Source organism: Nyctereutes procyonoides, unplaced genomic scaffold, assembly GCF_905146905.1.
Source record: "Nyctereutes procyonoides isolate TBG_1078 unplaced genomic scaffold, NYPRO_anot_genome, whole genome shotgun sequence".
NCBI classification, from domain to species: Eukaryota; Metazoa; Chordata; class Mammalia; order Carnivora; family Canidae; genus Nyctereutes; species Nyctereutes procyonoides.
Window position 1 is genome coordinate 46,836,147 of NW_026575125.1, and position 144,179 is coordinate 46,980,325.

The following is a 144,179-nucleotide window of genomic DNA, read 5'->3' on the forward strand; positions in this document are numbered from 1 at the left end:
TGTTTTTGTGGATTGTATTTTTGGGTATCCTCTGTCTTTTACAGAGACCCCCTTAACATTTTTTTGCAGAGGCTGGTTTGGTGACTATATATGCTTTCAGTTTCTGCCTATCTTGGAAGCTCTTTATCTCTCCTTCTATTCTGAATGAAAGCGTTGCTGGATGTAGTCTTCTTGGTGCATTTTCTTCTCATTTACGACCCTCACTCAATATGTCCTGCCAACCCTTTCTTGCCTGACAGGTCTTCATGGAGAGGTGTGCTGTTAATCTAATATTTCTCCCCAAATACGTTAGGGACCTCTTGTCTCTTGCTGCTTTAAGGATTTTCTCTTTATCTTTGGAATTTGCAAGTTTCACTGTTAAATGTTGAGGTGTTGAACTGTTTTTATTGATTTTAGGAGGTACCTCTCCATCTCCTCGATCTGAATGCCTATTTCCTTCCCCAAATTTGGGAAGTTCTCAGCTATGATTTGTCTAAATTTGCTTTCTGGCCCTCTCTCCCTCTCAGCACCCTCTGGAACCCCAGTTTATGTAGATTTTTCTATCTGAGGCTGTCATTTATTTCCCTTAACCTTTTCTCATGGTCTTTAATTGCTTTTCTATTTTTCTTCAGCTTCCTTCCTTGAGCTCAACTTGTCTTCTATGTCCCTCACTCTTTCTTCTACCTCATTAACCCTCGTCATTAGGACCTCCAGTTTGGATTGCATCTCATTTAATTGATTTTTAGTTTCAGCCTGATTAGCTCTAAATTCTGCAGTCATGATGTCTCTTGATTCCTTTATGGTTTTTTCTAGAGCCTCCAGTAGCTTTAAAATTGTGCTCCTCTTTTGGCTTTCTGACATTGAATTTTATTCCAAATTCTGTAACTCTGTGGCACAGAGTACTACTTCTGATTTTTTCTTTTGTGGTGAGTCCTTCTTTCCAATCATTTTGCTCAGTGCAGATTGGCTGTATGAGTGGGCTGCATTAAGAATATCAACCAAGACCTAATAAGTTTCACCTTAGATGATTCTTCTTTGAAGTGAAAACCCTTCTCTCTGTAGCAGTCCAGCTGTTCTCTCTTTAAATCTCAGGTTAGGGCAGCCAAGGTGGCTCAGCAGTTTAGTGCTGCCTTCAGCCCAGGGCCTGATCCTGGAGTCCAGGGATTGAGTCCCACATCAGGCTCCCTGCATGAAGCCTGCTTCTCCCTCTGCCTGTGTCTCTGCCTCTCTGTTTCTGATGGGTAAATAAATAAAATCTTTAAAAAATAAATCTCAGGTTAAATTTATAGGTTTTCAGGATGATTTGACCATAATCTAGGTAAGTTGGTGGGGCCTGTAGAGTTAAGGCACCTACTCCTCCGCCATCTTTCCCTCCCCTGCCGCTGAGCTCTGGGCACCAGCATCCTGAGCATCGTTTTCCCCACTGCCTCCAGAACCGTCCAGGCATCCCATGCAGGCCCCACGCCAACTTAGCGCTCCCCTATTCATTCTTTAGTAGGATACTCTCTAGCTTCCATGTATTTGTGGTCCTTCCAATTATATTCTTGTACTTGACTTCAAGTTTCATAGTGTTGTGGCCTGATAATATGCAATCTTTTTGCATGCTTTGATACCTGATTTATGACCCAGTATGTGATTACTCTGGAGAATGTTCCATGTACTCAAAAAGAATCCATGTTTTGCTACTTTACATGAATACTTGTTTCCTTCCACAGATTAAGGAAATTCTCAGCTATAATTTTTTGGTTAAACCTTCTGCCCCTTTGTCCTGCTCTTCATCCTCTGGGACTCTTATAATACTGATATTATTTTGCTTTAGGTAATCGCTGAGTTTCCTCAGTCTACCTTTGTGATCTAATAATTTTCTTTCCCTCTTCTTTTCAGCTTTCATATTTTTCATCATTTTGTCTTCTATATCACTGACTCTCTATTCTGCTTCATTCATCTTTGTTTTTCTGGCCTTCACTTGTGACTGAATCTCAGTAATAATATTTTTAATTTTGGCCTGACTAGGTTTTAGTTCTTTTATTTCTGCCATAAGGGCTTTTTTTCTACTGTCTTCTATTCTTTTTCGATCCCAGCTTGTATCTTTAATATCATTGTTTTTTAAAAGATTTATTTATTTGAGATTGAGTGAGAGAGAGCACAAGCAGGGCTGAGGGGCAGAGGAAGAGGGAGAAGCCGGCTCCTTATTAATCAAGAAGCCCAACATGGGGCTCAATCCCAGGACCTCAGGATCATGACCTGAGCCAAAGGCAGAAGACTAATGAACTGAGCCATCCAGGTGCCTGGGTTGTTTTAAATTCTACTTCACACGTCAGTTTTGTCTGTATTTATTAAGTCCCTGGCAGTATTACCTCTTGGTCTTTCTTTTGGAATGAAGTTCTCCATGTCATTTTGCCCAGAGAAGAAAGAGACAAAAATTTAAAAATGCAACAACAAAAACAACAACAAACTTTGGGAAGTGTTTCTGCTATATATTGTGTACATTCTGCTGGTGTGTTTTTTCTGTTCTTTCCCACTGGTCCAGCCTCTAGGTTTCCTCCTTGCTTATAGTGTGGAGTATTTTTGCCTCTAACTAAGTGTGCTTAGTTATGATATGTTGATATGTTTGTTAAGATAAGCCTGCAGGGCAGCCCTGGTGGCTTAGCGGTTTAGCACTGCCTTCAGCCCAGGGAGTGTTCCTGGAGGCCCAGGATCGAGTCCCGCATTGGGGTCCCGCATGGAGCCTGATTCTCCCTCTGCCTATGTCTCTGCTTCTCTCTCTGTGTGTCTCTCATGAATAAATAAGTAAAATATTTTTTAAAAAGATAAGCCTTCAAAAGAGAAAAGTAGAAGAAAAAGAAAAGCCTGTCCAAGGGAAGAGAATAGGAAAAGGAACAAAAATGGAAACAAACAGACAAACAAAAAACTGTAAGCGTGATGCCAAAGAAGGAAATGAGGTAAAAGGATAAAGAAAGAAGAAAAAAGAAATAAACTTGATCCAAAAAATAAGAGAAGGAAACAAAGAAGACTACAAATGACTCTACACACACACACACACACACACACACACACACCAAAAAAACGAGAAAGAAAAAAGAAACACTGCTGGTCATATTTCCATCAGAATCTTATGTTTTGGAACATTCGTTAATCAGTAGACTTGGTACATTCTAAGAGCCTTCTGTGGAAGAGGCCTTCTGGGCTGGCTTAGGAGCTATCTTGCCCTTTTTTATATGCTGCTGTCAGATACAGAGTTGAGTGGAGGACCCTAGCCTCCACTGGAGGCACTGTGTTTCTCTCTGAAGTTTGATTTTGCTTGGGGGAGTGGATTGGAAGCAGAGGTGGTAGAGGAGGAAGAATATGGAATCACCCTGTCCCCAGGGTGAGGAACTCTTGGCTACTGTTGTTTAGGAGGTCCTTACAGAAAAGCAAGCAATTTCCTATGTCCCAGGCTTCCATCAGTTCTCTGCCCTTAACCTATCTGTTCCTGAGGTGTGGGCATTAACTGGTGCCACAGATCTCCTATATTTTATCTCTGGCTGAGATTCAAAATTCTAAGTTCTAAGGACTTGGCAAGGTACGGGAGGAGGAAGAGGGCCTCATGGTATTCCCAGCACCATCCTGTCCCAGAAAACAGTCACACAGTTCACACATGGAAGCTAGAATTTACTTTAACACTCAGAGAAAGGCTGGAATCAGGTTATAGGCCATCCATAGGTGACTCAGTTCCCTATGCTATTCTGTTACAGAAATGCAGTCACACAGAGGCTCGAATCTATTGTGGCATGAGAGTGAAAAGCAGCAGCCAAGTTATCTGCAGTCATCCCTTGTTTCTGCTCTCTGCTCAGTTCTGTCTCAGAAAAGCACCAGCTCGGTGGACACAGAAAGGTTTCAATGTATTGTAGCTCACACTGAAAGTCTGTTAGGTAATTTGAACTCTGCACATTTCTGTCCTTGCTGTTGAGTGCTACCCAATGGTCCCCAGTTGACCTTTTGTCCTCGGAAAGGCAAAATATTATCTTCCAAATGTACTCTGGGGAGGAGAATGATCTCTCCCAGTTAGACCCAGAAGATCTCCTCACTGAGGCTTATTGTGTGATCCCTCCTCACTGAACTCTCTCCTGCTCACTCCCCTTTAGAGCCCCATTCTTTCCTCTCCCCCAGTACATAGCACCAAACCTCACATCTGCCACATTCTCTACCTCCTACTATGCATTGTTTTCTTAATCCTCAGATCATATCTCTAGTTGTTCGAAATAATTGCATATTGTGGTTTCAAGGGACAGGACAAGCTCAGGATCCCCCTACTCCTCCACCATCTTAATTCCTCCTTCTTTTGTAGTGTTATTACTTGCCCTTGGTAGCAAGATAATTATGGCATCATGAAATGAGTTTGAGAGTGTTACCTTCTCTTCAATTTTTGGAAGAGTAGAAAAGGATTGACATTAATTCTTTAAATATTTGGTAGAACACACCAGTGAAATTACCTGGTCCTAAATTATCCTTTTGGGAGGAGTTTTTGTATACTGATTTAATATCCTCTCTCATTGTTCTATCTATATTTTCTATTTATTCATGATTCAGATTTGGTAGCTTGTATGTTTCTAAAAATTTCTCCACTTCTAGGTTTTCCAATTTGTTGTTGTATAATTTTTTATAATAATCTCTTATGATCTTTTGTATTTCTGTGATACCAGTTGTAATATCCCCTCTTTTACTTTAAATTTACTTATTCAAATCCTCTCTCTTATTTTCTTGGTTAGTTTAGTTAAAGATTTGTCAATCTTGTTTTTCTTTTTTTAAATTTATTTATGAGAGAGAGAGAGAGAGAGAGAGAGAGGCAGAGACACAGGCAGAGGGAGAAGCAGGCTCCATGCACCAGGAGCCGGAGGTGGGATTCGATCCCGGGTCTCCAGGATCGCGCCCTGGGCCAAAGGCAGGCGCCAACCCGCTGCACCACTCAGGGATCCCTTGTTTTTGTTTTCAAAGAAACAACTCAGTTTTATTAATCTTCTTTATTGTGTTTTTCATTTTCTTTTCTTTAAAGGATTTTATTTATTTATTCATGAGACGCACAGAGAGAGGGAGAGAAAGAGAGAGAGAGAGAGAGAGGCAGAGACACAGGCAGAGGGAGAAGCAGGCTCCATGCAGGCAGCCCAATGTGGGACTCGATCCCGGGACTCCAGGATCACGCCCCAGGCGCTAAACTGCTGAGCCACCCAGGGATCCCCTTCATTTTCTATTTTACTTATATATGTTCTAATCTTTACTATTTCTTCCTTCCTGATAAATTGGGAGCTAGTTGGTTTCTCTTTTTCTAGTTCCTTGAGATGTATAATGTTAGGTTGTTTGAGATCTACCTTTTTTAAAAAAAGATTTTATTTATTTATTCATGAGAGACACAGAAAGAAAGAGAGAAGGAGACACAGGCAGAGGGAGAAGCAAGCCCCATGCAGGGAACCCGATGCAGGAATCAATCCTGGGACCCCGGGATCATGTCCTGAGCGGAGGGCAGATGCTCAACTACTGAGCCACTCAGACATCCTGAGATCTATCTTTTTTTTGAAGTATGTGTTTATGGCTATAAACTTATTTTTTTCTTTTTTTAATAATAAATTTATTTTTTATTGGTGTTCAATTTGCCAACATACAGAATAACACCCAGTGCTCATCCCATCAAGTGCCCCCCTCAGTGCCCGTCACCCATTCACCCCCACCCCCTGCCCTCCTCCCCTTCCACCACCCCTAGTTCGTTTCCCAGAGTTAGGAGTCTTTATGTTCTGTCTCCCTTTCTGATATTTCCCACACATTTCTTCTCCCTTCCCTTATATTCCCTTTCACTATTACTTATATTCCCCAAATGAATGAGAACATATAATGTTTGTCCTTCTCTGATTGACTTATTTTACTCAGCATAATACCCTCCAGTTCCATCCACGTTGAAGCAAATGGTGGGTATTTGTCGTTTCTAATGGCTGAGTAATATTCCATTGTATACATAAACCACATCTTCCTTATCCATTCATCTTTCGATGGACACCAAGGGTCCTTCCACAGTTTGGCTATTGTGGACATTGCTGCTATAAACACTGGGGTGCAGGTGTCCTGCCATTTCACTGCATGTGTATCTTTGGGGTAAATCTCCAGCAGTGCAATTGCTAGGTCATAGGGTAGTTCTATTTTTAACTCTTTGAGGAGCCTCCACACAGTCTTGTCACTCCTATTTCAACCACAAACCCAAAAGGTAAAAGAAGAAAATGGAGATGTTTTCATATTTGACATAATATAAAGGGGTTCCTCTTTAAATCAATGACTTGGCATATATCTGTTTGGTTATATCACAACAATTTGTGAAGTCTTTGTACCCATTTACATGCCAAACTGACACTCTTTTGTAATGTACCAAATGAGATAAAAATAGGTCACTAACGGCATTTATTCTAGGTTAGTGAAGGTTTTATTAAACTGACAACTCAGATCAGAAATACGGAGAAAAACAATGCAAAACTTAAATTTGTGCATAGTTGATGTGGAAATACAGCTAATGTGAGAATTGGATTTAGGTCATATTGTGAGGTATTGTAAACTTCTCAAACACTCTTCATTGAACAAATTTGAATTGAATGACAGTTATGTGGAAGGCAGTGTAATGAGGGGAAAAGACAAATAGCTAGTTATACAGATGGGTTTCATTTTTAAAATCTTCTTATGCTAGATCATACTTTTGTGTGGGTTAGTGGGGCTGCCATTGTTCCTCTGCTGCACCACCTGTGCTATGCTTCTGTGGAGTTCAACTGGCCGCTTCAGTCCCAGTGCTGCAGGACCCCTCCTGAGGTACACAAAGCTTGTTAGCACTGCCACCCCTCCACACCACCCTGCACTGTACCTCCAAGGATCTGCCCTCTCCAAATACACTGTTCGCTGGGACCTAAACAGGGTTGTACCACAGGCCTGGCAGTATACAAGCAGCCCCTAAAGTGCTGAGCAGCATTCCTATTCCAAAGACACTCCTGCTTGGGAGAAAGGGAAAGATAACACACACCAGTGAGGCCCCAGCAGTGGATTTGAGGCAGACAACTGGTCTGACTGCACGTCCCACCCACAAAGGAAAGCTTCTCAGGGGATGCAGGTTGGTGCTGCTGTATCTCTGGAAAACACCTGTTCTGACTCATCTCAAGCCTAAGACATCCTTGGATTAGTGCATTAACAACACCAGGACAAAACACTGCCCACAACTGGTGAAGAGAGCCATTGCAGATGATGGGCTGAAGGAAAAAGTGGATCACCACCACAGCAGGGCACATGCATTACATATAGGAGACACATCTGAAGTGCCAGGTTCTGGTGAACAGAGGAAACTACATGGCAGAGGACTACAGTACCTCTTCTTAATAAGGCCGCTACTTTCCAGTGCAAGAGACATAGCTGAAAGACCATAAGTGAAAGTCTGAAAAATAAGTATATCTGAAAAACTTCAATTCACAAAAAAACGTTACTTGTAAAATAAAAGTATGTAAATTATGGGACCATATAACTAAAATTTGGCAGAGAGAGTATTAAATAGTGGGTTCAAACTTGTGACAATACTTAATATAGACTGCTAATATGAAGATATTATCTACAAACCTAACAGTAATCACAAAACAAAAACCAGTAATAGCAATGGACAAGATGGTATCACTCATGCAGGTCTCTCTGCTCATCAAGTTCAAATGCTACTCTGTCCTGTTCCTTGGTGTGGCCAATGGAGCCAAATGCTACCTAAAACCTCAGGCAGAAGAGGAAAGGAAGATAGCAGCTGAAGAGAAAGAGAAGCAGGATGAACAGAAACAAATTGAGAGAGAACTGGCAAAAGCCCAAGATGGCAGCATAATAACATGAGCCGGCCTTTCTCTGTGGGTGAATAAAGCTTTCTGTGTTTTGTGGGAAAAAAAAAACCAGCAATATATATGCAAAGAATAAAGACAAGAAATTCAAGTACATGACTAAATAACACCATGAAACCACGAGAAAGAGAAGGTAAGAAAGTACCAGAGAAACTACAAAAACAACCACAAAACAAGTAACGAAATGGTACTGAATACATACCTATCAATTATTACTTTGAACATACATGGAAGAAACATTCCAAATCATATCCAGACATAAGGTGATGAAGTAGATAAAAAAAAAAATCCAGGGCACTTGGGTGGCTCAGTTGGTTAAGTGTCTGTTTTCAGCTCAGGTCTTGATTCCAGAGTCCTGAGATCGAGCCCCCATATCTGGCTCCTTGCTCAGTGGGGAGTCTGCTTCTCTCTCACTCTGTCCCTCCACCCACTTTTTCTCTCTCTAATAAATGAATAAATAAAATCTTTAAAAGAAAAAAAAATCCAGGGACACCTGGGTAGCTCAGTGGTTGAGCATCTGCCTTCGGCTCAGGGTGTGATCCTGGGGTCCTGTGATCGAGTCTCACATCAGACGCCCCACAGGGAGCCTGCTTCTCCTACTGCCTGTGTCTCTGTGTCTTTCCTAAATTAATAAGTAAAATCTTTTTAAAAAAGAAAAAAATCCATCTATATGCTGCCTACAAGAGACTCATTTCAGACCCAAAGGCATGTACAGATTGAAAGTGAGGGGATGGAGAAATGTTTCTAATGCAAATAGACATCAAAAGAAAGCCAGGGTAGCAATATTTATATTGGACAATAAAAAGACATTAAAACAAAGTCTATAACAAGAGACAAAGAAGGACACTACATAATAATAAAGGGGGAATCTAACAAGAAGGTATAACCAATTGTAAATATTTATGCACCCAACATGAGAACACTCAAATACATAAAACTGCAAATAACAAATGTAAGGGAGCTACTCTATAACAATACAATAACAGTAGAGGACCTTAACACCCCTCCCATACATTGATGGAAAGATCACCTAAACAGAAAATCAACAAGGAAACAGTGGCTTTGAATGACACAATAGACCAGATAGATCTAACAGACATATTCAGAACATTGCATCCTAAAACATAAAAATACATTCTTTTGAAGTGCACATGAGACATTATCCAGAATAGAACACACATCAGACAAAAAACATATCTCAACATGTTAAAAAAGATGGAAATGATACCATACATTTTTATGACAACACTATGAAACTAGAAAATAATGATATGGAAAAAGGGCAAATACATGGAGGTTAAAGAACATGTTCCTAGACAATGAATAGATCAATCAAGGAATCAAAGAGCAAATCAGAAACAAATCAGCAAAAGAACATGAAAACACTAAGATCCAAATTATTGGGATGCAGCAAAAATGGTTCTAAGAAGGAAGTTTATAGCAATACAAGCATACCTCAAGAAACAAGGGAAGTCTCAAATAAATAACCTAACCTTAGAAATGAATAATTTTTACAACCAAATAAACTACTAGGCACCTGGCTCAGTGGTTGATCATCTGCCTTTGGTTCAGGTCGTGATCCCAGGGTCCTGGGACTGAATTCTGGATCAGGCTCCCTACAGGGAGCCTGCTTCTCCCTCTGCCTATGTCTCTGCCTCTCTCTGTGTCTCTCATGAATAAATAAATAATTTTTTTAAAAAAACCTACCAAAACTGAAACAGAAAGAAATAGAAAAATTTTAGAGATCATTAACCAGCAAGGAAAGTGAATGAGTAATCACAAAATTTCCAACAAAGAAAACTCCAGAACCAGATGGCTATGCACGTGAATTTTACCAACATTTAAAGAAGAGTTAACATCTAAATTTCTCAAACTATTCCAAAACATAGAAGAGGAAAGAAAATGTCCAAATTCATTCGTGAGGCCCTGATACCAAAACCAGATAAAGACATAACCAAAAAAGAGAAATTCAGGCCAACATCTCTGATGAACATAAATGCAAAAATTGTCAACAAAATAGGGAAAAAAATAACAATACTTTAAAAAATAATATTCACCACATGAAGTGGGATTTATTCCTGTCAAAAGTAGTTGAATGTTCACAAATCAGTCAATGTGATATGCCGCATCAATAAGACAAAGAATGAAAACCATATAATCTTTTCAATAGATGCAGAAGAAGGATATGACAAATTACAACATACTTCAACATAATTCAGGCTTTACATGAAAAAGCCCACAGTTAATACCATACTCAATGGGAAAAACAAAGAACTTTTCCTGTAAGTTCAGCAACAAGGCAAGGAGGTTCACTATCATGACTTTCATTCAACATGGTGTACCTATGTCCTACCCACAGCAATCAGAAAACAAAAAGAAATAAAAGGCATCCAAATAGGTAAGGAAGAAGTAAAACTTCCATTGTTTGCAAGTGACATGATACTATGTATAGAAAACCCTGAAGATTCCACCAAAACAAAACAAAACTACTAGAACTGATGAATGAATTCAGAAAAATCTTACAATACAAAATCAATATAGAGAAATCCATTACATTTGTACATACTAAAAATGAAGCAACAAGAAGAGAAATTAAAAAGGATAATACCATTTACAATTGCACCAAAATAATAAAATACCTAGAATAAACCTAGCCAAAGAGGTGAAACAACTGTACTTTGAAAACCATAAAATACTGAAGAAAGAAATTAAAGATGACTTAAGGAAATGGAAAGATATCCCGTGCACATGGAGTGGAAGAACAAATATTATTAAAGTTCCCATATTAGGCAATCTACAGATTTAATTCAATCCCTGTCAAAATATCAATAGCATTTTCCACAGAGATAGAACAAAGAATCCTAAAATGTGTATGGAACCATAAAAGACTTTGAATAACCAAAGCAGTCTTAAAAAACAACAACAAACAAAAAACCCACAATACTAGAGGTATCACAATACCAGAATCCAAGTTATACTATAAAGATGTAGTAACCAAACAATATGGTACTGGCACAGAAATAGATACATAGATCACTGGAACAGAATAGAAAACCTAGAAATAAATCCACAATTATATGGTGATAATCTTCAAAAAAGGAGGAAAGAATGAGAGAAAGTCTCTTCAATAAATTATGCTGGGAAATCTGGTCAGCTACATGCAAAAGAATGAAACTGGGTCACGTTCTTAGCCATACACAAAAATAATTCAACATGGATCAAAGACCTAGATGTAAGGCCTGAAACCATAAAAATGCTGGGAGAGAACATAGACTAATTTCTCTGGCATCAGCTGTAGCGACATTGTTGTAGACACCTCTCCTGAAGCAAGGGAAATAAAAGCAAAAAAAATAACTATTGGGACTACATCAAAGCAAAGTGTTTCTGAACAGTGAAGGAAACAATAAACAAAACTTAAATTCAACCTATGGAATAGAAGAAGATATTTGTAAATTACATATTTGATAAGTTATTTTATCCAAATTATAGAAACAATTGATATAATTCAATACCCAAAAACAAATAATCTAATTTTAAAATGGACAAAGGACATGAACAGACACCTCTCTAAAGAAGACATCCAGATGGCCAAAAGACACATGAAAAGATGCTCAGCATCACTCATCATCAGGGAAATGTAAAATAAAACTACAATGAGATATCAGCTCACACCTGTCAGATGGCTAAAATCAACATAAGAAACAACAGATGTTGGGAAGGACGTGGAGAAAAAGGAACCCTCATGCATTGTTGTTGAGAATGCAAACTGATGAAGCCACTGTTGAAGACAGTATGGAGTTTACTCAAATCATTTAAGTAGAGCTATCTTATGATCCAATAATCACACTACTCAGTACCTACCAACAAAATACACAAAGGTATACATGCAACCCTGTTTGTAACAGCATTGATTACAAATTTACATTATTTACAATAGCCCAATTATGGAAGCAGCCCAAGTGTCCATCGATTAATGAATGGAAAAAGAAGATGTAGGATATATATGTAGGATATATATTTATGTGTGTGTGTGTGTAGAGAGATGTAAGATTATATATATATATATATATATATATATATATATATATTCAATTTGTGAAATTTGTCTGAGTTTCATTTATCTGTTTATATCTGTTTAAATCAAATTTGATTTGTTAAATCAAATTCACTTTGCAATATATATATAATATATATAATATATATATATTCAGCCATAAATACAATGAATTCTTGCCATTTGCAACAATATGGATGGAAGTAGAGAGTATAATGCTAAGCAGACTAATCAGCCACTGAAAGACAAATAACATATATTTCACTCATATGTGGAATTTAATTAATAAAACAAATGAGAAAAAGAAAATAAAAGAGATACAAACCACAAAACAGATTCTTAATTGAAGAGAACAAGCTGAACAAGAGAACATACTGTAGGTGGGTGGGGGATGGGTGAAATATGTGATGGGGATTAAAGATTACGCTTATCATCATGAACACTGGATAATTGTTGAATCACTATATTGTACACCTGAAACTAATATAGCACTATATGTTAATGACAATGGAATTAAAATATAAATTTAACAAAATAAAATTAAATAAAATAAAAACATAATCCACAAATCACACATACATCACACAAACACATTATATTAACACACACCAAATATACACCATACACCACACACACAGAGTGCATACATACACAGAAATTTATCCCATATCCTTCACACATATATAATATACACATATACTATCCATACTGCACACACAAAGCACCCACACATCACATACGCACCACATATCCAAAACACACACCAAACATATACTACAAAAACACACACATCATCCCAACAACATTCAAACACACACACAATTTATAAAACATACATAAAAGACAGCTATACTAGCCACACACTGCATACATAACACATGTAAACCACATGTATATAGATATACATATATATATAGAAATATATAGAACTCACAAATATATAGAACTCACAGTACATATACACCACAAATATACCACAAACCACACAATAAATACATAGAAAGTGCATATATACCACACACACAATACACACATACCTCACACACTCCACAATATAGTATGCAAACAGTGCACACACCAAACAAAACACACAAAGAATGTATATAACACACAAACCAGATGTACACACAAACACCACGCACACACTCCAAAATGTAGCACACAGCACACAAATTCCATGCATGCAGCATATACCACACACACGCCACACACAACTAACACCACAAAAACAAATAACAACATTGAAACAACACACACACCACACGTAGCACACATAAAACTAGAATAGAATACATTAGAATAGAATAGAATAACTAATATTATAAAAAACAAACTAAAACATCAGCTCAAAATCCTTGGGATGCAGCAAAAGCAATTCAAAGAGGGAAGTGTATAGTAATGCAATCCTATCTCACAAGGCAAGAAAAATCTCAAAGAAACAACTAAACCTTACACCAAAAGGTGCTGGAAAAAGAACAAAGAAAATGGAAAGCTAGCAGAAGGAAGGAACTACTAAAGATTAAAGCAGAAATAAATTATATAGAAACTAAAAACACAGTAGAACAGATCAATGAAACTCAGAGATGGTTCTTTGAAAAGATCTACAGAATTGATAAACCTTTATCCAGATTCATCCCCCCAAAAGAGGAAGGACTCAAATAAACAAATACACAAATGAAGGAGGAGAAATAATAACTAACACTACAGAAATAGAAACAATCGTAAGATATATTATAAACAATTATGTCAACAAATTGGACAACTTAGTAGAAATGGATAAATTATATAACCTACCAAAACTGAAACAGAAAGAAACAGAAAACTTGAACAGACTGATTACCAGAAAAGAAATTGAATATGTAATCACAAAACTCCCAAAAAAAGAAATTCCAGAAACACATAGTTTCATAGGGAAATTCTACCAATCATTTAAAGAAGATAAAATACCATTCTTCACAAACTATTCCAAAAGAAAGAAGAGGAAGAGGAAGAGAAAGAAGAAGAAAGAAAGAAGAGAAGAAGAAAAAGAAGAAAGAAGAAGAAGGAGAAGAAGAAGAAAGAAAGAAAGAAAGAAAGAAAAAGAAAGAAAGAAAGAAAGAAAGAAAGAAAGAAAGAAAGAAAGAAAGAAAAACTTTCAAATATTCTATAAGACCAGCAGTACCCTGATACCAAAACCAGATAAAGCCAACAGCAAAAGAAGAGAACTACGGACCAAAATCTCTGATAAACATAGGTGCAAAAATCTTCAACAAAATATTAGCAAACTGAATACAGTAGTAATTTAAAAATTAATTCAGCCATAATCAAGTGGGATTTATTCCTGAGATGCAAGGATGGTTCCATATTCACAAATCAGTCACCATGATGTATAGCAACGATAACAGAAAGGATGAAAACCATATGACCATCATACATCAATAGATGCACAAAAATCATGTGACAAAGTACAACATCCATTCTTCATAAAAAACCTCAACAAAGTAGCTTTAGAGGGAACATACTGTTGTTCCCAAGATTTCGAATCAGAGAAACCACCAAGGAGCCAACACCCATGCAAGTACACAAGGGTTTATTATTAACAAGCTCAAGCTTGGGTCAAAGTATACCCGACACAGCGGAGCAGGGACTTGGACCCCGAGGTGGGGGTACAACTGGATTTTTATGGGCTGGTCTAGGGGATTTTCAGAAGGGAAGGAGGAATTTTTTTCATTCCAATAGGGGGGAAAGAGTGGGGGAGTTTCTTAAAATTTGTTTTCATTCCAATACGGGATTTTCTGTCTCTGTCAAGGGTGTTCTGAGCTCTGCTTTCATTCTGATATGGGACTCTTTGTCAAGGGCATTCTGCGGTTTTTCCTGTAAAGTTTGGCTCTTATTCACAGGGGCCTGAGATGGCTGTACTTGTGCTAATGCTAAACTTGAGGTGGAATGGCCTTAATTTTCTCAGCCTCCACATTTCCCCCTCTCAGAGGAACCTAAGTAAGGACCCAATCATGGGTCCAGGCTGGTCTCAGAGTGAGCCAGTGGGAATGACTGAACCAGGATTCGAACCAACCTTGTTGCTGTTCTCACTCCTGTTTACGTCTAGCCAAACCTTCTCTGACTTTTGCCATAGATTCCCAGACTATCCCTGAGTGGTCAGTGTAGAAACAGCATTCCTCATTTAGGGCAGCACAGACTCCTTCTTGTTGTAGAAAAACTAGGTCTAACCCCCTCCTGTTTTGGAGCACCATTTCAGATAAAGATGTTAGGGATTCTTGGAGGTGGATAATGGAAGTCTCTATGCTCTCTAGGTCTATATCAATGGCAGCCCTAAGGCTACTGTAGTGGGAAGCCTGGGTGGCTAGTGAGGCAATACCTGTTTCTGTGCCAGCTAAACCAATTCCTAGTAGGGTGGCGATGGTGACAGCAGAGATAGGTTCTCTTTTATTTTGTCCATGGGTACCCAGGTCCATCCATTGAAGTACCTGCTCATCTAAATGGTAGATGATTCTAGGGAGTAGTTGAACCGGCACACAGAAGCCCTTTGTCTGATTTAGAATCTGGCCATAAAAACAGGGAGTAAGGCCGGTAGACATGCCCACCAACTGTCTTGAGGAGGTAGATGGCAGTCTAGGCTAGATATTGATCTTGTATCATTACATAGGGACTGATATTGGGGTGAGGGAGTGCCTATACAGAGTCTCTGGCCTGACACTGATTGTAAAGTGAGTCCTTGAGTCTTTTGATGCCATCTACAGGTATTAGGGTCAGAGGTTGTATTGTACTGACCCAATATCACGATTCCCTCATAGAAGGGAAGCCAGATGTCATAGCAGAGCCAATAAGATCGGATAAGATTGGGCTTGGTGAGGGTTGGTCTTAGCCACAAGGGGGATACAGCACAAGTAATATTAGCGGGGTAAGTGGGAGCGACACAGCCTTAGCTTTAGGGGATTGTCCTTGCCGGGCTGACTCTTCCATACTGGAACAAAGTCCTTGAGGACGGCGTGTGGATCAGCTGGCAGGACGTGGGTGTAGTGGACCCAGGGAGTTATTCCATCGACCTTGAGAGCAGTGGGCGTAGTCAGGATCACAATGTAGGGTCCTTTCCAGCAAGGTTGGAGCATCTGCTGTTGGTGTCTCCACACGTACACCCAATCGCCTGGTCGATATCGATGGGAGTCAGGCGGTGGCCCAGTCTTGCAGAGGGCCCTCAGCTTAGGCCACATCTGTTCATGGGTTCGTTGTAACATTTGGAGGGAGAAAATGAGTTGGTGATCATCAAATTCAGCAAGCACCTCAGGTTTTAAATTGGGGATAATAGGTGGAGGAATACCGAACATGATCTCGTAGGGGGTAAGTCCCATCTTATATGGGGAGTTTCATACCCTATATAGGGTGAAGGGGAGGAGAGTCACCCAGTCCCTGCCAGTTTCCAGGGCTAATTTAGTTAAGGTCTCCTTTAATGTTCTGTTCATCCTTTCTACCTGTCCTGAGCTTTGAGGCCTATATGCACAATGTAATTTCCAATCTGCCCCAAGTACTAGTGCCACTCCCTGTGTTACCTTAGAGACAAATCCTGGTCCCTTGTCTGATCTAATCTTAACAGGAAAACCATACCTCGGTAAGATGTCTTCCAGCAGTTTCTTGGTCATGGTCTGTGCGGTTTCATGTTTGGTGGGAAATGCCTCTGTCCATCCTGAAAAAGTATCTACAAACACTAGTAAATACCTGTATCCATATTTTCTAGGTTTTACTTCAGTGAAGTACAATTCCCAGTAGGCTCTTGTGTGGTTCCCCCGGAGCCGGGTACCCGGGTTAGATCCATGGCAGTGGCATTAGTTAATTGGCATGCATGGCAGCTTGTCACAATCTGCTCGATCTTTGCTCGAGAGTCTTTAACAGTGAACTTTGCATGTCGTATGAGGTCTTCCATCTTTCTTGTTCCCATATGAGTACTCCGATGCATTTTGGATAGGATTCATCATCCTAGTTCCTCTGGCAGGATGATGCTGGAGTCTGTGGCCCTCCACCAGCCACGCAAGCATTGGGTCATAGGCAAGCGTTTGATCCAGTGTAAGTCAGCATCAGTATAGTTGGGGGTGTCTGGCAGGGTCAGTGCCTCTGGATCAGGTGGCGTGGTTGTTAAGACTTGGGTCACCGAAAGGGCCACCTCCTTTGCTTTTGAATCGGCTAGTCAGTTTCCCCTGGCTACTGGCGTGTCTGCCTTTCTGTGTCCCGGATAATGGATGATAGCTAGTGCCTTGGGCAGCCAGAGGGCCCTCAGGAGTTCAAGGATATCTGTTTTGCTTTTAATAGTCTTTCCTTCTGCTGTCAGAAGCCCTCTCTCTCTCTGTGTAAAGGGCTCCATGGATATGAGCGGTGGCAAAGGCGTATCTGCTGTCGGTGTAAATGTTTATTCGTTTACCTTCTCCCATGGTTAGCGCTTTGACCAGTGCGATCAGTTCTGCCCGTTGAGCCGATGTTCTGGCTGCCAATGGCTCTGCCCAGCTAGTCTCCGTTTCCATGGTTATGGCTGCCCCCACCTATCTGATTCCTTCTCAGACAAAACTACTGCCGTCCGTGTACCAGGTGACGTCAGCATTTGGCAGTGGCTGGTCCTGGAGATCAGCTCTGATTCTGTGCACCTGTGCCAAAATTTCTTGACAGTCATGCAGAGGGGGGTCCCAGTCTGGGTTAGAGAGTAGTGTTGCTGGATTCAGGGTTGTTGGTGGTTTGAATATAATTCTGGTGGGGTTTAGCAGTAGGCTCTGATAATGGGTCAGACGGGCATTGCTGATCCAGCGGTCTGGGGGCTGTTTGAGTACCCCTTCAATAGCATGTAGGGTGCTAACATGCAGTTCTTGCCCCATCGCCAGCTTTTCTGCGTCCTTGACCATAGTGGCCACCGTGGCAATAATTTTTAAGCATGGGGGCCATCTAGCAGCCACCATGTCCAGCTTTTTGGAGAGATAGGCTATGGGTCTCTTCCAGGGACCTAGGTACTGGACAAGGACCCCTTTTGCCACCCTGTCTTTCTTGTCCACGGACAGGTAGAAGGGCTTGGTTAGGTCAGGCAACCTGAGAGGCAGGGCAGAGCAAGGCCTGTTTAAGGTCATTAAAGGCTTTGTTTATGGCCTCTGTCCATTCAAAATTTTTCTGGTGCCTGGTGGCCTCATAGAGGGATCTGGCCATCTCGGCAAACCCGGAATCCATAGGCGACAGAACCCTGCTGACACCAGGAATTCACGTACCTAGCAAACGGTTTGTGGCTGTGGGAGCCTCAGGACGGTTTCCTTCTGCGCATCCGTCAACCATCTTCGTCCATCCTTTAATTTGTACCCTAGGTAGCTCACCTATGTTCTGCAGATCTGGGATTTTTTTGGCTGAGGCCCAGTATCCTAGAGCTGCTATGGTCTGGAGCAAGTCCTTGGTGCCTTGCAGGCATGTGACCTGATCCTCCGCTGCCAACAGGATATCATCTACATATTGCAATAAAGTCAAATGAGTGTGCTCCGAACGGAACTCACCCAAGTCTTTGTGTAAGGCCTCATTGAAGATGGTCGGTGAATTACTGAATCCTTGTGGTAGTTGAGTCCAGGTGAACTGGCCATTGATGCCTCTCGGGGTCCATCCATTCAAAGACGAAAAGGTCTTGGCTCTTGGGTGGTAAAGGCAAGCTGAAACAGGCGTCTTTTAAATATAATACCATATACCAAGTTTTGTCTGAAGAGGTGGAGAGGAGGGTGTATGGGTTTGGGACCGTAGGGTGTATTAGAAAGCCAGAAATACACCTACAATTATATGGACAATTAATGTTTGACAAAGCAGGAAAAGGGCATCTGCATGGCTCTGTGGGCTAAACGTCTGACTCTTGTTTGTGGCTCAGGTCATAATCTCATAGGTCATGATATCTAATCCCACACGGGGTTACCCACACAGCAGGGAGTCTGTGCGAAAGATTCTCTCCCTCTGCCCTGCTTTATGTCTTTCTAAAACAAATAAATCTTTAAAAAAGCAGAAAAGACTATCCAATGGGGGAAAAATGTCCTTTCAACAAATGGTCTTGGGAAAACTGGACAACAATTTGGAAAAGAATAAAACTAAACCAATTTCTTACAACATACACAAAAATAAATTCAAATAAATTTAATAAATTTTAATAAATTAATTTTTATTGGTGTTCAATTTACCAACATACAGAATAACACCCAGTGCTCATCCCGTCAAGTGTCCCCCTCAGTGCCCGTCACCCATTCACCCCCACCCCCCGCCCTCCTCCCCTTCCACCACCCCTAGTTCGTTTCCCAGAGATAGGAGTCTTTATGTTCTGTCTCCCTTTCTGACATTTCCTACCCATTTCTTCTCCCTTCCCTTATATTCCCTTTCACTATTATTCATATTCCCCAAATGAATGAGAACATACACTGTTTGTCCTTCTCCGACAATTGCTGGGTCGTAGGGCAAGTCTATTTTTAACTCTTTGAGGAACCTCCACACAGTTTTCCAGAGTGGCGTCACCAGTTCACATTCCCACCAACAGTGTAAGAGGGTTCCCTTTTCTCCGCATCCTCTCCAACATTTGTGGCTTCCTGCCTTGTTAATTTTCCCCATTCTCACTGGTGTGAGGTGGTATCTCATTGTGGTTTTGATTTGTATTTCCCTGATGGCAAGTGATGCTGAGCATTTTCTCATGTGCATGTTGGCCATGTCTATGTCTTCCTCTGTGAGATTTCTCTTCATGTCTTTTGCCAATTTCATGAGGATTGTTTGTTTCTTTGCTGTTGAGTTTAATAAGTTCTTTATAGATCTTGGAAACTAGCCCTTTATCTGATACGTCATTTGCAAATATCTTCTCCCATTCTGTAGGTTGTCTTTTAGTTTTGTTGACTGTATCCTTTGCTGTGCAAAAGCTTCTTATCTTGATGAAGTCCCAATAGTTCATTTTTGCTTTTGTCTCTCTTGCCTTCGTGGATGTATCTTGCAAGAAGTTACTGTGGCCAAGTTCAAAAAGGGTGTTGCCTGTGTTCTCCTCTAGGATTTTGATGGAATCTTGTCTCACATTCAGATCTTTCATCCATTTTGAGTTTCTCTTTGTGTATGGTGCAAGAGAGTGGTCTAGTTTCATTCTTCTGCATGTGGATGTCCAATTTTCCCAGCACCATTTATTGAAGAGACTGTCTTTCTTCCAGTGGATTCCTCCTTTATCGAATATTAGTTGATCATAAAGTTGAGGGTCCACTTCTGGGTTCTCTATTCTGTTCCATTGATCTATGTGTCTGTTTTTGTGCCAGTACACCACACTGTCTTGATGACCACAGCTTTGTAGTACAACCTGAAATCTGGCATTGTGATGCCCCCAGATATGGTTTTCTTTTTTAAAATTCCCCTGACTGGGATCCCTGGGTGGCGCAGCGGTTTGGCGCCTGCCTTTGGCCCAGGGCGCGATCCTGGAGACCCGGGATCGAATCCCACACCGGGCTCCCGGTGCATGGAGCCTGCTTCTCCCTCTGCCTGTGTCTCTGCCTCTCTCTCTCTCTCTGTGACTATCATAAATAAATAAAAATTAAAAAAAATAAAAATAAAATTCCCCTGGCTATTCGGGGTCTTTTCTGATTCCACAGAAATCTTAAAATAATTTGTTCCAACTCTCTGAAGAATGTCCATGGTATTTTGAAAGGGATTGCATTAAACGTGTAAATTGCCCTGGGTAACATTGACATTTTCACAATATTAATTCTGCCAATCCAAGAACATGGAAATTTTTCCGTCTCTTTGTGTCTTCCTCAATTTCTTTCAGAAGTGTTCTACAGTTTATACGGTAGAGATCCTTTACCTCTTTGGTGAGTTTTATTCCTAGGTATCTTATGCTTTTGGGTGCAATTGTAAATGGGATTGACTCCTTAATTTCTCTTTCTTCAGTCTCATTGTTAGCGTTTAGGAATGCCGTTGATTTCTGGGCATTGATTTTGTATCCTGCCACGCTACCAAATTGCTGTATGAGTTCTAGCAATCTTGGGGTGGAGGCTTTTGGGTTTTCTATGTAGAGTATCATGTCATCGGCGAAGAGGGAGAGTTTGACTTCTTCTTTGCCAATTTGAATGCCTTTAATGTCTTTTTGTTGTCTGATTGCTGAGGCTAGGACTTCCAATACTATGTTGAATAGCAGTGGTGAGAGTGGACATCCCTGTCTTGTTCCTGATCTTAGGGAAAGGCTCCCAGTGCTTCCACATTGATGATTATATTTGCTGTGGGCTTTTCGTAGATGGCTTTTAAGATGTCGAGGAATGTTCCCTCTATCCCTACACTCTGAAGAGTTTTCATCAGGAATGGATGCTGTATTTTGTCAAATGCTTTCTCTGCATCTAAGGAGAGGATCATATGGTTCTTGGTTTTTCTCTTGCTGATATGATGAATCACATTGATTGCTTTATGAGTGTTGAACCAGCCTTGTGTCCCGGCAATAAATCCTACTTGGTCATGGTGAATAATTTTCTTAATGTATTGTTGGATCCTATTGGCTAGTATCTTGTTGAGAATTTTTGCATCCATGTTCATCAGGGATATTGGTCTGTATTTCTCCTTTTTGCTGGGGTCTTTGGTTTTGGAATTAAGGTGATGCTGTCCTCATAGAACGAATTTGGAAGTACTCCATCTCTTTCTATCTTTCCAAACAGCTTTAGTAGAATAGGTATGGTTTCTTCTTTAAACGTTTGATAGAATTCCCCTGGGAAGCCATCTGGCCCTGGACTCTTGTGTCTTGGGAGGTTTTTGATGACTGCTTCAATTTCTTCCCCGGTTATTGGCCTGTTCAGGTTTTCTATTTCTTCCTGATCCAGTTTTAGTAGATTGTGGCTTTCCAGAAATATATCCATTTCTTCTAGATTGCCCAATTTATTGGTGTATAGCTGTTCATAATGTTTTTAAAATCGTTTGTATTTCCTTGATATTGGGAGTGATCTCTCCTTTCTCATTCATAATTTTATTAATTTGAGTCTTCTCTCTCTTCTTCTTAATAAGGCTGGCTAATGGTTGATCTATCTTATTAATTCTTTCAAAGAACCAACTCCTGGTTTTGTTGATCAGTTCCACAGTTCTTCTGGTCTCAATTTCATTGAGTTCTGCTTGAATATTTATTAACTCTCTTCTTCTGCTTGGTGCAGGATCTCTTTGCTGTTTTTTCTCTAGCTCCTTTATGTGTAAGGTTAGCTTTTGTATTTGAGTTCTTTCCAGTTTTTGAATGGATGCTTGTATTGCAATGTATTTCCCCTTAGGACTGATTTTGCTGCATCCCAAAGATTTTGAACAGTTGTATCTTCATTCTCATTAGTTTCCGTGAATCTTTTTAATTCTTCCTTAATTTCCTGGTTGACCCTTTCATCTTTTAGCAGGATGCCCTTAACCTCCACGTGTTTGAAGTCCTTCCAAACTTCTTATTGTGATTTAGTTCTAATTTCAAGGCATTATGGTCTGAGAATATGCAGGGGACAATCCCAATCTTTTGGTATCGGTTCAGACCCGATTTGTGACCCAGTATGTGGTCTATTCTGGAGAAAGTTCCACGTGCACTTGAGAAGAATGTGTATTCAGTTGAGTTTGGATGTAAAGTTCTGTAGATATGTGTTAAATCCATCTGGTCCAGTGTATCGTTTAAAGCTCTTGTTCCTTTGGAGATGTTGTGTTTAGAAGACCTATCAAGTGTAGAAAGCGCTAGATTGAAGTCACCAAGTATAGGTGTATTATTATCTAAGTACTTCTTCACTTTGGTTATTAATTGATTGGTATATTTGCGAGCTCCCAAATTCGGGGCATATATATTGAGGATTGTTAAGTCCTCTTGTTGGATAGATCCTTTAAGTATGATATACTCCTTTAAGTATGATATTTTCTTCATCTCTCACTACAGTCTTCGGGGTAAATTTTAGTTTATCTTTTTTTTTATTTATGATAGTCACAGAGAGAGAGAGAGAGAGGCAGAGACACAGGCAGAGGGAGAAGCAGGCTCCATGCACCGGGAGCCCGATGTGGGATTCGATCCCGGGTCTCCAGGATCGCGCCCTGGGCCAAAGGCAGGCGCCAAACCGCTGCGCCACCCACGGATCCCCTAGTTTATCTTATATAAGGATGGCTACCCCTGCTTTCTTTTGAGGACCATTTGAATGGTAAATGGTTCCCCAACCTTTTATTTTCAGGCTGTAGGTGTCCTTCTGTCTAAAATGAGTCTCTTGCAGACAGCAAATAGATGGGTCCTGCTTTTTTATCCAGCCTGACACCCTGCGCCTCTTAATGGGGTCATTAAGCCCGTTCACGTTCAGAGTTACTATTGGCAGATATGAATTTAGTGTCATCATGATATCTATTCAGTCCTTTTTTGTGGATTGTTCCCCTGAACTTCTTCTTAAAGGGGAATTCTAAGAGTCCCCCTTAAAATTTCTTGCAGAGCTGGTTTGGAGGTCACATATTCTTTCAGTTCCTGCGTGTCTTGGAAGCTCTTTATCTCTCCTACCATTCTGAATGAGAGGCTTGCTGGATAAAGTATTCTTGGTTGCATGTTTTTTGCATTTAGGACCCTGAATATATCCTGCCTTCCCTTTCTGGCCTGCCAGGTCTCTGTGGAGAGTTCTGCTGTTACCCTAATACTCTTCCCCATAAAAGTCAGGGATTTCTTGTCTCTTGCTGCCATTAAGGATCTTCTCTTTATCTTTGGAATTTGCAAGCTTAACTATTAATGTTGAGGTGCTGAATGGTTTTTATTGATTTTAGGGGGGATCTCTCTTTTTCCTGGATCTGAATGCCTGTTTCCCTTCCCAGATTAGGGAAGTTTTCAGCTATGATTTGTTCAAATACATATTCTGGCCCTCTGGCCCTTTCGGCGCCCTCGGGAACCCCAATTAAACTAGGTTTTTCTTCCTCAGGCTGTCATTTATTTCCCTTAATCTATCCTCATAGTCTTTTAATTGTCTCTTTTTTCCTCAGTTTCCCTCTTTTTTCCTCAGTTTCCCTCTTTGCCATCAACTTGTCTTCTATGTCACTCACTTGTTCTTCCACCTCGTTAGCCCTCGTCGTTAGGACTTCTAGTTTGGATTGCATCTCATTCAATTGATTTTTAATTTCTGCCTGATTAGATCTAAATTCTGCAGTCATGAAGTCTCTTGAGTCCTTTATGCTTTTTTCTAGAGCCACCAGTAGCTTTATAATAGTGCTTCTGAATTGGCTTTCTGACATTGAATTGTAATCCAGATCTTGTAACTCTGTGGGAGAGAGGACTGTTTCTGATTCTTTCTTTTGAGGTGAGGTTTTCCTTCTAGTCATTTTTCTCAGTGCAGAGTGGCCAAAAACAAATTGTATTGGGAAAAGGAGAAAAAGAGGCGAGAACGAAGGGAAGAAAAGAGAAAAAGAAAAAAGGAAGAAAAAAAGAAAAAAAAACACTCTCCGTAGAGCTGCCGCCTGAGCTGCTCAGAGCTGCTCCCAGCGCCATGCAGCCTCCTCTCCGCGGAGCTTCTGCCTGAGCCCCTCTGAGCTGCTTCCAGAGCTGCGCAGCCCCCTCCGCGGAGCCTCCGCCCAAGCTCCCCCCAGCTGCTCCCGGGTCCAGCCCTGCCGCGCTGCAGCGCTTTAGGGAGCTCCGCGCACTCTCCCCGGGACGCAGTTGTCTGTTAGTGTCCCAGGGAGCCTGAGGGCATCCCCGCCCTCCTGGGTTCTTGCTCTAACTCCCTGCGAGCCCCTTTCTGTCCGGGAAGATTGGTGAAGCTCCTGCTTCTCCGGGTCGATGCTTTCCTGTCCTGGGGGCACTCGCCCTGGCCTTAGCTGGGCTCCTCGCGGGGCCCCTCCCCCTTGGATGCCTTTTGTTTATCTCTTTTTCCCCGTCTTCCTACCTTGATAGAAGCGTTAACTCTTCTCACTGTAGCATTCCAGCTGTTCTCTCTTTAAATCTCAGGCTGAATTCGTAGATTTTCAGGATGATTTGAAGGTTATCTAGGTAATTTGGTGGGGACAGGTGACTCAGGGATCCTAGTCTTCCGCCATCTTGTGTGTCCAACCAAGAAGGAGAATTTGAAGAATTAATCCTGTTTAAAATTGCACCAAAAACCATAAGATATCTAGCAATAAACCTAACTAAAGAATAGAGAATTTGTACTCTGAAAGCTATACAACACTCATGAAAGAAATTGAGGAAGACCCGAAGAAATGGAAAAATACCCCATGCTCATGGATTGAAGTACAAATACTGTTTTTTTTTAAGATTTTATTTATTTATTCATGAGACACAGAGCGAGAGAGAGAGAAAGAGGTAGAGACACAGGCAGAAGGAGAAGCATGCTCCATGTGGGGAGCCTGACGTGGGGCTCGATCCTGGGACTGCAGGATCACACCCTATGCTGAAGATAGGCACTAAACCACTGAGCCACCCAGGGATCCCTGGAAGAACAAATATTGTTAAAATGGCTATCCTACCAAAAGTAATCTAAACATTCACTGCAATTTCTATCAAAATACTATCAGCGTTTTTTTTACAGAGCTGAAACAAACAATCCTAAAATTTATATGGAACCAGATAAGACCCCGAATAGCCAAAGGAATGTTTAAAAAGAAAAGCAAAACTGGAGGCATCACAATTCCAGATTTCAAGGTGTATTACAAAATTGTAATCGTCGAAACTGTATTGTACTGGCACAAAAACAGACACATAGATCAATGGAACAGAATAGAAAACCCAGAAATAGACCCTCAACTCTATGGTTAACTAATCTTCAAAAGCAGGAAAGAATATCCAATGATAAAAAAGAGTCTCTTAACAAATGGGAAAATTGGACAGACCTAACAGAAGAATGAAACTGGATCACTGTCTTACACCATACACAAAAATGAACTCAAAATGGAAGAAAAGACCTAAATGTGAAACAGGAATCTATCAAAATCCTTTTTTTAAAGATTTTTTTAATTTTTATTTATTTATGATAGTCACAGAGAGAGAAAGAGAGAGAGGCAGAGACATAGGCAGAGGGAGAAGCAGGCTCCATGCACCGGGAGCCCGACGTGGGATTCGATCCCGGGTCTCCAGGATCGCGCCCTGGGCCAAAGGCAGGCGCCAAACCGCTGCGCCACTGAGGGATCCCCGAAATTGTTTCATTTCTATCCACAAAATAGCAGAAAGAGAAACTAAGAAAAGCACCTCATTGACAATTTCATCAAAAAGAATAAAATACAAAGGGATAAACTTAACCAAGGAGGTGAAAGACCTGTACTTCAAAAGCTAGAAAACATTCATGAATGAAATTGAAGAGCACACAAATGGAAAGGTATGCCGTGTTCATGGTTTTGAGGAACCACATTGATGATATGGCTATACTGCACATAGCAATTTCCAGATTCAATGCAATCCCTATCAAAATACCAAAAAAACTTTTAAACAGAACTAGAACAAATAATCCTAAACTTATATGGAACCACAAAAGTCCCCAAATAGCCAAAGCAATCTTGAAAAAGTACAAAGCAGGTGTTTGTTATCACAATTCCAGATTTCAAGATATACTACAAATCTGTAGTAACCAAACCATTATTGTGCTAATACAAACATAATCACATAGATCAATGGAACAGAATAGAAAACCCAGAAATAACCCCATGATTTTATGATCAATTAATCTATGACAAAGGAAGTAGGAATATGCAATGAGGAAATGACAGTCTCTTCAACAAATGGTGCTAAAAATTAAAGACAAACTTGTGCAAAAAAATTAAACCAGACCACTTCCTTATGCCATACACACACACACACACACACACACACACACAAATGAGTTATAGACCTCAGTGTGTCACCTGAAGTCATAAAATTCCTAGAAGAAAACATAGGCAGTAATTTCTTTGATAACAGCCACAGAAACATTTTTCAACATATGTCTTCTCAGGCAAAGGAATCAAAAGCAAAATTAAATTATTGGGACTACTCCAAAATGAAAAGCTTCTGTACAGTGAAGGAAACCAAACACACACACACACACACACACAAAGGCAACCTACTGAAAGGGAGAAGGTATTTTCAAGTGATATATCTGAGAACAGGTAAATATCTAATTTACCTAAAGAACTTATGCAACTCAACAACAAGAAAAAAACTAATACAACTAAAACAATGGGTGAAGGACCTGAATAGATATATTTCCAAAGAAGACATACACATGGTAAACAGGCACATGAAAAGGTGTCCTAATCATCAGGGAAATTCTAATTAAAACCACAAAGAGATGTTATTTTACATCTGTCAGAATAGCTAAAATTAAAAAAAAAGAAATAATAAGTATTTGTGAGGATGTGGAGAAAAAGGGACACTTGGGCACTGTTGGTGGGAATGCAAACTGATGCAGCAACTACAGAAAACAGTATGGAGTTTCCAAAAAAAGATTAAAAATAGAATTACCATATGATGCAGGTAATTCTACTACTGGATATTTACACAAAGAAAACAAAACATTGGGGCACCTGGGTGGCTCAGTGGTTGAGTGTCTGCCTTTGGCTCTGGTCATGATCCCAGGGTCCTGGGATAGAGTCCTGCATCAGGCTCCCTGGGAGCCTACTTCTCCCTCTGCCTATGTCTCTTCTCTCATGAATAAATAAATAAAATCTTAAAAAAAAGAAATAAAACATCAATTAAAAAAGATGTATAGGGCAGCCCGGGTGACTCAGCAGTTTAGCACTGCCTTCAGTCCAGGGCCTAATCCTGGAGACCCGGGATCGAGTCCCACGTTGGGCTCCCTACATGAAGCCTACTTCTCCCTCTGCCTGTGTCTCTATGCCTCTCTCTCTCTCTTTCTCTCTCCCTCTGTGTGTGTGTGTCTCATGAATAAATAAAATCTTAAAAAAAACAAAAAACTATGCATCTCTATGATTATTGAAGCATTATTTACAATAGCTAAAATATGGAAGCAAGTTCAGTGTCCATCAGTAGATGAATAAATACGGAGAGCTAAGATGACAGAATAGTAGGAGGGCTATGAAATTCCTCATCACTCTAACCCAGCTAGATAAATAGCCAGTCTTTCTGAACACCTAAGAAATTGATCTGAGGACTGACAGAACAAACTGTACAACTAAAGATAGAGAAGATGCCACATTGTACAAGGAAGAAGGTGTGGAGATGTGATTTAGGAGAGAAAAGAATCATGGGTGCTGTGAAGTGGAGGGAGCCCTGATCATGGTGGGAGGTGAGAGTGACAAAGAGTGTGAGAGAGAAAGAGAGAAGAGTGCACAAGGGATCTCACAAGAAAAACATGTCCCAAAATCCATTGACTGGGAAAATGAGCCATGCTAATAATCTTGAATTCTTACAAACATAAGAGCTCAAAGACTGGAGTTTTAGAGGTCCACACCATGGCCAATGTGGAGCTCAGGGGGACATGTTTTTCTTGTGAGATCCCCCAGAAGACCAGAATTTAAAAAAAAAAAAAAACCTGCATGCAACATGTCTACTGACCATGGAGTTCTGCAAAGTTTAAACTCTAGTGGAAACAGCATCAGGCCTCTTCAAACAAGCAGACCAGAGCACACCTAGTTAAACTCACCACACTCTGGCCAAGACCAAACAATCCCTACTTCAGGCAAGGGAAAACTCTGCAAAGGACTGACCTAAAGGAAAGAGCAACCAAAACACAGGAGTGGAGTGCGCATAGCATACACCAAAAAAGTTTCCTGAAGCACCAGACCCTGGACAGTATATAATCTCTTCTTCATAAAGCCATTACTCTTAGGAGCAGGAAACATAACAGATTTTCCAAACACACAAGTGGATACAGAGACCTAGACAAAATGCCAAGACAGAGGAATTAATCCCCAAAGAAAGAACAAGAAAAGGTCACAGCCGGGAAGCTAATTGAAACAGACATAAGTAATATGCCTGATCCAGAATTTAAAACAACAATCATAATGATACTGGTTGGACATGAGAAAAGCATAGAAGACCCCAGGAAGTACCTTAACACATATGTAATATATAAAAGTCCTAAAAACTAGTCAGGGTAAAATTTATGCTATAACCAAGATATGAAACCAAGTGTATATAATGACCACAAGGATGGAAGAAGAAGAGAAACAAATAAGTGATATAAAATATAAATGATGGAAATAATGAAGCTCAAGAGGGAAAGAAAAATACTTTATCACAAATGTGGACTTAGAGAACTCAGTGGCTCCATAAAGTATAATAACATTTGTATCACAGGAATTTGAGAAGATAGTCAAAAGGAGACAAAAGGCTTACTTGAGTAAATTATAGCTGAAAACTAGTCTACTTTGGGGAAGGAAACACGTCCAAATGCAGGAGGCACAGAAAACTTTCATTAAAATCAACAAAAGCAGGACCAAGATATATTGTCAAATTTACAAAATATAGAGATAAGGAAAAAAATCCTAAAAGCAGCAAGACAAAAGAACTCCCTAACCTATAAGGCAAAACAAATAAGCTTAATGACACATCTCTCCACAGAAACATGGCAGGCCAGAAGGCAGTGGCATGATAAATTAAATGTGTTTAATGGGAAAAATAGGGCAGCCCGGGTGGCTCAGCGGCTTAGCGCCGCCTTCTGCCCAGGGCATTATCCTGGAGTCCCGGGATCCAGTCCCATGTCGGGCTCCCTGCATGGAGCCTGTTTCTCCCTCTGCCTGTGTCTCTGCCTCTCTCTCTCTCTCTCTCTCTCTCTCTCTCTCTCTCCCCTTCTCATTAATAAAATAAATAAAAATCTTTAAAAAATTTTAATGGGAAAAATATACATACAAGACTACTTGACCCAACAAGACTGTCATTCAGAATAGGAGACATAGTTTACCAGACAAGTAAAAAGTAAAGGAATTCATGAACACTAAACCAGGCTTGCAAGAAATTTTAAAGGGGATTCTTTGGGGGAAAAAAGAGTAAAAGTGGAAAACAAGAAAGGAACAGAGAAAATCCATTAAAACAATGACTTGACAAGTAACACAATGGCACTAAATTAAAATCTATCAGAAATCACTCTGAACGTAAATTAACTAAATGCCCCAATCAAAAGACATAAGTTGTTAGAATGAGTAAGAATAAACAAGACCGAATTATATGCTGCCAGTAAGACATTCATTTTAGACCTAAAGATATCTGCAGATTGAAAGTGAGAGAATGAAGAACCATCTATCATGCTAATGGTTGTCAAAAGAAAGCCAGGGTAGCCATACTTATATCAGATGAACTATATTTTTAAACCAAAGACTGCAACAAGAGATGAAGAAGGGCACTGTATCATAATAAAGAGGTCTATCCCACAAGAAGATCTAACAATTGTAAATATGTATGTCCCACCTTGGGAGTACCCAAATATATTAAACAATAACTAACATAAAGGAACTCATTGATAATAATAAAATAATAATAAAGGATATTAACACCACACCTACAGCAATGGACAGGTCATCTAAGCAGAAAAGACACAAGGGAGAAATGGCTTGTTTCCTTGTGGACTTAACAGATATACTCAAAGTTGGGTAGTATACACATCTTAACAATATTTTCTTCAAATTCATGAGCATGGAACATTTTTTCTATATATTTATGACCTGTTCAGTTTCCTTAATAAGTATTGGATTGACTTCACAGATATATTAGATATATTCAGAACATTTCATCCTAAAGCAGAATACACATTCTTTTCAAATGCACATGGGACATTTGCCAAAATACATCACATTGGGTCACAAATCAGGCCTCAACGAGTACAAAAAAATGATATCATACCATACACATATTCCAAACACAATGCTATGAAACTTGATGTCAACCACAAGAAAAAAAATTGAAAAGACCAAAAATACATGGAGGTTAGAGAATATCCTACTAAAGAATGAATGGTTATCCAGGAAATTAAAGAATTTTAATGGAAACAAATGAAAATGAAAACACAATGGTCCTTTGCAATGCAGCAAAAGCAGTTATAATAAGGAATAATACAGCAATATAGGCCTACCTCAAGAAGCAAGAGGAATCCCAATATGCAACATAACCTTACACCTAAAAGAGCGTCAAAAAGAACAACAAATGGGACCTAAAACCAGAAGAACTAAGATAATAAAGATTACAGGAGAAATGAATGATATAGAAACAAACAAACAAAAATTAGAATGGATCAATGAAACCAGGAGCTGATACTTTGAAAGAATTAATAAAATTGATAAAATGCCAGCCACATCAAAAAGAAAAAAGAACCAAGTAAATACAATAACAAACAAGAGAGGAAAGATCACAACCAACATCATAGAAATACAATTGTGAGAGAATATTATGAAAAACTATGTGCCAACATATTGGGGAAACTGAAAAAAATGGATAAATTCCTAGAAACATACAAACTACCAAAACTAAAACAGAAAGAAATAGAAAAAGTGAATAGACTGATAATCAGCAAAGAAATCAAATCAGTAATCAAAAATCTCCCAACAAACAAAAGTCTAGGACCAGATTACTTCCCAGGGGAATTCTACCGAACATTTAAAGAAGAGTTAATAACTAATCTGAAAATGTTCCAAAAGTAGAAATGGAAGGAAAACTTCCAAACTCATTCTATCAGGCTAGCTAATGACAAAGACTCTGCCAGAAAGGAAAATTATACACCAATAACCCTGATGAACATGGATGCAAAAATTCTCAACAAAATACTAGCAAACAGTGGAGAGCCCCGTCCCGGAGAAGCAGGAGCTTTTCCCGGGCGGAAAGGGGCTCTCAGGGAGTTGGAGCAGGACCCAGGAGGGCGGAGATGCCCTCGGGCTCCCTGGGACACTAACAGACACCTACGCCCCCAGAAAGTGCGCCGAGCTCCCTAAAGGCTGCAGCGCGCACGGCGGGACCCGGAGCAGCTCAGAGGGGCTCGGGCGGCGGCTCCGCGGAGGGGGCTGCGCGGCTCGGGGAGCAGCTCGGCGGCGGCGGCTCCGGCAGAGGAAGAGGCTCCGTGCGGAGGGGGCTGCGCGGTTCCGGGAGCAGCTCGGCGGCGGCTCCCACAGAGGAAGAAGCTCAGCGCGGAGGGGGCTGCGCGGCTCCGGGATCAGCTCGGCGGCGGGGGCTCCGGGAGCAGCTCGGCTGCGGGGGCTCCGGCAGAGGAAGAGGCTCCGTGCGGAGGGGGTTGCGCGGCCGGGAGCAGCTGGGAGGGGCTCGAGCAGCTCCGCAGAGCGGCGGCTGTGCGACCGGGAGCGCGAATCCCACAGCGCAGGCCCCAGAGCACAGGGCGCCGGGACACAGCCCAGGATCCGGCCTCCCCCGGGACAGGCAGGGGCCGGGAGGGCCCAGGACAGCAAGGACGCTCCTGCCCGGAGCTGAACAGATCAGCGGCCCCACCCCGGAGCCTCCAGGCCCTGCGGATGGGACGGAGAGCCCCGTAGTTCCTGCGGGGGCTGACTCCAGGCTTCCAGAGCTGCCATAGCCACTGTGGCTGTTCCTCCAGGGACCTCACAGGGTAAACAACCCCCGCTGAGCCCTGCACCAGGCAGGAGGCAGAGCAGCTCCCCCAAGTGCTAACACCTGAAAATCAGCACAACAGGCCCCTCCCCCAGAAGACCAGCTAGATGGACCAGTTCCAGGGGAAGTCAAGGGACTTAAAGTCTACAGAATCGGAAGATACTCCCCCGTGTTTTTTTGGTTATTTTTTTCTTTTTCTTTTCTTTTTGATTTCTGATTGCTTCCCCCACCCCCCTTATTTTTCACCTTTCTTTCTATTTCTTTCTCTTTTTTCCCTTTTTATTCTTCTTTTTCTTTTTCTCTTTCTCTTTTCTTTCCTTCTCTCTCTTTTTCTCCTTTTCCCAATACAACTTGTTTTTGGCCACTCTGCACTGAGCAAAATGACTAGAAGGAAAACCTCACCTCAAAAGAAAGAATCAGAAACAGTCCTCTCTCCCACAGAGTTACAAAATCTGGACTACAATTCAATGTCAGAAAGCCAGTTCAGAAGCACTATTATACAGCTACTGGTGGCTCTAGAAAAAAGCATTAAGGAATCACGAGACTTCATGACTGCAGAATTTAGAGCCAATCAGGCAGAAATTAAAAATCAATTGAATGAGATGCAATCCAAACTAGAAGTCCTAACGACGAGGGTTAACGAGGTGGAAGAACGAGTGAGTGACATAGAAGACAAGTTAATGGCAAAGAGGGAAACTGAGGAAAAAAGAGACAGACAATTAAAAGACCATGAAGACAGATTAAGGGAAATAAATGACAGCCTAAGGAAGAAAAACCTATGTTTAATTGGGGTTCCCGAGGATGCCGAAAGGGACAGAGGGCCAGCATATGTATTTGAACAAAACCTAGCTGAAAGCTTTCCAAATCTGGGAAGGAAAACAGGCATTCAGATCCAGGAAATAGAGAGATCCCCCCCTAAAATCAATAAAAACCGTTCAACACCTCGACATCTAATAGTGAAGCTTGCAAATTCCAAAGATAAAGAGAAGATCCTTAAAGCAGCAAGAGACAAGAAGTCCCTGATTTTCATGGGGTGGAATATTAGGGTAACAGCAGACCTCTACACAGAGACCAGGCAGGCCAGAAAGGGCTGCCAGGATATATTCAGGGTCCGAAATGAGAAGAACAGGCAACCAAGAATACTTTATCCAGCAAGGCTCTCATTCAAAATGGAAGGGGAGATAAAGAGCTTCCAAGACAGGCAGGAACTGAAAGAATATGTGACCTCCAAACCAGCTCTGCAAGAAATTTTAAGGGGGACTCTTAAAATTCCCCTTTAAGAAGAAGTTCAGTGGAACAATCCACAAAAACAAGGACTAAATAGATATCATGATGACACTAAACTCATATCTCTCAATAGTAACTCTGAACGTGAACGGGCTTAATGACCCCATCAAAAGGCGCAGGGTGTCATACTGGATAAAAAAGCAGGACCCACCTATTTGCTGTCTACAAGAGACTCATTTGAGACAGAAGGACACCTACAACCTGAAAATAAAAGGTTGGAGAACCATTTACCAGTCAAATGGTTCTCAAAAGAAAGCACGGGTAGCCATCATTATATCAGATAAACTAAAATTTACCCCGAAGACTGTAGTGAGAGATGAAGAGGGACACTATATCATACTTAAAGGATCTATCCAACAAGAGGACTTAACAATCCTCAATATATATGCCCCGAATGTGGGAGCTGCCAAATACTTAAACGAATTATTAACCAAAGTGAAGAAATACTTAGATAAAAATACACTTATACTTGGTGACTTCAATCTAGCTCTTTCTACCCTTGATAGGTCTTCTAAGCACAACATCTCCAAAGAAACAAGAGCTTTAAATGATACACTGGACCAGATAGATTTCACAGATATCTACAGAACTTTACATCCAAACTCAACTGAATATACATTCTTCTCAAGTGCACATGGAACTTTCTCCAGAATAGACCACATACTGGGTCACAAATCGGGTCTGAACCGATACCAAAAGATTGGGATCGTCCCCTGCATATTCTCAGACCATAACGCCTTGAAATTAGAACTCAATCACAAGAAGTTTGGAAGGACATCAAATACGTGGAGGTTTAGGACCATCCTGCTAAAAGATAAAAGGGTCAACCAGGAAATTAAGGAAGAATTAAAAAGATTCATGGAAACTAATGAGAATGAAGATACAACTGTTCAAAATCTTTGGGATGCAGCAAAAGCAGTCCTGAGGGGGAAATACATCGCAATACAAGCATCCATTCAAAAACTGGAAAGAACTCAAATAAAAAAGCTAACCTTACACCTAAAGGAGCTAGAGAAAAAACAGGAAATGGACCCGACGCCCAGTAGAAGAAGAGAGTTAATTAAAATTCGAGCAGAACTCAGCGAAATTGAGACCAGAAGAACTGTGGAACAGATCAATAGAACCAGGAGTTGGTTCTTTGAAAGAATTAATAAGATAGAGAAACCATTAGACAACCTTATTAAAAAGAAGAGAGAGGAGACTCAAATTAATAAAATCATGAATGAGAAAGGAGAGATCTCTACCAACACCAAGGAAATACAAACGATTTTAAAAAACATATTATGAACAGCTATACGCCAATAAATTAGGCAATCTAGAAGAAATGGACGCATTCCTGGAAAGCCACAAACTACCAAAACTGGAACAGGAAGAAATAGAAAACCTGAAGAGGCCAATAACCAGGGAGGAAATTGAAGAAGTCATCAAAAACCTCCCAAGACACAAGAGTCCAGGGCCAGATGGCTTCCCAGGGGAATTCTATCAAACGTTTAAAGAAGAAATCATACCTATTCTACTAAAGCTGTTTGGAAAGATAGAAAGAGATGGAGTACTTCCAAATTCGTTCTATGAGGCCAGCATCACCTTAATTCCAAAACCAGACAAAGACCCCACCAAAAAGGAGAATTACAGACCAATATCCCTGATGAACACAATGCAAAAATTCTCAACAAGATACTAGCCAATAGGATCCAACAACACATTAAGAAAATTATTCACCATGACCAAGTAGGATTTATCCCCGGGACACAAGGCGGGTTCAACACTCGTAAAACAATCAATGTGATTCATCATATCAGCAAGAGAAAAACCAAGAACCATATGATCCTCTCATTAGATGCAGAGAAAGCATTTGACAAAATACAGCATCTATTCCTGATCAAAACTCTTCAGAGTGTAGGGATAGAGGGGACTTTCCTCGACATCTTAATAGCCATCTACGAAAAGCCCACAGCAAACATCATTCTCAATGGGGAAGCACTGGGAGCCTTTCCCCTAAGATCAGGAACCAGACAGGGATGTCCGCTCTCACCACTGCTATTCAACATAGTATTGGAAGTCCTAGCCTCAGCAAGCAGACAACAAAAAGACATTAAAGGCATTCAAATTGGCAAAGAAGAAGTCAAACTCTCCCTCTTCACCGATGACATGATTGTCTACATAGAAAACCCAAAAGCCTCCACCCCAAGATTGCTAGAACTCATACAGCAATTTGGTAGCGTGGCAGGATACAAAATCAATGCCCCGAAATCATTGGCATTCCTATACACTAACAATGAGACTGAAGAAAGAGAAATTAAGGAGTCAATCCCATTTACAATTGCACCCAAAAGCATAAGATACCTAGGAATAAACCTAACCAAAGAGGTGAAGGATCTATACCCTCAAAACTATAGAACACTTCTGAAAGAAATTGAGGAAGACACAAAGAGATGGAAAAATATTCCATGCTCATGGATTGGCAGAATTAATATTGTGAAAATGTCAATATTACCCAGCGCAATTTACATGTTTAATGCAATCCCTATCAAAATACCATGGACTTTCTTCAGAGAGTTAGAACAAATTATTTTAAGATTTGTGTGGAATCAGAAAAGACCCCGAATAGCCAGGGGAGTTTTAAAAAAGAAAAGCATAGCTGGGGGCATCACAATGCCAGATTTCAGGTTGTGCTACAAAGCTGTGGTCATCAAGACAGTGTGGTACTGGCACAAAAACAGACACATAGATCAATGGAACAGAATAGAGAACCCAGAAGTGGACCCTCAACTTTATGGTCAACTAATATTCGATAAAGGAGGAAAGACTATCCACTGGAAGAAAGACAGTCTCTTCAATAAATGGTGCTGGGAAAATTGGACATCCACATGCAGAAGAATGAAACTAGACCACTCTCTTGTACCATACACAAAGATAAACTCGAAATGGATGAAAGATCTCAATGTGAGACAAGATTCCATCAAAATCCTAGAGGAGAACACAGGCAACACCCTTTTTGAACTTGGCCACAGTAACTTCTTGCAAGATACATCCACAAAAGCAAAAGAAACAAAAGCAAAAATGAACTATTGGGACTTCATCAAGATAAGAAGCTTTTGCACAGCAAAGGATACAGTCAACAAAACTCAAAGACAACCTACAGAATGGGAGAAGATATTTGCAAATAACATATCAGATAAAGGGCTAGTTTCCAAAATCTATAAAGAACTCATTAAACTCAACAGCAAAGAAACAAACAATCCAATCATGAAATGGGCAAAAGACATGAAGAGAAATCTCACAGAGGAAGACATAGACATGGCCAACATGCACATGAGAAAATGCTCTGCATCACTTGCCATCAGGGAAATACAAATGAAAACCACAATGAGATACCACCTCACACCAGTGAGAATGGGGAAAATTAACAAGGCAGGAAACAACAAATGTTGGAGAGGATGCGGAGAAAAGGGAACCCTCTTAACTCTGTTGGTGGGAATGTGAACTGGTGCAGTCACTCTGGAAACTGTGTGGAGGTTCCTCAAAGAATTAAAAATCGATCTGCCCTATGATCCAGCAATTGCACTGTTAGGGATTTACCCCAAAGATTCAAATGCAATGAAACGCCGGGACACCTGCACCCCGATGTTTCTAGCAGCCATGTCCACAATAGCCAAACTGTGGAAGGAGCCTCGGTGCCCATCGAAAGATGAATGGATAAAGAAGATGTGGTTTATGTATACAATGGAATATTACTCAGCCATTAGAAACGACAAATACCCACCATTTGCTTCACCGTGGATGGAACTGGAGGGTATTTTGCTGAGTGAAGTAACTCAATCAGAGAAGGACAAACAGTGTATGTTCTCATTCATTTGGGGAATATGAATAATAGTGAAAGGGAATATAAGGGAAGGGAGAAGAAATGTGCGGGAAATATCAGAAAGGGGGACAGAACATAAAGACTCCTAACTATGGGAAATGAACTAGGGGTGGTGGAAGGGGAGGAGGGCGGGGGTGGGGGTGAATGGCTGATGGGCACTGAGGGGGACACTTGACGGGATGAGCACTGGGTGTTATTCCGTATGTTGGTAAATTGAACACCAATAAAAATTAATTTATTAAAAAAATACTAGCAAACAAAATACAACAATATATTAAAACAATCATTCACCATGATCAAGTAGGATTTATTTCTCAGCTGCAAAGGGGGTTCAATATTCACAAATCAATCAACATAAGATACCACATTAATAAAAGAAAGGATAAGAACAATACAATCCTCTCAATAGATGCAGGAAAAAAAATTTTGACAAAATAAAGTATGCATTTTTTATTTTAAAAATGACAACAAAATTGAGAGAGAAGGAACATATCTCAACATCATAAAGGCCATATATGACAGACCAAGATCTAATATCATCCTCAATGATGAAAAACTGACAGTTTTTCCTCTGTGGTCAGAAACAAGACAGGGATATCCCCTCTCGTCACAGTTATTTAACATAGTACTGGAAGTCTTCACCTCATCAACCAGGCAACAAAAAGAAATAAAATGCATCCATGTCTGCGAGGAAGTAAACGTTCAATATTCACTGATGATATGATACTCCATGTAACATGAAAGACTCCACTAAGAAATGGCTAAAACTGATGCAGAAATTCAATTAAGGCACAAGATACAAAACTTGTATCTCAATGCACAAAATCAATGCACAAAAATCTCTTGCATTTCTATATACCAGTAATGAAACAGCAGGGAGATAAACCAAGGAATCATACCAAAAACCATAAGATATATAGGAATTAATCTAACCAAAGAGGAAGAAGATGTGTACTCTGACAACTCTACAACACTTGTGAAAGAAACTAAACAGGACACAAAGGAATGGAAAAGCCGTCCATTCTTATAGATTGGAAGAAAGATATTGTTAATATGTCTATACTACCCAAGAAAATCTACACATTTGATGCAATCTCTATCAAAATAACATGAGCATTTTTCACAGAGGTAGCACAAATAATCTTAAAATTTGAATGGAACCGCCAAAGACTTTGAATAGCCAAAGTAATCTTGAAAAAGAAAAGCAAACTGGAGACATCATAATTCCAGACTTCAAGCTATATTACAAAGCTATAGTCACCAAGGCAGTATGGTACTGGCACAAGAAAAAGCAAACACATAGATCCGTGGAACAGAATAGAGAAGTCAGAAATATATCCACAATTCTATGATCAACTAATCCTTGACAAAGTAGAAAAGAATATCCAATGGGAAAAAAAAAAGACAGTCGCTTCAACAAATGGTGCTGGGAAAATTGGAAAAAGCGTGCAAAAGAATGAAACCAGACCACTTTCATATACCATTCACAAAAGTAAATTTTTGTGAGACAGGAAACCATCAAAATCATAGAGAAGAACACAAGCAATAACCTCTTTGTCATCAGCTGTAGCAGCTTCCTACTAGATATGTCTCTGGAGGCAAGAGAAATAAAAGAAAAAAATAAACTATTGGGACTTTTTCAAGATAAACAGCTGCTGCATAGCAAAGGAAAAATCATCAAATCTAAAAGCCCACTTTTGAAATAAGTGAAAATATTTGCAACTGACATCAGATAAAGGGTTAGTATCCAAAATCTATAAAGACCCTATCAAACTCAACATCCCCAAAACAAATAGTCCAGTTAACAAATGGGCAGAAGAGGAGCACGTGGGAGGCTCAGTTGATTAAGCATCCAACTCTTAATTTTGGCTCAGGCCATGATCTCAGGGTCATGAGATTGAGCCCCCATCAGGTTCTGTGCTCAGCGAGGAGTCTCCTTGTCCCTCTCCCTCTGCTTCTGCTCTCTCTCTCTCTCAAATAAATAAAATCTTTTTAAAAATAATAAAAGAAAATCAGCAGAAGACATGAATAGATGTTTCTCCAAAGAAAACACATAAATGACTTACAGACATATGAAAAGATGCTCAACATCACTCATCATCAGGGAAATACAAATCAATACTACAATGAGATATCACCTCATACCTCTCAACATGGCTAAAATTAACAGCACAGGAAAAAACAGATGTTGGCAAGGATGCAGAGGAAAGGGAATATCTTATATTGTTGGTGGGAATGCAAACTCATGCAGCCGCTCTGGAAAGTGGAAAGTTCCTCAAAAAAGTAAAAATAGAACTACCCTCTAATCTAGCAATTGAACTACTAGGTATTTATCCAAAAGATACAAAAATACTGATTCCAACGGGCACATGCACTCCAATGTTTATAGGAGCATTATCAATAATAGCCAAATTATTGGCTGCCATGAAAAAAGATGGAATTTTGCCATTTGCAATGACAAGGAGTTAGATAGTATTATGCTATGCAAAATAAGTCAGTGAGATCAATCAATCAAATACCATATGATTTCACTGATACGTGGACTTTAGGAAACAGATGAACCTAAGAGGAAAAAGAGAGAGAGACAAACCAAGAAACAGACTCTTAACTATAGAGAACAAAGTGAGGTTTGCTGAAGGGGAGGTGGGCAGGGACATGGGTTAATTGGTAATGGATATTAAGAAAGGCACTTGTGATGAGCACTGTTTATGTGTAAGTGATGAATCTCTAAATTCTACTAGTGAAACTAGTAGACTAGTAGAGGGCAAAGCAGGCTCCCCGCTGAGCAGGGAGCTCAATGCAGGGCTTGATCCCAGGATCCCGGCATCATGATCTGAGCTGAAGGCAGATGCTTACCCTACTGAACCACCCAGGTGCCCTGCTTTTGTTTCTCTTAACTCAGGAGACATATCTAAAAAGATGTTGCTGCGGCTGATGTCACAGAGGTCACTGCCTGTGTTCTCTTCTAGGATTTTTGTGGCTTTATTCTCACACTTAGGTCTTTAATCTTTTTCTTTAAACAATTGTAAAATTTTTAATATAGGATAATATGTGATATTCTTTAATACATATTTTTATTTACAATGAAAGTTTAATGTTAATTTAGTCATCAAAATCAAAGAATCAGAAATCAACATAAATACCATTATTGTGATTGAAAATTTAAAAACATATATCTATGTGCCATCATTTAATGAATGTTGTATTAACATACTTAAATACTTTAAACTACATTATACAGTCAATTTTGTCAAAATATTGTCAAAGAATAGCCATAACATGTTTAAAATGGTCTAATTTATTTTCTTATTCAATACATATTGAATTCTTATTAAATTCCATACCTTATTTGGATGGAACTGGAGGGTATTATGCTGAGTGAAATAAGTCAATCGGAGAAGGACAAACATTATATGTTCTCATTCATTTGGGGAATATAAATAATAGTGAAAGGGAATAGATGGGAAGGGAGAAGAAATGGGTAGGAAATACCAGAAAGGGAGACAGAACATAAAGACTCCTAACTCTGGGAAACGGACTAGGGGTGGTGGAAGGGAAGGAGGGCGGGGTTGGGGGTGAATGGGTGACAGGCACTGAGGGGGGTACTTGACAGGATGAGCACTGGGTGTTATTCTGTATATTGGCAAATTGAACACCAATAAAAAATAATTTTATTATTAAAAATATTAATTTAGGGATCCCTGGGTGGCGCAGCGGTTTGGCGCCTGCCTTTGGCCCAGGGCGCGATCCTGGAGACCCGGGATCGAATCCCACATCGGGCTTCCGGTGCATGGAGCCTGCTTCTCCCTCTGCCTGTGTCTCTGCCTCTCTCTCTCTCTCTCTGTGACTATCATAAATAAATAAAAAAAATAAAAAAAATTAATTTAATCTAATTTAAATTTGTGTTCTGAATGGTGTGAGAGAGTAGTCCAGTTTCATTCTTTTCATGTTGCTGTCCAGTTTTCCCAACACCATTTGTTGACAAGACATTATTTTCACTGTTGGATATTCTTTCCTATTTTGTCAAATGTTAATTGACCAGAGAGTTGTGGGTTTACTTCTGGATTTTCTATTCTGTCCTATTGATCTATTTTTGTTCTAGTACCATGCTGTTTTGATCACTACATCTTTGGAATATAACTTGAAGTCTGGAATTGTGATGTCTTCAGTTTGCTTCTCTTTTTCAAGATTGCTTTGTCTACTTGGGGTCTTTTGTATTTCCATACAAATTTTAGGATTATTTGTTCTGACTCTGTGAAAAATGCTGTTGGTATTTTGTCAGGGATTTTGTTGTGTAGATTGCTAAAAAGCAGACTTTTAAATACAGAGAACTAACTTGTGGATGCCAGAGGGGAAATGAGAGGGTAATGGGTAACATAGATAAAGGGGTTAAGAGTACACTTATTTTGATGAGTACTGAGAAATGCTTAGAATTGTTGAATCATTCTATTGTACATCTGAAACTAATATATACTGTATGTTAATTGCAATTGAATTTTAAAAAGTTAATACAACATGTTTCCTTATACACAAAATTGTTTTTTTCACCTTAACTGTAATAAGTTATAAATAGTAAAAAATGTTGGAAGTCCAGTGAAAAATGTTACTCTTAATTTAACCCTAGAAAAATTAGGAAGTAAACCTCCTTTTCAGAAGCTGTCCGTATAGGTTTGTACAACTGCAAAAGGGATTGAGATTAGGTTAGGCTTTCACTTTGAGAGAGTTGAGACATGGAATTAAAGAATCTAGTGTTAGTTTAGGGAAGGAGGTAATTGCATGTACCCAGACCTCACAGTGGCCAAAGGAATTGAACTACTTTTTGTTGAAATTCTCGAATAATTTTTTTAAAGTGAAATACAAAAGATAGTGTTCCCCAAAACTGGCAATTTAAATTATCATGATAATCAGAATGACATTTTTAATAAGCATGCATAATACAATGCTATTCACAAGATACTTAAAAATCTCTTTGTATATATGAATATCAAAAGTAGTGTGAGCTGTGGTCCAACTATGGGTTCTACATTTGAATTTGTATGATGAAATCTTTCAATGCTGTGATTTGTCAATAAGGGCAACAGATAAAATTCTATGTCTTTAAGGAACATGAGGCCTTGGCCAAATGATTTTTAATTTTTATTTTTTTGGCATTTTATTTATTTGAGAGAGAGAGAGCGAGAGAGTGAGAGAGCGAGAGAGCAAGAGAGAGCGAGAGAGAGAGAGGGAGGGAGAAGAAGATTCCCTGTTGAGCAGGGAGCCCAACCCCGGGCTCAATCCCAGAACCCTGAGATCATGACCTGAGCTGAAGGCAGACATTTAACCAACTGAGCCACCCAGGTTTCCCCAAATGATTGTTTTTTAGGCTCTAGCTGCAATAGACCATGAAAGGAACATAAAGCTGTTTGGAGACCTCTCTTAGGAATGTGAATCATTAAACACAGATCATTAGTGGCACATTATTATAGCTTCTCTAGCAGGAGGAGCGAGCCTGCCAGATGTTCTATGCAGACAGGTCAGTGATTAAACTTGAGTGGCCCTAAGCCTTAGGAATTAGCAACTGGGAATAGACCACTACTAAAGCTTCCAGATTTATGTTTAATTTTCCTCACACTAAAAATAAGCTCGATAAAAGAAAAAAAAGTGTGATCCTTAGCCTTCATAAAGCTAGACTCCAGGGACATTCAGAAGGGGGCCAGTGTGAGAATGCCCACTGACCTCCAGCCATTTCTCAGTATCCTCTCCTTACTCCACTCATATTGCTGTTTTCCATCCACCCAATTCAAAATGAACATTAGTTTGAGACTGACTCTGAACATTGGGGGGCAGTAGAGATTAAGAACACACATATTCTGGCATGTACTTTGGGTATAAGACTGGGATATTAACTGTGAGGATGTTGCATGGATTAAATAAAACCACTTTAGGGTTTATGACAGTGTTCCTTTAATGTTGCCCTATTGTTGTTATTGTTGTTATTTTTATTTATTCTCCCCAGTTGTGTTTAGAGCCACCTTTGTCTTCAGCCATGTTGTTCATCATTGGGCCTTCAGCCTCTACACAGGACAAAATGGGACTCTCAGTATTGTATTGAGGAATACATGAGGTAATATCTATAAACTGCCTAGCGGGGGAGTATGAAGTCTTGGGAGTGTGGGAGTACAGCTGCCAGGTCTGCCGTCCCGACTCAAGCCCCTTTTGGCTGTAGCAAATAAGCCCTTTCCCACTTCTGCCTTCAGGCCTTCTGTAGAGCCTCCTAGCCAGCGGGCAGCTGGGAGCACTGTCTGGAAGGGCTGGTTTAAGGCAGTTTGTGTACTGGGGTCAGGTACCAATGAAGAATCACGACTTATCTTGCTCCCTTGTAAGCCATTATTTGAGTTTCCTTCCCTGTGTAATTACTTTAAGCCCTCTCTTCTTGAGAAACTGGTCCTCTTGTCGTTTGTCATGTTCCTCTCCTACCAAATCTTGATCTGGGAATAGCAGATACTTTCCTGCCCAACATGAAAGTGGCACCTGTTTGTCTTCATATAGAGAAGAGGCTTCTGCTTCTGGTCTTGTCCCCAAGAGACCTGCCTTCCTCCGGCTGACCGTTTTTAAAACAGTCTGAAGTTGTGCTCAGAGATGTTCAGTCAGTCTGCTCCCTTAAAAAAAATCAAAGATATGCTTTCACCTCAGTGAGAGCACGTCTCTAAGCAAAGGCTCTATTCCAGTTGTCCTGAACCAGGTGGGCAACTGTTTCAGGGGTTTTCTCTTTTGCCCAATCTCCACCTAATAAAGTTCTGAGAGAAAAAAAATTTTTTTTTTGGCCCTCATACCTCCATTTAATGGCCAAGCCAGCACGGCCTGGATGGTGTGCAACCCCAGTAGGGAAGTCCTCCCTCCTGGCCAGTGTACCCCAAGAAGCCCACCCCAGCTGGTGCCCGCCAGCCTCACTGATGTCCTAGTCCGGTCCCTGCGTTAGGGAGCAGCCTCATCTCAGCTCCTTCAGTAAGCTGTTGATAGAGCCCAGCAGCTGCCGGAAGTATCCCTCATCCTCGCCATCTCGGAGCTCCAGGGCGGCCAGAGCCTGGTACTCAGCCTGCAGGCTGACCAGCATCCTGCTGAGCTGGGGGTCCTGGTGGTAGCGGTCCCGGCCGGTGGCCAGGAGGGCGCCCAGCGTCTGTAGCACCTTTTCTTGGGTGTCGTCCGGGAGTATAGCCATTATTATTAGCTGCTTCTATTAAATGGAATGTTTTTTAAAATTAATACTAAAAGCACTCTTTGTTCTGAAGATGGGAAAAAGTACTTCCTTTGGATTAGGGAGCTGCTCCAAATGTTGTTTTTTAACACCTGTAGAGCAATCATGGGCTAGTAACATTTATGTTTCCATTACCCTAATGAGCAAAACCTAGATCATTAGTTCTCCAATATGGTGCTCAGAATATCAGCATCAGCATCACCTGGGAACCTGCTAGACCTGAAAACGGGGGGGGGGGGGGGCAACCATGCTCTAATTCAGAAATTGTAGGGTTTGAACCCTACAATCTATGTTTTGACAAGTCCTTCAGGTGATCCAATGCACACTCAAGTGTGAGAACCATGACATACTAGAGTATTAAGAACTGTCACAAAATCTTTATTCTGTGCAAGACACTACAAACACATGCATTTCAGACATTCTAAAATGGGAACAATACTATAGGCTGGAATTCTTAGGACTAGTTTTAAAGCAAAATCTAAATACAAAATAGGGATCCCTGGGTGGCGCAGCAGTTTGGCGCCTGCCTTTGGCCCAGGGCGCGATCCTGGAGACCCGGGATTGAGTCCCACATCGGGCTACCGGTGCATGGAGCCTGCTTCTCCCTCTGCCTGTGTCTCTGCCTCCCTCTCTCTCTCTCTGTGACTATTATAAATAAATAGAAATTAAAAAAAATAAATACAAAATAATCCCACAGCAAATAACCTTTTAGTCATCACTGAATAGTGCCTTCAGCATCACTTATACTGAGGTCATTAGATGAGACTTCTGTGTTCTCATTCCAACAGTGTGGCCAAGGACAAATGTGAACATGTAAAAAGGGCTGTCATTTGGTAAAACTTGTGCAGGTTTAAAATAGTTTCTTGTTCAAATTTCTAGAACATATTTCTGAATATCGTGGAGTATGTCCCATGTTCTTTGGATCCAAATGCAGTTAAGATAACTGAAAGGGTGATATGCTATGTCATCTTGACAAGGTTACTGACATTCTTTCTGCCTCAATTTCCTTCTCTGTAAAATGATGATAATGGTACTTTTAGGGTTCTTTCAGGAAGTAAATGTCTTACTACACGTGAAGTGTTTGGAGCAGTAATTATGTCCCATTCATGATTAAGATATCGTTATTATTATTAAATAAATTTAGACTAATTTCAGCCCGAAGGTTTTTTTTTTTTTTTTTTTTTTTTTTTTTTTTTTTAAGATCCCATTCATTCGGGATCCCTGGGTGGCGCAGCGGTTTAGCGCCTGCCTTTGGCCCAGGGCGTGATCCTGGAGACCCGGGATCGAATCCCACGTTGGGCTCCTGGTGCATGGAGCCTGCTTCTCCCTCTGCCTATGTCTCTGCCTCTCTCTCTCTCTGTGACTATCATAAATAAATAAAAAAATAAAAATAAAATAAAAAAAATCCCATTCATTCATTCATGATAGAGAGAGAGAGAGAGAGAGGCAATGACACAGACAGAGGGAAAAGCAGGCTCCGACGTGGGACTCGATCTCAGGACTTCAGGATCAGGCCCTGGGCTGAAGACAGGTGCTTAAACCGGTGAGCCACCCAGGCTGCTCCAGCCCGAAGGTTTTTCCCTAATTATCATGGATGTGAAAAATATATTCCACTTCATTCTACCCCCACTATTATGATGTCTTGCCATCTAGGCATATTCAGGACCTTTTAGATCAGAGGAATCAAAGATGAACACTGCATTTAAACAAAAGGCAAATGAGAATTTTATTCAGGAGGCCAGTCAGCAAAGTAAATGAATATATACTGAGCAACTACTTTCCTACAAAAACTGGATTACATACATGTGTCACAGTGACCTGGATTCTGTCTTCTAAGAAAGACATCTAGGGACCCCTGGGTGGCTCAGCAGTTGAGCATGTTCAGGGCATGGTCTCAGGGTCCTAAATTGAGTCTCGCATCGGGATCTTTACAGGGGGCCTGCTTCTCCCTCTGCCTATGTCTCTGCCTCTCTCTGTGTGTGTCTCTCAGGAATAAATAAATAAAATATTTTAAAAAAAGAGAGAGAGAGAAAGACATCTAGTGGGAGAGACTAGTATAAAAAAATTCACACCAGGGCACCTAGGTGACTTAGTGGAGCATCTAACTTTGCTTCAGGTCATGATCTTGGGGTCCTGGGATCAAGCCCCTGTTGGGCTCCCTGAACAGCAGGGAGTCTGCTTGTGCCTCTTCTTTTGCCCCTCCTCCTCCCCACCTGTTCATGCTCTCTCTCTCTCTCAAATAAACAAAATCTTTCTAAAAAATTAACACAAATACACAACATATCTAATTACAAATTGCAATTATTGCAAATAAGGAAAATTATTCTGCCAAATGTGTAAGCATGGGAGGGACAATTTCTGTACATCGGTTTCAAAGCATTGTCCTGAGCAGGTGGCAAATCCTGGCTGAGGCTAGGGGGTAAAGTATGAGCCATTTATGAAGACCTTTCTTATAGGCCATGCTAAAAGATTTTCACTTTTATTTTTAAAGATTTTATTTGTTTGAGAGAAAGCACAAGAGAGAGACAGCACGGGCAGGAGAGAGGGACAGATGAATAGGGAGAAGCAGAGTCCCTGCTGAGCAGGGAGTCTAATGTAGGACTCAATCCTAGGACCCTGGGATCATGACCTGAGCTGAAGTCAGACACTTAACAGACTGAGCCGCCCAGGTGCCCAAGATTTTAGCTTTTATCCTGAGGGCAATGAGCCACCACTGAGGAATTTCTGATTTTAGAATGATCAATTATAGCTGCAGTGTATGAGAGCTATAGGAGAAAGGGAAACCAATTAGGAAGTATTTTGATATTCTAGGTAAGAAATGATTGTAAGGGATTCAATACCACTGTTACATATATATGCTATGTGAGTAACTTTTCTTTAATCTGATGTGATTCAGGCAAGTGAGAGTTATGATAAGATGCTAATTTATGATTTATACTATTTTAATCTATTTATAAAATTAATACAAATTAGCTATAGAAAATGTGGAAAATAGAGATAATAAAGAAAATAAAATTGCCATAGTTTTTCAAAAGTCTACAACTATAAACCTATGTCCAACTTAACTGCTGTTCCAATTATAAAAGTAATGCACATTCATTATAGAAAAACATTTTTTAGTATCTATTTAAATTCCAGTTAGCTAACATGCAGTGTAATATTAGTTTTAGGATTAAAATATAGGTGATTCAGAAGGGCTACAATTAATAAGTGAATAATTGACAGATATTGGAGAGGATGCTGAGAAAGGGGAACCCTTTTACACTGTTGGTGGGAATGCAAACTGGTACAGTCACTCTGGCAAACAGTATGGAGGTTCCTCAAATACTTGAAAATAGATTTACCCTATGACCCAGCAATTGGACTACTAGGTATTTATCCCAAAGATGCAAATATAATGATCTCAAGGGGCACCTGCACACCAATGTTTATAGCAGCAATTTCCACAATAGCCAAACTATGGAAAGAGACCAGATGTCTATTGACAGATAAATGAATAAAGAAAATGCAATATATATATTATATATAATATATTATATATTATATATTATATATAATGGAATACTACTGTATAATGGAAAATGTGAAAAATAAATCATATATATGATATATATGATTTAATAGAATATGATATAAATCATATATATGACATATATAATGGAATACAACTCAACCATAAAATAAATGAAATATTGCCATTTGCAATGATATGGATGGAACTAGAGGATATTATGCTAAGCAAAATAAATCAGAGAATGACAATTATCATATGATTTCATTCATATGTGGAATTTAATAAACAAAACAGCAAAGCATAGGGGAGGGAGGGAAAAAATAAAACAAGAAAAATCAGAGAGGGAGACAAACCATAAGACACTCTTAATCATAAGAAACTGAAGGTCGCTGAAGGAGAGGGGGTGGGGGTATGGGGCTACTGGATGGTGGACATTAAGAAGGGCATGTCATGTAATGAGCACTGGGTGTTAAGATGCAACTGATGAATCACTGAATTCTACCTTTGAAACTAATAATACACTATATGTTAATTTAGTTTAAATAAAATAAAAATATAGGTGATTCAACACTTACATACAACACCCTGTGCTCATCACAACGAATGCCCTCTTTATATCCCATCATCTGTTTAACCCTTCCCCTCGCCATGTCCCCATTTATAACCATCAGTTTATCCTCTATAGTTGAGTCTGTTCCTTGGTCTCCTACTCTCTTCCTCTCTTTTTCCCCCTTGTTCTGTTGTTTCTCAAATTCCACATATGCATGATATCATATAGTTTTTGTCTTTCTCTGGAAGATTGATTTCACTCCATCAATGCCATTGCAAATGACAGGTATTATTCTTTCTTGATGGCTGAGTAATATATATATATAACATATCTCCTCTTCTTTATTCATTCATGAATAAATGGATACTTGAGCTCTCTCCATAGTTTAGCTATAGTTGATAATGCTGCTATAAACATTGGGGTGCCTTTACCTCTTAGAATCTGTGTTTTCTATAATTTGGGTAAATACACCGTAGTGCTATTGCTGGATTGTAGGATATTTCTATTTTTCACTTTTTGAGGAACCTCCAAACTGTTCTGCAGAGTGGCTGCACAAGTTTGCTTTCCACTAACAGTGTAAGAGAATTCCCCACATCCTTGCCAACCATCTGTTGTTTCATGAGTTTTCATTTTAGCCATTCTGTCTGGTGTCAAGTGGTATCTCATTATGGTTTAGATTTGGATTTCCCTGATGCTGAGTGATGTTGAACAGTTTGTCATATGTCTGTTACTCACTTTGTATATCTTCTTTGGAGAAACATATGTTCTTATCCCCTGCGCATTTTATGACTGAATTTTTTGGCGTTTGGGTGTTGAGTTTGAGAAGTTCTTTATGCATTTTTTGATACTAGCCTTTTATATGATGTCACTTGCAAAATATTCTATCGTTCTGTATGTTGCCCTTTAGTTTTCTTTACTACTTCTTTTGCTATGGAAAAACTTTTATCTTGATGAAGTCCCAAATACTTCATTTTTGCTTTTGTTTCTCTTGCCCTTGGAAATGTGACTAGCGAGGAGTTGTGGAGGCTTAGGTCTGCAAAATTCTTCCCTAGGATTTTGATGGACTCCTGTCAACATTTAGGTCTTCCATCCATTTGGAGTTTATTTTTGTATATGGTATAAGACGTGGTCTAGTTTCATTTTTTTTAATTTCTTAAAATAAATTTATTTTTATTGGTGTTCAATTTGCAACATACAGAATAACAATGGGGTGCTCATCCCGTCAAGTGCCCCGCTCAGTGCCCATCACCCATTCACCCGCACCCCCGGCCCTCCTCCCCTTCCACCACCCCTAGCTCATTTCTCAGAGTTAGGAGTCTTTAAGTTCTATCTCCCTTTCTGATATTTCACACACATTTCTTCTCCCTTCCCTTATATTCCCTTTCACTATTATTTATATTCCCCAAATGAATGAGAACATATAATGTTTGTCCTTCTCCGATTGACTTACTTCACTCAGCATAATACCCTCCAGTTCCATCCACGTTGAAGCAAATGGTGGGTATTTGTCATTTCTAATGGCTGAGTAATATTCCATTGTATACATAAACCACATCTTCTTTATCCATTCATTTTCGATGGACACCGAGGCTCCTTCCACAGTTTGGCTATTGTGGACATTGCTGCTAGAAACATCGGGGTGCAGGAGTCCCGGCATTTCATTGCATCTGCATCTTTGGGGTAAATCCCCAACAGTGCAATTGCTGGGTCGTAGGGCAGGTCTATTTTTAACTCTTTGAGGAACCTCCACACAGTTTTCCAGAGTGGCGTCACCAGTTCACATTCCCACCAACAGTGTAAGAGGGTTCCCTTTTCTCCACATCCTCTCCAACATTTGTGGTTTCCTGCTTTGTTAATTTTCCCCATTCTCACTGGTGTGAGGTGGCATCTCATTGTGGTTTTGATTTGTATTTCCCTGATGGAAGTGATGCAGAGCATTTTCTCATGTGCCTGTTGGCCATGTCTGTGTCTTCCTCTGTGAGATTTCTCTTCATGTCTTTTGCCCATTTCATGATTGGATTGTTTGTTTCTTTGCTGTTGAGTTTAAAAAGTTATTTATAGATCTTGGAAACTAGCCCTTTATCTGATATGTCATTTGCAAATATCTTCTCCCATTCTGTAGGTTGTCTTTGAGTTTTGTTGACTGTACCCTTTGCTGTGCAAAAGCTCCTTATCTTGATGAAGTCCCAATAGTTCATTTTTGCTTTTGTCTCTCTTGCCTTCATGGATGTATCTTGCAAGAAGTTACTGTGGCTGAGTTCAAAAAGGGTGTTGCCTGTGTTCTCCTCTAGGATTTTCATAGAATATTGTCTCACATTTAGATCTTTCATCCATTTTGAGTTTCTCTTTGTGTATGGTGCAAGAGAGTGGTCTAGTTTCATTCTTCTGCATGTGGATGTCCAATTTTCCCAGCACCATTTATTGAATGGTCTTGCTTCCAGTGGATAGTCTTTCCTCCTTTATCGAATATTAGTTGACCATAAAGTTGAGGGTCCACTTCTGGGTTCTCTATTCTGTTCCATTGATCTATGTGTCTGTTTTTGTGCCAGTACCACACTGTCGTGATGACCACAGCTTTGTAGTACAACCTGAAATCTGGCATTGTGATGCCCCCAGATATGGTTTTCTTTTTTAAAATTCCCCTGGCTATTTGGGGTCTTTTCTGATTCCACACAAATCTTAAAATAATTTGTTCTAACTCTCTGAAGAAAGTCCATGGAATTTTGATAGGGATTGCATGAAACGTGTAAATTGCCCTGGGTAACATTGACATTTTCACAATATTAATTCTTCCAATCCATGAGGATGGAATATTTTTCCATCTCTTTGTGTCTTCCTCAATTTCTTTCAGAAGTGTTCTATAGTTTGGTGGGTATAGATCCTTTCCCGCTTTGGTAAGGTTTATTCCTAGGTATCTTATGCTTTTGGGTGCAATTGTAAATGGGATTGACTCCTTAATTTCTCTTTCTTCAGTCTCATTGTTCGTGTATAGAAATGCCATTGATTTCTGGGCATTGATGTTGTATCCTGCCATGCTACCAAATTACTGTATGAGTTCTAGCAATCTTGGGGTGGAAAGGACTAAATAGATATCATGATGACAGTAAACTCATATCTGTCAATAGTAACTCTGAACGTAAACCCAAATCTTTTGGGTTTTCTATGTAGAGTATCATGTCATCGGCGATGAGGGAGAGTTTGACTTCTTTGGCAATTTGAATGCCTTTAATGTCTTTTTTTTGTCTGATTGCTGAGGCTAGGACTTCTAATACTATGTTGAATAGCAGTGGTGAGAGTGGACATCCCTGTCTTGCTCCTGATCTTAGGGGAAAGGCTCCCAGTGCTTCCCCATTGAGAATGATATTTGCTGTGGGCTTTTCGTAGATGGCTTTTAAGATGTCGAGGAAAGTTCCCTCTATCCCTACCCTCTGAAGAGTTTTCATCAGGAATGGATGCTGTATTTTGTCAAATGCTTTCTCTGTATCTAATGAGAGGATCATATGGTTCTTGGTTTTTCTCTTGCTGATATGATGAATCACATTAATTGTTTTTCGAGTGTTGAACCAGCCTTGCATCCCGGGGATAAATCCTACTTGGTCATGGTGAATAATCTTCTTAATGTATTGTTGTAGCCTATTGGCTAGTATCTTGTTGAGAATTTTTGCATCCATGTTCATCAGGGATATTGGTCTGTAATTCTCCTTTTTGGTGGGGTCTTTGTCTGGTTTTGGAATTAAGGTGATGCTGGCCTCATAGAACGAATTTGGAAGTACTCCATCTCTTTCTATCTTTCCAAACAGCTATAGTAGAATAGGTATGGTTTCTTCTTTAAACGTTTGATAGAATTCCCCAGGGAAGCCATCTAGCCCTGGACTTTTGTGTCTTGGGGGGTTTGTGATGTCTGCTTCAATTTCCTCCCTGGTTATTGGCCTGTTCAGGTTTTCTATTTCTTCCTGTTCCAATTTTGTTAATTTGTGGTTTTCAGAAATGCATCCATTTCTTCTAGATTGCCTAATTTATTGGCGTATAGCTGCTCATAATTAGTTTTTAAGATCATTTGTACTTCCTTGGTATTGGTAGTGATCTCTCCTTTCTCATTTATGATTTTATTAATTTGAGTCTCCTCTCTCTTCTTTTTAATAAGGTTGGCTAATGGTTTATCTATCTTATTAATTCTTTCAAAGAACCAACTCCTGGTTCTGTTGATCTGTTCCACAGTTCTTCTGGTCTCGATTTCGTCGAGTTCTGCTCCAATTTTAATTAACTCTCTTCTTCTACTGGGCGTCGGGTCCATTTGCTGTTTTTTCTCTAGCTCCTTTATGTGTAAGGTTAGCCTTTGTATTTGAGTTCTTTCCAGTTTTTGAATGGATGCTTGTACTGCAATGTATTTCCCCCTCAGGACTGCTTTTGCTGCATCCCACAGATTTTGAACAGTTGTATCTTCATTCTCATTAGTTTCCATGAATCTTTTTAATTCTTCCTTAATTTTCTGGTTGACCCTTTTATCTTTTAGCAGGATGGTCCTTAACCTCCATGTGTTTGAGGTCCTTCCAAACTTCTTGTTGTGATTTAGTTCTAATTTCAAGGCGTCATGCTCTGAGAATATGCAGGGGACGATCCCAATCTTTTGGTATCGGTTCAGACCCGATTTGTGACCCAGTATGTGGTCTATTCTGGAGAAAGTTCCATGTGCACTTGAGAAGAATGTGTATTCAGTTGTGTTTGGATGTAAAGTTCTGTAGATATCTGTGAAATCTATCTGGTCCAGTGTATCATTTAAAGCTCTCGTTTCTTTGGAGATGTTGTGCTGAGAAGATCTATCGAGGGTAGAAAGAGCTAGATTGAAGTCACCAAGTATAAGTGTATTATTATCTAAGTATTTCTTCACTTTGGTAAATAATTCATTTAAGTATTTGGCAGCTCCCACATTCGGGGCATATATATTGAGGATTGTTAAGTCCTCTTGTTGGATAGATCCTTTAAGTATGATATAGTGTCCCTCTTCATCTCTCACTACAGTCTTCGGGGTAAATTTTAGTTTATTTTTTTTTGTTTTTTTTGTTTTTTGTTTTTTTTTGTTTTTTTTTTTTATAAATTAATTTTTATTGGTGTTCAATTTACCAACATACAGAATAACACCCAGTGCTCATCCCGTCAAGTGTACCCCTCAGTGCCCGTCACCCATTCACCCCCACCCCCCACCCTCCTCCCCCTCCACCACCCCTAGTTCATTTCCCAGAGTTAGAAGTCTTTATGTTCTGTGTCCCTTTCTGATATTTCTCACACATTTCTTCTCCCTTCCCTTATATTCCCTTTCGCTATTATTCATATTCCCCAAATGAATGAGAACATACACTGTTTATCCTTCTCCGGTTACTGTGGCCAAGTTCAAAAAGGGTGTTGCCTGAGTTCTTCTCTGGGATTTTGATGGAATGTTGTCTCACATTTAGATATTTCATCTATTTTGAGTTTATCTTTGTGTATGGTGCAAGAGAGTGGTCCAGTTTCATTCTTCTGCATGTGGATGTCCAATTTTCCCAGCACCATTTATTGAAGAGACTGCCTTTCTTCCAGTGGATCGTCTTTCCTCCTTTATCGTATATTAGTTGAGCATAAAGTTCAGGGTCCACTTCTGGGTTCTCTGTTCTGTTCCATTGATCTATGTGTCTGTTTTTGTGCCAGTACCACACTGTCTTGATGAACACAGCTTTGTAGTACAACCTGAAATCTGGCATTGTGATGCCCCCAGATATGGTTTTCTTTTTTTAAAATTCCCCTGGCTGTTTGGGGTCTTTTCTGATTCCACACAAATCTTAAAATAATTTGTTCTAAGTCTCTGAAGAAAGTCCATGGTATTTTGATAGGGATTGCATTATACGTGTAAATTGCCCTGGGTAACATTGACATTTTCACAATATTAATTCTGCCAATCCATGAGCATGGAATATTTTTCCATCTCTTTGTGTCTTCCTCAATTTCTTTCAGAAGTGTTCTGTAGTTTTTAGGGTATATTTTGAGAACCATTTGAATGGTAAATGGTTCTCCAACCTTTTATTTTCAGGTTGTAGGTGTCCTTCTGTCTAAAATGAGTCTCTTGTAGACAGCAAATAGATGGGTCCTGCTTTTTTATCCAGTCTGACACCCTGCGCCTTTTGATGGGGTCATTGAGCCCGTTTACGTTCAGAGTTACTATTGACAGATATGAGTTTAGTGTCATCATGATATCTATTTAGTCCTTGTTTTTGTGGATTGTTCCACTGAACTTCTTCTTAAAGGGGAATTTTAAGAGTCCCCCTTAAAATTTCTTGCAGAGCTGGTTTGGAGGTCACATATTCTTTCAGTTCCTACCTGTCGTGGGAGCTCTTTATCTCTCCTTCCATTTTGAATGAGAGCCTTGCTGGATAAATATTCTTGATTGCATGTTCTTCTCTTAGGACCCTGAATATATCCTGCCAGCCCTTTCTGGCCTGCCACGTCTCTGTGGAGAGGTCTGCTGTTACCCTAGTATTCCTCCCCATGAAAGTCAGGAACTTCTTGTCTCTTGCTGCTTTAAGGATCTTCTCTTTATCTTTGGAATTTGCAAGCTTCACTATTAGATGTCGAGGTGTTGAACGGTTTTTATTGATTTTAGGGGGGGGGATCTCTCTATTTCCTGGATCTGAATGCCTGTTTCCCTTCCCAGTTGGGAAAGTTTTCAGCTAGGATTTGTTCAAATACATATTCTGAGCCTCTGGCCCTTTCGGCGCCCTTGGGAACCCCAATTAAACGTAGGTTTTTCTTCCTTAGGCTGTCATTTATTTCCCTTAATCTGTCTTCATGGTCTTTTAATTGTCTGTCTCTTTTTTCCTCAGGTTCCCTCGTTGCCATTAACTTGTCTTCTATGTCACTCACTCGTTCTTCCACCTCGTTAACCCTCGACGTTAGGACTTCTAGTTTGGATTGCATCTCATTCGATTGATTTTTAATTTCTGCCTGATTGGATCTAAATTCTGCAGTCATGAAGTCTCGTGAGTCCTTAATGTTTTTTTCTAGAGCCACCAGTAGCTGTATAATAGTGCTTCTGAATTGGCTTTCTGACATTGAATTGTAATCCAGATTTTGTAACTCTGTGGGAGAGAGGACTGTTTCTGATTCTTTCTTTTGAGGTGAGGTTTTCCTTCTAGTCATTTTGCTCAGTGCAGAGTGGCCAAAAACAAGTTGTATTCGGAAAAGGAGAAAAAGAGAGAGAAGGAAAGAAAAGAGAAAAAGAAAAAGAAGAAAAAAAGGAAAAAAGAGAAGAAAAAGAGAAAGAAAAAGAAAGAAAGGTGAAAAAAGGGGGGGTGGGGGAAGCAATCAGAAATAAAATAGAAAAAAAAGAGAAAAAAAAACAGGGCAGTATCTTCTGATTCTGTAGGCTTTAAGTCCCTTGACTTCCCCTGGAACTGGTCCGTCTAGCTGGTCTTCTGGGGGAGGGGCCTGCTGTGCTGATTTTCAGGTGTTAGCACTTGGGGGAGCTGCTCTGCCCCCTGCCTGCTGCAGGGCTCAGTGGGGGTTGTTTACCCCGTGAGGCCCCAATGAGCAACAGCCACAGTGGGTATGGCAGCTCTGGAAACCTGGATTCAGCCCCCCGCAGTAACTACGGGGCTCTCCGTCTGCAGGGCCTGGAGGCTCCCGGGCGGGGCCGCTGATCTGCTCAGCTCCGGGCAGGAACGTCCTTGCTGTCCTGGGCCCTCCCGGCCTCTGCCTGTCCCGGGGGGAGGTCGGATCCTGGGCTGTCTCCCGGCGCCCTCTGCTCCGGGGCCTGCGCTGTTGGATTCGCGCTCCCGGTCACGCAGCCGCCTCTCTGCGGAGCCGCTCGAGCCCCTCCGAGCTGCTCCCGGCCGCGCAGCCCCCTCCGCACGGAGCCTCTTCCTCTGCGGGAGCCGCCGCCGCCGAGCTGCTCCTGGCCGCGCAGCCCCCTCCGCGGAGCCGCCTCCTGAGCCCCTCCGAGCTGCTCCGGGTCCCGCCGTGCACGCTGCAGCCCTTAGGGAGCTCGGCGCACTCTCTTGCGAGCGCAGGTGTCTGTTAGTGTCCCCGGGAGCCCGAGGGCATCCCCGCCCTCCTGGGGTCCTGCTCTAACTCCCTGCGGGCGCCTTTCCACCCGGGAAGGTTGGTGCAGCTCCTGCTTCTCTGGGACGGGGCTCTCCTGTCCTGGGGGCACTCGCCCCGGCCTCAGGCCGGCTCCTCGCGGGGCCCCTCCCCCTTGGAGGCCTTTTGTTTCTTTTTTTTTTTTAATTTATGATAGTCACACACACAGAGAGAGAGAGAGAGAGAGAGGCAGAGACACAGGCAGAGGGAGAAGCAGGCTCCATGCACCGGGAGCCCGACGTGGGATTCGATCCCGGGTCTCCAGGATCGCGCCCTGGGCCAAAGGCAGGCGCCAAACCGCTGCGCCACCCAGGGATCCCGCCTTTTGTTTCTTTATTTCTTTTTCTCCGTCTTCCTACCTTGATAGAAGCGCGAACTCTTCTCGCTGTAGCATTCCAGCTGGTCTCTCTTTAAATCTCAGGCCGAATTCGTAGATTTTCAGGATGATTTGAAGGTTATCTAGGTAATTTGGTGGGGACAGGTGATTTGGGGACCCTACTCTTCCGCCATCTTGCCCCTCCCTATCTTCATCTTCACATAACTTTCTCCTCTGTGTCTCTCTGTGTGTCTCTGCTCTGTGTACCTGTTTAAGGACAGTTGTCATTGAATTTAGGGCCCACCCAAATAATCTAGGATAATCTCCTCAAGATCCTTAATTATATCTACAAAGACTATTTCCAAATAAAGTAATATTCATGGGTTCTGGGGATTAGGATGTGGACATATATTTTGGGTGAACACCATTCAGCCCACTACAGTGTGTTATACATGTATTTCTAATATATAGTAACACAACACCCCAAAACAACCTTAGATGCTTTGAAAAAGAAAAAGTGTTTCACCATATTATATTTTATATGTTTCATAGTTTTGTGCTAGGTAATAATTTTCCATATTATCATGCTAGGTACTAATCAATATATGCACATACACACATACAAAATATATATATACATGTCTAACATTATTTTATCTGAATGCATCTGCTGCCATGCTTGATACTTTCTCCTAAGCCTTTAGGCTTGCCTATTTCATTAGTTTGTACAAATTGATGAATTCTTTTGTCTCATAGTACTATATTTCTGGATGCTATTGATATGGTGGTGATGTAAAATTGAAATCCCTCTAGGTTTAGGTTAGCTCTACTTTTAATAATTCTCAACTCCAACCCCTAATATGTAAATACGTGATTCCTCATTGGAGAAGAATTGGGGTTTCAGAAAGCTAACTGACTTATTGACTTAAACTATGAGTGTGTGTGTGTGTGTGTGTGTGTGTGTGTGTGTGTATATATATATATACATATATATATATATATATATATATATATACATATTTGTGTGCCCACACATGAAAATGACTAGTTTAAACCTAGAGCAAACTAGAAGGATCTGCGTACAAGAGCAGCTTTCCTCTTTCTGCTTAGGGGACTAAGCTTTATTTTGCTACCATAAAAATACTTTCCTCTGTTTTCCACCTGTTATACTGTCTGGGATATTTTCTTCTTTCGTTTTATTTCTAGCCTTGCCTTCCTGCTTTCAATCTCTAAATAAGAGCTATTTTATTTTTTATATTTGAATGTATGAATTTATGACAGTAAATTACATCTTAAGAAAAACCGTTTCAAAATAAAAATTAGTATACATCTACTCAGCATTTTTACATGCAGATATTCTTTCTTTTCCCCAAAGTGTCCATTGACCAAGAATAAAGAAGAAGTAGTACACATATATACAATGAAATATTATTCAGGCATAAAAATAATGAAATCTTGACATTTGCAATGGCATGGATAGAGCTTGAAAGTACACTAAGCGAAATAAGTCAGTCAGAGAAAGACAAATACCATATGATTACACTTATATGTGAAATTTAAGAAAAAAAAACACAAAGAAATGATCATAAGGGAAAAAGAAAGAGGCAAGCCAAGAAACAGACTCTTAATTATAGAGAGGAAACTGATGGTAACCAGAGGGGAGGTTGGGTTAAATAGGTGATGGGGATTAAGGAGTACATTTGTGAGTGTTTTTTGAGAAAAGCCTATATTACTGTATACTTCTCTCTTAGGACTGCCTTTGCTCCATCCCAAAGTTTCTGAAATAACATATTTCCATTTTCATTTGCTTCCATATATTTTTTCAATTCCTTAATTTCCTGGTTGACCCATTCATTGTTTAATTGGATGTGTTTTAACTTCCATGTATTTGTGGAGTTTCCAAATTTTTTTCTTGTGATTGAGTTCAAGTTTTAAAACATTGTGTTCCTAAAATATGCATGACCAATCTTTTTGTGCTGGTTGAGACCTGATTTGTGACACAGTATGTGATCTATTTTGAAGACTGTTCCACGTGCTCTGGAAAAGAATGTGTATTCTCTTGCTTTATGATTAAATGCTCTGATTATATCTATTAAGTCCATCTGGTCCAGTATGTCATTCAAGGCCCTTGTTTCCTTGTTGATCTTCTGCTTAGATGATCTGTACATTACTGTGAGTGGGGTGTTAAAGTCCCCTAGTATTATTTTATTATTATAATGAGTATCTTTAGGTTTGTTATTGCTTTATATATTTTGCTGCTCCCAAATTATGAGCATAAACATTTTCAATTATTAGATCTTCTTGTTGGATAGATATTTTTTATTATGTTATAGTGCCTTTTATCATCTTATTAGTCTTTGGTTTAAAATCCAGTTTGTCTGATGTAAGGATAGCTACTCCAGCTTTATTTCTTGTCCATTAACATGATAAATTGTTCTCTACCACCTCACTTTCAATATGGAGGTTTTGTTGGTTCTATAATTGGTCTCTTGTAGATATCATGTTGATGGTCTTGTGTTTTAATCCATTCTGATAATGTTTTAATACCATTTTGATATTTTTTAATCTATTCTGATATTCTATGTCTTTTGTTTGGAGCATTGAGTATATTTACATTCAGGGTAATTATTGAAAGTTATGAATTTAGTGCCATTTTATTACCTACCCGTAAAATTGCTGTTTCTTCAGATTGTCTCTCTTCCTTTCTGGTCTTTGGTTCTTTGGGGATCTCTTTCTGCTCAAAGGATGCCCTTTAATATTTCTTGTGGGGTTTGTTTAGTGTTGATTAATTCCTTTAGTTTTTGTTTGTTCTGGAAACTATCTTTCCTTCTATTCGGAATGACAGCTTTGCTGGATAGTTTGCATATTCTTCCCATTTACCACATTAAATATATCATGCCAGTGCTTTCTAGCCTGCCAAGTGTATGTGGACAGATCTTCTGCCATCATTATGTTTCTACCCATTTAGGTTTAGAAACTCTTGTTCCAATCTGCTACCATGATTTTCTCTTTATCACTGAAATATACAAGCTTCATTATTATATGTTGAGGTGTCAACCTATGTTTATTGAATTTGAGGAGGGGTTTCTCTGTGCCTCCTGGACTTGAATGCCTATTTCCTTCCCTATATAGGGAAATTCTCAGCTGTAATAAATTCAAATAAAACTTCTGCCCCTTCTTTATCTTCTAGGACCCCTGTTATCTGGATATTATTTCACTGTATGAAATCCCTGACTTCTCGAAGTCTCCCTTTGTAATCCAGTGTTTCTCTTTCTGTAATCTGTCCACCTTTATTTTCCATCATTTTGTCTTCTATATCACTCTCTTTTACCTCATTTATTCTCACTGTTAGAACCTCCATTTATGACTGCATCTCAGCAATAGCATTTTAAATTTTGGCCTGATTACATTTAGTTATTATTTTCTACAGTAAGTGATTCCTCTACTGTCTTCTATGCTTTTTACAATCCCAGCTAGTATCTTTATAATCATTTTTTTAAATACTAGTTCAGACCTCTTACTTATATCCATATTGATTAAATCCCTGGCAGTACTACCTCCTGTTCTCTCTTTTGTGATGAATTTCTCCATCTCGTTATTATGTGTAGAAAAGAAGATAGAGAAAAGACAACAATACCAACAGCAACAGAAAATAATTAACAAAACAAACTAGAATAAAACAAAAAATAAATATGAAAAAATCATACCAGAAATAAAACAGGAAAAATAAGAAATAGATCCTCGTTGTATTTTGGTTTCCTTCTTATAAGTAGTTAGATCCCAAAATAGGAAAAAAAACATATATATATATGAAAATAAAATAAAATACAATGAACAGAAACCAAAAATAATATATAAATAACATATATATATAAAATAAAAATTTTAAAAGAATTGAAAAAAATAAGAACATAGCTGCAAAAATATAAAACTGAAAGATTAAAGAATTAAAATAAAAACACTACAAATGTTATATACTGTTTTCCAAGAACTGAATTTTTGCAGTTTGCTATGATTGGTAAACTTGGTGCTATCCAGTTGTTCCTGCTGGCCTTCCCGGGGAGGGGCCTATTCTGCTGATTCTCAGGTGTTGTTGCCCTGATGGAAATCCAACTTCCTTGCCAGGGGGCAGAGCTCAGTGTAAGTGGCTCTGGATTCCACTGTGGTACTGTTTAGCTCTCCCCCCTTCAATACTTTCAGCATTAATGGAGGGAATTAAAATAGCCATGCCCTACTTTCTAGCTCCAGAGCTGAAAATTCCTCCCACTCTTACCTCCCACTCTTCAGTAAGCCCATGCAGAAAAGCATTCAATTACTTCAGTCTCGTTGGTTTCTGTCCAAACTCTGTGTTCACCCAGCATTGACTAGGCATTTTCATCTCAGGCATACAGTTGAATTTTAAGTCTCCAAATTTTATGGACACCTGGGGTATAGACCTGCACTGTTCCTCCCAGAGGAGGGAGAGCTCTCACCATGCTTCGGCTTTCTGCTGGGCCCCTGCCAGGAGAGTGGCGGTGTGACTATGTAATAGTTCACAATATATGGCATCACCGAGCAAAAAGCCAGAGCGTAGACTCACTGTTTTCAGCTGGCTTTTCCACTCTGATGCCTGGAAACTCTGCTATACATAGGCACCCCCATTCTTCTTGTGACCCCAGGGATCTTGAGACCATGCTATCCCACCTGGGATTGTGCTCTACTTCACCACCTGAGCACCTTAAGGCCAGGGATGTGCCCCCCACTGTACCAGGCTTATAAAAGTTCAGATTTTGTGCTCTACTGCTCATAATAATTTACAGTAGCCTCCTTAAGTCAGCTCTTGCCCCACTACCATTTCCTCTGATATATCGTCCTGGATTCAAGGCTCTGCACCTTCTTAAGTTCCAAAATGTGGTCACTTTTCTATTTGTGGAATTGCAGCATTTCTTTTCTCAGATCTCTGATTGATTTTGTAGGTGTTTAGAATGGTTTGATATCTAGCTGAATTCCAGGGACCAGATAAACTTAGTGTTTCCTACTCCTCTGCCATCGTAACTCCTCTCTCTTCATATACTTTAATGTATTCTTTACTTTTCTGGTTAACCCATTCATTCCTTAGTCAGATGTTCTTTCACCTACATGTATTTGTGGTCTTTCCAAATTTTTCTTGTGGTTGCCTTCAAATTTCATAGTGTTGTCACCTGACAATATGCATGGTATGATCAGAATCATTTAGTAGTTCTTGAGGCCTGATTTATGACCCAGTATGTGATCTATTTTGGAGAATTTTCCAAAATTCGCTTGAAAAGAATGTGTGAGGGGCCTGAGTGGTTCAGTCAATTAAACATCTAGCTCTTGATCTCAGCTCAGGTCTTAATCTCAGGGTCATGAGTTCAAGCACAGTTGAAGTTCCATGCTAGGCATGGAGCCTACTTTAAAAAAAATAAGGGCAGCCTGGGTGGCTTAGAAGTTTAGTGCCAACTTGGGTCCAGGGCATGATCCTGGGGACCTGGTATTGAGTCCCATGTTGGGCTACCTGCATGGAGCCTGCTTCTCCCTCTACCTGTGTCTCTGCGTCTCTGTGTGTGTGTGTGTCTCTATGAATAAATAAATAAGTAAATAAATGTTTAAAAAAATAAAAATAATAAGAATATGTATTCTGCTGCTATAGGATAAAATGTTCTGAATATATCTGTTATGTTTATCTAGTCCAGTGTGTTGTTCAAAGCCATTGGTTCCTATTGATTTCTTGCTTAGATGATCTTTCCATTGCTATAAATGAGGTGTTAAAGACTCCTACTCTTATTGTATTGTTATCAATAAGATTCTCTATGTTTGTTATTATTCATTTATATGTTTGGGTGGTTCAAGCTGGATGCATGAGTATTTGCAACTGTTAAATAACCTATTGGACAGACTCCTTTATTATTATATAATGTCCTTTTTCACCTCGTCATCTCTATTTACAGCTTTTGGTTTAAAATCTAATTTGTCTGATATAAGTATGGCTACTTCAACTTTTTTTATTTAAAAATATCTTTTTAAAAAACTTTTATTTTTTTCAAAGATTTTATTTATTCATGAGAGACAGAGAGAGAGAGAGAGAGAGGAGGCAGAGACACAGACAGAGGGAGAAGCAGGCTCTTTGCAAGGAGCCTGACATGGGACTCAATCCTGGGTCCCCAGGATCAGGCCCTGAGCTGAAGGTGGCGCTAAACTGCTGAGCCACCCGGGCTGCCCACAATTCATTTTAGAGAGAGTGTGCACTCATGTGTGCATAAGTGAGGAGAAGGGCAGAGGGAGAGAATTCTCAAAGCAGATTCCCCACCTAGCCCATAGAACGATACAGAGCTCAATCTCACGGACAATGAGATCATGATCTGAGCTGAAATCACAAGTCAGACACTCAACAAACTGAGTAACGCAGGTGATTCTTCTAGTCCAGGCTTCTTTTGACATCAATTAACATGATAGATGGTTCTTCATGCTCTAACTTTCAATCTTAATGCGTCTTTATGTCTAAAATGAGTCTTTTTTAGGCAGCTTATAGATAGATCTTGGGGTTTCCTTTTTAAATCCATTTTGAGCACATGTCCCCACCAAATTACCTAGATAACTTTCAAATCATCCTGAAAACCTACAAATTCGGTCTGAGATTTAAAGAGAGAACAGCTGGAATGCTACAGTGAAAGAGTTTGTGCTTCTATCAATTACAACTTGTTTTTGGCCACTCTGCACTGACCAAAATGACTAGAAGGAAAAATTCACCTAACAAGAAAGAATCAGAAACAGTCCTCTCACCCAGAGAGTTACAAAATTTGGATTACAATTCAATGTCAGAAAGCCAATTCAGAAGCACAATCATAAAGCTACTGGTGGCTCTAGAAAAAAGCATAAAGGATTCAACAGACGTCATGACTGCAGAATTTAGATCTAATCAGGCAGAAATTAAAAATCAAATAAATGAGATTCAATCCAAACTGGAAGTCCTAACGACGAGGGTTAACGAGGTAGAAGAACAAGTGAGTGACATAGAAGACAGATTGATGGTAAGGAGGGAAACTGAGGAAAAAAGAGAAAAACAAAAGATCATGAGGATAGGTTAAAGGAAATAAATGACAGCCTCAGAAGGAAAAATCTACGTTTAATTGGGGTTCCCGAGGGTGCCGAAAGGGACAGAAGACTGAATATGTATTTGGGCAAATCATAGCTGAGAACTTTCCTAACTTGGGAAGGGAAACAGGCATTCAGATCCAGGAGATAGAGAGATCCCTCCCCACCAAAAAAAAAAAAAAAATCAATAAAAACCGCTCAACACCTCGACATTTAAAAGTAAAAATTGCAAATTCCAAAGATAAAGACAAAATCCTTAAAGCAGCAAAACACAAGAAATCTCTAACTTTCATGGGGAGAAATATTAGATTAATAGCAGACCTCTCCACAGACCTGGAAGGCCAGAAAGGGCTGGAAGGATATATTCATGGTCCTAAATGAGAATAACCTGCAGCCAAGATACTTTATCCATCAAGGCTCTCATTCAGAATAGAGGAGGAGATAAAGAGCTTCCAAGATAGGCAGAAACTGAATAAATATGTGACCACCAAGTCAGTTCTGCAAGAAATACTAAGGGGGATTCTGTAATAGAAAGAGGAAGTCCAAGGGAACAATCCACAAAAAGAGGGACTGAGTAGGTATCATGATGACACTAAATTCATATCTTTCAATAGTAACTCTGAATGTGAACACGCTTAATGACCCCATCAAAAGGCGCAGGGTTTCTGACTGGATAAAAAAGCAAAACCCATCTATTTGCTGTCTGCAAGAGACTAATTTTAGACATAAGGACACCTACTCCCTCAAAATAAAAGGTTGGAGAAATATTTACCATTCAAATGGTCCTCAAAAGAAAGCAGGGTAGCCATCCTTATATCAGATAAATTAAAGTTTATCCCAAAGATTGTAGTGAGAGATTAAGAGGGACACCATATCCAACAAGAGGACCTAACAATCATGAATATGTATTCCCCAAATGTGGGAGCTGCCAAGTATATCAATCAATCAATAACCAAAGTTAAGACATAGATAATAATACACTTATATTGATGACTTCAATGTAGCACTTTCTACAATCAAGAGGTCTTCTAAGCGCAACATATCCAATGAAACAAGAGCTTTAAATGATACACTGGACCAGATGGATTTCACAGATATCTACAGAACTGTACAACCAAACGAAACTGAATAAACATTCTTTTCAAGTGCACATGGAACTTTCTCCAGAATATACCACATACTGGGTCAAAAATCAGGTCTTAACTGACACCAAAAGATTGGGAGTGTCCCCTGCATATTTTCAGACAAAATGCTTTGAAATTAGAACTAAATCACAAGAAGAAGTTTGGAAGGATTTCAAACACGTGGAGGTTAAGGACCATCCTGTTAAAAGATGAAAGGGTTAACCAAGAAATTAGAGAATAATTTAAAAGATTCATGGAAACTAATGAGAATGAAGATACAACCATTCAAAATCTTTGAGATACAGCCAAAGAAGTCCTGAGGGGGGAATACATCGCAATACAAGCACCCATCCAAAAACTGGAAAGAACTCAATACAGAAGCTTAACCTTGCACCTAAAGGAGCTGGAGAAAAAGAGCAAATAGATCCTACACCCAGCAGAAAAAGAGAGTTAATAAAGATTCGAAAAGAACCCAATGAAATAGAGACCAGAAGAACTGTGGAACAGATCAACAAAACTAGGAGTTGGTTCTTTGAAAGAATTAATAAGATAAATAAACCATTAGCCAGCCTTATTTAAAAAAAGAGAGAGAGAAGACTCAAATTAATAAAATCATGAATGAGAAAGGAGAGATCACCACCAATACCAAGGAAGTACAAATGATCTTAAAAACTAATTATGAGCAGCTATACGCCAATAAATTAGGCAATCTAGAAGAAATGGATGCATTTCTGAAAACCACAAATTAACAAAATTGGAACAGGAAGAAATAGAAAACCTGAACAGGCCAATAACCAGGGAGGAAATTGAAGCAGACATCACAAACCCCCCAAGACACAAAAGTCCAGGGCTAGATGGCTTCCCTGGGGAATTCTATCAAACGTTTAAAGAAGAAACCATACCTATTCTACTATAGCTGTTTGGAAAGATAGAAAGAGATGGAGTACTTCCAAATTCGTTCTATGAGGCCAGCATCACCTTAATTCCAAAACCAGACAAAGACCCCACCAAAAAGGAGAATTACAGACCAATATCCCTGATGAACATGGATGCAAAAATTCTCAACAAGATACTAGCCAATAGGCTACAACAATACATTAAGAAGATTATTCACCATGACCAAGTAGGATTTATCCCCGGGATGCAAGGCTGGTTCAACACTCGAAAAACAATTAATGTGATTCATCATATCAGCAAGAGAAAAACCAAGAACCATATGATCCTCTCTTTAGATGCAGAGAAAGCATTTGACAAAATACAGCATCCATTCCTGATGAAAACTCTTCAGAGTGTAGGGATAGAGGCAACATTCCTCAGCATCTTAAAAGCCATCTACGAAAAGCCCACAGCAAATATCATTCTCAATGGGGAAGCACTGGGAGCCTTTCTCCTAAGATCAGGAGCAAGACAGGGATGTCCACTCTCACCACTGCTATTCAACATAGTACTAGAAGTCCTAGCCTCAGCAATCAGACAACAAAAAGACATTAAAGGCATTCAAATTGCCAAAGAAGAAGTCAAACTCTCCCTCTTCGCCAATGATGTGATACTCTACATAGAAAACCCAAAAGCCTCCACCCCAAGATTGCAAGAACTCATACAGCAATTTGGCAGTGTGGTAGGATACAAAATCAATGCCCAGAAATCAGTGGCATTTCTATACACGAACAATGAGACTGAAGAAAGAGAATTTAAGGAGTCAATCCCATTGACAATTGTACCCAAAAGCATGAGATACCTAGGAATAAATATCCAAAGAGGTAAAGGAACTATGCCCTAAAAACTATAGAACATTTCTGAAAAAATTGAGGAAGACACAAAGAGATGGAAAAATATTCCAGGCTCATGGATTGGAAGAATTAATATTGTGAAAATATCAATGTTACCCAGGGCAATTTACACGTTTCATGCAATCCCTATCAAAATACCATGGACTTTCTTCAGAGAGTTGGAACAAATCATGTTAAGATTTGTGTGGAATCAGAAAAGACCCCGAATAGCCAGGGGAGTTTTAAAAAAGAAAACCATATCTGGGGGCATCACAATGCCAGATTTCAGGTTGTACTACAAAGCTGTGGTCATCAAGACAGTGTGGTACTGGCACAAAAACAGACACATAAATAATTGGAACAGAATAGAGAACCCAGAAGTGGACCCTGAACTTTATGGTCAACTAATATTCGACAAAGGAGGAAAGACTATCCATTGGAAGAAAGGCAGTCTCTTCAATAAATGGTGCTGGGAAAATTGGACATCCACATGCAGAAGAATGAAACTAGACCATTCTCTTTCACCATACACAAAGATAAACTCAAAATGGATGAAATATCTAAATGTGAGACAACATTCCATCAAAACCCTAGAGGAGAACACAGGCAACACCGTCTTTGAACTTGGCCACAGTTACTTCTTGCAGGATACATCCACGACGGCAAGAGAAACAAAAGCAAAAATGAACTATTGGGACTTCATCAAGATAAGAAGCTTTTGCACAGCAAAAGAAGCAGTCAACAAAACTAAAAGCAACCCACAGAATGGCAGAAGATATTAGCAAATGATGTATCAGATAAAGGGCTAGTATCCAAGATCTATAAAGAACTTATTAAACTCAACAGCAAAGAAACAAACAATCCAATCATGAAATGGGCAAAAGACACGAACAGAAATTTCACTGAGGAAGACATAGACATGGCCATCAAGCACATGAGAAAATGCTCCACATCACTTGCCATCAGGGAAATACAAATCAAAACCACAATACGATACCACCTCACCCCAGTGAGAATGGGGAAAATTAACAAAGCAGGAAACAACAAATGTTGGAGAGGATGTGGAGAAAGGGGAACCCTCTTGCACTGTTGGTGAGAATGTGAACTGGTGCAGCCACTCTGCAAAACTGTGTGGAGGTTCCTCAAAGATTTAAAAATAGTTCTGCCCTATGACCCAGCAATTGCACTCCTGGGGATTTACCCCAAAGATACAGATGCAATGAAACTCCGGGACACCTGCACCCCCATGTTTCTAGCAGCAATTTCCACAATAACCAAACTGTGGATGGAGCCTCGGTGTCCATCGAAAGATGAATGGATAAAGAAGATGTGGTCTATGTATACAATGAATATTATTCAACCATTAGAAACGACAAATACCCACCATTTGATTAGAAGTGGATGGAATTGGAGCGTATTATGCTGAGTGAAATAAGTCAATCGGAGAAGGCCAAACATTATGTGGTCTCATTCATTTGAGGAATGTAAAAAATAGTGAAGGGGAATAAAGGGGAAAGTAGAGAAAATGAGTGGGAAATATCAGAGAGGGAGACAGAACATGAAAGACTCCTAACTCTGGGAAACGAACAAGGGGTGGTGGAAACGTGGTCCTCAGAGGCTGGTGGTACTGGGTGATGGGCACTGAGGGGGGCACTTGATGGGATGAGCACTGGGTGTTATGCTATCTGTTGGCAAATTGAACTCCAATAAAAAAATAATAAAGTCGCAGTAAAAAAAATCCATTTTGATACCCTATGTCTTTTGATTGAAGCATTGAACCCATTTATATCCAGAGTAATTATTAATATTCATCGCCATTTTATGATATGTAATGTCGTTGCTTCTGGAAATTTTCTTTGGTTTAGTTTGTATTTCTCTTTGGTTCTAGTCTCTATTGCTCTTGGTCTTTGTTTCTCACTCTAAGAGTCTCCTCTAATATTTCTTGCAGGGCTTATTTAGTGTTCACAAATCCCTTTAGTTTTTATTTGTCTTGGAAACTCTTTACCTCTCCTTCTATTCTAAATGACATCCTTGCTGGATAAAATATTGCTGGCTGAAGATTTTTCCCATTCACAGGTTGACTATATCATTCCACTGTCTTTTGGCTGGCCAAGTTTCTGTGGATAGATCTGCTGTGAATCTGATTTTTCTTCCTTTGTAGTTTAGGGTTCTTTTTTCAGTTGTTGCTTTCAGGATTTTTTCCTTATCTCTGTATTTTTTAAATATAAATTCAATTAGCTAACATATAATACATCATTAGTTTCAGATGTAGTTTTCAGTAATTCATCAGTTGTGTATAACACTCAGTGCTCATCACATTACGTGCCCTCAAAAAATGCTCCTTATATCTGTAGTTTGCAAATTTTACTACAATATGTCTTTCTATTCACCTGTTTTCATTGATTTTAATGGGAATTCTCTTTGTCTGCTGGATTTGGATACCTGCTTCCTTCCCAGATTAGGGAAGTTTTCAGCTACAATTTGTTCAAAGAAACCTTCTGCTCCATTTTCCCTCTCCTTCTGACATTCCTCTGTTAGGAATGTTATGTTTAATGGAGGCACTGAGTACCATTCATCTACTTCTGTGATCCAATATTTTCCTCCCTCTTCTTTTTGGCTTCATTTGTTTCCATAATTTTATCCTCTTTATCACTTCTTCCTTTCTCTGCTTCTTCCATCCTTGTGATCATTACATACAGTTCATTTTGGATCTCAGCTATAGCATTTTTTATTTTGGCCTGACTAGTTTTTAGTCTTTTGTCTCTGTAATAAGGAACTCCCTGGTGTTTCTATGCTCTTCTCAAGTCCAGCTAGTATCTTTCTGATTATTGCTTTAAATTCTGGTTCAGGCATATTAATTATATCTGTTTGTATTAGATCAGTGGCCAGAACTAATCTAGTTTTCTTTTGGGGTGAATTCCTCCATCTTGGCATCTTGTCTAGGTCTCTGTCTTCTGTGTGTTGTGAAAGCCTGTTATGTTTCCTGCTATTGAGAGTAATGGATATACTAAGAAAAGTCCTATACTGTCTAGGGCCTGGCACTTTAAGGAGTGTTTCTGGTGTACACTGAATGTGCTCTGCTGTTTTGTTTTGGCTATTCTTTCCCTCAGGTCAGTCCTCTGCAGAGTTTCTCCTTACCTGCAGTGGAGAGTGTTTTGACCTTTGTCCAGTGTGTAGTGAGTTCTAACGAGGTGTGCTCTGCTTTAATTGTTAAAAGAATCTAGATCCCATTTCTCTGAGAGGTAAAGCTTTGCAGCACTCTATGGTCAGTAGACTTGGTGCATGTAGGAGGTTTGTGGTGGTATTCTGCAGGAGGGACCGTTGTTATTCTGGATCTCAGGCATACTTGTCCTAGTTCAGCAGCACCTGAAGGAAGCTGGGAAAGGGGACAGGACTTGGTCTAAGTAGCTCAAATCTCCATGGTAGGTGCTATAATGCACACTTAAGTCTGTCACTGGTAATGGGCAGGGGGAAAACCACATCAGCCAGCTCTCTTGTTCCCAGACATGGGAGTTCATGCCTACCTATTCAGGAAGCCCTCACTGAAAAGCAAACCATCTGCACTTGTGTGTCTCAGGGACCCTTCAATTCCCTGCCTCTACCCTGTCTGTGTCTGATCTGTCTGCCCTCCTGGCCATGCAGTGCTTCTGTGTTTTATTTCAGGAACATTGGCTGGGTTTTAAAACTCCAAATTTTAGGGACCTGGTACAGCAGGGACCCATCTTGGTCCTCTGGGGAATGGTTTCACCACACTATGGCTAGTGCTGCTTTGTCCCATAAGGGCAATCACAGGAACCACAGGGGCTTGGAGTTTATGGTAAAGTGCAGCAAAAAGCTGGAATCCAGGTTAGCTGCCCTCAGCAGGTGTCTCTGCTCCTATGTTAATGAATGGAGCATCTCAGTGGCACCCATAGGCTCTTTTGTCCCTGGAGAAGCAGAGCCACCTTTACCAAATGCATTCCAAGCATGGGAACTGTCTCTCCCAGTATGATGCAGAGGATCCTCAGACCATGCTGTCTGTTCCTAGGCCTCTGCCTTCCTTCTCCACAGAAGCACCTCTACACCTGCCAGGCTCCACCCTGTGATGTTGCAGACTTTTAAAACTTTAGTTTGAGCTCCACTGCTTAAAAATCTTGCAATAATCAGCCCCTCTTCTTTTCCCTATAAGTGGTTTTGGGGAAGTGTTTTTCTTGTACAGTGCCCTGTGCTCTGTTCTCTCTCTCTTTCTCTCTCTCTCTCTTTCTGATCAAGGTTCCATCCCCTCTGCAGCACTGGCAAATATTTTCTCCTTCAAATCATATCTCTGTATCTCCTACCTTCCATGATGTAGCCTCTTTTCTCCCTCTAGTTGTGCAACTTGTTCTCAGTCCTGAGATCATTTTCCTAGTGTTCAAAAGGATTTGATATTTATCTAGCTGTGTTCAAGGGACCAGGCAAGCATAGGGTCCTCCTACTACTCTGCCATCTTAACTCTTCCCCTAGTAGCTTTCTTATTAACTCTTTAACTGTTTGGAGGAATTCCTCTGTGAGCCCTCTGTTCCTGGACTTTTGTTTGTTGGGAGTTTTTTGAATATCAATTCAACTTCTTTTCTGGATATTGCTCCGTTCAAATTTTCTGTTTCTTCCTCTTTCAGTATTGGTCATTTTTATGTTTCTAGGAATTTATCCATTTCTTCCAGTTTTTCCAATTTGTTGGTACATAGTTTTTCATAATATTCTCTTATAATGATTTGTATTTATGTGGTGTTGTTCATTATTTCTCCTCTATCATTTGTGATTTTATTTGACTTTTCTCTTTTTGCTTGATATGTCTGGCTAGAGGTTCAATTATATTGATTTTTTTCAAATAATCACCTGGTTTCATTGACCTGTTCTGTTTGTTTTCTATGTCTTTCATTTCTGCTCTAATCTTTACTATTTCCTTATTTGTTCTGGTTTCAGGCTTTGTTTGTTTTCTTTTTTCTAGATTCTTAATGTGTAAGGTTAGGTATTGACTTGAGAGTTTTCTTGTTTTTTGACGTAGGCCTATATTGCTATAAATTTCCCTCATAGAAATGATTTGCTGCATCCCAAAGAGTTTGGACAATTGTGTTTTCATTTTTACATACATTTTATTTCTTCTTTGATTTCCTGGTTGACCCATTCATTGTTTAGTGGCATGTTACTTGATCTCCATATATTTATGCTCTTTCCATAGTTTTTCTTGTAGTTTCATAGCATTGTGATCAGAAATGATTGCATGGTATTTCTTTGATATTCTTGGATTTCTTGAGGTTTGTTTTGTGACCTCTTCTGGATAATGTTCCTTGTGCACTTGAAAATAATGTCTATTCTACTGTTTTGGAATGGCATGTTCTGAATATATCTGTTAAGTCCTTCTATTCCAGTTTGTCATTCAAAACCATTGTTTCTTGTTGATCTTCTGTTCAGATGATCTGTCCATTGTTATAAGAGGGGTGTTAAAGTCCCCTACCATTATTGTATTATTATCAATTAGCTCCCTTATGTTTGTTATTAATTTTTTTATGTATATGGGTGCTCCCATATTGGGTGAATTAATATTTACAATTGTTTTATGTTCTTGTTGGACTTTCCTCTTTATTATTATGTAGTATCCTTTTTTGTCTTTTGTTCAAGTGTTTGTATTAATGTCTACTTTATCCAACATAAATATTGCTACTACAGCTTTCTTTTGACATCCATTTGCATGATAGATATTCCTTAGTCCCCTCACTTTCAATATGCAGTTGTCTTTAAATCTAAATTGAGTCTATGCTGGTAGGCAGCATATAAATGGGTCTTGTTTATTTTTCCATTCTGTCACCTTATTTTTTTTACTGGGGCATTTAATCCATTTATATTCAAAATCATTAATAGATATGTGTTTGTTGTCATTTTATTATTTATTATGTGGTTATTTCTGAAGTTTTTCTCTGATCCTTTCTTTTCTCTCTTCCATGTTTTGCTGGATTTCTTTAGTGGTGTATTTGGATTTCTTTCTCTCTGCTCTTTGCATATTTATTAGTTTCTTCAGTGTATGGGTACCATTAAGTTTGTATATAACCATTTCTGCATATAGCAGTTTGTATAAAGCTGTTGGTTATTTAAATTTAAACTCATTCTTTACTCGTTTCATCATCTTTGAGGTAAATTTTGTCACATTTTGCATCCATTCTTTTGTGAGTTCCTTGACTTCTTTTTTACAGAAGTATTCATTTTTACTGCTTTTGTGTTGCCTACTTCCAGACAGTCACTTGTAGTGCCATGCTGTGTAGTCTTCTGTTCCCCAAGGCCTGGCACATCTTGACGTGTCTCTGATGTGTTTTGCATGTGCATTGCTGTTTTATCTCGGCTGCTTTATCCTTCAGGCCAATAGTTTCAGAGGCTCTCTTTGCCTGTTGTGGGAAAATATTTGGCCTCTGGGATGAATGTGGCATTTTAACTAAGTGTATTCTGGTCTGCTTGTGAAATGAGAGTTGTCATCACCATGCCTGGATCCTAGGCTCTGCGAATCTCCTGAGTTGGGGTACATGGTATGAGCAAGAATTTGTGCCTGTCTTCTAGGGAAGGGGGCCTACAGTGCTGGGACTGAAGCAGGAAAGACTGAGAGGGGACATTTTCTGGAGCATGGGGCCTTGGTTTAGACAAGTTAAGCAGTGAGCATTTGTGCTGGGCTTGTTCTTGTAGGTGGCCCTGTGCTTATGCTGAAGAGTAGGTGTGGGAAATGGGTCCAGCCAGTTCCCTTTGTTACCAGAGGGTCTCTTCCATGAACACTGCCTTTGTGGGATGCACTTCAAAATGAGCAAATATCCTTCCTAGTGTTCAGTAAAGTTTCCCTCTTTTCTTCATACTCTTCCCTTACTTCTCTCAACTCCCTATATATTCTGTGCATGAGAAGAAAAAAACAATCACTGTTTCCATGCTCTATTTCCACGAGTTATTTTCCTGCCTTCTTCCCAAGAGCAGTACAATGCCATCCAGACTCTATCCCAGCCAAGCCCACTGACCTTTAAAACCACAGACTTTAAGTTCCATTGGCTGACAGAAGTCATAAAATTCAGTTCCTCTCACTTTCCAAGACAATTGCTATCTGTGCACTCCCTGTGAGTTCGTCTGTCTCTCACCCTCCTCCATGACTGTTGCTCCCTCCCCACTTCAGCAACCACAATCTGTTTCTCTCCCAAACCACATCTCCACCCTTCCTACCTTCTTTGATGTGGCCTCTTCTCTACCTTCAGTTGTGGAGTTTGTTCTGATAATCTTCAGGTCAATTCCTTGTGTATTTAGGATGATTTGATAATTATCTAGTTGTATCCAATAGTACAAGGAGAGCCTAGGGTCTCCCTACTCCACCGCTATCTTCCAACAACCTATACCAAATCTACAAACATTAACAATAATTATTTAACATCATCCAATATCTAGTCAAATTTTTCCAATGATCTCATAAATGTGTCACCAATATCTTCCCTCTTTCTTTATGGTCCCTTTGAATGCAGTCTTATTCTGCTTTCATTGAGGAGCTAGTTAATTCTCCAAAATTGCTCTGCACATGTCATTCCCCTCTTTGAAACAATTATATTTTATCACATAGCCTTTCTTCAAACTCAACTTTCTATCATATTCCAAATATGCAAAAATAAAGGATAGTTTTATTCTGTGTCAGAGGTGCATTACTGAACATTTCTCATAATTCAAAACTAATTTCTTATAATTCAAAACTAAATTCTCATTTCTCATAATTTAAAACTCCTCTAACTCAAATCTAATCATGATAGAGAATGAGATCTTGTTTTGTCAACTGGCTAAAGTAACACCGCTATTTCTAAGACCATTTTCAAGGTCCAGTGTGTTGTTTGGCAATGACATACACAGATCACGGTATCATAGACCTTTATATTAATGGATTTTTTATGAAATTTTTAATTAGGTTGCAGTTTTGTGGGGTTTTTTTTTTCAGACATAAAAAGGATGGTTTATTAGTCATTTTGCAGCAGGTAGCATGAACTTCTTTGCAGTGGTTAGCCTCAGTCCCCAAGTCTCAGGCTAGTGATAAGAAGCACTACAGATGTATGATATGCAAACAATGGGTTTTGTGTTTTGTGGGTTTTTAAAAACATATATTACCTCTAAATTGATCATTTAATTCATACTTTTTAATGTAAAAGTTGGATATTTCGGCTTTGCATATAGTACAACTGACAATACTGTATCAGTATTCTCTAAGCATATTGTCTGTTGTTATATCTCTGCAGACAGGAATATCTCTTATCCCTTCTCTGCCTGAGAATTCCCATCAACTCTCTAAGATCCATAGCTCTTCCTCACTGAAACCCTCTCTCTTGTTTAGACAGAGAGGTAAGTGCATGTTAGTATGCACTTCATGAGTAGACACTTACATTTGCCCTCACAGAGCTTAGCATAATACATTTATATTAAAAAAATATTGACTTTAAGTAATCTTGCAGGATTATTATAAAGATTAAATGAAATAATTTGTATCAATTGCCTGATACAGTGCCTGGTACTAGTGTTAAGTAAAGTTTCCCTTCTTTTTTCCTCATACGCCTGCCTCATTTCTCTCAACTCCCTATATATTCTGTTCATAAGAAGAAAATACAGATTCTTGCTTTCATTGTTCACATGTCTCTTCTTCAGGGTATTGATTATTTTCCACCTTTCATTTATTTACTTATTTAAGGTCACTGGCTCTATTCATATCAGAAATCCTCCAAAGTCAGCAAAAAGAGAGAAGATGACATCTCCACCATTCCCGGATGCCAGTCCTATGGAGAACCCAGCACTCATTGCTAACATCAAGATTGAGCCCCCAGAAGAACTTCTGGCTAATGATTTCAATCTGCCCGAGGTGGAACCAGTTGACCTCTCTTTTCACAAGCCCAAGGCTCCTCTCCAGCCTGCCAGCATGCTGCAAGCTCCAGTACATCCTCCCAAGCCACAGCCTGCTCTCCAGACACTCGTAGTGTCCACTTCAACATCTGACACAGGCATATCAGCAAATACCCCTACTGTTTTGACTCCAGGCTCTATCCTGGCCTCCTCTCAGAGCACTGGTGGCCAGCATATCTTACATGTGATCCATACTATCCCCTCAGTGAGGCTGCCAAATAAATCAGGTAGCCTGAAGACCATCCCAGTGGTGATACAGTCACTGCCCATGGTGTTTACTACTTTGCCTGCAGATGGGGGCCCTGCAGCCATTACAGTCCCACTCACTGGAGGAGATGGCAAAAATGCTGGATCAGGTAAGCATCAGTTTGCCTCTTTCCTGGATATTACCTTCCTCCATTTATTCTCTTTTGGGATTATCCTATCTCCTATCTCTTTTCACTCCCTCTATTCTTGCACACAGCTTCAAGAGTAACTATTTATAAATACTGCTTTTATCATGTCTCTTCAGTGTTTAAGAATGTACAATGATGCTCTTTTGTTTAGTCCATGCTTCTCAAATTAGGGTGTACATATTTTCGAGTGAAATACTATGGATCTTCCTGGAACCTGTATGTTGTTTCATAATAAGTAATTTAAAATATTTTATATTTTAAAAATATGATTTTATTAGGGAAAATGTACAATTTGAATAGACTTTTAAGATAAAACACAAATTCCAAAAATAGTTTTAAGCTTATTAAGGTACACACCCTGGGACTTTCTAGGAAAATGTGTTTGTCTATGCCATTAGGAATGCTTTTGTGGAAAACTTGAGAATATTTCTAGCTCTACATATGTAGCCAGCCTTAGCAACTCCCTCTCCCAGTACCATATCTTTTCTCTTCCCTACAGGTAAAATAGTGTTCTTTGAAATATTGCCATCTTCCCTGTGCTCCCTTCAATTTCGCATCTATAACTTTCCATTTTACTTTTTTATTTGCCTGTGTTACAAGTGTATGGGCATTCTTCCCAACTAAATTGTAAATTCCTCAAGGACAAAACTATCTTTTTTCCCTTTGTGCATCTTCAGAGAACTTAACACAGTGGTAGTTAATAGTTGTCTTGCAACAAATAATTTGATGAACAAACTTGAAAATCTGTACAGGAAAGAGTTCAAATACTGTAATCTTCCTTATTATTTAATCTTAGAAATAAGTTCAAAATTCAGAAAAGAATAAATTAAGTCCCCTTTTCACCACTATCTCCCAGCCACCCACTTCCTATCATGGAGATGTATCTATTTTAGTTTGTAATTGAAAATGATCAAAGAAAATTATATCGCCTCTGAAGTGGTTCAAAATATTTAGCTTCACCAAAGCTATAGAATTGCAATCAGTGGATCCCTGGGTGGCGCAGCGGTTTGGCGCCTGCCTTTGGCCCAGGGCGCGATCCTGGAATCCCGGGATCGAATTCCACGTCAGGCTCCTGGTGCATGGAGCCTGCTTCTCCCTCTGCCTGTGTCTCTGCCTCTCTCTCTCTCTCTCTCTGTATGACTATCGTAAATAAATAAATTAATTAATTAAAAAAAAAGAATTGCAATCAGTTTTGGATGTTGTGCCTTAGGAAAGACATTGGGAAGTTGGAGTATAATCAGAAGAGAAAATCAGGATAGTGAGACATTTCAAACACACGTCAAACAAGGAGCTGATAAATATTTAGCATGAATTAAAAAGACCAAAAAGGAGATATGTAGGTGGAAATGACTAAAAATCAGATCTTAGCTCAGTATAGAAAAATAATTTTAATAGTTGTCTTTGAAATTCAATACATTGTAATCATTCCATCACCAAATGTAGGAGACTGAAAAACTGAGACTCTGTAGTGTTTTTCTGAATAAAAATACCAATCTGCTAGTGGTTAATTGTGGTAATAAGTGTGTTTATAGCAGTCTTGTTTTTGAGATTCCCCTGAAAGGGTTAATTAAAATTTCGGTATCAGTTGTCATATGGGAAGAGAAAGACAAACAAAAAAGGAAATGGGAAAATAAAATTCCCTGAGAATTTGCTGATATCAAGGCAGTGATAGAATCAAGCAATGATTTGATAGGGCTTTGAATTGCTATCATAATATCCATCAGTCAACTAGAGCACTCTAAATAAACAAAATAAATTTTAAACATTTCAATGTAATTTTAAACTAAAACCATTTTAGCCCAATAGTCTCTAAAATGGTATGTTTACACCTTGGTTGGGAGGTGGGGGAGTAAGAAATGTACACAAAACAATAGCACAAGAAGAAAGTGTCAACATTTCTATTTCTGTTTTCTCACCCTTTGCATGTTCCTTTTATTTTTCATAATGTACACAAAATTTTAGTATGCTAGTACATTTGTAGCATACATGCACACATACAGAGACACACATACATATTGAGATGCATGCTTAAAACTTTTTAGTGAGTGATACACAATCAGTGTATGGAGACAAATGTACTAGCCAAATATTCCTTTAAGTTTCTTCTATATAGAAAATTTTAAGCTTTAACTAGATCTAGAAGACTGGTGCCCATTGGGTCAAACTCAAAAACTGAGTTTTGTTAGGGATCTGAAGCATCAGTTGTTGATAATAAATATTTGAGGGCTTCTCCCAACATAGGTTGAAGGGAAGGATGTCAACATGTATCAAGTACCTACTAGCTACTAGGTATGCATTTCATCTCATTGGCTCATTTCCATTTAGGGACACAAAAGCCAAAGGAGAAGTTTCCATCTCTGAGGTGAACCTAGGCATTGATCTTCAGACAGCCAGCAAACTATTCAGAAAGTTCAGCTCAACAAATACACATTGAGTCTGACTTTTTGGGAGACCCTTGTTTTGGGGGTTGGAGATAGAGTTAAATCATACCCAAACCCTATCCTATTTAATTCATTATCCTAGAGAAGCTCTTTCCAGTGAGCTCATTCCAGGAGCATAATAATGCTCCTTATTATCTTTCTCTCAAAGGAATTTTAGCTATGTTAAAAATTGTAAATGTTCTTTTCTTCCTTCCATACAAATGCACTTCTTTCATCTTTGCTTTTTATCTATTTCTCTATCTTGCTGCTACTTCTTATTGTGTGCCAAACTGGGAATCCTGAGAATGATTGCAGAGGTACATATATTTGCAGCCCACACTGCTCTTTTTCTTTGCTTTTAGTGAAAGTTGACCCCACCTCCATGTCTTCACTGGATATCCCAAGTGACAGTGAGGAGAGTACAATTGAGAGTGGATCTTCCGCTTTACAGGGTATTCAGGGACTGCAGCAAGAGGGAGTACTTTTGTCTTTACTTCGGATCTGTCTATATATATATGTGTGTGTGTGTGTGTGTGTGTGTGTGTGTGTGTGTGTGTGTGTCTGGTAAAAGTGGAACAAAGTCTCAGATACAATAGTAAACATTTAAGGATAACAAAATATAGGTAAATTGCCTTCCTGGCAAAGGCATGAGTTTGAATGAACACATGTGCATGGACATGCATGTTATAGCAGAGTTATGTACCAATTGTCTAGACCACCAATTTTGCTCTTGAAAAATCTATAAATTTCCCATAAAGTACAGTTGCATACTGTTTCTCTCTGTAAGTTTATAGCACCCTTATCTTCCAATGTTAAGACTAATAAGATAGTTGTCATACATTTTAACAACCATGTAATATGAAAAAATACATTTATATAAACACAAAAATGAGTCTTGTTAGAGTGAAATGCTCACACTGAGAACAGAAATCACCCAAGGAAACATTACCACCTCCTGGAACCTGCAGTTACTGAGAATGGCCTACTTGAGGGAATTGCTTGAACTATTTCAATTATTTCTTTTCTTGAAGGCCTACTCTTAAATTGGCATAAATTAAATGCATATATGAAGTGATCCACTGTATTTAAGTCCATTTATTTAGCTTCCATGGTAAAATCATTTTTTGGTCCTCTCTTTCTTTGCTCAGACCATCAGCAATGACCCAAATGCAGGGAGAAGAGTCTCTTGAGTTGAAGAGAAGACGGATTCACCAATGTGATTTTGCAGGATGCAGCAAAGTGTACACCAAAAGCTCCCACCTGAAAGCCCACCGCAGAATCCATACAGGTCTGCACACTTCCACCTCATCACCAACACACACACACACACACCGAGAGAGAGAGAGAGAGAGAGAGAGAGAGAGAGAGAGAGACTGTGAGAGATAGGAAGAGAGGAAAATCTTGAAACAAAGACTGATTCATTTATACTCATGGACACAAGCTTCGTTAATGGATTACCCTTATGTCTTGTTCCTACTCAAGTGTAGCTTTTTAAAAACCAGCCTAGGAAAACACTAAGTCTTGTATCTTTTGAATAAGAATTATCCCCATTTAACACTCATGGGTCTTTCTAATCAGGAAGTTATAACATTTATACTAAGATTAAGCATTTAAGACATATACTAAGACATCACTCCCTCCCTTGTTACCAGAGGCCCACAGGTTTTACCGAGTATGGAAAAGCACAAAGGCAATTTAAATTAAGTGAAATTAAAGCAGGATTTTGGAGCTAAACACAATCCACCAACCTGTAACACACCTTTGTTCACTAGGGGAAAATGTGCATATTAAAAAAAAAAAGTTAAGTAAAGCGAACCTGATGGAGATTCTGCCAACTGAAGGGCACTGTGCCCTCTGAAAGAGAACTGTCATTCAAATTCAACTAATTATTACCAAATTTCGGAAATTTTGAAGAAAACCAAAAAAATTCAAGATTTTTTTTTTCTGGGTGACAGGCACTGAGGGGCGCACGATGGGATAAACACTGGGTGTTATACTATATGTTGGCAAATCAAACTCCAATAATAAATATACAAATAAAAGAAAAATAAAAATTTTATGTATAGTGAAGGGGAATATAAGGGAGGGGAGAAGAAATGTGTGGGAGATATCAGAAAGGGACACAGAACATAAAGACTTCTAACTCTGGGAAATGAACTAGGGGTGGTGGAAGGGGAGGAGGGCGGGGGGTGGGGGTGAATGGGTGACGGGCACGGAGGGGGACACTTGACGGGATGAGCACTGGGTGTTATTCTGTATGTTGGTAAATTGAACACCAATAAAAATTAATTTATAAAAAAAAATTTATGTGAGATGTCCTAGATTTTGAATGTTGGCATATAATTAAAAAATTATTATAGCACTAGGGACTCAAAGAAACCTTTGTATGGGCCAGATGTAGATTGTCAGTCATTAGTTTTTACCCTCTGCTTTGGAGACTCCTTCTTCCCCAATCATTCAGCTCAGAATTGAGGCTTGGACACCATGGATAAGGGGCCTTCCTTTCTTGTTAACATGCACTGCATTATATTTGTTGTGTTAGGATTTGTGTAGAAGAAACCAGAATCATAGATGCTGTGCCCTGAAGCTCTGAACAGGTAACCAACTTCCAGGCTGCATTGTCACAACATTCCTGTGACACTTTTCTTATTGATATTTTATTTGCTTCTCCTTCATGTAGAGTGCAGGCTGATTCCGCTTACACACAAATACGTGTGTGTGTGTGTATGCATGTATAAATATATATTAAGTAATTAAACTTAAATTTTCAACTTATAAAAGTAGAATAGTTTACTAGGCTCTCATGTATCCTTCACCCAACATTCATAATTATATCAGTATATAGCCAACTTTGTTTCTTCACATCCTTACTGATTCCCCCACTCTCCACAGTATTATTTCAGAACAAATTCCAGACATCATATCATCTTAGTCATAAAGAATTTTATAAAAAGGTTTAAGATTACTATTACATAAAAATTCCTTGATATTGGTTTTCCTTAATATCAATATCATATTTCTTTTCCTTTTTTAGGTTCAAATTAGTTAACATGTACTATATTATTAGTTTCAGTGGTATAATTTAGTGATTCATCAGTTGTATATAATACCCAATACTCATAACATCAAGTGCCCTACTTAATTCTCTGCTCCCAATTATCCCATCCATCCACTCACTTCCCCTTCAGTAACCCCAGATTTGTTCCCTATAGTTAAAAGTCTCTTATGGCTTACCTCTCTGTTTTTACCTTATTTATTTTTCCTTCCCTTCTCTTATGTTGATTTGTTTTGTTTCCTAAATTCCACATGAGTGAAATCATATGGTATTTGTCTTTCTCTAACTTACATATTTTGCTTACCATAATACAATCTAGTTCAATCCAGATTGTTGCAAATGGCAAGATTATGTTCTTTCTGATGGCTGAGTAATATTCCGTTGTATATATATTTATATTACCTCTTCTTTATCCATTCATCTGTCAATGGATGTCTGGGCTCTTTCCATATTTTGGCTATTGTGGGCATTGCTGGTATGAACATTGGGGTGCATGTGCCCCTTCAAATCACTATTTTTGTATGTTTTTGATAAGTAACAAGTAGTACAATTGCTGGGTCATAGGATATATCTGTTTTTAACATTTTGAGGAACCTCCATACTATTTTGCAGACTGGCTGCATCAGTTTGCTTTCCCAACAACATTGTAAAAGGGTTCCTCTTTCTCTACATCATTATTGACATCTGTTGTTTCTTGAGTTGTTAATTTTAGCCATTCTGACTGGTGTGAGGTATTACCTTATTGTAGTTTTGATATGTATTTCCCTGATGATCAGCGACATTGAGCATCTTTACTTTTTATTTTTTATTTTATTTTTAATTAAAATTCAATAAGCAAATATACAGTACATCATTAATTTCAGATATAGTGTTCAATAATTTATCAGATGCATTTAACACCAAGTCTTGAGCATCTTTTCATGTTTCTATTAGCCATTCTATTATATGTCTCATTGGAGAAATGTCTGTTCATGTCTTCTTCCATTTTTTTAAAGATTTTATTTATTTATTCATGATAGACACAGAGAGAGAGAGAGAGAGAGAGAGAGAGAGAGAGAGAGAGGCAGAGAAGCAGGCTCCATGCAGGAAGCCCGATGTGGGACTTGATCCCAGTACTTGGGGATCACACCCTGAGCCAAAGGCAGATGCTCAACCACTGAGCCACCCAGGCGTAACTCTTCTTCCATTTCTTGATTGGATTTTTGTTTTTTGGGTGTTCCATTTCATAAGTTCTTTATATATTTCGGATACCAGCCCTTTATATCATAAGTCGTTTGAAAATATCTTCTCCTATTCCCTAGGTTGCATTTTAGTTGTGTTGATTGTTTCCTTTGGTGTGCAAAAACTTTTTATCCTGGTGAAGTCCCAATAGTTCATGTTTGCTTTTTTTCCCCCCTTACCTCTGGAGACGTGTCTAACAAGAACTTGCTGTGGCCAAGGTCAAAGAGGTTGCTGCCTATGTTCTCCTCTAGGGTCTTGATGGATTCCTATCTCAGAATTAGGTCTTTCATTCATTTTGAATTTATTTTTAAGTATGTTGTAATGAAGTAGTCCAGTTCCACTCCTCTGCATGTTGTTGTACAATTTTCCCAACACCGTTTGTTAAAGAGAATGTCTTTATTCCATTGGATAGTCTTTCCTGCTTTGTTGAAGTTTTGTTGTCCATAGAGTTAAGGGTCCATTTCTGGGTTCTCTATTCTGTTCCATGGATCTATGTGTCTGTTTTTGTGTCAGAACCCTACTGACTTGATGATTATAGCTTTGTAATACAACTTGAAGTCTAAAAATGTGATGCCTCCAGCTTTGGTTCTTTTTCAACATTCCTTTGGCTATTTGGGGTCTTTTCTGGTTCCACACACATTTTAAAATTATTTATTCAAGCTCTGTGAAAAATGCTGGTGTTATTTTTATAGGGATTGCATAGAATGTGTGGATTACCCTGGATAATATAGACATTTTAACATTATTTGTTTTTCCAATCCATGTACATGGAATATTTTTCCATTTCTTTGTGTCCTCCTCAATTTCTTTCATAAATGATCTATAGTTATCAGAACACAGATTTTTTTTACCTCTTTGGTTAGGTTTATTTCTAGATATCTCATTATTTCTGGCGCAATTGTAAATGGGTTCAATTCCTTGATTTCTCTTCCTGATGCCTCATTGTTAATGTATAGAAATGCAACAACTTCTGTGTATCAAATTTAAATCCTGTGACTTTGCTAAATTCCTGTATCAGTTCCAGCATTTTTTTTTTGGTGGAGTGTTTTGAGTTTTCTAAAGAATATCATGTTGTCTGAAAAGAGTTAAAATTAGACTTCTTTGCTGATTTGGTTTCCTTCTATTTGTTTTTGGTGTCTGATTGGTGAGACTATGACTTCCAGTACTATGTTGAACAACAGTGGTGAGAATAGACATCCCTGTCATATTCCCGACCTTAAGGGAAACGTTGTCAGGTTTTCTCCTTTGAGGATGATATTAGAGTGGGTCTCTCATAAATGGTCTTTATGTTGAGGTATGTTCTCTATATAACTACTTTGTTCAGGATTTATCAAGTAAGAATGCTATATTTTTCAAATGCTTTTTCTGCATCTATTGATATGATCATGTGGTTCTTATCCTTTCCTTTATTAATGTGGTGCATCAGGATGGTTGATTCTCAATTGTTGAACCACCTCTAAAGCCACGGAATAAATCCCACTTGGTCGTGGAGAATAATCCTTTTAATGTACTCTTGGATTAGCTAGTATCTTGGTGAGAATTTTGGCATCCATGTTCATCAGGGATATTGGTCTGTAATTCGTCTTTTAGTGGGGTCTTTGTCCAGTTGTGGGATCAAGGTAATGCTGGTCTCACAGAAAGATTTTGGAAGTTTTCCTCCCATTATATTTATTGGAAGAGTTTCAGAAAAATAAGTGTTAAATCTTCCTTAAATGTTTGATAGCATTCCCCTGGAAACCATCCAGGCTGGACTCTTGTTTATTGGGAAATTTTTTTAGTACTGATTCTATTTATTTGTTGATTATGGGTCTGCTCAGGTTTTCTATTTCTTCCTGTTTCAGTTTTGATCATTTATATGTTTCTAGGAATTTATCAATTTCTTCCAGATTGCCTAATTGATTAGCATGTATTTGCTCATAATACTCTCTTATAATTGTATTTCTTCAGTGTTGGTTGTGGTCTCTCCTCTTTCACTCATGATTTTATTTATTTGGATCCTTTATCTTTTGTTTTTGATAAGTCTGGCTAGGGCTTTATCAGTTTTTCTAATTCTTTTAAAGAACCAGCTCCTAGTTTTGTTGATCTGTTCTACTGGGGGTTTTTATTTCTATATCATTGATTTATCTTCTAATCTTTATTATTTCCCTTCTTCTGCTGGATTTAGGCTTAATTTGCTGTTCTTTTTCCAGATCCTTTAGATGTAAGATTAGGTTGTATATTTGAGACTTTTCTTGTTTCTTGAGAATGTCCTATATTCCTATATACTTCCCTCTTAGGATAGGCTTTGCTGCATCCCAAAGGTTTTGAACTGTCATGTTTTCATTTTCATTTACTTCTATATATTGTTTAATTCTTTAATTTTCCTGGTTTACCTATTTATTCATTAGTAGAATGTTATTTAACCTCCATGTATTTGTGGTCTTTCCAAATTTTTTCTTGTGATTGGGTTCAAATTTTAAAGCATTGTGGCCGGGATCCCTGGGTGGTGCAGTGGTTTGGCGCCTGCCTTTGGCCCAGGGCGCGATCCTGGAGACCCGGGATCGAATCCCACGTCGGGCTCCCGGTGCATGGAGCCTGCTTCTCCCTCTGCCTGTGTCTCTGCCTCTGTGTGTGTGTGTGTGTGTGTGTGTGACTATCATAAATAAATAAAAATTTTAAAAAAATAAAGCATTGTGGCCTAAAAATATGCATGTTATAATCTCAGTCTTTTGGTATTGGTCGAGTCCTGATTTGTGAACCAGTATGTGATCTATTCTGAAGAATGCTCCATGTACACTCAAAAAGAATGTGTATTCTGCTGCTTTAGGATGAAATGCTCTGAATATATCTGTTATGTCCATCTGGTTCAGTATGTCTTTCAAAGTCCTTGTTTCCTTGTTGATCTTCTGCTTAGATGATCTGTCCATTGCTGTGAGCGAGTTGTTAAAGTACCCTACTATTGTATTATTATAAATGAGTTTCTTTAAGTTTACTATTAATTGTTTTATATATTGGCTGCTCCCAAGTTAGAGACATAAATATTTACAATTGTTAGATCTTCTTGTTGGGTAGACCTCTTCATTATGTTATAGTATCCTTCCTCATCTGTTATTACAGTCTTTGGTTTAAAATATAGTTTGTCATTATATGGTCTCATTCATTTGGGGAATATAAATAATAGTGAAAGGGAATAAAGGGGAAATGAGAAAAAATAAGTGGGAAATATCAGAAAGGGAGACAGAACATGGAAGACTCTTAACTCTAGGAAATGAACTAGGGGTGGTGGAAGGGGAGGAGGGCGGGGGGTGGGGGTGACTGGGTGGCGGGCACTGAGGTGGGCACTTGAGATGAGCACTGGGTGTTATTCTGTATGTTGGCAAATTGAACACCAATAAAAAATAAATTTATTATTAAAATAAATAAATAAAATATAGTTTGTCTGATATAAGGATAGCTACTCCAACTTTCTTTTGATGTCCACTAGCATGATACATGCTTCTCCATCCCCTCACTTTCAATCTGGAGGTGTCTTTGGCTCTAAAATAGTTCTCTTGTAAGCCAGCATATTGATGAATCTTGTTTTTTAATCCATTCTGTTACCCCATGTCTTTTGATTGTAGCATTTAGTCTATTTATATTCAGAGTAATTACTGAAAGATAAGAATTTAGTGTCATTGTATTACTTGTCAAGTTGCTGTTTCTGTAGATTATCTCTGTTCCTTTTTTAGTTTTTGTTGCTTTTAGTCTCACTTTCCATTCAAAAGATCCCCTTTAATATTTCTCACAGGGTTGGTTTAGTGTTCATGAACTCCTTTAGTATATGTTTGTCTTGGAAACTCTTTATCTTTCTTTCTATTCTGAATGACAGCCTTGATGGATGTTCTTGGCTGCAGATTTTTCCCAGTTAGCATATTGAATATATCATGACAGTGCTTTCTGGCTCGCTAGGTCTCTGTGGATAAGTCTGTTGCCAGCCTTACAAGTCTACCCTTGTAGGTTAATCACTTTTTATCCCAAACTTCTTTTAGAATTCTCTTTTCTCTGTATCTTTGTATTTTGCAAGTTTTACTCTAATATGTCATGGTACTGACTTGTTTTTCTTGATTTTGAGGGGAGTTTTCTGTGCACCTTGGACATGAATGCCCATTTCTTTCCCCAGATTAGGGTAGTTCTCAATTATAATTTGTTCAAATAAGTCTTCTGCCCCCTTTTCCTGCTCTTCTTCTGGGACTCCTATGATACAGATTTTTTTTTTTTGCTTTATGGAATCACTGAATTCCATAATTCTACCTTCCTGATCTAATTCTTTTCTTTCCCCCTTCTCTTCAGCTTCATTATTTTCAACTGTTTTATCTTCTATATCATCTATCCTTTCCTCTGCTTCTTCATTCCTTGTGCTGATTATATGGAGTATGTTTTGCATCTCAGTTGTAGCATTTTTTTTGTATCATCCTGGCTAGTTTTAATCTTTATCCCTGCAGAAAGCATTTCTCTGATGTCTTCTAGGCCTTTTTCATGTTTACGTAGGGATCCCATAGCTGTCAGTCTAAATTCTTTTCAGATATATTGCTCATATCTGCTCTGAGCATGTCCTTTGCTGGGATATTTTCTTGACCTTTCTTTTGGGTAGAATTCCTGTTTTGTCATCTTGGCTAAGTTTCTATCTTTTGCACGATGTAAAAGCTTGTTATTTTTCTTGCACCTCAGAGTAATGCTATATTAAGAAGGGGTCATACACTGTCCAGGTCCTGGCACTTCAAGATGTGTTTCTCGTGTATGCTGTGTGCGCTCTGCTGTTGTGTTTTGGCTGCTCTTTCCCACTAGTATGTCCTATACAGAGTTCCTCCTTGCTTATTTGTGGGAGTGTTTGGGCCTTTATCTAGGTGTGCTTTGATTTGATTGTTTAAAAAAAATGAAAAGAAGGGAAGAAAAAAAGAGAAAAAAGGAAAAGACTGCTCCACAAATAGGAGAAAAGGGAAAAGGAAAGGGGACGAAAAAAAAGCCTAGACAATCAAAAATCCTATAAGCTGATTCAAAAGGAAAAGAATGAAAAGAAATACAGAAAAGAAAAAGAAAAAAAAAGAAGTCTGATCAAAAAAAAAAGTGAGAGAGAGAGAGAAATGTAAAAAAACAAAAAACAAAAACAAAACAAAAAAAAAAAACCAACAAACACCTATAAGCCTGATTCCAAAGGAGAAAAGGAAGAAAGGAAACAAGAAGAGAGAAAATAGAGTCTGGTCCTATTTCCACCACAACTGGAGAGGAGGCTGTGAGGCAATGTATGTTCAGTAGAGTTGGTGGATGCAGAGTGCTGCCTTTGCTGCTCTTTTGAGGGGAAATCCATTGTGCTGGATCAGTCAATCCTGTCCCAGTAAAAGAAAAGCACTTCTAAAGCACAGGGTGGTGTGTTTTGATATAAGCAGCTTCCACCTCCACCAAGTGCTGCTGATGTCCCACACTGGGTTGGTAACAAGGGTAAGATGGCGAACCCCCCGCCCCCACTCTCTGGTCCCTGGACAGTAGATCTCACACCCAAAGCTGTTCAGGAAGCCCTCACAGAAAAGCTAAGGCCATCAAGCATGCCTGGAGCCATCATCTATATTTAACTCTTGTGAGGGTGGGATTCAAAACTCCAAATCTGTGTTTTATCTGTGGCTCCAGGTTTGGATTCAAAACTCCAGATCTTAAAGGAGCCAGATATGCTTGGGTCTGCTCCCTCCTCTGGATTAGAGGATTGCTGTGTTCTGACTAGTGCCCATTGCCCCAGAAAAACATTCCCCTGCCTGCGCTGGATTCTATGCCGTGGAAACATGAAAAGAAGTGGCTGTTTATCCACCACTGCAGTGCTTTAGACACTTGCCAGTGAAAGGCCATTAGCTGGTGCCTGCATGGTCTTTTGTCCTTGGAGAGTCAATACACCCTCTTTCAAAAGTACTCCAGAAAGGGGAAATGATTTCTCCCAGTGCAACCCCTGAGATCCTTACACCACTTTGGATGTGCTTCTGGGGCACAGCCCAGCTTCTCTCCAGAAGCACATGCTACAGCTCCCCTCTGGGAAAAGTCCAGTACTTCCAAAAGTTCAGAGTTTGATCTACAATCACTGTTTGCAAAAAACCTGCCCCAGACAGTTCCCTAGCTCCCCAGTCTATAGTCCAAGAGGTTTTCTTCTTGTGAGAACTGAATGCTGCACTCTCTCAACCCCTCTCTCCCTTTTCTTTCCCCATGGAAAGGGTTCCCTGCCCTGCACAGCACAGCACCATTTCTCCCCCAATTCCTTTACACACATCACACACCTGCCATGTTTTCTTTGTCCAACTGTGGAAATACTTATTCAAATCCTCAGATAGATTTCCTTGGTGTTCCATGTTATCTGACCTCAATACAGTTGTGTTCAAGGGACAAGGAAAGTCCCATGTCTGCTTACTTCTCGACCATCTTAACACTACCACTTCAATATAATATTTATTAATATCACATTTCCCCAACTAACTAATAAATGTTTTTTAATGTTCAAATCAAGATTTAAACAAGGGTCATACATTGAATAATTTAATCAACATGAGAAGGAGCCAGGTATGCCAAAGATTGAGGAAAGAGTGTTCTTTGCTAGGCAGAGTACAAAAGATGTGATATGGAAATAAACTTGCCTTCTTTTAATAACTGACAAATTTAGCATAGCTAGGGAATATTGAGTACAGTGATTGGTGGTAGAAGCATTCAAATGTAAGAGTGGAGGGAAGAAAGACCACTTAAGAAGCGACTACAGGGATCCAGGCAAAAAATGATGAAAACCTGACTAGTATATTGGAAGTGGACGTGAAGAAAAGGAAGTATATTGATGATTGAGGATACACTGATAACATTCAGATTTCTGTTTTGAGGAGTTTAATGGACAGAGGTGTCCATTACAGAAATAGAGTTTTCCAATGATCAATACAGTAAGTGGGAATCAAACCTTGGTATGCAACCAAGGCATACATTTCTCTATTCGTGGTATTCCACAGGCTCCTTGGAACTGAAGTAACTGCAGAAATGCCTGCTTCATTGAATTCCAAAGATTAGGGTTCATTGCAACAGATCCTAGAGAATAATATCCTGTATTTGGTAGACACTCTCTCAGCAGAGAACCATGAAGTTTGTGTTTATTTGGGTACCACCTCTAGCATACAGTGCAGCTGTTCATCTCCACTGAGCTTACAATTATACAAAGCAGGATATGCAGATACAGAAATTTCTATTAAATATAACTTTCAAGTTCTAGTTTTTAATAACGGCATCACCCAATAACCTTTACTCAAAATGGATCATTGATTTTTAACATTCTTTTATGCCCTCAGTTATTTGTTTCCAAATTTATGTTATTTCATCCTTCAAGTAGGTATTTTCCTTTTAACTGAGTATGTAGACATGATGGCCAAGAACATATACTGTAAAGCTACACTGTCTGGATTTGACATCCTAGTCTGCCATCATTAGCAGAATGTTACTTCACCATTTTCTGCCTGAGTTTCCTTATCTAGGGATATAATAGTGTGAAATGCTTAGAATAATATCTGGCATATAGGAAACACTCAACAAATATTAGCTATTATTAAGGTTCTCTCAGTTCCAATCTCACTGCCACCCCCATTAGGCTTTTTGTCTTGATTAATTCTTTTCCCCACCAACTTTGATGAACTATAGTTGAGAATTAAAATTGTATATATTTGAGGTAGAGAACGGTGGTGGTGGAGCAGGAAGACCCTAGGCTCACCTAGCCCTTTGAACACAAGCAACTATCAAATCATCCTAAATGTCCCAGAAATAGACCTGAAGACATACAAAACAAACTACACAACTAAAGGGAAAGGCGAAGCCATATCAAAGAAGGTATAAAGTGTGGAGATGTGGCTTAGGGGAGAAATGGATTCCTGGTGTTGCAGAGGGAAAGGAGCCATAGTCACATAGAAGGGTTAAAAGAACGTCACACAGGGGAATACACAAGGAAACGTTTATCCAAAGCCATTGGCTTGGATAATGAGAGGGGATGAATTTCCTGAGTTCTTACATCCAAAAGGGCTTTGAGCCTAGAGTTTTAAAGGCCAGAAGGCTTGGCTGAGATATAGCACAAAGGGCACTGCTCTTCTAGAGAGAAGGCAGGGCAAAACACCTGAGGGCAGACAGCATGGAAACAGTGATATCAAGAGCACTGAGGGCACATAGTGAGGATATTATTTGCTCTTCTCAATGTCCCTGAGAGGCAGCATTCACAGAAATACCTCTCTAGGAGCAATGGAGGTGGCAGGTACCATTTCCTTCACTCACTCCTCATCAAAAACACAAAGCCACCTGCAGAAAGCAGCACAGGGCACACTGCCTAACTTGCATATACAAAGATCCACATCCACACAAACTGGTGGCAATGCCCTTTACAGTCACACTTGCCTTAGTCCTTCCCCCCAAAAAACAGCACAAACACCTGCCTACACCACATCTTCTGACCAGAGAGTGCTTCAGGGCCTTGGTTCCAATAAAGGTAGTGACAGATCTCATTTTACAAGCAGACCAAGCACAACTAGTTAAAACTTACCACATTCAAGGCAAGAACCAAACACTACTCACAGCAGGCAAGGAGAATCTCTACAGATGGCTGGCGTGAAGGATAGGCAGATGAAATACAAGAGCAGTGTGCATGCATGACACACCAGATGCACTCTCTGAAGTACCAGGCCCTTACACTACATGACCTCTTCATAGGACCATTACTTCCAGAATCAGGAGACATAACTGACTTTTCTAACACAGAGAAAAAGGCAGAGACATTGATATAATTCACACATGGAGGAATTTATCCCAAAAGAAAGAAAAAGATAAGGCCAAACCCAGAGATCTAAGTGAAACAGATACAAGTAAAATGACTGATGGAGGATTTAAAGGAATAATCATAAGGATATACACTGGGCTTGAGAAATGTGTACAAATAATCAGTCAGGCACTTACCACAGAGACAAAAGAGTTAAAAAAGAATCAATCAGAGATGAAGAGTGCAATAAATGATATTAAAAACATGCTTGATGCAATGAACAGCAGGATGGAAGAAGCAGAGGAATGAATTAGTGACCTACAAGACAAAATAATGGAAAGTAATGAAGCTGAACAAAAGAGAGGAAGAATTATGCAACAACATGAGAATAGACGTGTGGAACTCAGTGACTCTGTTAAACATAATAGAAATTATTATAGGGGTCCCATAAGAAGCACGGGGAGAAAGGAGGGCAGAAAATTTATTTGAAGACAATAGCTGAAGACTTCCCTAATCTGGAAAAAGAAACAGACATTCAGATCCAGCAGGCACAGAGAACTCCCATCAAAATCAACAAAAGAAGGCCAACACAAAGATATATTGTAAATACATTTGAAAAATATAGTGATAAATAAAAAACCTTAAAAACAGCAAGATAAGAGAAGTTCTTAACATACATGGGAAAACCCATAAGAATAACCAGGGATTTCTCAACAGAAGTGTGGCAAACCAGAAAGGAGTGGAATGATATATTTAAAGTGCTGAATGGGAAAAATATGCAACCAAGAATACTCTATCCAGAAAGGCTATATCCAGAATAAGAGGGAAAAAGAGTTTCCCAAATAATAATTGGATAGCACCATGCAAAAGAATAAAACTGAACCACTTTATTGCACCACACACAAAAAAATAAATTCAAAATGGATGAAAGACATAAATGTGAGACTCAAAATCCTCAAGAAGAAAAAAAAATCCTCAAGAAGAACACAGGAAGTAACTACTTTGACATCAACCATAAAAACGTCTTACTTAAGGCAAGGGAAACAAAATCATAAATAAAGTGTTAGGATTCATCAAAAATGAGTCTTATGCACAGTAAAGGAAATAATAAACCTAAAAGGCAACCTATGCAATGGGAAAAGATATTTGCAAATAACATATCTGATAAAGGACTGGTATCTGACACTTGCAAAGAACTTATAAAACTCAACACCCAAAACACAAGAAATCCAGCTTTAAAAAATGGCCAGAACACATGAACAGACATTTTTGCAAAGAAGACATACAGATGGCCAACAAACATGAAAACATGCTCAACATCACTTATCATTAGGGAAATACAAATAAAAACTACAATGAGATATCACCTAACACCTGTCAGGATGGCTAAAATTAACAACACAGGGAACAATAGGTGTTAGCCAGGATGCAGGGAAAGGGGAACCCTGTTCTGCAACCCTGTTGCACTGTTAGTGGGAATGCAAACTGGTGCAGCCACTTTGCAAAACAGTATAGAGGTTCCTTAAAAAAGTCAAAAATAAAAATATTCTATGATCAAGCACTTGCAATACTAGGTATTTACCCACAGGATACAAAAATACAGGTCAAATGTGGTATATGTACCCTGATGCTTATAGCAGCATTGTCAACAATAGCCAAGTTATGGAAAAAGCCCAAATGTTCATCAACTGCTGAATGGATAAAGAAGAAGTAATATATATATATATATATATATATATATATATATATATATATATAATCATAGTAAAGAATGAAATCTTGCAGGACACCTGGGTGGCTCAGCGGTTAAGCGTCTGCCTTCAGCTCAGGGTGTGATCCTGGAGTTCCTGAAGTCCCACATCAGGCTTTCTGCATGAAGCCTGCTTCTCCCTCTGCCTGTGTCTCTGCTTCTCTCTGTGTGTCTCTCATGAATAAATAAATAAAATCTTTAAAAAAATGAAATCTTACCATTTGCAATGATGGGGATGGAGCTAGAGCATATTGTGAAATGTGAAATAATTCAGCCATAGAAAGACAAATATATGATTTCATTCATATGTGAATTTAAAAAAAAACAAGAAATAATAATAAGGGGAAAAAAAGAGAGAGGCAAAGCAAGAAACAGACTCTTAACTATAGAGAAAAAATTGATGGTTCCCAGGGGGCAGGTGGGTGGGAGGATAGGTTAAACTTGTGATGGGGATTAAGGAGCGCACTTATCGTGATGAACACCCAAGTTGTATGTAAGTATAGAGTCACTGTATTGTACACCTGAAACTAATATTACGCTGAATGTTAACTAACTTCAATTTAAATTTTTTTAAAAGAAACTTTTTGGAATAGCTCCATGTTTAACACATGGAAAACACACTGTGTATAAACCTTCTGTCAAGTAACATCTAATTGCATTAAGATATAAGTGTATGTAAAGTTATGTGTAGAAAGATATGAGAATAGCTCTATACTTAACTCATTGTAACTACCATGTGTGTAATGCATCCTTCAACTAATAGTCTTTTTTTGAATAAAATGCAGGTGTTTGTAAATGTATGTGTAGAAGTGTATAGGAATATCCACATATTTAACACTCTGAAACCACACTATGTATAATCTGTCTTTCAAGTATCATCTTCTTTCATTAAAAGTTTCTACACATACTGACAGAGGAATATGGGAATATGCTTAACTCATTGAAACTATGCATCATTTAAGTAATAACTTCTTTATTGATCTATATGTGTTTTAAAATGTATATGTAGAAGCATGGGTGAATACACCTATTCTTATCTGAATGAAACTAAATTGTGTGTTTTGCATGTTTCAGGTAACAACTTCTTTCATTAAAATATAAGTATTTATAAACATATGTTAGAAGCATATGGGAAGATCCCTGTCCTTACCTCACAGAAACTACACTGTATATAATCTCTTGTTTACATAACCTCTTTCATTAATATAGGTGTGTTTGTAAATGGATGCATAGTAGCATAAGGGAAGGGCCTTGTGTTTTAACACATTGAGACTGTGTATAAACTGTCATTCAAGTATCTGCTTTCATTAATATAAACACTAACAGCTTAACCCTAATGCTAGACCCTAACACTATTCCTAACCCCTCACTCTAAAGTTAACCCTAAATCTAACCCTCTGGAACTGAAGGATACCAGGCATATATATACCTTACCCAGGCCATAAAATCTAACCCTACATTTGAGAGGAAGAAGAAGGAAAACAAAGAATATAAATCCATGTATATATATTCCATATATATCCTATAAATATATATATTCCATATATATATGTGAATGAATATTGGTCAACTCTTTTTTAAAAAAATGAAATGTTGCCATTGCCAATTGCATGGATGTAACTAGAGAGGCATATGCTAACCAAAATTAGATATGCACAGAAAAATAAATACCATGTGATTTGGAATTTAAGAAATAAAACAACTGAGCAAAAGGGAAAAAAGAAAGAGAGAGGCAACCTAAAAAAAACAAACCCTTAACTATAGAGAACAAACTAATCGTTACCAAAGTGGAAGTGGATAGGGACATGGGTTAAACAGGTGATAAGGGTTAAAGAGTGCACGTGTTCTGATGAGCACCTGGTGCTGTATGGAAGCACTGAATCACTATTTTTTATACCTAAAACAAATATTATGTATATGGTAACTAACTGGAATTTAAAAAACTTTTTAAAAAAGAATTTCCTGGAAAAATAGGAACTAACATAATTCGGGGCTACTAAACCTGATGTGCAGGAAATATTAAAGGGGACTCACTGAGTACAAAGCAGAGGTCAAAAGTGACAAAGACAAGAGAAGATCAGAGAAAATCTCCAGAAACAAGGACAAAACAAGTAATAAAATGGCACTAAATACATACCTATCAATAATTACTTTGAATGTAAATGGACTAAATGCTCCAATCAAAAGATATAACATGTCAGAATGGAGTTTTAAAAAGACCCATCTATTTGCTGCTTACACAAAACTCATTTTAGACCTAAAGGCACCTGCAGACTGAAAACGAGGGGACAGAGAAAAATTTTTTATGCACATGGATATCAAAGGAAAGCCAAAATGTCAATACTTACATTAGACAAAGTAGATTTAAAACAAAGACTTTAACAGTACACAAATAAGGGCAATATATAATCATAAAGATGACAATCCAACAAGAAGATGTAACAATTGTAAACATTTTTGCACCCAATATGGGAGCACACAAATATATAAAACAATAACAAATATAAAAGGACTAATTGATAATAAAACAATAACAGTAGAGGACTTTAACATCCTATTTACATCAATGGGCAGAGGAACTAAACAGAAAATTAACAAAGAAACAATGGCTTTGAATGACACATTGTACCAAGTGGACTTACCAGATATATTCAGAAGATTCCATCCTAAAATGGCAAAATACACATTCTTTTCAATTTCACTTGGAACATTTTCCAGAATAGATCATATATTAGGTCACAAAACAGGACATCAATACATATGAAAAGATTTAAACCTTACCATGAACTTTTTCTCATGACAATGCTATGAAACTAGAAGTCAACCCTATGAAAAACATATGGAGAGCACATAAATACATGGAGATGAAACAACATGCTACTAAACAATGAATGGATCAACCAGAAAATCCAAGAAGAAATTTTATTTTTTTTTTCAAGAAGAAATTTTAAAATACATAGAAACAAATGAAAATGAAAACAATGGTCCAAAACCTTTGAGATGCAACAAAAGCAGGCTTAAGAGGAAAGTATATAGCAATATAGGAATTATCTCAAGAAGCAAGACAATCTAAAATAAACAACTCAACCTTACACCTAAAGGAGCTAGGATAAGAAAAACAAAGCCAAAGCCAGCACAAGGAAAGAAATAAAAGATTAGAGCAGAAATAAATGATAAAAAAAAACTTTAGAAAACGTAGAACAGATCAATGAAACAAAGAACTGGTTCTTTGAAAAAATAATGAAATTGATAAAACTCTAGCCAGACTCATCAAAAAGGGAAAGGACTCAAATTTTAAAAATCACAAATGAGAGAAGAAAAATAATGACCAACACCACAGAAATATAAACTATTTTAAGAAAATGTTATGAAAAACAATATGCCCAGAAATTGGACAACCTGGAACAAATGGATAAGTTGCTAAGGTCATAAAAACTACAAAAACAGAAATAGTAAGAAACTGACAACTTGAACAGAGCAATAACCAGGATAGAAATTGAATCATTAATAAAAAAAAAACTGCCAACAAACAAAACTCCCAAGACAAGATGGCTACACAGGAGATATCTATAAAACATTTAAGAAGAGTTAATACCTATTCTTCTCAAACTACTCCAAAAAAATTAGAAAAGGATGGAAAACTTCCAAATTCATCTTACAAGGCCAGTATTACCCTGTTACCAAAACCAGATAAAGACATCAATAATAAAAAAAAAAAAACAGGGCAATATCCCTGATGAACATAGATGCAAAAATTCTCATAAAATACTAGCAAACTGAATCCAACATTACATTAAAAAATCATTCACCACAATCAAGTGGGATTTATTCCTGGATTAAAACAGTGCTTCAAAAAAAAAAAACAGTGCTTCATATTCACAAATCAATCAACATGATACACCACATTAATAAAAGAAAGGATACAATATAGGATTTCAATAGGTGCAGAAAAATGATTGGACAAAGTACAACATCCATTTGTGATAAAAGCCCACAAAGTAGGGTTAGAGGGTTAGGGGAAACATACCTCAACATAATAAAGACCATATATGAGAAACCCATATCTAATATCATCCTTAATGAGGAAAAACTGAGAGGTTTTCCTCTACTGTCATAAAGAAGACACGAATGTTCACTAATACCACTCTTACTTAACATAATACTGTAAATCTTAGCCACAAGAATCAGACAAGAAAAGAAAAGGCATCCAAATCATCAAGGAGAAAGTAAAACTTTCCCTATTTGCAGATGATATGACACTTTATATAGAAAATAAGTCTCCACAAAAAAAGCTGTTAGAATTGATAAACAAATTGGGCAAAGTCACAGGATAAAAAAAATGATGTACAGAAACTGTTGCATTTCTACACGCCAATAATGAAGCAATAGAAAAAGAAATTAACAAAACAATCCATTTACAATTGCACCAAAACAAGTAAGATACATAGGAATAAACGTAGCAAAGAGGTGAAAGACTTGTACTCTGAAAATGATAAACATTCATGAAAGAAATTGAAATAGCAGAAATAAATGAAAAGACATTCCATCATCATGAATTGAAAGAACAAATATTGTTAAAATGTCTATACTACCCAAAGAAATTTCACATTTAATGTAATTCATTCATATCAAAATTCCAACACCATTTTTCAAAGAGTTAGAATAAACATTCCTAAAATTTGTGTAGAACCACACAAGACCTTGAAGAGCCAAAGCAACCTTGAAAAAGAAAAGCAAAGCTAAAGGAATCACAATTCCATACTTAAGTTATACTACAAAGCCATAGCGATCACGACAGTGCTACACAAAAGATAGACACATACATTAGTAGAACAGAATAGAAAACCCAGAAATGAACCCACAACTACATGGGCAATTAATTACCTTCAACAAAAAAAGAAAGGATATACAATGGGAAATAGCCTCTCCAACAAATGGTGTTGGGAAAACTGGGCAGACACATACAGAAGAATGGAACTGGACCACTTGCTTCCAACATACACAAAAATAAATACAAAGTTGTCCAAAGACCTAAATGTGATAAAAGAAACCACCAAAATCCTCGAGGAGAGTATAGGCAGTAAACTCTTTGACCTCAGCCGTAATAACTTCTTAACTTGATATGTCTCCTGAGGCAAGGGAAACAAAAGCAAAGACAAACTATTGGGACTACATCAAAATAAAAAGCTTCTACACAGTGACGGAAATAATCAACAAACCTAAAGGGCAGCCTACAGAATGAGAGAAGATATTTGTAAACAATGAATAATCCAATTTAAAAATGGGCAGAAGTCAGGAATAGACATTTTTTTCCAAAGAAGACATATAGATGACCAACCAGACACATGAAAACATACTCAAAATCATTCATCATCAAAGAAGTGAAAATCAAAACTACAATGAAATAGCATCTTACCTCTGTCAGAATGGCTAAAATCAACAACACAAGAAACAAAAGATGTGGCAAGGATGTGGAGAAAAAGGAGCACTCCTGCACCATTGGTGGGAATACAAACTGGTGCGGCCACTCTGGGAAACAGTATGGAGGTTCTTTAAAATTTAAAATAGAATTACCCTATGGTTAAGCAATCACACTACTAAGTATTTAAGCAAATAATGCAAAAATACTAATTCAAATGAATATGTGCACCATGATGGTTATAGAAGCATTATCAACAATAGCCACATTATGGAGCTAGCCCAAGTGTCCGCTGGCTGATGAATGGATACAGAAGATATATATATACACAATGGAATATTACTTAACTTTAAAATAGAATGAAATCTGTGGGACAAGTTGAAAAATGAGTTAACAACTTTGAACCTGCTTTAAAACTCTTATCGAAGCATTTTTGGAGCACCTTACATAGGGAGTTTGTGCAGTGCTTTGTAAGTAATTTTATTGGTATGGTTTTATTCTATTTAATGAGTTTTTATTAGATACCTAGGAGACCTGAGTTCAAGACCTGGCTCTGTCTCCAATCAATGGTGCTGCCTTGAAAGTCCCTCTGCCTGTTTGGCCTCAGTCTCCTCAACCAGAATGTGAAAGGATTGCACTAGATAACATTGAGGCTCCTTTGAGCTTTGAAAATTGAAAATGAATTGACTTGGTAAATGCTGTCCTTGCCACTTTACTTGGTACCGAGGACATCTCAAAGAACATCTTCAATCTCTGAAAATTCCTCTCTCTATATATAAAAATAATAAACATCTAAACAGAAAAAAAATAAAATAGAATGAAATCTTGCTATTTGCAGTGATGTGGTTGGAGCTAGAGGGTATTAAACAAAGTAAGCCAAAGAAAGGCAAATACCATATGATTTCACTTATGTGGAATTTAAGAAACAAAACAAATGAACATAGGGGAAAATAAGAGAGAAGCAAATGAAGAAACACACTTTTTTAAAAAAAAAAGACTTTATTTATTTGACAGAGCACAAGCAGGAGTGGCAGGCAGAAAGAGAGGGAGAAATAGACTCCCTATTGAGCAGAGAGCCTAAGGTAGGGCTCCAATCCTAGGACCCTGGGATCACGACCTGAGCTGAGGACAGATGCTTAACTAACTGAGCCACCCGGATGCCCCAAAGAAACACATTCTTAACTATGGAGGACAAACTGATTGTTACCAGACAGGAGGTGGGGGGGTGGATGGGTTAAATAGGTGATGGGAATTAAGGAGTGCACTTGTGATAAGCACCAGGTGTTGTATAAAGTGCTGAATCATTATATTGTACACCTGGAACTAACATTGCACTATGTTAACTAAGTGGAATTTAAATAAAAAGTTTTAAAAATAAATGAAATTGTATATATTTAATATATGCAATTTGTTAATTTGATATATGTACACATTGTGAAATATTCACAATGATCAATCTAAATAACATATTTCTTACTTCATAGTTACTTTTTTACTGATGGGAACACCTACGTTCTACCCTCTTAACAAACTTCAAGTATACAGTATAACATTTTTAAGTATAGTCAGATTGTTTTACATTAGATCTTATATATTCTACAAAACTGATACTTTGTACCCCTTATTAACACCCCACCAGCCCCTAGTAATCACTATTATTTATATATATAATATATAATATATATTATTTTATACATTTTTATTTTAAGGTATGATTAATATTCAGTGTTATATTGTTTCAGGTGTACAATATAATGATTCATCAACAATGTACATCACACAAGACTCATCACAACAAGTGCAGTTCTTAATTCCCATTACATCTTTTACTCATCCAACCCCATCTCTCCTCTGGTAACCATCAATTTTTTTCTCTATAGCTAAGGGTTTGTTTTTTGGTTTGCCTCTCTCTTTTTTTCTCCCTCTTTATTCATTTGTTTCTTAAATTCCACATATGAATGAAATCATATGATATTTGTCTTTCTCTGACTTATTTTGCTTAGCATAATACTCTCTAGCTCCATCCATTTCATTGCAAATGACAAGATTTCATGTTTTTATGGCTGAGATATATAAACTATATATATAATTTATTATATATATTTTAATTATACAGTTTATTTTATTACTGATTCAATTTTTGCTGGTTATTAGGCTGCTCAAGCTTTCTATTTCTTCTGGTTTCATTTTGTAGTTTATGTGTTTCTAGAAATTTATCCATTTCTTTCAGATTGTTGGCATGTACTTATTTATAATATTCTATTATAATACTTTGTATTTCTGTGGTATTGGTTGTTATTTCTCCTCTCTTATTTATGATTTTATTTATGTGCATCCTCTTGATTTTCTTTTTAATAACTCTGGCTAGGGGGTTTATCAATTTCATTAATATTTTCAAAAAGCCATCTCTTTGTTTTCTTTATCACTTTTAATGTTCTTTTTTTAGTTTCTATATCATTTATTTCTGGTCTGATCTTTATTATTTTATTCCTTCTACTGCCTTTAGGCTTTCCTGTTCTTTTTTATGGCTTTTTCAGGTGTGAGGTTAGGCTGTTGGAGATATTTCTTTCTTCTTGAGGTAGGCGTGTATTTCTGTATATTTTCCTCTTGTACCATTTTGGCTGGACACAAAATTTTTAGAGTGTAGTGTTTACATTTCCATTTGTTTCCCTGTATTTTTTACTTCTTTTATTTTCTGATTGACACATTCTTTTGTTTTGTTTTGTTTTTGTATATTTTTATTGGAATTTGATTTGCAAACATATAGCATAACACCCAGTGCTCATCCCGTCAAGTGCCCCCTCAGTGCCCATCACCCAGTCACCCATTCCCCCACCCACCTCCCCATCCACTACCCCATGTTCGTTTCCCAGAGTTAGGAGTCTCTCATGTTCTGTCACCCTCACTGATATTTCCCACTCATTTTCTCTCCTTTTCCCTTTATTCCCTTTCACTAATGTTTTTATATTCCCCAACTGAATAAGACCATATAATGTTTGTCCTTCTCTAATTGACTTACTTCACACAGCATAATACCCTCCAGTTCTATCCACGTCGAAGCAAATGGTATTTGTCTTTTTTAATGGCTGAGTAATTTTCCATTGTATACATATACCACATCTTCTTTATCCATTCATCTTTCGATGGACACCAAGGCTCTTTCAACAGTTTGGCTATTGTGCACATTGCTGCTATAAACATTGGGGTGGAGGTGTCCGGTGTTTCACTGCATCTGTATCTTTGGGGTAAATCCCCAGCAGTGCAATTGCTGAGTCATAGAGTAGTTCTATTTTTAACACTATGACGAACCTCCACACAGTTTTGCAGAGTGGCTGTAGCAGTTCACATTCCCACCAACAGTGCAAGAGGGTTCCCCTTTCTCCACATCCTCTCCAACATTTCTTGTTTCCTGCCTTGTTAATTTTCCCCATTCTCACTGGGGTGAAGTGGTATCTCATTGTGCTTTTGATTTGTATTTCCCTGATGGCAAGTGTTGCCGAGCATTTTCTCATGTGCTTGATGGCCATGTGTATATCTTCTTTGGTGAAATTTCTGTTCATGTCTTTTACCCGTTTCATGATTGGATTGTTTGTTTCTTTGCTGTTGAGTTTTAAAAGTTCTTTATAGATCTTGGATACTAGCCCTTTATCTGATAGGTCATTTGCAAATATCTTCTCCCATTCTGTAGGTTGTCTTTTAGTTTTGTTGACTGTTTCTTTTGCAGTGCAAAAACTTTTTATCTTGATGAAGTCTCAATAGTTCATTTTTGCTATTGCTTCCCTTGCCTTCATAGATGTATCTTGCAAGAAGTTGCTGTGGCCAAGTTCAAAAAGGGTGCTGCCTGTGTTCTCCTCTAGGATTTTGATGGATTTTTGTCTTACATTTGGATCTTTCATCCATTTTGAGTTTATCTTTGTGTATGGTGTAAGAGAATGGTCTAGTTTCATTCTCCTGCACATGGCTGTCCAATTTTCCCAGCACCGTTTATTGAAGAGACTGTCCTTTTACCAGTGGATAGTCTTTCCTGCTTTGTTGAATACTATTTGACCATAAAGTTGAGGGTCCACTTCTGGGATCTCTATTCTGTTCCAATTATCTATGTGTCTGTTTTTGTGCCAGTACCACACTGTCTTGATGACCACAGCTTTGTAGTACAACCTGAAATCTGGCATTGTGATGCCCCCAGATATGGTTTTCTTTTTTAAAACTCCCCTGGCTATTCGGGGTCTTTTCTGATTCCACACAAATCTTAACATGATTTGTTCCAACTCTCTGAAGAAAGTCCATGGTATTTTGATAGGGATTGCATGAAACTTGTAAATTGCCCTGTGTAACATTGATATTTTCACAATATTAATTCTTCCAATCCATGAGCCTGGAATATTTTTCCATCTCTTTGTGTCTTCCTCAATTTTTTTCAGAAATGTTCTATAGTTTTTAGGGCATAGATCCTTTACCTCTTTGGATAGGTTTATTCCTAGGTATCTCATGCTTTTGGGTACAATTGTCAATGGGATTGACTCCTTAAATTCTCTTTCTTCAGTCTCATTGTTCGTGTATAGAAATGCCACTGATTTCTGGGCATTGATTTTGTATCCTGCCACACTCCCAAATTGCTGTATGAGTTCTAGCAATCTGGGGGTGGAGTCTTTTGGGTTTTCTATGGACAGTATCATGTCATCTGCAAAGAGGGAGAGTTTGATCTCTTATCTCTTGCTGTTTTAAGGATTTTCTCTTTATTTTTAGAATTTGCAAGTGTCACTATTAAATGTCCAGGTGTTGAACGGTTTTTATTGATTTTAGGGGGGTACCTCTCTATCTCCTGGATCTGAATGCCTGTTTCCCTCCCCAAATTAGGGAAGTTCTCAGCTATGATTTGTTCAAATATGCTTTCTGAATCTCTGTCCCTTTCAGCGTCCTCTGGAACCCCAATTAAACATAGATTTTTCTTTCTGAGGCTGTCATTTCCCTTAACCTTTCCTCATGGTCTTTTAATTATTTGTCTCTTTTTTCCTCAGCTTCCTTCTTTGCCATCAACTTGTCTTCTATGTTCACTCACTCTTTCTTCTACCTCATTAACTCTCATCATTAGGACCTGCAGTTTGGATTGCATCTCATTTAATTGATTTTTAATTTTGGCCTGATTAGATCTAAATTCTGCAGTCATGAAGTCTCTTGAATCCTTTATGCTTTTCTCCAGAGCCCTCAGTAGCTTTATAATTGTGCTTCTGAATTGGGTTTGTGACATCGAATTGTAATCCAAATTCTGTAATTCTGTGCCAGAGAGTACTAGTTCTTTCTTTTGGGGTGAGTTTTTCTTTCTAGTCATTTTGCTCAGTGCAGAGTGGCCAAAAATGAGTTGTACTGGAAAAAGGAGGGGTACCCTCTGTTTCTATATACTGTAAATCCCTCGACTTCCCCTGGAGCTTTCCAGTGTTGCTCGGTCAAGAACTTGCTCTTCGAAAAAGAAAAAAAAAAAGAAAGAACTTCCTCTTCCCCTGTCCTTCTGGTTGGTCTTCTGTGGGTGGGGTCCACTGCGCTCATTCTTAGGTGTGTGTGTGTGGGGGGGAGATCTGCCCTGCCCCCGCCAAGTGCCGGGTTCAGCGGGAGCTGTTTACCCCCTGAGGCCCATTTTCCTGGCGTCCCCTCTCCATCCCAGGCATAGGGTTACACCAGGAGGAACACATAACTGGCGGCGTCCAGCTCTCCAGCTCTAGAGTCATCTCCCACAATAACTACCACAGTTTCCCAGTCCACACTGGCCTGGATGCTCTGGGGCGGGGGTTGCTGATCTGCACAGCTTGGGGGCGCCCGGTAGCAGGGAAGTTCTCGCTGTCCTGTGCCCTCCCCCACTTCCCCCCTGTCCCGCGGGGAGTGTAGGATCCTGGGCTGTGTCTGCTTGGCACCCTGGGATCTGGGGCCTGTGCTGCTGGAATCCTGCTCCTGGGGCTGCGGCTTCTGAAAGCAGCAGGGCACAGCCCCCTCTGCCTGGAGCCAACACCAGAGCTTCTCCTGAGGCCCTGCAGGGCGTGTGCTCCAGCCCTTTACAGTCCTTGGCCTGCAGTCTGTGGCGCGCTCTCCCCCGGGTGCACGTCCTCTATTAGTGACTCTGGGAGACTGGAGGCTCCACTGCCCTTCCTGCAGTTCTGCCCGATTTCCCTGCTAAGTGCCTTTCTGTCTGGGAAGAATCTGAGGCGGATTTTTAAAATTCCTGCTTCTCTGGGACTGGGCTTTCCTGTCCCAGGAGGTTTTCGTTGCCCGGCCTTAGCCCAGCTCCTCGCGGGGGGTGTGGTGGGGAGGCCTCCCCCACTTGATTCTTTTTTATTTTTTTTCCGCCTTTCTAATTTGTTAGAAGCGCAAACCTTTCTCTCTGTAGCATTCCAGCTGTTCTCTCTTTAAATCTCAGGTCGAATTCGTAGTTTTTCAGGATGATTTGAAAGTTATCTAGGTAAGTTGGTGGGCACAGGTGACTTGGGGACCCTACCCTTCACCATCTTGCCCCGCCCTCTGATCCATTCATTTTTTAGTGCAATGTTGTATAACCTTGTATTTTTTATTTTTCCAGATTTTTTCAAGACTATTTATTTATTTATGACAGAAAGAGCAAGAGCATGAGTGGCAGGGGAGGGGCAGAGGGAGAAGCTTACTCTGCTGATCAGGGAGGCTGACACCAGGGGGGAAAAAAGCTGAGCTGAAGGCAAACACTTAACCAAATGAACTACCTGGACACCCTATGGTCTTTCCAGAGTTTTTTGTTATTTATTTCTAGTTTCATACAGTTGTGGCAGGAAAAGGTCCATAATACGATTTAAGTCTCTTTGTATTTGTTGAGGCCTGTTGTGTGACTTAGTGTGTGATTTATTCTGTAGAATGTTCCCTGTGTGCTTGAAAAGAATGTGTGTTTTACTGTTTTAGGAAGAAATGTTCTGAACCTATCTGTTAAATCCATCTGGTTCAGTGAGTCATTCAAAGCTATTGGTTCTTCAGTGATTTTCTGTTTATTTGATATGCCCATTGGTATAAGAGTGGTGTTAAAGACTATTATTGCATTATTGTCAATTGGTTCTATTTGTCATTAATTGTTTTATATATTTGGGTTCTCCCATATTGGGTTTATATATATTTCCACTTTTCTATCTTCTTGTTTGATTTACTCTTTTTGATTGTATAGTGCCCTTATTTGTCTTGTTACAGTCTTTGTTTTAAATCTAGTTTGTCTGATATAAGTATTGCTATTCTGGCTTTCTTTTGACCTTCATTTGCATGAAAGATATTTCTCTGTCCCCTCACTTTCAATCTGCAAGTGTCCTTCAGCCTCTAATGAGTCTCTTGCAGGCAGCATATAGATGGGTCTTGTTCTTTTTATACATTCTGACATCCTATGTCTTTTGATTGGAGCATTTATTACATTGACATTCAAAGTAATTATTGATAGATATATATTTATTGCTATTTTATTACTTCTTTTGACATTGTTTCTAAAAATTTTCTCTAATCCATTCTTGTCTTTGTTGCTTTTGGTCTCTCCTTTTCACTCAAAAGTTTATTTTATGTATCCTGCATGGCTGGTTTTGTGGTCACAAACTCCTTTTGTTTTTATTTGTGTGGGAAATTATTTTTCTCTCCTTGTATTATGAATGATAGACTTGCTGGACAGAGCATTCTTGGCTGCAGAATTTTCCCTTTCAGCACTTTGAATATACCAAGCCATTTCCTTCTACCTTGCCACATTCTGTTGAGAAATCTCCAGTTAACCTGTGTTTTCCTTTGTATGTTAAGGATTGTTTTTTCTTAATGCTTTTAAGATTATTTTCTTTGTCACTATATTTCACAAATTTAAGTACAAAATGTCTTGTTGATGGCCAGATTTTGTTGATTTTGATGGGAGTTCTCTGTGTCTCCTGAATCTGAATATCTGTTTCCTTCCCCAGATTAGGGAATGTTCAACTATTATTGCTTCAAGTAAATTTTGTGCCCCTTTTTTTCTTTACTTCAACTGGGACTCCTTATATTACAAATGTTATTATATCTGATGGAGTCACTGAATTCCCTATGTCTATTCCCATGTTCTGTAATTCTTCCTTCTCTCTTTTTGCTCAGCTTAATCACTTTCCATTACTTTGTCTTCTAGGTTTATAATCTTTTCCTCTGCTGCTTTCAGTCTGCTCTCCCTTGCATCTTGTTTATATCTAATCTCATGGCATCATTTCATCTCTGATTCTTTTTTTTTACGTCTTTTATCTCTGTGGTGAAGGTCTCACTGATTCCTGTATGCTTTTCTCAAGCTCAATGTGTGTCCTTCTGTTTGGCATTGTAAATTCTCCATTAGGCATATTACTTATATCTGTTTCACTTAGATGTCTGCCTGTGTTTTCAACTTGTTCCTTCATTTGGGATAAATTCCTCTGTCCTTGCATTTTGTCTACATCTCTGCTTCTGTGTGTTAGAAAAGCAAGTTATTTCTCCTGTTTCTTGAACTATGTGGAGGTCATGTAGTGCCGAGGGTCTGATACTTCCAGGAGTGTCTGGTGTCCACTGCATGTGTTCTGCTGTTGTGTTGTTGTGTTTTGGCTGCTCTATCCTTTAAGTCAATTGTGTACACAGGTTCTTCTTGTCTACTAAGGACAATGTTTGGTCCCTGGCCTGATTCTGGTGAGTTTTAACTTGGTATGCTCTAATCTGCATATGAAATGAGACCTATCACCACCTATACTAGAATTGAGGCCATGCAAAGCTCTCTGGTTAGGAAACATGGTGTGGGCAAGGGTTTGTGTTGGTGTTCTGGAGGTGGGAGTCTGCTGCACTGGCTCTCAGACAAGCATGACTCCAAAGGGCTGTCCCACCAGAGTGTAGGGGTGTAAGACCTGGTGTATGCTAGTTAGGCAGCCTGTGTCAGTACTGCACTGCTTCCCACAGGAGGCTCTGTTTATGCTGCCAGGGCAGAAAAGGGAAATGGCATCAGCCAACTCCTTTTGCCCAGAGAGATGTCTCTGAGAATGCTGCCTCTGAGGGACATACTCCAAGAAGAGTGAGTTATCTCCTCTCCATGTGCCACAGGCACTCTTCAGATTATGGTTTCCATGCTATGTCTCTCTGGGTTATTTATCTGCCTATTCTCCTGGAGCAGTGCAGTGCCTTCTCAGCTCTATACCATCCAAGCCTGATGTCCTTTAAAACTCATGCGTTAAGCTCCACTGATTGCAAGAACTCACGAGTTGCAACCCCTCTCCTTTTTTCCAAGACAGCGTCTTTGGGAAACACTCTTGCATGTTCGCCAGTGTACTCCTCTCTCTCTCACACCTGCTCTGCAACCATGGTTCCCTCCTCTCCACAGCTCCTGGAATCCATTTCTCCCCTAAACCATGTCCCCATACTTTCTACCTTCTTTGATGTTGCCTCCTCTCTCCCTTCATATATTGTGGAGTTTTTCTGACAGTCTTAAGGTCTATTTCTGGGTTTTTAGGATGATTTGATGGTTATCTGGTTGTGTTCATGGGATGAGGTAAGCCTAGGGTCCTCCTACTCCTCTCCCATCTTCCCCCAACTTACCAATGGGTTTTGATATATAGTCACCATTAGGTTTATGTATAACCTTTTCTGCATATCTATATTAAGTTGATTGTCATTTAAGTTTGAACCTATTTGTCACTCCTTTCCTCCCCACATTTTGGGTAGGTTTTATCATATATTATATCCTTTTATTTTGTCAGTTCATTGCCTCATTTTAAAAAAAAAGTACTCATTGTTATTGCTTTTGTGTTTCCTATCTTCAGGCTATCCTTCTGAGTCTCTCTTTTCCACTCAAAGTATACCCTTTAATATTTCTTGCAGAATTAGTTTAGTGGTCAGGAACTTTTTAGCTTTTGTTTGTCTGGGAAATGCTTTATCTTTCCTTCTATTCTAAATGATAGCCTTGCTCATTAGATGCCATGGAGCCAGGATAGTTGGAGGTGACAATATGAAGAAAGACTCAGAGTCTCACTGAATTTTAGTCTGGGGGACAGGGGGACCAAGACTTGGATTTGGACTAGGACTTGGACTTGCACCCCAAGGTTTTGTCTCCTCCAGTTTTTATTAAGAGAGCTAGCAGTTTGGCTATAGGAATGATTAACTTTGGGAAGCAGAGAAAAATGTGTTTACTTCAAATGGTAAAAGAGTATTATGCTGAGTGAAATAAGTCAATCGGAGAAGGACAAACATTATATGGTCTCATTCATTTGGGGAATATAAAAAATAGTGAAAGGGAATAAAGGGGAAAGGAGAGAATATGAGCGAAACTATCAGTGAGGGTGACAAAACATGAGAGACACCTAACTCTGGGAAATGAACAAGGGGTAGTGGAAAGGGAAGTGGGCGGGGGGTTGGGGTGACTGGGTGATGGGCACTGAGGGGGGCACTTGGTGGGATCAGCACTGGGTATTATGCCATATGTTGGCAAATTGAACTCCAATAAAAAATGGTAAAAGAATAGGCTATCGGCTCAAGGAGGGGGAGTGGACGAGCTGTATTTGGAGAATAATGTGGTCAACAGTCAGGGTGTCAATTCAGGACCTCATGTATCCCCAGTGTGCAAAAGCCTATGGGATTCAGTTCTCAGATAAGCTCTGCAGCTGGTTCCCCACAGAGCATCTCTGTTTACATATTTTCACCATCAGCAGTTTGAATATATCATGCCCTCTGACTTGCAAAGTTTCTGTTGAAAAATCTTCTGCTAGTCTTATGGATTTGTCCTTGTTACTTACTGTCCTCTTTTGTCTTGCTGCTTTAAGAATGTTTCTTTATAACTAAATTTTGCAAATATAATTACCATTTGTTTTGGTGTGGATCTCCTTTATTGATTTTTTAAATAATAAATTTATTTTTTATTGGTGTTCAATCTGACTGCTTTATTGATTTTGATGGAAGTTCTTTGTGTCTCCTTGATCTGGATAGCTGTTTTCTTCCCAAATTAGGGAAGTTTTCAGCTGTTATTTCTTCAAATAAAGTTTCTGTTCCTTTTCTCTCTCTTCTTCTGGGAACTCCTATTATATGAATGTTATTATGTCTAATGTAGTCACTGAGCTCCCTAAGTCTATTCTCGTTTTATATAATTCCTTTTTGCTCTCTTTTGTTCAGCTTGATTACTATCTATTACTCTATATTCTAAGTCACTATTTTGTTCCTCTGCTTCTTCCAGCCTGCAGTTCTTTCCATCAAGCATGTTTCTCATTTCATGTATTGAGCCCTTATCTCTGCTATGTTATTCCTTATCTCTGTGTTATGGGTCTCACTTATATCTTCCACTTTTTCCTCAAGCACAGTGAGTATCCTTATGATTGTTATTTTAAATTCCTTATCAGGCATGTTACTTATATCTGTTTTGCTTAAATATCTACCTGTGGGCTTATCCTGTCCTTTCATTTGGGATAAATTTCTCTGTCTTCTCATTTTGTCTAGGTCTCTGTGTCTGTTCTCTGTATTAGGAAAGTCAGCTATGTCTCTTGTTCTTGAAGGTAATGGCCTTATGAAGAACAGGTCCCGTATAGTGCTCTGATCTGTGATGTTCTATGTTCCCTAGGTCATCACACTTCCTAGAGTGTCTCTATTATGTGCTGTGTGTTCTCTGCTGTTTGTCCTGGCCATTTTATTCCTTAGGCCAGTTGTCTGTAGAGGCTCTCTTACCTGTTGTGGGGAGTGTTTGGTTCATGGCTTGAACATGGTACTTTTTAACTATCTGTCTCTGGACTGATTGTGAAATGAGACCTGTCACCACTGCTACTGGAACCAAGTCTTTGCAAAACTCACAAAATGGGAGACACAATGTGAGCAGGGTTTTGAGGCAGTCTTCTGGGGATAAGGGGTCCACTATGCTAGGACTAAGGCAAGCTAGACTGAAAGGGATGATTCCACCAAAGCATGGGGTGGTGGGGTTTGGTACAAGCCAGTTAAGTACAGAGTATAAGCACTGTGCTGGTTCTCACAGATGGCCTTGTGCTTATGTTGAGGGATAGGAGAAGGAAATGGTACCAGCCAGTTCCTTTGTTCCCAGAGGGGTCTCTCTATAAACACTGCCACTCTGGGATAGGCTCTGAGATAAGTAAATAACCTCCCCAGTCTGTGCCCTAGGCACTCTTCTAGTCATTGTTTCTGTGCTGTATGTCCATTGGTTGTTTGCCTGCCTTCTTTCTAGGAGCAGCCCCAGTGCCCACTAGGCTCTATGCCATCCAAGTCCACTGACCTTTAAAACTCCAGGTTTTAAGCCCTGCTTGTTGCAAAACTCAGGAAATTCCATCCCTCTAGTTTTCCAAGACAATTGCTGTGGGGATTTGTTTTCCCTGTGTGCTCCCCTGTGTGTTAGTCAGACTTTTGCCCTTCTCCATAGCCATGGATCCCTCTCCACCACAGCAGCCACAATTCGTTTCTCTCTCAAACTCTCTTCTCACTTTCTACCTTCTTCAATGTGGTCTCTTCTCTAACTTTAGTTAAGGACATTTTTTTCTACCAGTCCTCAGGTCAATTTCTAGGCTATTTAGCATGTTTTGATGGTTATCCAGTTGTATTCATTGGACAGAGTGAGCCTAGGGTCCTCCTACTTCATCACCAACTTCCAACCGTCAATCTCCCTGTAGGGAGATTTTTATCTATTTTAAAATTTTAATTTTAAAATTTTTATTATAAGATACAATATCATGAATTTTAAAACATTCAAACAATACAGAAAGGTGGTAAAAAAGGAAATGTTATTTTTCTGCTTCTTTGATCCTCATTTTCCACATATTCATTCACTGGTAATCATTTCTCATAAATTACCCTTAAGAATATTGATATTACCTTTATCCCAAATGTGATGTGTGATCTATATAACATAATGGGGTCATACTGTGTTAATGTTTTTTATGTTACCTTTATTGCATTTAGCTTTCTATCTGAAGCATACATATTTCATACATAAATCAGATGCAACCTAAAGATACTAAGGATGGAGCTATTTCAAATTTGATGAGCTTTTTCTTTCTTTTTTATGAGCTTTTTCTAATTCCATTCCATTCCCCTGAGTGTCTGACCTTACATAGAAGAAGTCCTATAGCCTTAACAGAGAGCCCATTCTAGTAAATCACATTCTTTCTATGTATATGGTTTTATTTTTGAGTATTGATTAGGAGCTATTAGAAGTAATGGTTACTATAATGTGGTATAGTGAAAAGTAACAGAGGCCTGGGTTTGGATTCAAGTTTTTTTTAAGACTTTATTTTTTTATTCATGAGAGGCGCAGAGAGAGAGAGAGAGAGAGAGACAGGAGGAGGGAGAAGCAGGCTCCATGCTTGGAGCCCAACATGGGACTGGATCCCTGGTCTCCAGGATCAGGCTCTGGGCTGAAGGTGGCGCTAAACCGCTGAGCCACCGGGGCTGACCTGGATCTAAGTTTTATTGCTTACTGTGATAAAAATAAATAAATAAAAAGATGTTTCAAGCATCCTGTGAGATATTTTTCCCCCTTTAGAGATGAGAAAACAGACTACCAGGGAGTAGTGGCGTATTTAAGGTCACACAGCCAGTATGTAGTAGAGCCAGAATACACGCAAAGGTCTGTTTCAACCAGCACCTACATGGTTTCCTTTCTGCCATGTTGGCTTCTCTTTAGTATTACTATAAGGGTAGAGAGCATTTCTTCAAAGTGATTGCCACAAGTTTTGACCAAAGCCTTGATAAAGGGTTATATACTCTGTTCTCTTTCCAGTATCCAAGCATCTCTTCTCTGACTCCTTTCATTTTGTCATATTCCCCCGTTTAGGAGAGAAGCCTTATAAATGCACCTGGGATGGCTGCTCCTGGAAATTTGCTCGTTCAGATGAGCTCACCCGCCATTTTCGCAAGCACACTGGCATCAAGCCCTTCCAGTGCACAGGCTGCAACCGTAGCTTTTCTCGCTCTGAGCACCTATCCTTGCACCGCAGGCGCCATGACACCATGTGAGCAGCATAGACTGCACTAGAGGAGCTGCACTGGTCTTTTCTTTGTGCATGTGCATGCATGCACAATGAGATCATTAACCATCTTTTCTTCTTTGACTTCAGCTTGCCTCGGAAATGAAGTAAGAGCAACTCACTAAGTCAGGTTGATGAGACAGTATACTGGGAAAGATAGATGATCTTCCATTCCATGGGGGTCCCTCATATTCCACATTCATCTCTCCACTGTCCAGTCTCCTGATTTTTCAGCCTTCTATGGGTTGAATTCCAGTGCATAACTCATAGTTGCCCTCCACTCCCCGACCCCACCTTTGCTCTATGATAAGACAGTTTCCTACCAAAACAAAACAAGAATCAAACTCAAGGCTGTAAACAAACATGCACTCATTTTTATTCCATTTTTTTCTCTTATTTTCTAGAATTCTTATCCTTTTTTTTTTTGAACCAGTACTTAAAAGTGGTTGGTAGTGTCTTAAAATGACTATTTTTTTAAGTTCCTAAACAGAAAAAAAGACATAACAATTTAGTTGGTTGGTAAGATTTATAGGGATTTGTGTCCTGAATATAGGGCACATTCTCAGTGAATAAGCTGACCAACTCAAAGGTTTTATAAATCTAATCCTATTTGTTCTTACAGTTTAGTTTTCAGACAGTGCTGGTGCTTCTTCTCAAGTCCATCAAAAAGAATGAAATGATCTACTACTCTTATTTCTCCTCCTCTTTTCTTCCTCTTCCTTCAGGATAACAATTTGGCTGCACAGTTACCGTCTCTATTATGTTAAATTGGAACAAATAAATATTCAAAGCACAGTGACACACCAGTAGGGAGAAAAGTGTTCCAGGAGACTATGTTGGGCAAGAATAGGAACAACCAAAAGCAGGATCATTCTGACAATAGAGGGGACATTCATTTGGATAGGATATCAAAAGTACTGTAATCACAGGCCCCATTCAAATGGCAGCCTGTTGAGAATGTCTGGAGAGGTTGCACTGTACTGTTTACTCTTTTGTTTACATAAAGCAACTGCTATAAGCATATTGCATGATGAGAAATCACATGCTGGGGCCATGTTATACAGAGGTAAGGGGTGGAAGAAAACCAAATGTGTTCATTCCATGGCATGATTACCGTGAATTCCTGTATTTCAAATGGATTATAAAAGGATTTTAGGGAGAACTGACTCAAAAAGCCATTTGATGTCCTGCAAGTGCTATGACCACTTAAGCATTTCAGTAGCTGTTATGGAAGGTTACATAATATACATGTTTCGTTACCCAACTAGACTGTTTCATAACAGTCTCTGAGCATAAAACTGTTCCAGGCCCTGGACCTCAGATCTACCTCCACATGGCATACTTCCTCTACCTGGGGGCAAGGAGGGCTTTCTTTCATTTATCTTTAAATTCAGCCTCTGATCTAAAGGTTGTCTTCATATTGAACCCCTTTTCCTTGGTAGATATTCAAACCAGTCCCTGCGTGAATACTTTAGGTTACTACCTCCCAAGACCATCCATTCTGACTAAATAGAAAAATTCTAGTACCAAAAAGGGATCTTATTAATAACTTAGTTCTACACATCGTTCATATTTTACAGATGAAACATAAATGGGTCATATTCTCTCTGCAGATATTTCATTGAGGCCTTATAGATCTGCATACCCATTCTCCCAGGGATCATATTGTAAAACTAAATTAAAGAAAATTGTACATGATTGGATGCAGTATTTATCCAATTTCATGTTTTATTTCAGAAAACTTTAGACCACTCATAGTATATCATTTACAGTTGCTTAAACAGTAAGTAAATTGTGCTTGTGGCCATTGACATATAACATTAGGCACACAATTTTTCTATTCAAACACTTTCTATAATATCTCAGATTTGATTTACCTGGCTTCATCTTATAGTGTATTTCCAGACCACAAACCCTCATAAATTCAAGGGCTGTGTATTTTTCAAATGATATATATTGTTTAATACTATTGTTATTTTATTATAGGCTTTCCTCTGACTTTTAGTATGCAAGTTCCCACTGTAAATTATTTTTTCCCACTGTAAATTAATTGATAAAGCCCTAGGAAATACCTAGGACCAGTCTGTTAAAGGTAACTTCTATGTAGCTGTAAAACAGATTGTGAATTTCTATAACAAGTGAGTTTAAGCTTATAATTGAGTAGTTGATGTGGTATTTCACAGTAGAGTCAAAGGGCTTACCCATTTTCTCCAGAGAATTGATCCTGAGTCTGCTTTTCCAAAGTTCGTAACTGAACAGTGTTCCTCAGACCTCAGGATCTTTTGCATTGAGCATATAATCTACTAATAAATAAAGGTTATCAATCATACTGTTGTATTAACTAAGATGATCAAGTTAAGATTCTAAATATTGGTATCCCTGACATCCTTAAGCCTTTATTCAATTTTTTCCATTCAAAATAATGTGGGACTTTGTTCACGCTTTATTGTTTATTGTTACGAAACATTTCCAACCCTATTCTTATTGACCTCTCCCCTCTAAATAATGATAAAATACTTCCAATTCTTTGCATATTCTTTAGGAAATATGTCTAAATGCATTTAGAGTACTTCATAGAGTACAGGGATCCAAATAGAGTACAATCCAATACTGCACCAAAACCACATATAACTTTGCTAAAAAACAGCAAGATGGAAAGGAACTATCTTAGGTAACAATTGGAATTAATTGAATTTACTGTGCTCAGGCTATCAAAGGACCATTATGTGGACAGTTGCCTAAGGTATGGAAAATCGCCTTGTATGATAAGGTTGGATAATATTCTGGGATTTGCTGCAGTGGAATCTGTCCATCTGCAGATGATTGATAATTATGATTGAACAATTCAGGAAAAACTATGAAAAATGTGAACTGGTTGGGTAGATTAGGTGGAGTGAATTATGATAAGAAAAAAGGGTTTTGAAATGAGGTGGGTGTTTTAGGCTTATAAAACTTATTTGCATTGATTTTTTCCTATTTAAAATTTTTATTTAAATTCTAGTTAGTTAACATACAGTGCAATATTGGTTTCAGCAGTAGAAGTCAATTATTCATCACTTGCGTACAACACTGAGTGCTTATCATAACAAGTGCCCTCTTTAATATCCATCATCCATCTAGCCCATCCCCCACCCACCTCCTTCCATCAACCCTGTTTGTTCTGTCTTTAAGAGTCCCTTATGGTTTGTTTCCCTCTCTTTCCCCTGCCTCACATATGTTCATCTGTTTTGTTTTTTAAATTCCACATGATTAAAATCATATGGTATAAGATCTTCTTAAATAATTTTTAACTTTAGAACTGTTTTAGATTTATAGAAAATTGTGGAGATAGTACAGAGAGTTTCACTATAACCCATATCTAGTTGTCTCTATTATTAACATCTTTCATTAGTATGGTACATTTGTTACAAGTAATAAAGCAATATTGATACATTATTATTTTTAATTAAAATCTGAACTTTATTCAGATTGCCTGAGTTTCACCTAATTTCTTTATTCTGTTTTAGGATCCTATTAAGGATAGCACATCACATTTAATAGTCATACGTCCTGAGGCTTCTCTTCGTTGTGACAATTTCTCAGACTTCCCTTGTTTCCTATGACCTTGAAGGTTTTGAAGAGTATGTCCCACAGTTCAGATTTTTCTGATATTTTCCTCATGATTAAACTGAGTTTATGGGTTTGGGGGGAAGAAGATTATACAGGTAAACTGCCCTTTGCATCACATTATATTAGCATGACTTACACTCTTGATGCTAACATTGATCATCTGGCTGAAATGGTGTTTGCCAGATTTCTCCTCTGTACCTTTCCTGTCCCCATCTCCATGCTGTACTTTTTGGAAGGAAGTCACTATGTGAAGCCTACACTTCAACATTGGTGCATTATGCACCACATCCTTGAGGGTGAGTATCTACATAAATTATTTGGAATTCTTTGCATGAAAGATTTGTCTTTTCTCACTCATATACTAATTCATGAAATTATTTATTTGTTTTAGTAGGGATCCTTGGATATTTATTATATACTTTGAGTTATAAATCCAATACAAATTTATTTTGTTTCTCAGTTGTTCCAGCTTTGACCATTGGACACTCTTTTGGGTTGACACTTGAGTCCTTTTCACATGCCCTTATCAATTTTTTTTAGCACATCCTTATCTTCTAGCACTACAAAATGATCTAATTTACTCATATTTTTTAATTTTTTTAAAGATTTTATTTATTTATTCATGATAGTCACACAGAGAGAGAGAGAGGCAGAGACACAGGCAGAGGGAGAAGCAGGCTCCATGCAGGGAGCCCGACGCGGGACTCGATCCTGGGCCAAAGGCAGGCACCAAACCGCTGCGCCACCCAGGGATCCCATTTTTTAATTTTTTTTAGCACATCCTTATCTTCTAGCACTACAAAATGATCTAATTTACTCATATTTTTTATCCACTTCTATAAGCAACCAGTTATTTAATGTGTACTGATTCCTTTTACTAGAGAATTTTGTTAGAAACCAAGACCTGAACATTAAGTATGCTTGTTGCTTCTGGCCATTGTTGCTTATAGGTTATCTCAACTGACAGAGCAAAGAAATATATGTATGTACACTGACCCATGTATACACATATCTAGAAATTTTCTATCTGTAATCATCCATATCTTTATTAACCTGAACATGAGCTTATACTGATGTCGTCAACTCCAATCCATTACCAATGGTTCATTCTAAATTTTTACCTTTGTTTTTCTATAGCCTCCCAATCCAACAGTGAGAGACCTGGCTCCCACACTCTGCTATCCATATACTTAATTGTTCAATTCCAGTATACATGTATAGTGGCATCTCGATTGTTAACCTGTGACTGTGAGAAACAGCTAGAGCATAGTGTTTAAATACATAATAGTAACATTTTCAGAACTCTAAAGGCTCTTTGAAACCAAGTGATCTGCAAAATTCAGGAATTTGGAATTTCTGCGTTCTAAGTTCCAGGAACTTGGAGTCTATCCTACTCCCAAAAAAAGTTTTCTCAAGACCCAACATTGGAAATTGACCCAACATTGAATAAGCAAAGAGAAATTATTGATACTTCATAGTGTACTAATACTTATAGAGACAGATGAACACAGAAGAGAGTAGGTGTGTCCAATCAAAAGAAACACTTAGCACTTTTTCTCACTGATAAGTGTGGCTTTCTACAATACAGGTGCTACCCTAATTTACCTCTCTCCATATTTTTCCTGTTTCTCATGTCATTGACCTTGGGCAAGTCACATCACCTCTTTGTGCCTCAGTTAACCCATCTACAAAATGGGGATCCAAAAATCTACCTCACAAAAATGTGAGGATCTCATTAATAGACACTGGCAAAAATAATGGGAGATCCTTAAATGAACAACAAAGTACTATGATCATCACTATGATAATAACTCTTTTACCCTAATTTACCCAAGAGAAAGGAGAAAATTAGACTTCCTGGGTCACAAAGAGCTAAACTTGAGTCAATAAGAAGGATAATTGAAGAGTAGTCACAAGACATAATATTATTTCTTCTCTTCCTTCCCCCACATTCACTTTATTACTAACTGTAGGATTCTCATCTGTTTCCAGACTTGAAACACAGAAGGGCCCAAATGAATATGTAGGCACAATCCATTGTTTCTAAAGGTGAATTTTGCCTTATTCTAACTTTATTTGGATCACATTACATGTAAAACTGTTGGAAACACAATGGCAATTTCCCAGAGCCCTTCAGGCTTTGGCCAGTTCAACTTTGCCAGTTACATTTTTCTTTTTCCCTTCTTGCTGTACTTTAAAGTAGTATAGATAAGGAGGAAAGTGGGATGGAAAAGGATAGAATTTATACCAGTGACAGGATATTTCTTTGATTCTCAAACACTGGTTTTACCTTCCATTTCCTTTTTCTGGTGGTAGGGCAGGGGGAAATAGGCTATTTTGTTAACTGTTAAAAAACTCTCCTTCCCTTCCAGGAGATGTTTTCTGAGGTCAGTGCAAGTAGTTGTGTTGGACATTACCTTATAAATATGTTGTATGCAGTGCTGTTTTCATTGTATTGCTGAACAAGAAGAGGAAGAAAGTCCCTAGTGGTGTCCATTCCTGTTTTTTGACAGAAGGTTACAGTGGGAAAGTAGTTTCAGAAACTGACTCCTTTTTTGTGTGTTGGGAAAAGGAAACTGCAATGAAGGGATTGATAAAATTTTATGTCACTGTTTAAAGAAATTATAGGACAGTATATTAAGCTTTAGTCTCTATTACTCTTATGTTTGTGCCCCCTTCTTTTAGTCCTGTAGAGGAACGCCTGGTTTTTCCTCTAATTTATATTAGTTCTTGCTCCAGAGCCATAGCTTCAAGGCTATGATAATGAGCAATCTCTCATATACAACTCTGTTATGCACCTGGAGATACTCGAGAATTGTTTGAGTTAGCATAGCCACCTAGAGGATTCTCCGCTCTAAGCCAATGGGACTCTCTTTCTGTGGCAGCCATGCAGGGTGTGTGCTTGGGTACTAAGCAATCTTATGTTTGATTATTGTATGTTTTTATTAATAAAAATATTTTAAACTCCAGAAATCATGGCTAATATCTTGACTTTATCTCCATTTTATGTTTCCTCAATATGGCATGGCATGAGTAGATCATAATCTTTCCCTTACCTGGGTAAAGTTGTGATAAAACTACATTACAGTAACATGGGGCAAGAAAGGAAGCTGGGATGTATAAACACAATAATTTCTGTTTCAGTACATAAAGACCTCCCCATGTTGGGGAACATATTCAGCCATATCCCTGAATGGGGCTTCATGAAGACTGTGTGCTCCTTTTATATATTTCTTAGAAGGAATTCCATAAGAGTTTGTGAGATAGACTCATTTGGCTAAGTTTTCCTGCCCATCCCTCTTCTCTACATTTTGTTTTATCCTAAGAAATAATATAGGAGAAGAGGGTATTGAGACATCTTTAAACTCCAAAGTTATCTTAATACAAATATCACTGCTGGATGGGGATGTACAAAACTGCTGTGACTAAAGACTCTGCTTTGATTTATCCTAAAAGAGCAGAACACATAATCGTTCAAGTGCACACAAAATATTCTTCAGATAAGATCACATATTAGGCCACAAAAAAGCTTCAACAAAATATAGAAGACAGAAGTCATACATGCATCTTCTCTGACCAGAACAGTATAAAACTAGAAGTCAACCACAGGAAAAAAATCTGGAATGACCACAAATAAATGGAGGTTAAACAACATTCTACTAAACAATGAATGATTCAGCCAGGAAATAAAATAAGAAATTAAAAATTAAATGGAAACAAATGAAAATACAACTGTCCAAAAACCCCAGGGTACAGTAAAAGCGATTCTATAAGAGACAAATTTATAGAAAATAGGCTTATCTCAAGAAGAAATATCTCAAAAAACCTAGCCTTACAAAGATGCTAGAAAAATGACAACAAACAAAACATAAAACCAGCAGAGTGAAGGAAATAATACAGGTTGGAGAACAAATACAGGATGTAGAAACTTAAAAAAAACATATCAATGAAACCAGGAATTGGTTCTTTGAAAAAGAACAATAAAATATATTAATCTTTTTTTTCAACTTTTCAAAAATTTACTTTCACATGTCATTATATAGTTGGACATTTTGAGAATATTTTTTAAAGATTGCTTTTATTTTCCCAGTTTGACATATTTAAAAATACATACTTAATTATGAAATTATGAAAGAAGCTGAAAAATGAATTCCTTTTTTATGCTATATGATGCAACTTTATTTTTTTAATTTTTTGTATATTTTTTACCACAAAACTCACTTTTATTTTTTTTATAATAAATTTATTTTTTATTGGTGTTCAATTTACCAACATACAGAATAACACCCAGTGCTCATCCCGTCAAGTGCCCCCCTCAGTGCCCGTCACCCATTCACCCCCACCCCCCACCCTCCTCCCCTTCCACCACCCCTAGTTTGCTTCCCCGAGTTAGGAGTCTTTATGTTCTGTCTCCCTTTCTGATATATCCCACATATTTCTTCTCCCTTCCCTTATATTCCCTTTCACTATTATTTATATTCCCCAAATGAATGAGAACATATAATGTTTGTCCTTCTCCAACTGACTTACTTTACTCAGCATAATACCCTCCAGTTCCATCCACGTTGAATCAAGTGGTGGGTATTTGTCATTTCTAATGGCTGAGTAATATTCCATTGTATACATAAACCACATCTTCTTTATCCATTCATCTTTCGATGGACACCGAGGCTCCTTCCACAATTTGGCTATTGTGGACATTGCTGCTATAAACATTGGGGTGCAGGTCTCCTGCAATTTCATTGCATCTGTATGTTTGGGGTAAATCCCCAGCAGTGCAATGGCTGGGCTGTAGAGGAGCTCTATATTTCATTCTTTGAGGAACTTCCACAGAGTTTTCCAGAGTGGCTGTACCAGTTTCACATTACCACCAATAGTGCAAGAGGGTTCCCCTTTCTTCAAGTTCTCTCCAACATTTGTTGTTTCCTGTCTTGTTAATTTTACCCATTCTCACTGGTGTGAGGTGGTATCTCATTGTGGTTTTGATTTGTATTTCCCTGATGGCCAGTGATGTGGAGCATTTTCTCATGTGTTTGTTGGCCATGTCTATGTCTTCTGCTGTGAAATATCTATTCAAGTCTTTTGCCCATTTCATGACTGGATTGTTTGTTTCTTTGCTGTTGACTTTAATAAGTTATTTATAGTTTCTGGATATTAGCAGTTTATCTGATATGTCATTTGCTAATATTTTCTCCAATTCTGTAGGTTCTCTTTTACTTCTGTTGACTGTTTCTTTGGCTATGCAGAAACTTTTTATCTTGATGAAGTCCCAATAGTTCATTTTTCCTTTTGTTTCCCTTGATTTCATAGATGCATCTTACAAGAAGCTGCTGTGGCCAAGGTCAAAAAGGATGCTGCCTGTGTTCTCCTCTAGGATTTTGATAGATTCTTGTCTCACATTTAGATCTTTCATCCATTTTGAGTTGATCTTTGTGTCTGGTGAAAGAGAATGCTCTACCATCATTCTTCTGCATGTGGCTGTACAATTTTCCCAGCACCATACATTGAAGAGACGGTCCTTTCCCCAGTGGATAGTCTTTCCTGCTGTTAAATATTAGGTGTCCATAGAGTTGAGGGCCCATCCTGGATTCTCTATTTTGTTACATTGATTTATGTGTCTGTTTTTGTGCCACTACTACACTGTCTTGATGATCACACCTTTCTAGTACAACTTGAAATCTGGCATTGTGATGCCCCCGGCTATGGTTTTCTGTTTCAGTATTTCACTGGTGTTTTGGGTCTTTTCTGATTCCACACAAATCTTAAGATGATTTGTTCCAACTCTCTGAAGAAAGTCCATGATATTTTCATAGGGATTGCATTAAATGTGCAAATTGCCCTGGGTAGCATTAACATTTTCACAATATTAATTCTTCCAATCAATGAGCAGGGGATATTTTTCCATATCTTTGTGTCTTCCTCAGTTTCTTTAAGAAGTGTTCTGTAGCTTTTGGGTATAGATCCTTTACCTCTCTGGTTATGTTTATTCCAAGGTATCTTATACTTTTGGGTGCAATTGTCAATGGGATTGACTCCTTAAATTCTCTTTCTTCAGTCTCGTTGTTACTGTATAGAAATGCCACTGATTTCTGGGCATTAATTTTGTATCCTACCACACTAACAAATTGCTATATAAGTTCTAGCAATCTTGGAGTGGAGTCTTTTGGGTTTTCTATGTACAGTATCATGTCATCTGTGAAGAGGGAGAGTTTGACTTCTTCTTTGCCAATTTGGATGCCTTTTATTTCTTTTTGTTGTCTGATTGCTGAGACAAGGACTTCTAGTACTATGTTGAATAGCAGTGGTGAGAGTGGACATCCCTGTCGTGTTCCCGATCTTAGGGGAAAGGCTTCCAGTGCTTCCCCATTGAGAATGATATTTGCTGTGGGATTTTTGTAGCTGGCTTTCAAGATTCTGATGAATGATCCATCTATCCCTACACTCTGAAGAGTTTTGATCAAGAATGGATGCTGTCTTTTGTCAAATGCTTTCTCTGCATCTATTGAGAGGATCATATGGTTCTTGTTTTTTTCTTGTTGATATGATCAATCACTTTGATTGCTTTATGAGTCTTGAAACAGCCTCGCACCCCAGGGATAAATCCCACTTGGTTACGGTAAACAATCTTCTTAATGTACTGTTGGATCCTATTGGCTAATATCTTGTTGAGAATTTTTGCATCTGTGTTCATCAGGGTATTGGTCTATACTTCTTTTTGGTGGGGTCTTTGTCTGTTTTTGGAACTAAGGTGATGCTGGTCTCATAGAATGATTTTGGAAGTATTGGATCTCTTTCTATTCTTTAGAACAGTTCTAGTAGATTAGGTATTGTTTCTTCTTTAAATGTTTGATAGAATTCCCCTGGGAAGCCATCTGGCCCTGGACTTTGTGTCTTGGGATGTTTGTGATGACTGCTTCAATTTTCTCCCTGGTTATTGGCCTGTTCAGGTTTTCTAATTCTTCCTATTCCAGTTTTGGTAGTTTGTGGTTTTGCAGAAATGCATCCATTTCCTCTAGCTTGCTTAATTTATTGGGGTATAGCTGTTCATAATATGTTTTCAAAATCATTTTTATTTCATTGGGATTTGTTGTGATCTCTCCTTTTCATTCCTGATTTTATTAATTAGAGTCTTTTGTCTTTTGTTTTTAAAAAGGCTGGCTAATGGTTTATCTATCTTATTAATTCTTTCAAAGAACCAACTCCTGGTTCTCTTGATGTGTTCCACAGTTCTTCTGGTCTCTATTTCATTGACTTCTGCTTGATTCTTTATTAACTCTCTTCTTCTGCTGGGTGTACATTTTATTTGCTGTTCTTTCTCCAGTTCCTTTAGCTGCAAAGTTAGCTTGTTGATTTTTTTTCCAATTTTTGGAGGGATGCTTGTATGGCGATGTATTTCCCTCTCAGGACTACTTTTGCTGTATCCCAGGATTTTAAACGGTTGTAGCTTCATTCTCATTAGTTTCCATGAATCTTTTTAATTATGCTCTATTTTCGTGGTTGACCCTTTCATTTTTTATCAAGATGCTCTTTAACCTCCACGTGTTTGAATTTCTTCCAAATTTCTTCTTGTGATTGAGTTCAAGTTTCAAAGCATTATGGTCTGAAAATATGCAGGGGACAATCCCAATGTTTTGGTATCGGTTAAGACCTGATTAGCCACCCAGTATGTTGTCTATTCTGGAGAAAGTTCCGTGTGCACTTGAGAAGAATGTGTATTTATTTCCATTTGTATGTAAAGTTCTGTAAATATCTCTGAAATCCATCTGATCCAGTGAATCATTTAAAAGGCCCTCTTTCTTTGGAGATGTTGTGCTTAGATTATCTGTCATTTGCAGAAAGCTCCATGTTGAAGTCTCCCGCTATTAGTGTATTATTATCTAAGCATGTCTTTACTTTGGTTATTAATTGATTGTTGTACTGGACAGCTCCCACGATTGGGGGCATAAATATTCATGATTGTTAGGTCCTCTTGTTGGATAGATCCTTTAAGTATGATACACTGTCTCTCTTCATCTCTTACTACAGTCTTTGGGATAAACTTTTATTTATGTGGTATGAAGATTGCAACCCCTGGTTTCTTTTGAGGACCTTTGAATGATAAATGGTTCTCCAACCTTTCATTTTGAGACTGTAGGTGTCCGTAGGTCTAAAATGTGTCTCTTGTATTCAGGAAATAGATGGGTCTTGCTTTTTTGTCCTGTCTGAAACCCTGTGTCTTTTGATGGGAACATTAAGCCCATTCACGTTCAGAGTTAATATTGAAATATATGAATGTAGTGTCATCATAATACCCATTCAGTCCCTGTTTTTGTGGATTATTTCTTTGTGTGTCCTCTTTCTTTTACAGAGTCCCCCTTAATATTTCTTGCAGATCTGGTTTGGTGGTCACATATTGTTTCAGTTTCTGCCTATCTTGGAAGCTCTTTCTCTCTCCTTCTATTCTGAATGAAAGCCTTGCTGGATAAAGTATTCTTGGATGCATCTTCTTCTCATTTAGGACCCTGAATATATCCTGCCAGCGCTTCCTGTTCTGCCAGGTCTCTGTGGAGAGGTCTGCAGTTAATCTAATAGTTCTCCCCCTATAAGTTAGGGATCTCTTGTCTCTTGCTGCTTTAAGGATTTCCTTTTCCCTTTGGAATTTGCAAGTTTCACTATTAGATGTCAGGGTGTTTAACGGTTTTTATTGATTTTAGTGGGGGGATGTCTCTATCTCCTGGATATGAATGCCTGTTTCCCTCCCCAAATTAGGGAAGTTCTCAGTTATGATTTGTTCAAATATTCCTCCTTCCCTCTGTCCCTCTCGGTGTCCTCTGGAACCCCAATTAAACATAGATTTTTTTCCTTCTGAGGCTGTCATTTCTTTCCCTTAACCTTTCCTCATGGTCTTTTAATTGTGTGTGTCTTTTTTCCTCAGCTTCCTTCCTTGCCATCAACTTGTCTTCTATGTCACTCACTCTTTCTTCTACCTCATTAACCCTCATTGTTAGGACCTCCAGTTTGGATTGCATCTCACTTAACTGATTTTTAGTTTTACCCTGATTAGATCTAAATTATCCAGTCATGAAGTCTCTTGAATCCTTTATGCTTTTTTTTCAGAGCCACCAGTAGCTTTATAATTGTGCTTCTGAATTGGCTTTCTGACTTTGAATTGTAACCCAAATTCTGTCACTCTGTGGCAGATAATACTGTTTCTGATTCTTTCTTTTGTGGTGAGTTCTTTCTAGTCATTTTGCTTAATGCAGAGTGGCTAAAAACAAGTTGTATTGGATAAAGGAAGAAAAAAAACGAAAGAAAAAAACAGAAAAAGAAAAAACAAGAGGGGTATCCTCTGATTCTATATACTGTAAATTCCTCAACAGCCCCTGGATCTTTCCAGCGCTGCTTGGCCAAGAACTTGCTCTTCCCCTGTCCTTCCAGCTTGTCTTCTGTGGGAGGGGCCTACTGTGCTGAGTCTCAGGCCTGTGCCCCTGGGGGAGCAGCCCTGCCCCCTGCTAGGTGCATGGCTCAGTGGGAGCTATTTATCCTGTGAGGCCCCTGTTCTCTGTTGGCCCCGCTCCATCCCAGGCACACGGTGACACTAGTAGGAACAACAACATTGGCGGCGGCCAGCTCCCCAACTCTAGAGTCAGCTCCTGCACTACTGCAGTCTCTCATTCCACACTGGCTTGGATGCTCTCGGGGGCTGGGGGCATTGATCTTCACAGTTTGGGGGAGCCTAAGGAAAGAGAGTCCTCGCTGTCCTGTGCCCTCCCCGCCTCTGCCTGTCCCGGGGGTATCATAGGATCCTGAGCTGTGTCCCCTGGTGCCCTGGGATCCAGGGCCTGTGCTGCTGGAATTGAGCTCCCAGAGCCCGTGGCTCTCAAAGGCAGAAGGGTCCAGCCCCTTCCATCTGCAGCCATTGCCAGAATTTTTCCCAAGGCCCCACTGGGTGCATGCTCCAGTCCTTTACCAAGATCGTCCCGCCATCTGTGGCATGCTCTCCCATGGGGTGCACTTCCTCTGTTAGTGACTCTGGGAACCTGGAGGCTCCACTACCCCTCCTGTGGTTCTGCCCAGTTTCCCTGCTACGTGCCTTTCCATCCAGGAAGAATCTGTTGTAAATTTTTTAATTTCCTGCTTCTCTGGGACGGGGCTTTCCTGTCCCAGGAGGCTTTCACCACCCGGTCTTAGCCCGGCTCCTCGTGGGGGCCCCTCCCCCACTTGATTCTTTTTTTTTTTTCACCTTCCTACCTTGTTAGAAGTGCAAACTCTTCTCTCTGTAGCATTTCAGATTTTCTGTCTTTAAATCTCAGGTCAAATTCGTAGTTTTCAGGATGATTTGAAAATTATCTAGGTAAGTTTTTGGTGTCAGGTGACTTGGGGACCCTACTCCTCCCAAAACTCATTAATCTTTAGCCTGATTTATCAATATAAAAAGAGGATTCAAATATATAAAGTCACAAAAGTGGAAAAATAACCAATCCCACAGAAATATGAACAATCATAGGAAAGTTTCATGAAGAACTATATGCTAACAAATTAGACCTAGAAGAAATTGATAAATTCCTAGGAACATATACACAATTAAAACAAACAAGGCAAAATTGAATATTTGAACAGACTGATTACTAGCAAAGAAATTTAATCAGTAATCAAAAAATTCCTGACAAGGGACATGCCCAAGAGTAGGGTCCCTAAGTCACCTGTCCCCATCAACTTACCTAGATAACTTTCAAATAATCCTGAAAACCTATGAATTTGGTCTGAGATTTAAAGAAAGAACAGCTGGAATGCTACAGTGAGAAGAGTTTGCGCTTCTATCAAGTACAACTTATATTTGGCCACTCTGCACTGAGCAAAATGACTAGAAGGAAAAACTCACCAGAGAGGATGTGGAGAAAGGGGAACCCTCTTGCACTTTTAGTGGGAATGTGAACTGGTACAGCCACTCTGGAAAACTCTGTGGAGGTTCCTCAAAGAGTGAAAAATAGATCTGCCCTACAACCCAGCAATTGCACTGCTGGTGATTTACCCCAAAGATACAGATGCAGTGAAATGCCAGGACACCTGCACCCCAATGTTTATAGCAGCAATGTCCACAATAGCCAAACTGTGGAAGGAGCTTCAGTGTCCATTGAAAGATGAATGGATAAAGAAGGTGTGGTATATGTATACAATGGAATATTACTCAGCCATTAGAAATGACCAATACCCACTATTTGCTTCATCGTGGAGGGACCTGGAGGGTATTATGCTGAGTGAAATAAGTCAATCGGAGAAGGACAAACATTATATGGTCTCATTCATTTTGGGAATATAAAAATTAGTGAAAGGGAATAAAAGGAAAGGAGAGAAAGTGAGTCAAAATATCAATGAGGGTGACAAAACTTGACAGACACCTAACTCTGGGAAATGAGCAAGGGGTAGTGGAAGGGGAAGTGGGAAGGGGATTGGGATGACTGGGTGATGGGCACTGAGGGGAGCACTTAGCGGGATGAGCACTGGGTGTTATGCTGTATGTTGGCAAACTGAACTCCAATAAAAAAAATTTTTTTTAAATTCCTGACAAACAAAAGTCCAAGACCAGATGGCCTCACCACCCAAGTCTAATAAACATGTTTAAAAGATCTAACAATAATAAATAAATAAGTAAAGATCTAGATAAAACAGATATAGACACCACCAAAAAAGAGAGTCTAATAAACATTTTTAAAAGATCTAACAATAATAAATAAATAAGTAAGTAAAAGATCTAGATAAAACAGATATAGACACCACCAAAAAAGAGAGCTACAGGTCAATATCACTAATAAACATACATGCAAAAAATCTCAAGAGAAAACTAGCAAACCGAATTCAATACATTAAAAAAAATCATTCACCATGATCAAGTGGGATGTATTCTTGGGTTGCAAGTGTGTTTCAATATTCATAAATCAATCAACATGATATACCACATCAATAAAAGAAAGGATAAGAAACATATGATCCATTGAATAGATGCAGAAAAAGCATTTGACAAAGAACAACATATATTTATGATAAAAAAAAGAAACCTCAACAAAGCTGGTTTAGAAGAAACGTATTTCCACATAAGAAAAATCATCTAAGAAAAAGACACAACTAACATCATCCTTTGTGGGGATAAACTAAGAGCTTTTCCACTAAGGTCAGGAGAAAGACAAGGATGTCCACTACCACCAATTTTATTCAAAATAGTACTGGAAGTCCTACCCACAACAATCAGACAACAAAAAGAAGAAAAAGGCATCCAAAACGGTACTAAAAAAGTAAAAACATCATATTTGTGAATGATTTTTTTAATGTACCATTGGATTCAGTTTGCAAGAATTTGTGGAGTACTTCTAATCAATGTTTCTCAGAAGTACTAGCCTCTATTTCTCTTTCTTGTGGTGTCTGTTAACGGTTTTGGTAGCAGGGCAATGCTGACCTCATAGAATGAGTTTGGAAGTCTTCCTCCTCTTATATTTTTTGGGATAGTTTGAAGAGAATAGGTATTAATTCTTCTTTAAATGTTAGGTAGACAAGGGAGAGAAGATGACAGACAACTGAGAAGACCCTATGCTCATCTTGTCCCATGAACACAATTAGATTAGATACCTATCAAATAATTCTAAATACCCAAGAAATCAACTGGAAGACGGACAGAACAAACTCCATGAGTAAAGGGAAAGAAAAAGCCACATAAAAAAGGTAGGAAGTGTGGAAATATTGTTTCGGGAAGAAACAGATCCTGGATGCTATGGAGAGAAGGGAGCCATTGTCACAGAGAAAGGTGAGAGAGGGGAGCACACAAGGAAATGCACAAGAACACTTCCCCAAATATATTGGCTAGGAAAAGAAGAGGAGAAGATTTCTGTGAGTTCTTGCAACCAGCAGGGATTAAAGCCTGGAGTTTTAAAGGTCAGTGAGCTTGACTGTGATTGAGAACTGACGGCACTGACTTACTCCTGGAAAGAAACCAAGCACACAACCCATGGGTAGATGGCATGGAAACAGTGATCTAAAAGCACCTGTGGAATGCAGAGGGGAGATTATTTGCTCTTCTTGGAGAACATACCTTAGAGGCAGCATTCCCGGACACAACTCTCCGGGCACAAAAGAGCTTGCTGGCAACATTTTCCTCCTCTTTCTCTCAGTATGAACACAGAACCACCTGTGGAAAACAACAGAGCACCCACACTAACTAACCTGCTTACTACAAGTCCAAAACCCCTTACTTAACCTGCTTACTACAAGTCCAAGACTCACCTTCTTGATCAGGCTTGCCTCAATCCAAGCAAAGCAGGCTCCTGACCCAGAAGACCAGCAGAAATCCTTGCCTATACCATGTCTCATGACCAGAGATATTTGCAGGGCCTCAGTTCTTATTGAGGGTATGTCGGGGCTCATTTAACAAGCAAATCAGAGCACACCTAGTTAACACTCACCACATTCAGGTCAGAGACCAAACACTGGCCACTTCAGGCAAGAAGACCTTCTGCAGACAATTGGCCTGAGAATAGAGCACCCAAATCTCAACATAAGAGTGCACATAACACACACCAGAGACTCTCTCTGAAGCACATTGTCCCCTGGACAATGTATAACCTCTTCTTCATAAAGCCATTATGCTCAGTAGCAGGAAACATAATGGGATTTTCTAGCACAGAGAAGAAGGCAGAGACATAGACAAAATAACAAGATAGAAGAAAACATTCCAAATGAAAGAACAAATTAAGGCCATGGCAGAGATCTAAGAAAAACAGATATAAGTAACATGCCTGGTAGAAAACTTAAAGCAACAATCATTGGGGTGGTATCTCGGCTTGAGAAAGAATGGAAAACTTCAGGGAGACCCTTAACACATTGATAAATTAGTTTTAAAAAGATTCAATCAGATGGGGATCCCTGGGTGGCGCAGCGGTTTGGCGCCTGCCTTTGGCCCAGGGCGCGATCCTGGAGACCCGGGATCGAATCCCACGTCGGGCTCCCGGTGCATGGAGCCTGCTTCTCCCTCTGCCTATGTCTCTGCCTCTCTCTCTCTCTCTCTCTCTCTCTCTGTGACTATCATGAATAAATAAAAAAAATTTATAAAAAAAAAAGATTCAATCAGAAATGAAGAATGCAATAACTGAGATTGGAAACAGGCTTGATGCAATGAACAAAAGGCTAGAAGAAGCAGAGGAATGAGTTAATGATATAGAAGACAAAACAATAGAAAATAATTAAAATGAACCAGACAGAGAAAGAAAAATTATGGAACATGAGAATGGACTAATGCAATAACATTACATGGACAAATGTAATAACATTTGTATTATGCGAGTGCAAGAAGAAGAATGGGATAAAGGGGGAAAAATTTATTTAAGGAAATAATCGATGAAAACTTCCCTACTCTGGATTAAAAAAAAAAAAAACAGACATACGGATCCAGAAGGCAAAGAGAATTCCCATCAAAATCGACAAAAGTAGGCTAACACTAAGACATATTATTAAATTTACAAAATATAGTGATAAATACAAAATTTTAAAATCAGCAATACAAAAGAAGTTCTTAACTTACAAGGGAAGGCTCATAAAACTAGCCACACATCTCTCAACAGACACTTGACAAGCTGGAATGAAATGTCATGATATATTCAAAGTGCTGAATGGTAAAAATCTACTACCAAGAATACTCTATCCAGCAAAGCTATCATTTGAAACAGAGGGAGAGATAGAGTTTCAAAGACAAAAAAAAAAAAAAAACAAAAACAAAATTAAAAACAAAACAAAACAAAAATTGAAAGATTTTGCAACCACTAACCAGCATTGCAGGAAATATTAAAGGGGCCTCTGTGTACAAAGAGACCAAAAGTGACAAAGACAAGAAAGGATCAGAGCAGATCTCCAGAAACAATGTCAAAACACATAAAAATGGCAATGAATACATATCTATCAATATTACTTTGATTGTAAATGGACTACACTCTCCAATCAAGAGTCAGAATGGATAAAAACAACAACAACAGAACCCCAAGGTCTGTCTATATCCTACCTACAAGAGACTCATTTTTGACCTAGAGACTCCTACACACTGAAAGTGAGGGAATAGAGAAACATTTATCATGCAAATGGCTGTCAAAAGAAAACTGGAGTAGCAATAGATATATCAGACAAATTAGACTTTAAAACAAAGATTTTAACAAGAGATTAATGATATACACCACTATATCATAATAAAGGTGATAGTCCAACAAGTTGTAAATATTCACGTACCCAACATAGGCGCACCCAAATACATAAAATAATGAATGACAAACATAAAGGAACTACATGAGAATAATACAATGATCGTAGAGAATTTAACACCTCATGTACATCAATAAACAGATTATGAAAACAAACAAAAAACAAACAAGGAAACAATGGTTTTGAATGACACATTGGACCAGATGGACTTAACAGATATATTCAGAACATTCCATCCTAAAACATCTGAATACAAGTTGTTTTCAAGTGCACATGAGACATTCTCCAGAATAGATCACATATACCGCACACTGATAAGCACCAAATAAATTAAATCAGTAATCAAAAATCTCCCATCAAACAAGGTCCAGGGCCAGATGGCTTCACAGGCAAATTTTATCAAACATTTAAAGAAGAATTAATGCCTATTCTTCTCAAACTATTCCAAAAATTAGAAAGGGAAAGAAAATTTCCAAATTCATTCTATGAAGCCAGCATTGCCCTGATACCAAAACCAAGTAAAGACTCCATTGAAAAAAGAAAAGTATAGGACAATATCCTTGATGAAAATGGATGTAAAAATTCTCAATAAAATACTAGGAAACTGAATAAAACTATATTTGAAAAACCATTCACTATGACCAACTGGGACTTGTTCCTGTGTTGCAAGGTGGTTCAATATTTGCAAACCAAACAATGTGATACGTCACAATAATAAAAGAAAGGATAAGAACAATAAGGTCATGTCAATATATTCAGAAAAAGCATTTGACAAAGTACATCTACTTATGATATTAATATGAGTGTACTATATATGAAAAACCCACAAGTAATATAAACCTCAATGGGCAAAAACTCAGAGCTTTTGCTCTATGGTTAGGAACAACAGAGGGATGTCCATTCTCATCATTGTTATTTAACATAGTAGTAGAAATCTTAGCCTCAGTAATCAGGTAACAAAAAGAAATAAAGGCATCCAAATTGGCAGAGAGGAAGTCAAACTTTCACTATTTGCAGATGAGGTGATACTTATCTAGAAAACCTCCCAGACTCTGCAAAAAAAGTCTGCTTAAACTGATTTGTGAATTCAGCAAAGTTGCAAGATATAAAATCAATTTACAGGATGGTCCGGGTGGCTTAGCAGTTTAGGGCCACCTTCAGCCCAGGGCCTGATCCTGGAGACCTGGGATCCAGGCCCATGTCAGGCTCCCTGCATAGAGCCTGCTCCTCCCTCTGCCTGTGTCTGTCTGTGTGTGTGTGTGTGTGTGTGTGTGTGTGTGTGTCTTTCATTATTGAATAAATAAAAATAAATAAAATCTTAAAAAAATAAAAATAAATTTACAGAAATCTGTTGCATTTATATACACCAATAATGAAGCAGCATAAAGAGAAATCAAAGAATCCATCCCATTTACCATTGCACCAAAAATCATAAGATACCTGGGAATAAAGTGAACCAAAAAGGTGAGAAGCCTGTACTCAGAAAACTATAGAACACTGATGAATGAGATTAAAGAGGACACAAATAAATGTAAAACATTCCATTCTCATGGATTGGAAGAACATACATTTTAAAATGTCTATACTACCCAACGCAATCTCAAATTTAACACAATCCCTATCAGACTATCAACAGCATTTTTCATAGAGCTGGCACAAACAATCCTAATATATGTATGGAACCATTAAGACCCTGAATAGCCAACGGAATCATTAAAACAAAAAGCAAAGCTGAAGGCATCACAATTCTGGACTTCAAGCTGTATTAAAAAGCTGTAGTCATCAAGAGAGTATGGTACTGGTACAAAAACAGACACATAGATCAATGGAACAGAATAGAAAACCCAGGAATGGACCTACGACCATATGAGCAACTAATCCTCCACAAATCAGGAAAGAATATCCAATGGAAGAAAGCCTCTTTAACAAATGGTTTTAGGAAAAATGGACAGCCACATGCAGAAGAATGAAACTGGACCACATACACAAAAATAAATTCAAAATCATGGACCTAAATATGAGAGAGGAAACCATCAAAATCCTAGGGGGGAACACAGGGAGCAACCTCTTTGACATCAGCCAAAGCAACGTCTTACTAGACATGCCTCCAGAGGCAAGAAAAACAAAATCAAAATTGAACTATTGGGACTTCATCAAGATAAAAACTTCTGTACAGTAAAGGAAACAGTCAACAAAACTAAGAGGCAGCTTATGGAATGGAAAAATATATTTGCAAATAACATATCTAATAAAGAGTATCCAAGATCTATAAAGAACTTATCAAACTCAACACCCCTCCCCAAAAAAATAATCCAGCTAAGAAATGGGCAGAATACATGAACAGATATTTTTCCACAGAAGACATTCAGATGGCTAACAGACCCATGAAAAGATGCCCAACATCACCCATCATAGGGGAAATACAAATCAAAATCATGATGAGATATCACCTCACACCTCTCAGAATGGCTATAATTAACAACACAGGAAACCACAGATGTTGACAAAGATGTGGAGAAAGGAGAAAACCCTTGCACTGTTAGTGGGAATGTCAGCTACTGCAGCACTCTGTAAAACAGTATTGAAAATATTAAAATGTTAAAAATACAACTACCCTATGACCCAGAAATTGCACTACTAGGTATTTAACCAAAGAAGAGAAAAATACAGATTCAAGGGGAACATACACCCCAATATTTATAGCAGCAGCATCAACTATGGCCAAACTATAAAGAGAGCCCAATCCTCCACTGACTGACTAATAGATAAAGAAGTGGTATATGTATATGCATACAATGGAATATTACTCAGCCATCAAAAAGAATGAAGTCTTGCCATCTGCAATGATGTGGATGGAGCTAGAGTTTATTATTCTAAGGGACATAAGTCAGTAAGTGAAAGAAAAATATCACATTATTTCACTCACATGGAAGTTAAGAAACAAAACAGATGAACATAGGGGAAGGAACAAAAAAGAGTGATGGAAGCAAACCATAACAGCCTCAATTTACAGAGAACAAACTAATGGTTGATGGAGGGATGTGAGTGGGAGATGGGCTAAATGGGTAATGGGTATTAAGGAAGGCACTTGTTGTGATGAGCACTGGGTGTTATATGTAAATGAAGAATCATTAAATTCTGCACCTGAAGCCAATTTCACCAGATTTGTTAACTAACTAGAATTTACATTAAAATGTGAAGGAAAATAGAAGTAGCCTACAATCCAGCATTTGCACTTTTAGGTATTTACCCAAAGAATACAAAATTACTAATTCAATTGGATACAAGTACACTAATGTTTATAGTAACATTATTAATAATAGCTAAATTATGAAAACAGCTGAAGTTTCCATCAACTGATGAATGAATAAAGAAGATGTTGTATATAAATATACAATGGAATATTACTGAGCCATAAAACAAATGAAATTTTACCATTTGCAACAACATGGATGGAGCTAGAGAGTATTATCCTATGTGAAATAAGTCAGAGAAAAACAGATACTATATTTCAAAAAATAAAAAAATAAATGACTATCCAATAACCCAGGGATTGAACATACTGGCAACAGCATATTCATCAGGGAAATTACTGATACTTAACAAAGACCGGAAGCAACACAAACATCTATTAAGAAGGGACTGGTAAAGCAAATCTTAGTGCTCCCATATAGTGGAGTATTCTGAAGCCTTTTACAAAACTAATGCCTTAGAATCCAGAAGTGGACCCTCAACTTTATGGTCAACTAATATTCGACAAAGGAGGAAAGACTATCCACTGGAAGACAGTCTCTTCAATATATGGTGCTCGGAAAATTGGACATCCACATGCAGAAGAATGAAACTAGACCACTCTCTTGCACCATACACAATGAAAAACTCAAAATGGATGAAAGATCTCAATGTGAGACAAGATTCCATCAAAATCCTAGAGGAGAACACAGGCAACACCCTTTTTGAACTTGGCCACAGTAACTTCTTGCAAGATACATCCGCAAAGGCAAAAGAAACAAAAGCAAAAATGAACTATTGGGACTTCATCAAGATAAGAAGCTTTTGCACAGCAAAGGATACAGTCAACAAAACTCAAAGACAACCTACAGAATGGGAGAAGATATTTGCAAATGACGTATCAGATAAAGGGCTAGTTTCCAAAATCTATAAAGAACTTCTTAAACTCAACAGCAAAGAAACAAACAATCCAATCATGAAATGGGCAAAAGACATGAACAGAAATCTCACAGAGGAAGACATAGACATGGCCAACATGCACATGAGAAAATGCTCCACATCACTGGCCATCAGGGAAATACAAATCAAAACCACAATGAGATACCACCTCACCCCAGTGAGAATGGGGAAAATTAACAAGGCAGGAAACCACAAATTTGGAGAGGATGCGGAGAAAAGGGAACCCTCTTACACTGTTGGTGGGAATGTGAACTGGTGCAGCAACTCTGGAAAACTGTGTGGAGGTTCCTCAAAGAGTTAAAAATAGATCTGCCCCACGACCCAGCAATTGCACTGCTAGGGATTTACCCCAAAGATAGAGATGCAATGAAACGCCGGGACACCTGCACCCCGATGTTTATAGCAGCAATGTCCACAATAGCCAAACTGTGGAAGGAGCCTCGGTGTCCATCGAAAGATGAATGGATAAAGAAGATGTGGTTTATGTATACAATGGAATATTACTCAGCCATTAGAAATGACAAATACCCACCATTTGCTTCGACGTGGATGGAACTGGAGGGTATTATGCTGAGTGAAATAAGTCAATTGGAGAAGGACAAACATTATATGGTCTCATTCATTTGGGGCATATAAATAATAGTGAAAGTGAATAGAAGGGAAGGGAGAAGAAATGGGTAGGAAATATCAGAAAGGGAGACAGAACATGAAGACTCCTAACTCTGGGAAATGAACTAGCGGTGGTGGAATGGGAGGAGGGCAGGGGATGGGGGTGAATGGGTGACGGGCACTGAGGGGGCACTTGATGGGATGAGCACTGGGTGTTATTCTGTATGTTGGCAAATTGAACACCAATAAAAAATAAATTCATTATTAAAAAAAACTAATGCCTTACTTTGCATAACATCATCATGTATTATTTCCTACTATGTATGAAAAAATTATATGCATAAAATATTTGTGAAAATTATATAAAGAAATAATAATAAACAATAATACTACTTAATATTATTATCATCCAAGTTCTGTTCTAATCATGTTTATTTATATTATCTAATTAAGAACTTAGGTTTAGGATGATGGCAGAGTAGGATGATCTTGTCCTCACATTGTCCCATATATAGTGAGAAAAGAGCCATATCAATGTAACTAAAACTGAACATGACCTGAATACTGGCAGAATAGCATTTCCATAGTTATTCATAGAGAAAAGCCCACATCTAGAAGGATAACAGGAGCCAAGATGCAGTAAGGAACCATACCCCTGGCAAGACTAACCATAAGTGGTGAAAATCCCACAGACACAGAGAACAGAAAATCAGACTTCAAACTAGGGTATCCAGGCATGGGGAACTGAAACTGGGAAGAAGTGTCTCCATATCATTTGGCTTTGAAAACTAGTGAGGCTTAACTTTGAGAGGTTTTACAATCATCAGGTCTTGACTCTGGGTACTTTAAAAAAATCAGTGGACATAGACCTGGGAAAACCAGAGAAATAAAAGGAAACTGAATCCCAACCTTAAAGAGGTAGCATAACAAACAAGTTGACACATGGCATAGAAGCAGCAGTTTGTATAGAGCCTCAGGTATGTATAAAAGAGATTTATTTACTAATCTTACAACTTGTACTGGAGAGGCAAGGGTTTTTAGACTTGTACAAGAACATAAATGCTGGTGGGCACCATTTACATTCCTGTTCCCAAGCATAAGTTGATGAACACTTGAGAACACTTGAGAACACATAAATAGCCAGAAGCTGTTCGAACACTCTCCCACCAATTTGCTAGCAACATGTGCTCTATCCCCTTGTTCCCCTGTGAATCCACACCATCCAAACTGTTCCATTCAACAGGTATCACTCCAAAGTGGCTTCTGCCCTGAAACACCTTATAAGCAACATTGGCATGGTTAAGTGCCACACCAAAGTGACTTCTACCTTGAAGAGAGGAAGAGATAACCACACATCAGTGTGTTCACAGTCCCAGAAACCAAAGCTTATAGTTCTCACTGCAGACAGAGTACCTGCTGACTGTGACTGTAGTTCCATCATTCAGAATTGGGGTAGACATATGGTCTGACTGTAGGCCCAGTTGACTAATGCAAGCCTTTGAGGGGATAATGCAGGGAGAACGCTGTGCTGTTTGACCTGCACACAACTGCAAAGGATTGACTGAGAGCATATAGGTAGTATGACTGCTGACAAAACCCAATGACAAACACATAGCAGCCTTAAATAGCCCCATAAACAGCACAGGGACCAAATCCTACTCAGTGCACACACAATAGGGAAAGTGTGCCAGTGCAGCTGACGGGATTAAAGGTGAATGAAGGTAACTCACAACAAGAGGGCACATGCAGCCAACATAGAAGACACCACTGAAGCACCTGGTTACGGTGAACACCAACATTACACCCCAAGACACCAAAAAGCAAACCTGAGAAACAATGAAGCAGAAAGTATCACAATATCAGGTTTCAAAATACACTACAGGAATTCGGCCTGAGATTTAAAGAGAGAACAGCTGGTATGCTACAGTGAGAAGAGTTCCTGCTTCTATTAAGGTACGAGGACGGGGGGGGGGGGGGGGAGAAATAAAGAAACAAAAGGCATCCAAGGGGGAGGGGCCCCGCAAGGAGCCCGGCTAAGGCCGAGGCGAGTGTCCCCAGGACAGGAGAGCTCTGTCCCGGAGAAGCAGGAGCTTCACCAATCTTCCCGGGTGGAAAGTCCTCGCAAGGAGTTGGAGCAGGACCCCAGGAGGGCGGGGATGCCCTCAGGCACCCTGGGACACTAACAGAGCAACTGCGCCCCGGGGAGAGTGCGCCGAGATCCCTGAAAGGCTGCAGCGCACACGGCTGGACCCAGGAGCAGCTCGGAGGAGCTCAGGCAGAGGAAGACGCTCCGTGCGCAGGGGACTGCGCAGCCCCGGGAGCAGCTCGGAGGGGCTCGGGCGGCAGCTTGGCGGAGGGGGCTGCGCCACCGGGAGCGCAAATCCAACAGCGCAGGACCGGGAGCACTGGGCGCAGGGACACAGCCCAGGATCCGGCCTCCCCCCTGGACAGGCAGAGGCCGGGAGGGCCCAGGACCACAAGGATGCTCCTGCCCTGAGCTGAGCAGATCAATGGCCCGGCCCCCGGAGCCTCCAGGCCCTGCAGACAGAGAGCTCTGTAGTTACTGCGGGAGCAGAATCCAGAGCTCCAGAGCTGGCCGCCGCCACTGGGGTTGTTCCTCCTGGGGCCTAACGGGGTAAATAACCCCCACTGAGCCCTGCACCAGGCAGGGGGCAAAGCAGCTCCCCCAAGTGCTAACACCTGAAAATCAGCACAACAGGCGCCTTCCCCAGAAGACCAGCTAGAAGGACAAGTTCCAGGGGAAGTCAAGGAACTTAAAGTATACAGAATCAGAAGATACTCCCCCGTGTTTTTTTTACTTTTTGATTTGTTTGCTTCCCCCACCCCTTTTTTCCTTTCTTTCTTTTTCTTTCTCTTTTTCTTCTCTTTTTTCTTTTTTTCTTGTTTTTTCTTTTTCTCTTTTCTTTGCTTCTTTCTCTCCTCTCTTTTTCTCCTTTTCCCAATAGAACTTTTTTTGGCCACTCTGCACTGAGCAAAATGACTAGAAGGAAAACCTCACCAAAAAGGAAAGAATCAGAAACAGCCCTCTCTCCCACAGAGTTACAAAATCTGGATTACAATTCAATGTCAGAAAGCCAATTCAGAAGCACTATTATACAGCTACTGGTGGCTCTAGAAAAAAGCATTAAGGACTCACGAGACTTCATGACTGCAGAATTTAGATCCAATCAGGCAGAAATTAAAAATCAATTGAAGGAGATTCAATCCAAACTAGAAGTCCTAACGACAAGGGTTAACGAGGTGGAAAGAACGAGTGAGTGACATAGAAGACAAGTTGATGGCAAAGACGGAAACTGAGGAAAAAAGAGACAAACAATTAAAAGACCATGAAGATAGATTAAGGGAAATAAACGACAGCCTGAGGAAGAAAAACCCACGTTTAATTGGGGTTCCCGAGGGCGCCAAAAGGGACAAGGGCCAGAATATGTATTTGAACAAATCATAGCTGAAAACTTTCCCAATCTGGGAAGAGAAACAGGCATTCAGATCCAGGAAATAGAAAGATCCCCCCCCCCGTAAAATCAATAAGAACCGTTCAACACCTCTACATTTAATAGTTAAGCTTGCAAATTCCAAAGATAAAGAGAACATCCTTAAAGCAGCAAGAGACAAGAAATCCCTGATTTTTATGGGGAGGAATATTAGGGTGACAGCACACCTCTCCACAGAGACCAGGAAGGCCAGAAAGGGCTGGCAGGATATATTCAGGGTCCTAAGAGAAGAACATGCAACCAAGAATACTTTATCCAGCAAGGCTCTCATTCAAAATGGAAGGAGAGATAAAGAGCTTCCAAGACAGTCAGGAACTGAAAGAATATGTGACCTCCAAACCAGCCCTGCAAGAAATTTTAAGGAGGACTCTTAAAATTTCCCTTTAAGAAGTTCAGTGGAACAATCCACAAAAACAAGGACTGAATAGATATCATGGTGACACTAAACTCATATCTCTCAATAGTAACTCTGAACATGAACGGGCTTAATGACCCCATCAAAAGGCGCAGGGTTTCAGACTGGATAAAAAAGCAGGACCCATCTATTTGCTGTCTACAAGAGACTCATTTTAGACAGAAGGACACCTACAGCCTGAAAATAAAAGGTTGGAGAACCATTTACCATTCTAATGGTGCTCAAAAGAAAGCAGTGGTAGCCATCCTTATATCAGATAGACTAAAATTTACCCCGAAGACTGTAGTGAGAGATGAAGAGGGACACTATATCATACTTAAAGGATCTATCCAACAAGAGGACTTAACAATCCTCAATATATATGCCCCGAATGTGGGAGCTGCCAAATATAACAATCAATTAATAACCAAAGTGAAGAAATACTTAGATAATAATACACTTATACTTGGTGACTTCAATCTAGCTCTTTCTATACTCGATAGGTCTTCTGAGCACAACATCTCCAAAGAAACGAGAGCTTTAAATAATACACTGGACAAGAAGGATTTCACAGATATCTACAGAACTTTACATCCAAACTCAACTGAATACACATTCTTCTCAAGTGCACATGGAAGTTTCTCCAGAATAGAACACATGCTGGGTCACAAATCGGGTCTGAACCGATACCAAAAAATTGGGATTGTTCCCTGCATATTCTCAGACCATAATGCCTTGAAATTAGAACTAAATCATAACTAGAAGTTTGGAAGGACCTCAAACACGTGGAGGTTAAGGACCATCCTGCTAAAAGATGAAATGGTCAATCAGGAAATTAAGGAAGAATCAAAAAGATTCATGGAAACTAATAGGAATGAAGATACAACCATTCAAAATCTTTGGGACGCAGCAAAAGCAGTCCTGAGGGGGAAATACATGGCAATACAAGCATCCATCCAAAAACTGGAAAGAACTCAAATACAAAAGCGAAACTTACGCCTAAAGGAGCTAGAGAAAAAACAGCAAATGTATCCTACAACCAGCAGAAGAAGAGAGTTATTTAAGATTCGAGCAGAACTCAACGAAATCAAGACCAGAAGAACTGTGGAACAGATCAACAGAACCAGGAGTTGGTTCTTTGAAAGAACTAATAAGATAGATCAACCATTAGCCAGCCTTATTAAAAAAAAGAGAGAGAAGATTCAAATTAATAAAATCATGAATGAGAAAGGAGATCACTACCAACACCAAGGAAATACAAATGATTTAAAAAACATATTATGAACAGCTATAAACCAATAAATTAGGCAATCTAGAAGAAATGGACGCATTCCTGGAAAGCCACAAACTACCAAAACTGGAACAGGAAGAAATAGAAAACCTGAACAGGCCAATAACCAGGGAGGAAATTGAAGCAGTCATCAAAAACCTCCCAAGACACAAAAGTCCAGGGCCAGATGGCTTCCCAGGGGAATTCTATCAAACGTTTAAAGAAGAAACCATACCTATTCTACTAAAGCTGTTTGGAAAGATAGAAAGAGATGGAGTACTTCCAAATTCGTTCTATGAGGCCAGCATTGCCTTAATTCAAAAACCAGACAAAGACCCCACCAGAAAGGAGAATTACAGACGAATATCCCTGATGAACATGGATGCAAAAATTCTCAACAAGATACTAGCTAATATGATCCAACAGAGCATTAAGAAAATTATTCACCATGACCAAGTAGGATTTATCCCCAGGACACAAGGCTGGTTCAACACTCGTAAAACAATCAATGTGATTCATCATATCAGCAAGAGAAAAACCAAGAACCATATGATCCTCTCATTAGATGCAGAGAAAGCATTTGACAAAATACAGCATCCATTCCTGATCAAAACTCTTCAGAGTGTAGGTATAGAGGGAACATTCCTCGACATCTTAAAAGCCATCTACGAAAAGCCCACAGCAAATATCATTCTCAATGGGGAAGCACTGGGAGCCTTTCCCCTAAAATCAGGAACAAGACAGGGATGTCCATTCTCACCACTGCTATTCAACATAGTATTGGAAGTCCTAGCCTCAGCAATCAGACAACAAAAGACATTAAATGCATTCGAATTGGCAAAGAAGAAGTCAAACTCTCCCTCTTCCCCGATGACATGATACTGTACATAGAAAACCCAAAAGCCTCCACCCCAAGATTGCTAGAACTCATACAGCAATTTGGTAGCGTGGCAGGATACAAAATCAATGCCCAGAAATCAATGGCATTGCTATACACTAACAATGAGACTGAAGAAAGAGAAATTAAGGAGTCAATCCCATTTACAATTGCACCCACAAGCAAAAGATATCTAGGAATAAACCTAACCAAAGAGGTAAAGAATCTATACCCAAAAAACTATAGAACACTTCTGAAAGAAATTGAGGAAGACACAAAAAGATGGAAAAATATTCCATGCTCATGGATTGGCAGAATTAATATTGTGAAAATGTCAATGTTACCCAGGGCAATTTACACGTTTATTGCAGTCCCATTCAAAATACCATGGATTTTCTTCAGAGAGTTAGAACAAATTATTTTAAGATTTGTGTGGAATCAGAAAAGACCCCGAATAGCCAGGGGAATTTTAAAAAAGAAAAGCATAGCTGGGGGCATCACAATGCCAGATTTCAGGTTGTACTACAAAGCTGTGGTCATCAAGACAGTGTGGTACTGGCACAAAAACAGACACATAGATCAATGGAACAGAATAGAGATCCCAGAAGTGGACCCTCAACTTTATGTTCAACTAATATTCGATAAAGGAGGAAAGACTATCCCCTGGAAGAAAGACAATCTCTTCAATAAATGGTGCTGGGAAAATTGGACATCCACATGCAGAAGAATGAAACTAGACCACTCTCTTGCAGCATACACAATGAAAAACTCAAAATGGATGAAAGATCTCAATGTGAGACAAGATTCCATCAAAATCCTAGGGGAGAACACAGGCAACACCCTTTTTGAACTCGGCCACAGTAACTTCTTGCAAGATACATCCACGAAAGCAAAAGAAACAAAAGCAAAAATTAACTACTGGGACTTCATCAAGATAAGAAGCTTTTGCACAGCAAAGGATACAGTCCACAAAACTAAAAGACAACCTACAGAATGGGAGAAGACATTTGCAAATGACGTATCAGATAAAGGGCTAGTTTCCAAAATCTATAAAGAACTTATTAAACTCAACAGCAAAGAAACAAACAATCCAATCATGAAATGGGCAAAAGACATGAACAGAAATCTCACAGAGGAAGACATAGACATGGCCAACAAGCACATGAGAAAATGCTCTGCATCACTTGCCATCAGGGAAATACAAGTCAAAAGCACAATGAGATACCACCTCACCCCAGTGAGAATGGGGAATATTAACAAGGCAGGAAACCACAAATTTGGAGAGGATGCGGAGAAAAGGGAGCCCTCTTACACTGTTGGTGGGAATGTGAACTGGTGCAGCCACTCTGGAAAACTGTGTGGAGGCTCCTCAAAGAGTTAAAAATAGACCTGCCCTATGACCCAGCAA

At 39.0% G+C, this 144,179-nt stretch overlaps 2 protein-coding genes across 2 annotated transcripts; both read left to right on the forward strand.

Moving 5' to 3' along the window:
* Nucleotides 1-7,635: 7,635 nt before the first annotated feature.
* Nucleotides 7,636-7,845, forward strand: LOC129517928 (ATP synthase subunit e, mitochondrial-like). The gene has a single exon (XM_055338028.1). It carries the CDS (start codon nucleotides 7,636-7,638, stop codon nucleotides 7,843-7,845), a length of 210 nt encoding a protein of 69 aa, XP_055194003.1.
* A 63,110-nt stretch (nucleotides 7,846-70,955) lies between these two features.
* On the forward strand, nucleotides 70,956-113,085 carry KLF8 (KLF transcription factor 8). The gene is made up of 5 exons (XM_055338029.1): nucleotides 70,956-71,018; nucleotides 75,903-76,467; nucleotides 79,289-79,412; nucleotides 80,075-80,214; nucleotides 112,904-113,085. The coding sequence occupies exons 1-5, from the start codon at nucleotides 70,956-70,958 to the stop codon at nucleotides 113,083-113,085; spliced, it is 1,074 nt and encodes a 357-aa protein (XP_055194004.1).
* Nucleotides 113,086-144,179: the final 31,094 nt, after the last annotated feature.

Excerpts from the sequence above, each read along its gene's own strand:
- KLF8 (XM_055338029.1), top strand. The coding sequence starts at position 70,956 with ATGGCTAGTGCTGCTTTGTCCCATAAGGGCAATCACAGGAACCACAGG. Across the intron at positions 71,019-75,902 it reads ACAGGGGCTTGGAGTTTATG|GTCACTGGCTCTATTCATAT; the intron begins GTAAAGTGCAGC and ends TACTTATTTAAG. Across the intron at positions 79,413-80,074 it reads CAGCAAGAGGGAGTACTTTT|ACCATCAGCAATGACCCAAA; the intron begins GTCTTTACTTCG and ends TTCTTTGCTCAG.
- LOC129517928 (XM_055338028.1), top strand. The coding sequence starts at position 7,636 with ATGGTATCACTCATGCAGGTCTCTCTGCTCATCAAGTTCAAATGCTAC.